Here is a 143,048-nt window from a genome sequence, read left to right as displayed (position 1 = left end):
TCACCCAGTGGCCATAGATTCGGAATGCGTAGGCATCGATGAGTCGCCGCAGAGGCCGGAGGGCGTAGGGGTCTCGGATGACGATCTCCCGGGTCACAGGCTTCACCCGGCGGTACTGGTAATAGATCCTCACGGAAGCCAGCACCGTCAGAGCGATCACCTGTGCGAGGCCGGGCCTGAGAACCTGTCTCTCTCCCCCTCCAGCACAGCTGGGGCCTCCGCATCCCACCAGCAAGCACAGGGATTGTTGTGGCCAGTTGGCTGGGGGTAGGGGGCGGTAGGGGCAGGTGCTCTGGAAGCCCCGTGGCTGTAGGGAGTTCCCAAGGGCACTGGGGGCTTGGGTTCGGGAGCCTGCATCACCCACCCCGGGGCCCTGGCTGGGAGGCGAGCTGCAGTACCTTGAACTTGCCCCGGGGGCTGAAGTGACGCACTTCCTCCACCACGTACTGCTGGAAAAAGGGGTGCGCTAAGGCCTCTTCTGCCGAACAGCGGCTCTGGGGGTTCACCACCAAGAAGCGGGAGACCTGAGCATGGGATGGGGAGCGGATAACATCAAGGCGGGGTCCCTTCCCGGCAGGTGCCTCCAATCCCGCGGCCCGGCACAGTCCCCTCACCAGGTCCTTCACGGTGTCCGAGTAATCATCCCATTCCGGTGAGCCGAACTGGTAGTGGCCGCTCATGATCATCCTCAGCATCAGCATCTGCTTGCGGTGCCAGAAGGGCGGGGAGCCGGCCAGCAGGGTGTACATGATGACCCCTGTGCTCCACCTGCCGCCAGGTGGGCGGGGAGGAAGGCAGGGGGGGTGGCTGTAGGTCCCACTGTTGTCCCCCCAACCCCGCAGCCAGGTGCTCCTGGCCAGGGGCGCATCCTTGTCCCTTCCGGTCACCTCCTTCCCCGACACACTCACATGTCCACCTCCTTCCCGTAGCCTGGGTGGTCATCGTTCATGGAGCACTCGATGATCTCGGGGGCCAGGTAACTGGGGGTCCCACAGACCTCTGCAGGAACAGTTTCCGTCAGGACAGGTCAGCAGAGGGGCACTTGGAAGAGGAAGGCCCAAGAAACAATGGAGATGGAGCCCAAATGGTGGCGGGGCTGGGACTTTCCAAACCAGCCAAGGGCAAGGCCAGGGCGCTGGCTCATGTGGCCACCTGCTTAGGGCCCGTCAGTAGCCTGGTCAGGTCTGGCTGTCCTGGCCTGGAACGCAGGCTGTGGAAACCTGGCTCAGCCCAGTCCTGGGAAGAGATGCTTGAAGAGACACCCAAGCCCGAAATGCTAGGATCTTTATTCTAGGGGGAAACCCCAGGCAGTCTCTGTTCCTAGGAGAGCTGGTGAGAAAGCCTGGGCCCCTGGCATGGGCCAAGGCCACGTTACCAGACCTCGCAGCTTCTCTCCTGGCTTCAGCTGGCAGGAAAAGCCAAAGTCCGTGAGCTTGATGTTCATATTGTCGTCCAAGAGGATGTTCTCAGGCTTCAGATCTCGATGCACGATGTTGAGCTTGTGCAAGGCGCAGATCACCTCCAGCAGGGCTCTCATGATCTTCCTGGGGGGGTGGGGGCACAGTGACTCTCAACTCGTACCCCGCAGGGTCAGGTCACAGGCAAGGAGACCAAGGCCCATGTATCAGCTGGACTGCGAGGGAGGGAGGACTTAAGACAGGCCAGGACTGGAGTTCCCTGGTGGCTGAGCAGGTTAAGGATCCGGCATTGACACTGCTGTGGCTCAGGCCACTGCTCTGGCACGGGCTCGATCCCTGGCCTGGGAATTTCCACATGCCGTGGGGGGTGGCCAAAAAAATAAAGACAGGCTGGGACTATCTAAGCTAAATAACAGAGGGAGGGAGGCCATGAGAGCCAGCAGGGCCCACTCCCCACTCGGATGAGTGCATGCCATGCCTCCCACCAGACCTCGGCAACTGTAGCACTGCACTCAGGCTGGAAGTAGGGGAAGAGGCCAGGGGACCCTCACCTGGTTTCCTTCTCACTCAGGGTGACCTTCTCAGTGAGGTAATCAAAGAGCTCCCCTCTCTTCATCCTGTGGGGACAGATGGGTGATAGCTGGATGCGCCCCAAGACTGCCCCCTCCTTACCCCATTCCCAGAGAACTAATTCCCACCTCACCACCTACAGAGGCAAAGTGGGCCGCTCCCCACAAAGGGCCAAGGTCTGTGGGGAGGAGCCAGGAGAGTGAGTGGAGAGGCCATCTGGGAGGGTGGGAAGCAGAGCAAGGGACGCTGGAGGGGTGCGGTGGCACCAGTGTGGGAGTGACTGCATGGACTGGGAGCTCACAGGGCCAAAATCAGGGTTAGGAGGGGAACGAGCCACTGGCCCGAGGCCCCAGACCCAGAGGGGAAGGTCAAGAGTATCTTGATTTTTTTTCCCCAGAACAACTAGAAGCAGCAGCAGTTCAAGGAATGGAGGAGCAGTTTGCCTATTTTCGGATTTCTTAGGATCAAGAATTGCGGTTCCGTCTTCTCACTTCTTGGGATGATCTAGAAAGAGGTCTCTGCTAGGCTAATCTAGTTACACCCTGGAGGGTAATCTGGGGCAGCATTAAAAATAGCTTCCCCAAGCAACTTCTTCAAAGGTTAGGGACATTTGAGCTGCCCCCAAGGGCTCTACAAGAGTGCCACTGAGCAGAGCTGGGACAGGTGGGCAGGACTGGGGGGTCCTGGGAGAGTCTTCCTTGGTTACATAGGAAAGGTGCATCCTGCCCCCTCCTGCCCGCTCCTCCGGGAAAGCAGGGCCTAAGGGATTTTAGCCAGTGTCAGAGGCAGGAAAATACTTGAGCTTGGCTGGTGGGGCAGGGAGGGGGGCTTCTGTTTGAGAAACAACCCAGAAACCACAGAAGTGAGCCTTGTTTCAGATGCCATTGGTGCTGTGTTCCTAAAAGGCAATGTGTGCCTCCAGTTTTTATCACTTTAACTCCTTTTTTTTGGTCTTTTTAGGGCTGCACCCGTGGCATATGGAGGTTCCCAGGCCAGGGGTCCAGTTGGAGCTACAGCTACCAGCCTGCGCCACAGCCCCAGCAACACGGGATCTGAGCCACGTCTGTGACCTACACCACAGCTCAGGGCAACGCTGGATCCTTAACCCACTGAGTGAGGCCAGGGGTCGAACCTACATCCTCATGGATCCTAGTTGGGTTCCCTAATCGCTGAGCCACAATGGGAACTCCCATAACTCCATTTTTTTTTCTGGCCGCACTTGCCACTGGAAGTTCCCAGGCTAGGGGTCGAATTGGAGCTACAGCTGCCAGCCACAGCCACAGCCATGTGAGATCCAAGCTGCATCTGTGACCTACACCACAGCTCACTGCAAAGCCAGGTCCTTAACCCACTGAGCAGGGCCAGGGGTTGAACCTGCATCCTCATGGATACTGGTCGGGTTCTTAACCTGCTGAGCCACAATGGGAACTCCACTTTAACTCCATTTTAAAACACTAGGAGAACTCACTAATAGCAGCAGCAGCAAAAAGATTTACCAGTAAACACGGGGACCCTGCAAGGCTGATCCACAGGCTCCTGCCTTCCTAGAGCTGGCAGTTTAACTGTACAGCCACGCCACGTGAAACTGTGTCTCCAAGAAAAAAAATAACACTGGACATGTTCAGTATGACTACAAAATATATTCCAACAATACAAAATCTCCTTGAATAATTTTCTCAAGTAAATCTAGTCCCGAAATTAGCGGTGATGTATGAAGAAATCCAGACAGCTCTATGACCATGAGTCCCGCAACAGAGATGTATGTTTTTTAGTGAACTGGCAGTGGAGCGGGCACCGGGCACTTGGAGAGCTCCCTTCCTTGGGAACATTTTCCAAAACAAAAAAGAGTTCCTGTCATGGCGCAGTGGTTAACAAATCTGACTAGGAACTGTGAGGTTGCGGGTTCAATCCCTGACCTTGCTCAGTGGGTCGAGGATCCGGCGTTGCCGTGAGCTGTGGTGTACGTTGCAGACGTGGCTTGGATCCCGTGTTGTTGTGGCTCCGATTGGACCCCTGGCCTGGGAATCTCCATATGCTGCAAGAGCGGCCCTAGAAAGGGCAAAAAGACAAAAAAAAAAAAAAGTAATAAGTTGAGTTCCCACTGGGGCGCAACGGGATCAGCGGGGGCTTGGGAGGGCCGGGACTCAGGTTCCATCCCTGGCCCGTCACTGCCGGTTGCCACACCTGCTGCTTCGGGTCCCTCCCTCCACGCAGGTGTCTGCTCAGGTCACCTCCTGGAGACCATCCCCTGCCCACACCCAAGGGACCCCCTCTCCCTCCCGCCCCTGCTCATGTGTATGTTCTTGTGTATGTGTATAACCGCGTGTGGGGGTCTTGTGATGTGGTTGCTTTTCTGTTCACTCCCTGTGAAAAAGCACGTGAAGTGGGATTGTAATCCTCAGAGTCTAGAATATGTACTATGACCGCCACTGTCATCATCATGGTAGTTAATAATTGCTGGCATTGACATTGGGCCGGTCACTGGGCAGGTGGGACTCCTGTGACACCCATGGGAAAGCTAATTCTGAAAGAAATCATCCAGCCCATAAGGGATGGACCCAGGATTCAAAACCTGTCAGCCTGGCTCCAGGGGGTCATCTGCCTAAAGCATCTGAGACCTTACTGGGGGTCCACGGTGTAGGGGGCTGGCTGCTGGTCTGCAGGAAGCCCTGGGTGGGGGACCACAATAGAAGTTTCTCTGATAGGCCGGGTACTTACAGATCAAACACCAGGAAGAAGAAAGTGTTGGTCTCATAAGTGTCCTTGAGCTGTACTGAAATGGAAATGGCTAGCTCGTCTCAGGCAGCAGAGGAGCCCCGGCGGGGGCTGACTCAGAAACTGGAGGGGCTCTCGGGATGCTGTGCGGAGGAGGCCCACCCGGGGAGTGGGGCACCCGGGGACTTCACACTCCCACTCCCCCACCCGCGCCGAGCCCCCGCCCTGCCTGGCACCCCCGCTGCCTGGCTGGCTGGGAGAGGAGGCTTAGACAGAACTGAATCCCCAGGAGCAGTGAGCATGCTGATGGGAGCCTCAAGCCTCAGGGCATAGGGCTGGCAGGGCTTCGACGGGGTGCGGGAGACACTCCGGATGGTTCTGGCTCCCTGCGTGGGGTGGGGGGCGGGAGAAAAGCACCCCTCCCCCTGGGGCCAGCACTCACTGATGTTGGGGTGGCCTGAGACCTTGCGCAGGATGTCCACCTCCTTCAGCGTGGCCTCTCGCAGCTCCCGCACCTCCTCGGAGCTGAAGCTGCCCCCGCCCGTGACGTCGATGATCTTCACCGCGTACTCCTGGCACGTGGGCTTGTGGATGCAGCGCCGGACCACACTGCTCACTCCCCTGGGGGTGCGGAGGACAGAGAGTCCTGGGGGCCCCTCACCAGGGGGAGGCTCAAGTCCCAGGCCACGGCGAAGGTGTCCTGCCTTGTCCCCCAACTTCCTGTGAGCTTTGGGGGATGATGGAGGAGGCACAGAGAGGGCGATTTGCCTGGAGCCAAAGAGGAGGAAGCCTGCTCTCCAGCCTCCTGGCTCCTGGTTCATTGCCCTTTCTCAAGACAGAGGAAGAAGCCCCAACCTCTTAGGGCCCTAATCTTCCCTCTGATGCTGACCCTGGCCCAAAGCTGAGTTTCGATATATTGTCTGTGGCACTGGGGCCACCTTTTGCTGGGAGAGGTCTCTGATCTGGGTGCTCTTATACCCGCCGCCTCCATCCTGGTTCAGGAGAGCAGGACCCCAATCTAAGGGTTTCCCCAAGTGAACAGTGCTTTGGGGGTGGCAATGGGGTCTATGCTCAAGGTCAAGCAGAGATGGCTGCAGCCCGCAGAGCTGGCCGGAGCCTAGGATGGCACCTCATGCCTTACCTGCCCAGGATCTCCTTGGGCTCATAGTTCTCATAGAAGCCCTGTGCTGAGTGGGATTCCGGCAGTGCCGCGTCCTTGGTCATGTCCAGCTCCTTAGGGTTGATTCCGAAAGGCTCTAAGAAGGGAAAAGAAGGAACTGTCAGCATCCCTCAACTAGGGGATGTGCTGTTTGTTTCTGTTTTGTTTTGTCTTTTTGTCTTTTTTAGGGCCACACCCATGGCATATGGAGGTTCTCAGGCTAGAGGTTGAATCGGACCTATAGCTTCTGGCCTACGCCACAGCCACAGCAACCCCGGATCCGAGCCACGTCTGCGACCTACACCACAGTTCATGGCAACGCCGGATGCTTAACCCACTGAGCAAGGCTAGGGACCGAACCCGCGTCCTCATGGATGCTAGTTGGGTTTGTTAATCACGGAGCCGCAACGGGAACTCCAGGGGGTGTGCTCTTTGAGGGCTGCAACCATCTTGCCCTCGTCTTTGTATTTCCTGGCATAGGGCTGGCCTCTGGTAACTCTTCAAACTAAATGTTTGTGATTTGAAAAAAAACTTTGGAAAGAGCCCAGCTTGCTTCTCCCCACTGTGTGTAGAGGCCTATGACCCCAGGGAACCGTGTGGCTTCCTCTGTGTTCTCCTTGTAAGCTGTTGCTCCCCCCAGGAGATGTAAATAGTCAGCGAGGCCCAAGCCTGGGCCGGAGGCAGGAATCAGGCCATTGGGCCCCACACTTTGGGGCCAGCACACCCTTGATTTTAAGAAGAACCTCCGAGAAACTGTGAAGGACAAATTCAAGTACTCTTTCCTTTCTTCTCTGAGATGAGGCTGGGCTTGCTTGCCCTCTGCCTGATCTCTGCTCTTGTGGGAAAAGCGAGACACTTCATGGTTTCACCTTCAGATGTGCCGCTCCCATAGCCTCCCCTTATCTCCCCAGTTGTAATTGTCCTACCCAGAAAAAACCCTGCCTTTCGGGACAGACTCCCGGTGCTTCCCACTGCTGCCTCCGCACCCACTCGGCTCTTAACCGGATTTTCATGATCTCGCTCCATCCTTCCTCCCTCCCTTCTTCCTGCCTCCCTCCATCCATCCTTTCTTTCATACGCTGAGTAGTACTGTGCCAGGTGCTCTGAGGGACGCAGAGCTTGATGGGCAAGTCCTGGTCCCAGCCTCTGGTATCACTTGTCAGTGTACTGTCATCTCCTCCATCATCTGTGACCATCTCTAGGACGTCCCAGCCGTCCCTCCCCACTGTGCCCAGTGCAGCTGCTACAGGTGCTGCTCCGTGGATGCAACTCAATGGCTGGAGGTATCCCTGTGGTCCAGGTTCCTGCCAGCAGGATGTTCCTGTTCCCAGAATGCCTTGTGTCCTACCTAATGGTGGCCAGTGAGCCCCGAGAGGTCCTGCTGGGACAGTATGGAGCCAGGACACTCAGGCCGAGACCCAGAGGAGCTGAGCTGGCGTTGCTTCAGGAACGTGGAGGCCGTAGTGTACTGAACTCCTACCGCAGCCAGAGGATTTCAGGAATGGAGAAAATGATGTACTGACCGGAAGAGGGGCAGATAGAAAACAGGCACGAGCTGCCACTGGGCAAGGCCAAAGCTGCCTCTCATCTCACTTCCGCCACCCCTTCTGGGCCCAAGAAGGCCTGGCCTGTCAGAGGGGCCAATTTACTGACCAGCCAAGGAGCAGCCCTGGCTGCCTCGGGACAGGCTGGCTGTTCCAGGAAGTCTGGTGTCCCTACTGCCTGGTGCCTGGTTACCAGAGGAAGGATCAGAATAACAACAGGCTCCTCTGCCAGCAGCAGGCGCTTGAGCGGCCTCTGTTCCGCTCGTCAGCAACCCCAGCTGAGCACGGGCATGTCAGTTCCCCATTAAAAAAAAGCCCATTTTCTGGTAAGTCCATTTATGTTCCCAAGATGGGTGTCTGTCCCCCGTCTCTAACCTCCCAAAGCCAGGTGGGGAAAGTCTCTCCTTCCTTCCCCCGGCCCTCCATGTGCAGAGGGTGTATCTGACCCAGCCCAGGATGCCATCCAGTCTAGGGGCCTCTTTCCCTGGCACTGCCGGCTTCGCTGAGTTCCTGGGGTGGGCGGGGGAGCTTTATCCTGCCTCTTTCCCTTGCTCCAGCTCTAGCTTGGGGCCAACTTTGGGCCTCTGTCCACCACCCCCACCTGCACTCCCCAGGCCTTTCCCAAGACACCTCTGGAACAGGGTCCCCAAGTGGGGGTAGGCAGCCTAGTCCTTTTTGGAACATAACATCCCTCCCTGAGAACACAGTCCCAGGGATCTACTTTCCGCAGACAGATACCTGGGAGGGGACTTCAGGAGTCAGTGCTGCCACTCTCCTGGGCCCACCTGCCCTCAGAAGGGGGAGAAGAGGGGCTAACGGATTTTGGGGGGTGGTCTTCCCTCCCCACAACCTCTCCCTCTCCCCTCCTGATCCAGCTACTCACTGCTTATATCCTTGCAGGTTCTTGAGTCAACGTGACAGAAACCCCAAAGGTCCTGGAGCCCCTTGGGGAGAGGGGACGACAGAGGGCTGAAGCGTGTCCCGAGCAGACACTTGTGGCCAGAATAGGATGTCTTGCTGTTCTTCCCTCGGGCTTTGCTACTTGATGACGGAAGGCCGATGTGCCAAAAATAAATCACAACTGCTACCTGGGATGCGGGCCAAGGCTCAGCAGAACAGCGCCCTGGCCAGGGCCAGTCTCACCGGGGGGTGACCTCTGGTGGAGGGTGGAGGAAGCTCCGGTGGCCTGGGAGCAGGCAGGACAGACTGCACGAGGCGACCAGTCTGCCCTCTGGAGCTCACTCAGCCTCCAGGCTTAGAGGAGGTACAGCCGGGAATGGATCTGCTTCTCTGGGAGCCATTAATGTGTGTGCTGAGAGCGGAGCCCTGGCAACACCCCAGCCACTGTCATGCCCACCTGCAGCCCTGGCTGCCACAAGGACGCAGGCATTGGGACCCACTCAGGTACTGTTGGTTTGGTTGTCCTACAAAATGCAGACCTCAAGGGTTAGGGAACATCCCTTCAGGAATCCATCTTGATCTGCCTCCATGATTTCATCCTTAACAGTTTCTTTCTTTTGGTCTTTTTAGGGCCACACCCGCAGCATATGGAAATTCCCAGTCTAGGGATTGAATCGGAGCTACAGCTGCCAGCCTACACCACAGCCACAGCAATGCAGGATCTGGGCAGAGTCTGCAATCTACACCACAGCTTATGGCAGTGCCGGATCCATTAACCCACTGAGCAAGGCCAGGGATCAAACCTCATGGATCCTAGTCGGGTTCATTACTACTGAGCCACAATGGGAACTCCAGCCTGCAGTTTCTAATGAATGAGAGGAGTTCCGTGTGCCAGGAAAAGCATATGGGCTCTATCATCAGGGTGATTTTAGCTTAAGAGGCTGACAGAATTGGCAGTAATGTATGCAAGGTGCTGCACACAGTAGACACTTATCTATTGCTCACCCTCACTCAAAAGCTACCTTTTCTTCAAATCCCTGATTCTAATATTCCAAATGAAGAGAGAGTAGTACAGTGCTCCATACAGATGCTGAGCCCATGAATACTCACTTAATTAGCATTTTACAAAGCACTTCACACACACTCTCACTGATTCCCCCACCCTATTGGTATTTTTCCAATTTCAGAGATTGTGACTTGCTCAAGGTTGTCAAGTAGGTGAGGAGGGCCTAGGTTAACCCCAGGTAGGGGTCCATGTGCTTTCCTTTCATTACATCAGGCTCACCATCTCTTTCACTCTGGGGGAATACTTTTTTTTATTATTTTTTTTTATTTTTGTCTTTTTGCTATTTCTTGGGCCGCTCCCGCGGCATATGGAGATTCCCAGGCTAGGGGTTGAATCAGAGCTGTAGCCTCCGGCCTACGCCAGAGCCACAGCAACGCAGGATCCAAGCCGCATCTGCGACCTACATCACAGCTCACTGCAACGCCGGGTCGTCAACCCACTGAGCAAGGGCAGGAATCGAACCCGCAACCTCATGGTTCCTAGTCGGAGTCGTTAACCACTGCGCCACGACGGGAACTCCCTGGGGGAATACTTTGAACTACTATATAAAAAGGAATTTTTTTATCCATAAAAGCCTCCAGCTCATCAAGATGCAGCATCTGGCCCCAAGGATGAAAACGCCTTTTACTGTCACTAAGCCCTTTTTCCCTCTCCTGATTCTAAGCTGTAGATTCCTGCTGGCTTACACTTTCAAGGCAGGGCAAAAACTCCGTCTGACTTCAAGGTAAAAGGCCAGTACACCCAGTGGATTATTTCCTGTGCCCTTCTCTGTGTAGCCATGGCTCACATCAAGGAGAGGCCAGATTAACCAGACTCTTAGATTTTGTCAGTGGTGGCTCCTTTTCCTTTGATTCATTGATTCAAAAATTCTTGGGTACCAACTGCACACCATCATGCCTTTGATGTTAAAAGGCATTAACACAGTGAACTCAGGAGTTCCTGTTGTGGCTCAGGGGTAATGACCCTGACTAATTTCCATGAGTACACAGGTTTGATCCCTGGCCCTGCTCAATGGGTTAAGGATCCAGAGTTGCTGTGGAGTTGCCATGAGATGCCCGTAGGTTGCATACACAGCTCAGATCTGGTGTTGCTGGGGCTGTGGTGTAGGCCAGCAGCGGTAGCTCTGATTCAATCCCTAGCCTGGGAACTTCCATATGCCGCAGGTTTGTCCCTAAAACAAACAAAAAAAACCACTATGAACTCAGAGGTCCCAAACCTCTAGGAAAATGGGCAAAGGAGTGCCTCCTGGTGAACCCAGGAGGGAATATGCTGGGGGATTGGCCAATAGTGGACTGGGTCATTCAGATCCTCGGGGAAAGGTGGTCTTGGCCTCTTTCGGGAACTTAATGATTAGGTAGAATAGGGCACTCAGCAGAGGACAGGAGGTAACAACTGAATACCACTTAACTCACCTTGCTGTAAGAGATCCCTAAAATAAGGGGGGAAAGTCAAAATAGGAAAATTGGAGTTCTTGTGGTGGTGCAATGGGACTGGCAGCATCTCTGCAGCGCCAGGACATAGGTTCGACCCTCAGCCCAGCACAGTGGGTTAAAGGATCTGGTGTTGCTACAGCTGTGGTTGGATCTGATCCCTGGCCCAGAAACTCCATATGCTGTGGGGTGGCCAAAAAAATTAAAAAAAAAAAAAAAAAGGGGGTTCCTGTTGTGGCTCAGTGGTTAACGAATCTGACTAGGAACTGTGAGGTTTCGGGTTGGATTCCCTGGCCTTGCTCAGTGGGTTGAGGATCCGGCGTTGCCGTGAGCTGTGGTGTAGGTTCCAGACGTGGCTTGGATCCCACATTGCTGTGGCTCTGGCGTAGGCCAGTGGCTACAGCTCCAATTCGACCCCTAGCCTGGGAACCTCCACATGCCGAGGGAGCGGCCCAAAAAACGGCAAAGACAAAAAAAAAAAAAAAGGAGTTTCCGTCATAGTGCAGTGGAAACAACTCCAACTAGGAGCCACAAGGTTGTGGGTTTGACCCCTGGCCTCATTCAACGGGTTAAGGATCTGGTGTTGCGTTGCTGTGAGCTGTGGTATAAGTTGCAGACATGCTAGGATCTGGCGTGGCTATGGTGTAGGCCAGCAGCAGCTCTGATTCACCCCTAGCCTGGGAACCTCCACATGTTGTGGGTATAGCCCTTAAAAAGCAAAAAAAAAAAAAAAGGGGGGGGGGAATCAAGTCCATATTGAGACAACTGTGTTCTTCTGCAAAATGCATTATGTTCAGCATGTGTGACTTATAACCTAATACTTAAAGAGACACATTTTGAAAGAAAATCTCTTTATTCTAATTAATTCACAAACAATAACATCAGAAAAGCATGTTTCAGAGGCCACATAAACATCTGCCCAGCCCCAAACTCAATACTCAATGAACTTCCACATCAGAAGAATACCCTCCTCCACTGCAATTCTGAAGCACGAAAGCTATTAGTGATAGAGGAGAGGTTTCATCTTGATTTCACACTTTGTATCTTCATGATCAATCACATTTTTATGCTAAATCAACCAGGTCATGGGGGGTGATTTTTCATGTCTTCAATGGAGCTTCTTGATTAAGATAATCCTGCAAACAGAAAAGGTATGTTAAAAGAGCACTAGCCACATATTCTCAACAAAACAGAAGTCCTCCAAATTACAAAAGAAGGAGTGAAGCCCAAGGTTATTACATTTCTTTTTTCGTTGGCCATGACCATAGAATGTGGAAGTTCTTCTGCCAGGGATCGAACCCGCACCACAGCTGTGACCTGAGCCACAGCAGTGACAAGGGCCATATCCTTAACTGGTAGGCCACCAGGGAACTCCTATTAGTTTTTTTCATAAGCTATTTAAGGCATCCTACAACCAACAAAACTTCAATTCTGCACCTGCCACAAATGAGAAAAGACAGGGCCTATGTACTTCAAGGGACAGAGTCCTGAATCAGAAACACAGTCATTTTGGTACTTGATGTAGCTCCACCAGAGACTTCTGATAAACGTGGCCATGGAATCTCTTAATTCCAGTTCAACTACCTGAAAGGATTAACTTCTCCTCTATTTCCTATTTAAATGAAGGTGGGAAAATGGAAATAAGCAATTTTATTTTATCTTATTTATCTATTTGGGCTTTATTTATTTATTTATTTGCTTTTTAGGGCTGAGAGTGCACTTGCAGCATACAGAGGTTCCCAGCCTAGGGGTCAGACTGGAGCCACAGCTGCTGGCCTATGGCTAGGGGTCGAACCAGAACTGCAGCTGCTAGGTCTACACCACAGCCACAGCAATGCCAGATCACAGCTGAGTCTGCAACTTACACCACAGCTCACAGCAACACCGGATCCTTTAACCCAGTGAATGCTGCCAGGGATCAAACCCGCATACTCATACTAGTCAGGTTTGTTAGCCCTGAACCACAATGGGAACTCCCAAAATAAACAATTTTGATAGAAGGTGAATTCTTAGTTTGATGGGAGGAAATTGCATTAAAAACAACTTGACTGCAAATATTCCAAAGAGCCTAAATCTCAAAGTTCCACTGAGTGATTTAATAAACTTGTCTGCCTCAAATGAAGGGTGTAGACAAGGCTCTATCAGTCCTTGGGCCCATTCCTGGACTTCAGTGAAATCAGAATGTAACTTTATTTTTTTGTCTTTTTAGGGCCGCACCCATGGCACATGGAGGTTCCCCGGTTAGAGGTCGAATCAGAGATGTAGTCACTGGCCTATACCACAGCCACAGCAATGCCAGATCCGAGCCACTTCTGTGATCTATACCACAACTCGTGGCAATGCCAGATCCTTAACCCAGTGAGCTAGGCCCAGGATCAAACCTGCATCCTCATGGATACTAGTCAGATTCGTTTCTGCTGAGCCACAACAGGAACTCCCAGAATGTAATTTTATATTCACAAAGCACTAAGACTATGAATCACTCACAGGCAGTAACCAAGTAAGATCTTGGCACACTAAGCTACACCTGCTTAAGGAAGAACCAGATTCAGACATAACTGGTAAAAGCCTAGGATAATGACAAGAAACCTCTGGACCAGCTCCTTGTTAGAACAGTTAAGACTGGTTTTAGAGTAATAAATGTCCTTTAACTTACCAGTTTATTAAACACAGATGCCCTAAGTTTTAGAGTACAGGTGTACCACTCAGTGAATTAAGCAGATGCAAGTTCAATCAAGAATTGATATATCACCTACCATTTGCCAGTCTGCATTGTTTCAGCACCTCGCTGAAACCCTCACAAAGCTTAAGGTCACCCTGGTTCTGGGCACACTCCAAAAACTGTTTCACCTCATAGAAGCATGGGCCAGTCTGCTGCTGCTGCGCTGGCTGGGCTCCCTGAGGCTCCTGCAAAAGCATGACATTCAGGACTGTTAAGAAAGGAAGTAACTTATACCCGAGTAAGAGCAATGGCCACCATATTTGAGGTTAACTAGCGAAAGAGAACTAGAACAACTGGCAAATTAAAGTTTCCATCTAATAACATGGAACATGAACACATTTAAAGGCAGAAAGAAATAAGATTTTGTTTTTTGTTTTTTTAGGGCCGCACCCACAGCACATGGAAGTTCCCAGCCTAGGAGTCAGATCAGAGCTCTAACTACTGAATCAGGGCTGTAATTACCGGCTCACACCACAGTCACAGCAACGTGGGATCTGAGCTGAATCTGAGACCTACACCATAGCTCATGGCAACACTGGATCCTTAACCCACTCATCGAGGCCAGTGATTGAACCTGTGTCCTCATGGATACTAATCAGATTTGTTCCCGCTGAGCCAGGACGGGAATGCCAAGTTTTTTTTTTTCTTACACCCATGGCATGTGGAAGTTTCTGGGCCAGGGATCGACAAATTCCATACCACAGTAGCTACCCAAGCCACTGCAGTGACACCACTAGATCTTTAACCCACTGTGCCGCCGGAGAACTCAGAAAAAAAGGAGCTTTGACAAAATTTCCAGTTGTAATCAGAAAGATTAATGAACAAAGATGTAAATAAAGTGAAGTGGTTGTTTTGGCATCTAAAAACCAGTGGTTCACTAAGGTACCATGAAGGAAAAAAATGAGACTACTACTGAAAAATAGACAAATGAAAGTTTCAAGTACACCAGAAATACAACACCCATGCTCCCTAGAGGAGAAAATTCACATATCTCAGAAAGAAGGGCAGTGGCCAATAAGAGATCAGAGAGAATAGAGCCACTAAAAAGATTTCAGAATTAGTTAAGAGCAACGAGAACAAGATATTTAAAATAAGGGGAAAGGGGCTGTTTGACAGTGCATTAGGTTGAACTGCTACAATTCTATTCCTTGGAAAGAAACACCATTTGTACAGAACTCCCTGATGCTGGCTGAAGGTACTAACTTTACTGCCAAATGTGGCTTTGGATAAACCACTCTCCACATGTCCTCCAAATAAGGACCTTACGAATGGCCAGGTTTTCTCATAAAATCCACCACTGAAGGAAATGCTGCCTCAAATCTTACCTGGTAAGTGATGTCAGGCCTTGAGGGCTCAGCACTACTTCCTCCACCGAAGCCCCCAGTGATCGCATGACCTATCGTGTGGCCGACGGCAGAACCCACAGCCACGCCGGCTGCAGTGGTCGCCATCTGGGCCATGAGACCTGGCTGCCGAGGTGCAGCAGCAGGGGAGCCAACAGCAGATGGTGGAGCTGCTGCTGGTGGCTGAGCTGCCGGCGCTGGCCTGGGTGCAGCTCTCATCTGAGGTGCCCGGCTGTGAAAGAAAAGGACAAAAAGCATGAAGTTGTCACTTTCAACTGGGTTTGGAAATTGTTAAGTTAAAACAAACAAAAAACCTCTTGTATATTAAAATAAATCTTAGGATTTCCACTTTATTTAAACTCAAGTACTATATACATATAAGAAAAACTTTTGAGAACACAATTCCCTGAACTATTTACATCATTTTCTCTCATTAACCCTTTAAGGCTGTAATCGCCAAGTATAAGCTTTTCAGCCCCTGCCTTTTTGCAACCATTTCCATATATTCACAAAGTCTACAGTATCCTTTTTTTTGTTGTGTCTTTTTTTTTTTTTTTTTTTTGCTTTTTAGGGCTGCATTCGCAGCATATGGAGGTTCCCAGGCTAGGGGTACAATCGGAGCTATAGCTGCCAGCCTACACCACAGCCACAGCAATGCAGGATCCAAGCCACGTCTTCGACCTACACCACAGCTCATGGCAACGATGGAACCTTAACCCACTGGTCGAGGCCAGGGATTGAACCCTCAACCTCATGGTTCCCAGTCGGATTTGTTTCCGCTGTGCCATGACAGGGACCCCAGTCTATAGTATCTTTAAAGAACAGTTATTCTGATACTTCATAAAAACATAACTTGTAATGACAGGGTTGTTATTCTATTGAGGGATCAAATAAATGTTATGTTAAAAATATCAAGGGAATTCTCTGGTGGCTCAGCAGGTTAAAACCCTGGCACTGACACTGCTGTGGCACAAGCTGGATCCCTAGTTCAGTAACTTTCACATGCCTCAGGCATGGCCAAAGGCAAAAAGTCAAGAGAGAAGAACAGGATGTTGTGGGATACTGCACTTTTTTTTTTTTTTTGTCTTTTTGCTATTTCTTGGGCCGCTCCTGCGGCATATGGAGGTTCCCAGGCTAGGGGTTGAATCGGAGCTGTAGCCACCGGCCTACGCCAGAGCCACAGCAACACGGGATCCGAGCCATGTCTGCAACCTACACCACAGCTCACGGCAACGCCAGATCGTTAACCCACTGAGCAAGTGCAGGGACCAAACCCGCAACCTCATGGTTCCTAGTCAGATTCGTTAACCACTGCGCCACGACGGGAACTCCATGGGATACTGCACATTTAATTTTAGGACAGTCAAGGGAGGTCTCACGGTGTGAGGTGGTACAAGTGAAAGACCTACCGTGAGCCATTTGGGGAAATAAACTGGTTCAGTTTCTTCATTTCATAGATTAGAAAACTGAAGCTTAGTAAATGGAAGTGACCTGTCTGAACTGTTACACCTAATTTCACCTATTTCCCATCTGTAGGACATTTGAATGCTTTCAAAATTTCACTAATATGTCCAGTGCTGCTTTCAAAATCTTTCACATAGATTATACTCCTTCTGTCCATTTTTTAGATTGTTTCCTTGGGTGCTACTCCCTCAAATAAGACTAGGTCAAAAGTTTATGACTTCACTTCGTATTAGGTGGTTTATCTGGCATAACTTTATAACAATAGGGTTTCCTCTCGGATAGCAATCTTTCCCTAAGTGAACTCCCTACACTCTTGGCATACTGTCTGAACACAACACACCAGGCAAGCTACTGTGCTAAATGCTCTGAATTAGCCACGGGAAAACTTGGGTCTGAGACCTTGCTTCCCTACTTATTGGTGGACAAGTCACTTATTCTGAGTCTACAGTTTCTGTGAAACAGGAATAACATTTACCGCTAAGGTTATCGTGTGGCGCAACTGGCAGCACGTTTTACAAGTATTTTATGAACCAAACATCACGTACACGTGAGACATTGACGACGGGGTCCCCTACTGGGCCAAGTCCTCGGAATGCTCACTGCTCACGGAAGAGATCATTTACTGAAATTAAAATGCGATATTTTCCCAATTACACTAGCTTCCATTGTTTTCTCTGCTATTTTTGGCGTTTCTGCCTGATTACACCTATAAATACCACTTCTTTCTAGAACGGGCCTGTTTTAACTTGAGTTCTACAGTATTTCAAGTTATAATTCATGGTCATTCAAAATTAGGAAGTATGCCACTAACGAGAAAACTAGCTAAAGCCCTACAATTAGCTTGCGGCGACCGGAGGAGGGCCCACACCGCCCTGGCCTTCGGAAGCCCCGGCCCGCCGACACCCCGCTGCTCCGAGGCCCACCCGCAGCCTCTCTCTGCGCCACGGCACCAGTAGGACCTCAAACCCCACGATGGTCTCACCTAGCCGGAGGGGCCATGCGGGAAGTGCGGCTTCGGCTTCCACGAGGCATCGTAACTGCGCAACGAACGCGAACCTAGAAGACAGAGAAACTCAGAGGAGACTCTGGCGGCTTCTGCACAGAGCGACAGCGGAAGTCGGAAGGCGGGGCTGGCCTCAGCGCGCAACCAATCAGCTCTCAGGCCTTCCGTTCGCAGACGTTTCCGCGGGTTTGAAGGTCACAGGAAGAGTAGGACGTCACGGCGGCGCCTCGTCGTACGCAGTTGACGTCAGGAGCTCGGCGCCCGGGCTTTTTGCAAAATTGTAATAGGATTTGGGAGCCCGCAAACCTGGTCCTCGGAGCCTAGCACGAGTCAGAACCGCTAGCTGTTTGCTTCCTAGGGCGCAAGGACTGCAGCTGATACCTTCAGCCGTTTGCATTATTAACATGGTAGGTCGGCTCCAACCTTGAGAGAGTGAGTCAGAGCTGTGGCATGATTGCCGCTGAACCTTGGGCAAGTTACTTAACTTTTCTCATTAAGTTATTTATTGGGGTAAATGTTTTTTGAGGCGCAGTGTGGGCACATAATAACCGAAATGAAGAAAACGGAGAACTTAGGGATCGACAGAGCTAAGTTGGTTCTACTTGTTACTTTTTTCTGGATCCAATCAAAAATTCAGACAATAATAATGCCCCACATCTACGTATTTAATAAATGTTCCAACCCCTTCCATATATATTATAGAACTTGTGCCTGTAATTGGGATGGTATTAGTTTACTTATAATTAAACAAGATGTTCTGAATGGTCTACAAGTGTTAGCTAGGTTCTGGAGATAATCTAGTTAAATGGTGTTTAAATTCAGGGAGTGAGACACTAATACCTACATAAATTGGATGGTGGAGATAGGAAGCAAAAGCAGGGTAAGGGAGTTAGAAGTTGGAGAGAGCAGGAGTCTTTGAAGAGGCGGTATCTGAACGAAATTTTTGAGTAAGTGGGGAAGCAAGCTTTGTGTTTGTCAAGGGTAAGAGCATTCCTGGCAGAGGGAACAGCAGATCCAAAGGCCTGGAGGATCTGTGCTTCAGGGCTACTTGGTGTAAAGTGCTTTTAACAGTACATTTTAGGAGTTCCCTCATGGCTCAGTTGTAATGAACCCAACTAGTATCCATTAGGATGCAGGTTCAATCCCTGGCCTCACTCAGTGGGTTAAGGATCTGGTATTGTGTTGCTGTGAGCTGTGGTGTAGGCTCCCAGCTGCAGTTCCAGTTGGACCCCAAGCCTGGAAATTTCCATGTGCCACGGTGCGGCCCTAAAAAGAAAAAAAAAATTAAAGAAGTTATGATAGGAGTTGCCATAGTGGCGCAGCAGAAATGAATCTGACTAAGAACCATGAGATCGCGGGTTTGATCCTTGGCCTCACTCAGTGGTTTAAGGATCCAGCATCGCTGTGAGCTGTGGTGTAGGTTGCAGACTCGGCTCAGATCTGGTGTTTCTGGGGCTGTGGCTGTGGTTGGCACCTGTAGCTCTGATTAGACCCCTAGCCTGGGAACCTCCATATGCCATGAGGAAGTTATAGTACATACATATAATGAAATGTTATGCAGGTATTTAAAATGTTATGAAGGAATCTCTGACATGAGAAGTAGCTTTACATAATATTAAGTGAAGAGCAGGTTACAAAATAGTATACATAGTTTGTATTTTGAGGAGTTCCCTTGTGGCTCAGTGGTTAAGGATCTGGCTTTGTCACTGCTCAGGCTGATTACAGCGGTGGCATGGGTTCAATACTGGCTGGGAACTTCCGCATGTGGTGGGCATGGCCAAAAAAAACATAGTAAGACTGGAATTATATACCTCCATATAGTGATGTTATCCATTATTGGATAAGGATTTCTTCCTTTTTTGGGCTTGTCTTTGTTTTCTAATTTCTCTATAGTGAACACACAATAGTTAAACCCACAAAGATGATTTAAAATATGTTCTCACATTCCTTGACAATCCATTCAAAAGGTGGAGTCTAATTCCTCTCCAACCTCTAGAGACCCTAAGCTAGAACCACCCAGCTAAGCCACTCCCAAATTCTTGACCCACAGAAACTAAGATAGTAATCTGTTACACAGCAATAGGTAACTCATACACATAATTTCTACAGTGACCATATTTGAATTTTAAAAACTCTCGTGTCTAAAATGAGTGAAATCGGAGTTCCTGTTACGGCATAGCAGATATAGTGAGTTTGGAGGACCAGAGTATTTTTGAAAGTTGTGAGAAACAAATTTAAGAAAATCTAATAGATGGTTTCTAGCACAATGTAAGGCATTTAAGATTTTTATCCAACAAGGTTAGAGCAGTCATGAGGGTTTTTATGTCATTAAAATGGTCTTCAGGGAGCTCCTGTTGTGGCTCAGTGGGTAAGAAGCCAACATAGTGTCCGTGAGATCCAATCCCTGGCCTTACTCAGCGGGTTAAGTATCCGTTGTTGTTGGAGTTCCCATTGTGGCTCAGTGGCTAACGAATCTGACTAGGAACCATGAGGTTGCAGGTTCAGTCCCTGGCTTTGCTCAGTGGGTTAAGGATCCGGCGTTGCCATGAGCTGTGGTGTAGGTCGCAGACGAGGCTCCGATCCCAAGTTGCTGTGGCTGTGGTGTAGGCCGGTGGCTACAGCTCCGGTTGGACCCCTAGCCTGGGAACCTCCATATGGCACGGGAGCGGCCCAAGAAATGGCAAAAAGACCAAAAAAAAAAAAAAGAATCCATCGTTGTTGCAAGTTGCTGCATAGGTCAAAGATGCAGCTTGGATCCAGTGTTGCTGTGATTGTGGTGCAGGTCCCATCTGGGGCTCTGATTCAACCCGTAGCCTGCCATCTCTCATATGCCACAGGTGTGGCTGTTAAAAAAATGTCTTCAGGAAGATTGATCTAGACAATCTGAGATATAGCAGAGGGAGACTAGGGGTAAGGGAAAAAATCCTGAAGGCTAAGACAGTGGCAAGGAATATTATTACTAATTATTTGAATGCCTGTTATGTACCAGGCCCTGAGAGCTCCACATGCATTATTTCACTTATGCCTCACAATAGCTCTTGAAATAGGTCCCGTGTCATCCTTATTTTATAGGTAAGAAAACAAATGCTTAGTTTAAGCAACTTGCCCAAATCCATACAGGCATTTGACTCCAAAGCCAGGACTCCGACCATATACCACACTGCCTGAATGTCAGAGACACTTTAAAGGAATTAATGGAGTGAAAAAGTTTAAAACTTTGTGACTAAAGAGGAAGATGAGGGATTGTGTTCCATAAACTTAAAAAATAATTACCACTTATTGAGCACTGATTATGTGTAAAGCCCTTAACTATGCCAGACTTTTATATATTTTTACCTATAATCCAGTTGGGCAGGGTAATCCAATAGTATTCCCATTTTACAAATGGAACACCTGAAGCTTGGTGGAACTTGAAAATAGGTGCCACTCAGAAGTTTGCTGGATGCCAGATTAATAAATAGCCATAGCTAGGATTAAAATTCAGGTTTCGGGAGTTCCCACTGTGGCACAGTAGGATTGGGGGCATCTTGGGAGTGCTGGGACTCGACCTCCCCAGCACAGTGGATCAAGGCTTGGGTGTTGTCACAGCTGCAGTTTAGGCTGCACCTGCAGCTTGGATCTCATTCCTGGCCTGGGAACTCCCTATGCCGTGGGATGGCCAAAAATAAAAGAAAAAAAAATTCATGTTGCCCCTTCCAGTACACCACCCTTCTCGCCTAACCAAGGATTCCCCACTGGGTGCAGAGGCCTGACCAAATGCAGACCAAAGAGAAAGGAAAGGGACTTTGCCATACACTGCCTAAGTTTTAACCTGTAACTCTTGTCCTTGGCCAGGGAGTTTGTGGGTGGTTCTGAACCACGGAAGGATGTCCACATATGAAGAAAAGTGAATACTCTTTGAGCGTCTGTTATGCCTGGTCTTCTAACTTGCTGTGTGACCTATGGAAAGTTATTAGAATCACATGCTTCAGAATTCCCTCTGTAAAATGGAGGTAGCATTCACTTCAAAGGATTGTAATTGGGGTCACTAGTGCAGAGAACCTAGCATACACTCTTACAATTAAAAACATTCCTGGAGTTCCCGTTGTGGCGCAGTGGTTAACGAACCCGACTAGGAACCATGGGGTTGCGGGTTCGGTCCCTGCCCTTGCTCAGTGGGTTAACGATCCGGCGTTGCCGTGAGCTGTGGTGTAGGTTGCAGATGCGGCTCGGATCCCGCGTTGCTGTGGCTCTGGCGTAGGCCGGTGGCTACGGCTCCGGTTTGACCCCTGGCCTGGGAACCTCCATATGCCGCGGGAGCTGCCCAAGAAATAGCAAAAAGACAAAAAAAAAAAAAAAAAATTCCTGTTCTGGGGAGTTTCCATCGTGGCTCAGCGGGTAACAAACCTGACTAGTATCCATGAGGATGTGGGTTTGATCCCTGGCCTTGCTCAGTGGGTTAAGGATCTGGCGTTGCGGTGAACTGCGGTGCAGGTCCTGGGCCCCTCTCAAATCCCGAATTGCTGTGGCTGTGGTGCAGGCCTGCAGCTACAGCTCTGTTTTGACCCCTAGCCGGGGAACTTACATATGCAGTGAGTGCAGCCTTAAAGAAAAAATAAATTCCTCTTCTGGCAAACATATGTTAAAGCCGCACAGTAGTATATGACACTTGGGTTGAGATCTTGTACACACTCCTATCTTTGTTCTGCCCCTCTTCGTCTTTGTGATTTACACATAAGAACTCAAATATTTGTGGACTTGAAACAAGTCACCACAGCAACTTTAAAAAAAAAAAGAAAGAAAGAAAACCCAAAAAAGTTAAAATGCCATTCTTGCTTCTCTCTTTTAATTAAAAACCCTAAACAGGCATACCCACTTGGATGTTACTTAACAATCAGTAAGGAAAAGATACTGAAGCAGTAAACTTAAGTCCTGTCGAAAAGGAGGTCTGTTGACCAACATGGACTGTCCCCCTTAGGACCACAGTTACAGCTGGAGGCAGAGAAAATACTTTTATCAGGTCCTTCGGGTGTCCTGTAGAAAACCAGACAAAAAAAATAAAAACCAATTATTCTCTTTAGTCCGTGCATAAACACTGGCAGTAAATCCCTCACTTTGTAGTTTTAGGAAGATGTTTTCTGTGTTTCCTAGCCCCTTCTACCCAACTACAAAATTCCGAAAGGTAGAGATTTACAAGATTCCAACTGCAGTCCGGAGAGAAGGCGGGGATCTAGGGGGCCCAGCTAATGACTCGCGACGCGGGGCAGCATCAGAAAGGGGCGACTGTGCCGGGGTCGAGTTGGCAGGGCGGACGGGAGCGTCATGCGGCTCCCCTGGGCCCTGGCCGGTGGCTGTCGGCACGCACCGGCGCTCAGGCGAGACGGGTGCGCGGTCTGGGCTGCAGCTGCCGCTGGCGACGCTTGCGCTGGCCGTTTAGGAGCTTCTGTGCGATCTTACGCTCGTGGCCGCCGGGCACCAGCCAGTTGGTGCGCAGTTCCCGCTCGCGCCGCGTCCGGCCCTTGCTGCGCCCCGCCCCGCAGGCTGGAAAGTCGCGCAGGTAGTAGTAATCCGGGCAGTCATAGAGCTCCTCCTCGGAGCCCACCGGCGACCACGCCTTGGGTGGTGGCGCCTGGGCCGGAGCCCGAACCCTGGAAAAGGCCGATTCCATCGCGTCGGGCTGCCCCGCAGCCCGCCCGCGCCCCGGCGCGTGCGTGTCTGGAGATCCTAACCCCGCGCTTCGATCCGCTCCGTCGGAGGGGGCGGGGGCTAGGGCTGATGTCACAGAGCCTGGAGGGTGCCCCGCGCGAGGCCCCGGCGCTCCAGTCCCGGGAACTGTGACCCGCTCCTCCACCACCCCGGCCCTTACGCCGCTGGCGCGAGAGGGGCAAGTGGCAAAATCTGACCAAACACTTGCTCGTGTCAGTCAAAAATAGGAAATTATCCAAGTATCAACCGTGAGGGAGTTGTGCATTTCTCGGGAGAACTTTTATCAGCATTGCACATTTTGTTAGGCTGTTTGATGGCAGGAGTTAAGTGCCCAATAATGGCATAAAGTGAAAAGTTAGTCTCTTAAGTAATATCTCTGGTATCCCAGTAATGTATTTTTGACTGAAAGGAAATACATCAGAATGCTAAAAGTATTTCTGGCCGGTAGGGACGTACATACCTTAGTTCTTTTTCCTTTCCGCAGTTCATGTTTTTGATAAAGAGTACGAATTAACTGTATTAAGCGAACGATTCAGAGGGAAAAGTCAGTTTGCCTGGTGCAGGGTCAGAACCCCGCACAGTTTCGGATGATCCGCGGGTGCCTGTGTCCTTGGATCGGGGGACGCTAAGCGTGGGTAACGATGCGCGGGCAGTTTAGGGGTGGAGGCCAGGAGTCGGGAGCGGCTGCGCAGGGGGACCAGGGCGAGCCCAGTTTCCCACCCACCCGCCAGTCCCGGCTGCGATGGTCCCTGCGGACGTGGGGGTAAGGATGCTCCCCAAGGGCAGCTGAGGCCAGAGGAATCAGTCCCTGTGCCCCGCGCTCAGAAGAGGCTAGGTCGGAGTTTCCATTGTGGCACAGCAGAAACGAAGCCGGCTAGTAATCATGAGGTTGAGGGTTCGATCCCTGGCCTTGTTCAGTGGGTTAAGGATCTGGCCTTGCTGTGGCCGGCAGCTGTAGCTCCGATTCGACCCCCTACCCCCCCCCCCCCATCCTGGGAACCTTGGGTGCGGCTCTAAAAAAAAAAGAAAAGAAAATTAAAGGCCAGGTTTACCGCGGAGGGCCGCCACACAGCAGCGGAGCTGGAGTCATTAACACCCGGGGGCACGCGAGGCTCTGCGGCGAATCCCAGGTCTAATTACCTAATTACAGTCTCCTTAAATGCTGCTCTCCGGGAGTTACTGTGAAGAATGCCTTTGTTTTGGCTCGATTTAACTAGCGCAGGTAATTCTCTTCCTACAAAAATTGCATCTACTCCCTCGGGGATTTTCTTTTTAATAGATCGAAAATAATTGTGTAGTTGGGAAAAAAAAAAAAAAAGAAGAAGTCCTTCTCAGATATTTGGTTTTGCTGAGTTTCTGTCTGTGACCAGGTTGCCACTTTGAGTTTTTTCTCTTCGCTCTAAAGTCGTTTCCCTTGTGGGGCGTGGCCTACATACCGCGCTGAGGGCAATTTTGGTAGTTCCTTAAATGAACAAGTCCCAGAAGAGTGTTTTTAATAAAACACCGAGGGGATTTTCTCTTCCACCCACGTGCCTTACACCTGCCACTGGGAAGGAGAGAAACTAATATTTATCCCTGTGCTACTCTCCCACACATTATCTCTTTTTAAAAGTCTCTTTTAGAATTTGTTATGAAAATATTCAGATATTCTCTGAAGTGAAAATAGAACTAAGACCTCCCATATCCCTTCATACTGGATTCAGCAATTACCAAGATCCTGTCTCATTTGCATTATCCCTATTATCCTCTGCTGCAGACTTTATGCCTGGTCATTCTTTTTTTTTTTTTTTTCTTTTTCTTTTTCCTTCTCCTTGCTTCTTAGAGCCGCACCTGCAGCATATGGAAGTTCCTAGGCTAGGGGTCAAATCGGAGCTGCAGCTGCCTGCCTACACCACAGCAACTCAGGATACGAGCCAAGTCTGCGATGTACACGGCAGCTCAGAGCAACACCAGATCCTTAACCCACTGAGTGAAGCCAGGGATCAAACTGCATCCTCATGGATACCAGTCAGGCTCACGATCTGCTGAGCCACAATGGGAACTCCCCCTGTTCACTCTTATATATCTCAATGTACAGTTCTCAAACACTAGACTTATTTCTTACATAACTTCAATGCTATTTTCACACTTGACAAAATTAACTAGGCCCTGTTATTACCTAGTACTTAGTCCAGAGTCAGATTTCTCTGATTGTCCAAAAGACATTGGAATACATACAACTCAGAATATATACAAAATCTACACACGAAATGTGCTTGTATGATATTTAAGTCTCGAATAACCAGCCTAGGGTGGGCCCCTGCCTTTTTCATTTTTCCCTGACATGACTGGTTGCAAAAACTGGGTCGGTTGTCTTGTAAAATGCCCTACTTTGTGGCTGTGTCTGCTACCTTGTGGTGTCATTTAACTTGTTCCTCTCTCTTCTGTATCTTGTAAATTGAGGTTGGCTCTAGAGGCTGGTTTATACTCAGATGCACTTTCCTAGGAAGTGGTGTGTGTTGGCACACTAGGAGACCAGAATAGCTCAGTGTCCCAAGTTTAGTGATCAGTGGGCTCAGGTGGTGACAGCCTGTCCCTGCAATTGTATAGTTCCACATTTAACTATTATTTAATAGTTTCATCCATATTCATTTCTTTATTTTCTATTGTGTTCATTTTCTATTAGTTCATTAGGGCTGCAAAATGGTTATTTTGTTAGCTAGAAGTCTTTCCCTTGTGAACTATTCAATTTGGTTACCCTGATAAACATTTTTGCTACCAGTTTTACTGAGGTACAGTTGGCATACATACTGTATAAGTTTAAGGTATACAGCGAGCATAACGATTTGACTTATAGAAAGTTCCCATTGTGGTCTGTGGAAACAAACCCGACTGGTATCCATGACAACATGGGTTCTATCCCTGGCTCCACTCAGTGGGTTAAGGATCCAGTATTATTGTGAGCTGTGGTGTCGGTTGCAGATGTGGCTCAGACCCCTTGTTGCTGTGGCTGTGGTGTGGGCTGGCAGCTGCAGCTCCGATTCAACTCAGCCTGGGAAATGCCATATGCCTCGGGTGCGGCCCTAATAAGAAAAATAAAATAATAATAATGATTTGACTTACATACATCATGAAATGAGTACCACAATAAATTTAGTGAACGTCCATCATCTCATATAGATACAAGGTTAAAGAAATAGAATTTTTTTTTCCTTTTGATAAGAATGCTTAGGATTTGCTCTCTTAACATTTGTATATAACATACAGCAGTGTTGGAGTTCCCACTGTGATGCAGTGGGTTTAGAATCTGACTGCAGCAGCTTGGGTCCCTGCAAAGGTGCGGGTTCAATCCCCTGCCCAGCACAGTGGGTTAAAGGATCCAGCCAGCTCAGATTCAGTCCCTGGGTGAGGAACTTCCATATGCTATGGGTGCAGCCATCAAACACATACACACACACACACACACACACACACACACACATACATACAAACACACAAGACACACAGCAGTGTTAATTATATTATCATTTTGTGTATTACATCCCTAGTACTTATTTGTCTTATAGCTGGAAGTTTGTATCTTTTGACTACCTTCATTGGCTTCCCCCTCCCTCCATACCAATTTCCCACACTTTCCCACGAGGAAATGCTACAAGAATTCCTTCAGGTTGACATGAAAGGATGCTGGACAGTAACTTGAAGGCATTTGAAGATCTAAAGGTCTCTGTTAAAGGTAAATACACGGGCAAAATAAAAATCAGTATTGGTATAATTTTTGTTTATAACTCCACTTTTAATTTTTCATGGAATTTAAGAGAGAAATGCTACAGTAATCAAGACAGTGTAGTATTAGAACACGGCGGACATGCAGACCAGTGGACTAGAATAGAGAGCCCAAGAAACAAGCCATTGCATGTATCGTCAAATGCTTTTCGGTAAATTGGATATCCATATGCAAAAGAATTAAATTGGACCTTTACCTTATATCCTATACAAAAAATTAACTCAAAGTGAATCAAAGACTTGAACATAAGATCTAAATCTTTAAAGCTCTTAGAAGCAAAATAGTGGAAACGCTTCATGACGTTGGATTTGGCAGTGATTTCTTGGATGACACTAAAAGCACAAGCAACAAAAGAAAAAATAGATTAAATTGGGCTTCATCAGACTTGGAAAACTTTTGTGCATCAAAGGACACTATCAAGAGAATGAAAAAGAAACTTACAGAATAGAAGAAAGAACGTATTTGCAAATCATATATCTGATAAGAGATTAGTATCCAGAATATATGAAGAATTCCTACAACTCAACAACAACCAAAAAACAATCCAGTTTAAAAATGGATGAAGTTCCCGATGTGCTACAGCGAGTTAGGATCTGGCATTGTCTCTGTGGCAGTGAGGGTTCCATCCCCGGCCTGGCTCAGTGGGTTAAGGATCCTAGATGCCACAGCTATGGCATAGATTGCAGCTGCTGCTTGGGTTTGATCCCCGGCTGGGGAACTTTCAGATACTGTGGGTGTGGCCAAAAACAACAAAACAGGCCATGGACTTGAATATACATTTCCTCATTCTGAACCTTCCTTGCCAGGTTGATTTCTAGCAATAATGAATAGGATGGGGTAAGTGCCAGTTTCCAGTTTGTTACCTCTTGGCTCCAAATTCACCCTTCATTGCTTGCTGTGCAGAAATGGAGCTGGACCAGTAAGGAATCTTTTTCTTTGGCAGCTGACACGGTATTAATCTTGGTGAGCAGAGGGCTCTGGAGAGTAATTGCAGTGGAAGAGGTTTTCCTTCTCATCTCGGTGTACTCTTCGAGCAGGCTCCTGCAGCACACGTGGGTTCCTTAGCGATCAGCTTCCTGCAGTCCAGATGACTTCTCTAGCACCAGGGTTCCGAAGCTCACGTAGGTTCTCCAGAGCCCCACTCCTGCAGTGACAGTGGCCAACAGCACCCAGGAGCCAGTAGTTTCTCCCTGAAGGGTGAAAGGATGAGTAGAGGATCAGGGCACTCCAAGTTCATCGTGAATGCCCCCTCCGGTCTTTCTCCCCACCATCACAAAATCTCTGAGTTATACCACTTCTGTCTGCCAAGTCTGGCCCATGCTTTCCACCCCAATGCTGTTCCTCAAGCCAGGCCATCATCATCTCTGATTGGTTTATTGTGAGGACCCTCTAATTATCCTCTGGACTTCCATGCTTGCTTACCTCACCCTGTTCTCCACAATGAAGCCAGGGGGATTCCTCTAAAAGACAAACTTGAGGAGTTCCCTGGTGGTGTAGCAGGTTAAGGAGCCAGTGTTGTCACTGCTGTGGCTCTGGTTACTGCTGTGGTGCCTTTGATCCCTGGCCCAGGAGCTTTCGAATGCCATGGGTGTGGCCAAAAAAGAGAAAATTGAGTCAAAATAGTCCTTGATTAAATACTTGGGGGTGGGGGGGAGTTCCCATTATGACAGCGAAAACAATCCGACTAGGAACCATGAGGTTGCAGGTTCAACCTCTGGCCTTGCTCAGTGGGTTAAGGATCTGACGTTGCTGTGGCTGTGGTGTAGGCCAGCAGCTACAGCTCCAATTCGACCCCTAGCCCTAGCCTGAAAAAAGACCAAAAAAAAAAAAAAAAAAGAATCTGACTGCTCTGGCTCCAGTCACTGTGGAGCTGTGGGTTTGATCCCTGGTCTGGCAAAGTGGATTAAAGATCTGGCGTTTGTTGCAGCTGCAGCTTGGATTCAATCCCTGAGAACTTCCATATACCTTGGGTGCTGTGCCCCCCCCCCCCAAAAAAAATCCTGGAGTTGCCCTTGTGGTGCAGCAGAAACAAATCTGACTGGCATCCATGAGGACACAGGTTTGATCCCTGGCCTCGCTCAGAGGGTTAAGGATCCGGCATTGCTGTGAGCTGTGGTGTAGGTCGAAGACCTGGCTCAGATCCCATGTTGCTGTAGCTGTGATGTAGGCTGACAGCTACAGGTCTGGTTTGACCCCTAGCCTGGGAACCTCCATATGCTGCAGGTGCAGCTCTAAAAAACCAAACAAAAAAACAAAACCTGTTGGAGGCTGCCCATTGCCCTCAGGATAAAATCTGACTCCTTATTTGCCCACAAGACTTGGAAAGATCTGGCTGCTGCTCACTTTCCCAGTTTTATCTTGTCCCTCCCTGCATCCGCTCCCTACATGGTACTCTCCAGCCACATGCCAGTTTCTTTGGGGACCTTTGTAAGTCCTGCTCCCTCTTCCAGGAAACTCTCCCTAGCCTCACTCTCAGCCTTCTACTCCCATCTTTGCTTCCTTAGCTCATGGTTAGCATCAGCTAAGATATCTACTCCTGTGAGAAGCCTTCCCAAACCCATCTCTCTCTGATCTGGCAAGGTGCCCCTTGTATGTATTTGTCAACCCTGTACTTCTCAATACTTATTGCAGTCAGGTAACTGTTAATATGTATGTCCCTTCACTTCTGGAAATACAGTCATGTTTTGTGGCAAGACGAGAAATATTTAAATATAAAAAGTTTTGGGAGTTCCCGTCGTGGCGCAGTGGTTAACGAATCTGACTAGGAACCATGAGGTTGTGGGTTCGGTCCCTGCCCTTGGTCAGTGGGTTAACAATCCAGCGTTGCCGTGAGCTGTGGTGTAGGTTGCAGACGCGGCTCGGATCCCACGTTGCTGTGGCTCTGGCGTAGGCCGGTGGCTGCAGCTCCAATTCGACCCCTAGCCTGGGAACCTCCATATGCCGCGGGAGCGGCCCAAGAAATAGCAAAAAGACAAAAAAAAAAAAAAGTTTTGGAGAGTTCCCGTCGTGGTGCAGAGGAAACTAATCCGACTAGGAAACATAAGGTTACAGGTTTGATCCCTGGCCTCACTCAGTGGGTTAAGGATCCAGCGTTGCTGTGGCTGTGGTATAGGTCGGCAGCTGTAGCTCTGATTAGACCCCTAGGCTGGGAACCTCCATATGCCATCGGTGCGGCCCTAGAAGATTAAAAGAAAAAAAGACAAAAAATTTTTTGTTAGGTGTTCCTGCTGTGACACAGTGGGTTTAGAATCTGACTGTAGCAGCTCGGGTTGTTGGGGAGGTGCAGGTTTGATCCCCTGGCGGGTACAGTGGCTTAAAAGGATCCAACATTGCCCTGCAGGTGCAACATAGGTCGCAGCCTCAGCCGGGATTCAGTTTCTGGCCCGGGAACTTCCATATGCCACGGCACGGGTGTGTTCACAGAATAAAAAAATTTTTTTCCCACTGCCCTTTGGCCTCCTCTCTCCCTTCTGCTATGCAATCCTCCCCACTGGCAGAAATACCTGCTCAACCATAAAGAGCAACATTCTCCAGCACCAACAAGACAACTCCTTAAAAGATAACATTCCTTTCTGATCTTGGAAGGAGTCACTGGGACCTACCATTTTGCACTGCAGATCTGGATTGTGTAAGCTGTCAATAATGCCTCATTTCACGTACAGCCCTCTGTCTCAAAAAAACTTATAAAACTGTGCTTTGACTTCTGCTTTTCTTAAAGGCTGTTCCTGGGTTATAATCCTCAGTTTGGCTGGAATAAAATATCCCATTTCTTTGTTAAGTCGACTGATGAATTTTTTGCCCACACTAGACTGTAAGCTCTATGCGGATAGAAATTCTTGGTCACCATTATTTGCTCAGCATCTTTGGAGTTCCCATTGTGGCGCACTGGAAACAAATGCAGCTAGAAATCATGAGGTTGCAGGTTGGATCCCTGGCCTTGCTCAATGGGTTAAGGATCTGGCATTGCTGTGAGCTGTGGTGTGGGTCGCAGACGCGGCTTGGATCTGGCATTGCTGTGGCTGGCAGCTGCAGCTCTGATTTGACCTTTAGCCTGGGACCTTCCATATGCCACAGGTGTGGCCCTGAAAAGACAAAAAGACACACACACACAAAAAGTGTCTTTATAGTGCTTTGTGCACGTTACGTGCTCAATAATGTTGGGGGAGAAAAGAAGGGACAAGAGGAGTTCCCGTCGTGGCGCAGTGGTTAACGAATCCAACTAGGAACCACGAGGTTGCAGGTTCGATCCCTGCCCTTGCTGAGTGGGTTAATGATCCGGCGTTGCCGTGAGCTGTGGTGTAGGTCGCAGACTCGGCTCGGATCCCATGTTGCTGTGGCTCTGGTGTAGGCTGGCAGCTACAGATCCGATTCGACCCCTAGCCTGGGAACCTCCATATGCCGCGGGAGCGGCCCAAGAAATGGCAAAGAGACAGAAAGAAAGAAAAAAAAAAAAAGAAGGGACAAGAAAAGGTATTGGGGAAGTCTGTGAAAGTATGTTGTGTGAGCAGAGTGTAGGGACATAGGTAAGAGTGGCTGGACCAGAAGGGCAGGCCATAGAAGGCCATGTTGGGAAGGGCCCTGTAATTCATACTAATCAATTTGTACCTGGAGGAGTTCCCATTGTGGCACAGCAGGAACAAATCTGACTAGTAATTGTGAGGTTTCGGGTTCGATCCCTGCCCTCGCTCAGTGGGTTAAGGATCCAATGTTGCCATGAGCTGTGGTGTAAGTCACAGATGCGACTCAGATCGGGCATTGCTTTGGCTGGTAGCTGCAGCTCTGATATGACCTCTAGCCTGGGAACTTCCATATGCTGCAGGTGCAGCCCTAAAAAGCAAAAAAATATAAATAAATAAGAAATTTAAAAACATATATAATTCATATAAACAAAAAGTTTTAGAGACCTTCTAATAAAATGTTAAAATGTAGATGAATTCTGACCACCCCCACCCCCCCAAATTTGAGAACCAGTAATATAGTAAGCCACATGGAACTTGCTACTTGATGCATTTTAAAAAAACAAGGTCTAGGACAGTAATTGTGATATAAAGAAGAAAAACCATAATGAGTAAGTCCTAATAACCTAATGACTGCTCACATATATTCTTTTGACAGCAAGAAGAAACTTTTACCCAAAAAAAGGCAAATAGGAGGAGTTCCCATCATGGCACAATGGTTAACAAATCCAACTAGGAACCACAAGGTTGCAGGTTCGTTCCCTGGCCTTGCTCAGTGGGCTAAGGATCCGGTGCCATGAGCTTTGGTGTAGGTCGCAGACGAGGCTCAGATCCCGCGTTGCTGTGGCTGTGGCTGTGGCTTAGGCCGGCGGCTACAGCTCCGATTAGACCCCTAGCCTGGGACCCCCCCATATGCCATGGGAATGGCTCAAGAAAAGGCAAAAAGACAAAAAGACCAAAAAAAAAAAAAAGGCAAATAATTTTGTAGAGAAACTTGAGCATTTTCTGCACAGTGTCCTCACTTCACTGACGTCATTTATACAGATTCTGCAGAATTTACTTGATGCTCTCGATGTTTGCTTCTCTGATCAATCTCCTCAGTGTTAACTTTTCTCCACGTTTTATCTTGTGATGTAATTATGTTGCACCAACATAGCCAGTATCATCCTTATTAAACACAAACATAAGGAGTGTTTCTCTACTCTCGTCTTTACTCTCTGTCTCTGTGTCTTTCATTTTTCTTGCCACCATTTCAGAAAGTCCAGAAAGTCAGTTGTACTGTTTTCATCACCATTTGCTTCATTAATTTATCCTGAAACTTTGCTTCTATGGAATTTTGCCCAGGAGACCTCATCACAGTGTCTAATCTTTTGATGTTCATCACTCTCCTTGTCAATAGAGGGAAGCTTCTTTGGATTCTGCAGTCTGTTTTCCCTTCAGCTGGTCAACCATGCTGCCAGTGTCACTGTCTTCAAGTGACGGTTGCACAAAATTCAGTTCCTTAGCTCCCCTCGAACTCTCCGAAATACTATTTCTTTCTTTTCTCTTTTTTGGCTGCACCTGTGGCATGCAGAAGTTCCTAGGCCAGGGATTGAACCTGCACCACAGCAGTAACCAGAGCCACAGCAGTGATGATGCCCAATCCTTAACCTGCTGAGCCACCAGGGAACTCCGAAGTACTATTTTTTTTTCTGCCTTCCTTTTTTTTTTTTAAATGACTGAACCCCAGCATATGGAAGTTCCCATGCTAGGGAATGAATCCAAGCCACAGCTGCAGCAATGCTAGATCCTTTAACCCACTGCCCTGGGCCAGATATCAAACCCACACCTTCTCATCGACCCTAGCCATGCAGTTGGATTCTTTACCCACTGCACTACAGCAGGCACTCCCCTGAAATACTATTTCTGCTTAATATTTATTTTTATATATATGTTAAGGTCAAATTTACTTGGAATAAGATTCAGAAAGCTCATGTGTGCATTCACTGGGTTTTGTCAAATTCCTTGGATTTTTGACAAACGCATTTGTGCACTGGTAACAACCCAATGAGAAAGAGGGAGTCATTTGTGCCAGTCAGGAACTGGCTTTGCACTGTCGGGCTTTGGTATTGTCTTGGTTTGGTATTTCTTAAGTACAAGTCTTCTGTATGACTATAACATGCTTGGCTTATCCATCCACTCATTGGTGGATGTTGGGTTGTTTCCAATCTATTAAGAATAAAGATGGGGAGTTCCCATCATGGCGCAGTGGTTAACGAATCTGACTAAGAACCATGAGGTTGCAGGTTCGGTCCCTGCCCTTGCTCAGTGGGTTAACGATCCAGCGTTGCCGTGAGCTGTGGTATAGGTTGCAGACGCGACTCAGATCCCGCGTTGCTGTGGCTCTGGCGTAGGCCGGTGGCTACAGCTCCGATTCAACCCCTGGCCTGGGAACCTCCATATGCCGCGGGAGCGGCCCAAGAAATAGCAACAACAACAACAGCAACAACAACAAAAAAGACAAAAGACAAAAAAGACCAAAAAAAAAAAAAGAATAAAGATGGTATGAATAAAAAGACTGTACAAAGCTTTTTGTGAGCATGTATTCTCATTACTCATCTGGAAAATATCTAGGAGTCGAGTTCCATCATGGCTCAGTGGTTGATGAATCCGTGAGGTTTTGGGTTCGATCCCTAGCCTCGATCAGTGGGTTAAGGATCCGGCATTGCCCTGATCTGGGTGTAGTTCGAAGACATGGCTGGGATCTGATGTTACTGTGGCTGTGGTGTAGGCCGGCAGCTGTAGCTCCTATTCCACCCCTAGCCTGGGAATCTCCATATGCCACGGGTGCAGCCCTAAAAAGCGGAAAAAAAAAAAAAAAAGAAAAGAAAAGAAAAAAGAAAGAAAAAGAAAAGAAAAAAAAATATCTAGGAGTGAAATGGCTGGGTTATATAGTAGTATATAGTAGGTGACATTTAGCTTTATGAGTAACTGCCAAATTTTCCAAATGTTTTACCATCTTTCATTTTCCAACAATGTGTGAATGTTTCAGTTGCTCCACTTCCTTACCTACTAGTGGTAGGCGTTGTCATTGTTTTATTTTTATTTATTTATTTAATTTGTTTGTCTAGGGCCACATGCCTGGCATATGGAAGTTCCCAGGCTAGGGGTCAAATTGGAGCTGTAGCCGCTGCCCTACGCCACAGCCACAGTCACAGCCACTGCAGTGCCAGACCTACACCACAGCTCATGGCAATGCCGGATCTTTAACCCACTGAGTGATGCCAGGGAGCAAACCTGCGTCCTCATGGGTACTGGTCAGGTTTGTTACCACTGAGGCACACTGGGAACTCGGCATTGTCATTGTTTTAAATGTTAGCCATTCTAGTGGGAAGGAAATGGTACCTCATGGATTTAATTTGATTTCCTTTTCAGAAAACATGAGCCATCATATTAAATGAATGCTGTTCATTTGAATTTTACTGTTTTTAATATATATTGTATATTTATATTACTGGTACAATTATATTTAATTTTAAAATTTGTTTTGTTTTTATCCTTGTACAAGGAGCTATATGATTAAGGTATTTATACTCCTTTTCTGTTTGTACATATTTAAGTAGCATCATCATAAAAATAATATAGGTCAACATTTGAGGCTCATAATTTTTCCTTTACAAGATATAAAAGCATTGCTCAAGTTTAAATCACTAACTCACATGTTTCTGCCATTCTAGTCGTTGTCTTTTTTTTTTTTTTTGTCTTTTTAGGGCTTCACCCAAGGTATATGGAAGTTCCCAGGCTAGGGGTTGAATAGGAGCTGAAGCTGCTGGCCTACGCCACAGCCACAGCAACAGTGGATCCTTAACCCACTGAGTGAGGTCAGGGATCAGTCGAACCCACATCCTCATGGTTGCTAGTCGGGTTGTATCTTGACATGTGTGCACCTTTGTGAGCTGCCCTAAGCCCTTTCTGATTCAAAATTAACAGGTAGTTCCTGATAGGCACTTATTACATCATGATGACCTAGGATGTCAGCAGCTTTCCCCTTTCCTTCCCCAAGCAACTCATTTCCAGGGCCACAGCCTGAGTCACACCTTTGAGCAGGACTGCTTCTCCATCCCAGCCTTGAACTCTAATAGGAATCTCTGACTCCTTTACCCCACCTACCCTTCAGTCTCCCTGACACCTTTAGTGCCTGGCCCTGGCCCATTAGTCACCCCCTCTGGGTCTCATGAGCCACCCCTCTTCCCTTCCTTGGTCCCCCATGAGGCCCCTGCCCTGGAGATGTGAGCCCTGGATCACATCACTCACATGTCCTCCTTGGGCCACCGGACTGTGGCTGAGAAAACCACAGACAAGAGCAGCCTCTCTGCTTCTTTGGTCTGAGCCTTCCCTGCGTCCGCTGTCAGCCAGCTCTCCTGTTGCTCACATGACCCAGCTTAAAAGGCCCCCCTTCCTCTCGAATCCCCCTGTCGTGGGCATTTTCCAATTGGCCTGTCGTATCCCTTTGGCCACTCATTGGTTCAAGGATGAGCAAGAGACCAGCTTGGTCCGGTGAGAAAGCTTGGCTCCTGGACCCCACTCTCTCCTCCTGGAAAGCTTGTGTGAGGTTCAGCAGCTGCAGCGAGGAGGTTGACTGGCTGTGTGCAGGTCGCAGGCGGGGTCATCATCCCGAGGACGAGGAAAGCCAGCACCGTGGAAGGCAGAGTGGAGAGAAGGAGAGAGAGGGCACTTCGAACCTCAGAGTGGTCCTTGCTTCTTGGCTGCCAGGCCAATTCATCTTCTTTTGGTGAACTGGGTTTTCCTCATGGCCACTAAGCGAGGGGCCGCCCTCCAGTTCCCACCTCCGTCTTAGTGGCTGTCTTCGGGTCCTATTTCATAGAACAGGAATGGCTGTAGTTAACTTCCTGCTTCTACCTTAAAGAAACTGGTACTATTTCTATTCTGCGTAAGAATAATCCTCTTATCTATAACGGGAGAACCTGCCCAATTCTGTCTCCATTCAGTTTGATGAACTCTACTAAATATTTCGGTAAAATGTGAGCCTTTGTTCATTGCTGTATCCCTGGTACCTACATAGCACTTGACCAAGAGTAGGAATTCCATATGTATTTGCTGAATGAATAACTGTATTAATTTCCTATCTAGTGGCGTAAAACACAGATTTATGATGTTGTGGTTCTGGAGCTCAGCAGTCCCAAATGGGTCTCACTGAGGGAAAATCAGAGTGTTGGTAGGGCAGCTTTCTTTTCTGGAAATTCTAGGAAAGAATCTGTTTTCTTTTTCACCTTCTAAAGGCTGCTTACATTCTTAGCTTGTGGCTCATTTTTTTTTTTTTTTGGCCTTTTTTAGGGCCACACCTGTGGCATATGGAAGTTCCCAGGCTAGCAGTCTAATTGGAGCTGCAGTTGCTGGCCTAAGCCACAGCCGCAGCAGCACAGGATCTGAGCTGCATCTGTGACCTATACCACAGCTCACAGAGGCAATGCCAGATCCTTAATGCTGAGCGAGGCCAGGGACTGAACCCACAACCTCATCGTCACAAGTTGGATGGGAACTCCGTGGCTCATCTTTAAAGCCAGCAATTGGTGGTTGAGTTTTTCTCAAGACGCCATCTCTCTGGTTCTGCCTCTTCTCTATTTAAAAGACTGTTGTATTCCGTATGGCCCACCTGGATAAGGTTTTCCACCAAGATAATCTTATTTTAAAGTCAGCTGATTAGCAACTGTAATTCCATCTGCACCCTTAATTCCCCCTTCCCATGTACCATAACAACATAGGTACATGGGGATTAGTATCAAAAAAATGTATTGAGGAGGATGTGGTCAACCGTCTTGACTATTACCGAGGGGACAAGCAAAGTAAATTCTAGAAAGAGTCTGATGGATTCAGATCCATGGAGGTCATTGGTCAGTATCTACTGAGCAGGTTGAGGAAGGAATGGGGAGGGGAAAGTGGACACAATGAGCACAAACTCCCACAGATATTTTGCTATAAAGTGAAGAAAGAGAGTGATGACTACAGGGGAACATACTGAGTTTAGGGAGGGCTTTTCAAAATGGAAGAAACATGAACAGTTTGTTTTTATTTAAAATCTTTTTTTTTTTGTCTTTTTACCTTTTCTAGGGCCGCTTCTGCAGCATATGGAGATTCCCAGGCTAGGGGTCTAATCGGAGCCGTAGCCACCAGCCTACGCCAGAGCCACAGCAACACAGGATCCGAGCCACGTATGCAACCTACACCACAGCTCATGGCAATGCCAGATCCTTAACCCACCAAGCAAGACCAGGGATCGAACTCGCAACCTCATGGTTCCTAGTCGGATTCGTTAACCACTGTGCCACAACAGGAACTCCCTAAAATCTTTTTTTTGGCTACACCTGTGTCATGTGGAAATTCCTGAGCCGGGGATCCCATCCGAGCCACAGTAGTGACAAGGCCAAGTCCTTAACCCACTGTACCATGAGGGAACTCAAACATGAATAGCTTAGGTGCTAATGGGAAGGAACTAAAAGAGGGGGACAGGAGTTCCTGTCGTGGCGCAGTGGTTAACGAATCCGACTAGGAACCATGAGGTTGAGGGTTTGGTCCCTGCCCTTGCTCAGTGGGTTAACGATCCAGCGTTGCCGTGAGCTGGGGTGTAGGTCACAGACGCGGCTCGGATCCCGCGTTGCTGTGGCTCTGGCGTAGGCTGGTGGCTACAGCTCCGATTCGACCCCTAGCCTGGTAACCTCCATATGCCGAGGGAGCGGCCCAAGAAATAGCAAAAAGACAAAAAAAAAAAAGAGGGGGACAGGTTAAAAATACAGGAAAATGGGGGGGAAATTGATGTGTGCTTCCATAGAAGGCAGGAGAAGAGGAAATCCTCCCAGTTGGGGATTAGCACTTCCTTTGTAACTCAAGGGAAGAAGGAAAGGTAGGACATAGGATACTATGTAGATTTAGGGGCAAAAAGTTGAGGGAGTTTCTGCTTGATGATTTTGTGAAATAGAAGAAGGGGTCACTGACTGCAAATGACGGGCAGACGAACTGCACAGAGAACGTCTGGGGAACATGGGAGATAAAAAGCTGGCAAACATGCACACAACTCCTTGGAAGCATCAAGGGTCCAGTGGAGGGTGGCGGTCATGAAGTTACAGTGGCCCCAGCCTGTGTAGTTACGGGGTCTTTGTCCTGTCCCTCTCAGACTGGCTTTGCAAACCCGAAAGAGCCAGCTTTGTTTTCCTTCCTTCCACCCTCCCTATCTTCTTTCAGCTCTTCTTTCTTTTGCTGATAGAAATCATGCATCATGTACCAGTTATCACCTGAGGCCTCTCAGCTCCAAATCCACCCTTCATGGCCTGCTTTTCAAACGTGGAGATGGGTCCTTTAAATATTTCCTAGGGAGCTGATGCAATATTAAACATTGTCAATAGGGGGCGCAGGAGAGACATCGCAAGAGGAAGGGGCTTTTCTTTCTGGTACAAGCACCTGAAGTGTGCGGTGTTAGCAGCAGTTAGTGGCCAGCAACTTTCCCCAGCACACCCCTTAGGTGATTTTATGGTAGAGTGCCTCCAGCGAGACATCTCTTCCTTAACAGCTTAATCTAGAACCTTGAAGAGTAGATTTCTAGCAAGTTCCAGAGGGCAGATTTCTAGCACGCCTCTCCAGTGCTGCACCATCATGACTCTGCCTCCCGGTTACCCATGGCTGTGCCCCCTTGGAGGTGGTCTCTATCTCAGCCCTGGCGGGGGATGGGGGGGGGCCGGGGGGCGCGGGGGGGGGGGTGGGGGGGGCGGGAGGGGCCTTCCCTGGGCACTATGTCTCAACCTAGGGATAATAGCTACTCCTGATATCTGCTCTTCCTATATTTGGAATTCTCTTTACTTTTTCCAGCCAGTCCTACAATCATTCTTTTTTTTTTTTTGTATTTTTAGGGCTGCACCTGTGGTATAGGGAAGTTCCCAGGCTGCCGGCCTACACCACAGCCACAGCAAGGAAAGATCTGAGCCGCGTCTTCGATCTGCCCCACAGCTCACAGCAATGCCAGAGTGAGCAATGCCCCACTGAGCGAGGCCAGGGATCGAACCCACATCCTCATGGATACTAGTCAAATTCATTCCTGATGAGCCACAATGGGAACTCCTACAATCATTCTTTATATTAAACTTTACCTTTTTAATTTCTGTGTGATTTATGTCTGCTGATTGGATCTATGGCTTTGGCTTTGAGTGCAGTGTTGAGCTCCTTGTCGATGGGAAATGGGATGCTGGTAATTTACCACATGAAGTCATGTCACAATTAATCAAGCTATTGGTTGTTTATCGGGATGAAATGCCAACTGAGGCACATGGCTTGGAGGCTAAGTAGCTGCTTCACTTGGCAGGACAGTAATGATGGCTTCGAAGACTGGCACTTTGAGCACTTAGAGAGAAAAGCCACAAGCTCACATTTTTAACTCTCAGCTTAAGTCAACGCTCAGTGTAAGAAGCTAGGGTTGCCATGATAGCTCTGAAAGAAATCCATCTTTCTTTCTCTCTTTCTTTCTCTCCTTCTTTCGTTCTTTCTCAGACCTCACCTGAGGCATGTGAAAGTTCCCAGGATAGGGGTGGAATCGGGAGTGCAGCTGCTGGCCTACACCACAGGCACAGCAACACGGGATCAGAGCCGAGACTTTGACCTGCACCACAGCTCACAGCAACGCTGGATCCTTAACCCACTGGGCAAGGCCAGGATTCAAACCCACATCCTCATGGATACTAATCGGAGTCAGTAGCACTGAGCCACAACAGGAACTCCAAGAATCTCATATTTCTTGTATCCACAGGGCTGATAGTGTTGAAAATGAAACACAAATTTATGCATGAGGGTTATTGAATTACAGCAAGAGTTGAGTTCACAGTCTCACCAACTTTCTCATGTGAATGTTAGGGCATGAATTATTAAAGAATGGGATTCTAAAACTCGGGGTGGGAACATAAGTTTGGATTCGGATGAAAGTGACAATTTCTTATGGAAGGTGAAAAGCCAAAGGGGTGGCTTATCCAGTTGTTAATTAACTGCTTCTCAGATCCAAATCCAATGCAGCACTTTCATTGCCTGTGCTGCAAGAATGAAGATGGGTCCTTTAAATGTATTTTCTCTGCCAGCTAGTGTGAGGTCCAGCTTTCCAGTAGAGGAACTGGGGAGCCATTGCAGAAGGGTTTTCCTTCCTGTTCCTGATGTACTCCCATCGGCAGACTTCTATGAGCTGGGCAGCTTCTCCAGTCCCCAGCTCTTGCTTCCTGGGTACCTTCCTTATTCTGGCTGCTGGTTCTACTCAGCGATGGTGGCTAGAAACCTGAGAGTCATCTGGACCTTCTGTTTCCCCTACTGTCCCATATACTGATCAAGTCAAATGGATTCTGTCTGCTGGATATTTTTAAAAATTGCGTTTATTTTATTTTTTGCTTTTTAGGGCCGCACCCGTGGCATATGGAGGTTCCCAGGCTAGGGGTCTAATCGGAGCTGTAGCCGCCAGCCTACACCACAGCCACAGCAACGCCAGATCTGAGTCGCGTCTGTGACCTATACCACAGCTCAGGGCAACGTCAGATCCTTAACCTACTGAGCAAGGCCAGGGATCGAACCTGCATCCTCATGGATACTAGTCAGATTCTTTTCCGCTGAGCCACATTGGGAATGCCTCTGCTGGATATTTCTCATCCCCTTTTTCCTCTGCCCCCCCCCCCACCCCAACCCACCCCCTCTCCATTCCCACTCTCACTGCTTCCACTCCAGACTTGCTTGGAAGGTTTTCATAGTTTCTGGCCTACAGCCTCTGCCTGTATTTTCACCTCAAATTAATTCATTCTCCACACTTCAGACAGAGTGATTTTACTAAAATAAAATCTGATCCTTTCCTTCTCCAGCTTAAATTCTTCAAATGGGTTCCCATGGTTTTTAACAGTGGTCTCCAAACTTTGTCCCTCCACCCCATCAGTGAAACGTTTTTGAGCATGCAACCATAGTCTGTGTACATTAAGTTATATGTAAGTTCTGCTCAAAATTATGAATATGATAAAGTATATACAAAAAAGGAATGAAAATGGGCAAGATAGAAAATATGGGGCTTCCCGTCATGGCGCAGCAGAAACGAATCTGACTAGTATCCGTGAGGATGTGGGTTCGATCCCTGGCCTCGCTCTGTAGGTTAAGGATCCAGCCTTGCCCTGAGCTGTGGTGTAGGTCTCAGACACAGCTCAGATCCAGCATTGCTGTGGCTGTGGTATAGGCCAGCAGATGTAGCTCCGATTCGACCCCTAGCCTGGGAACCTCCGTATGCCTCGGGTATGGCCCTGATAAGACCAAAAAAACCCTCCCCAAACCTACCTCTCACCTGTGTCACCTTCTCTTGCTTTTCTAGTTGAAGTTGGAGACTTCTGTCCAAGATCCCATTGCCCTTTTTTTCATACTTTTTTTTGGGGGGGGGGTTGCAAAGAAGAGAGTTTATTGAGAACAGAAATGCTGCAAGTGCAGTGGGACCACTTCCTGATAACCAGGGAGAGCCAGCCCTTTTTTTCACTCTTTACCATTGCATCTGCATTAGTGGCAGCTTCAAAATCTCTACCTCAGAATTCATAGAGGCAGAAATTTGGTTTGGATAGTTGGGTTTGGAGGGCTTTGCAGCTACCTGACTTGTCTTGTACTAATCACATCCTTTTTGCTTCTATTGTAGGGATTTATTTGGAGTGAGTTTACTGGGGACTTAACCTGAAGGTGATGAAGATATTGAACCTCACCCCCGCCCCGGGCACTGGCAGTTGGTACAGCATCGGTCAGTGTGTTTATAGGGGACTCAGCAGGTTAGGAACCTGAGGCTGCGGGTTCCACCCCTGGCTTCATCAGTGGGTTAAGGATCTGGCATTGCTACAGGCTGCAGTGTAGGCCACAGATGTGGCTCGGATCCAGTGTTGCCATGACTGTGGCATAGGCCAGCAGCTGCAGCTCCAATTTGACCCCTAGCCTGGGAATTTCCATGTGCTGCAGGTGTGGCCCTAAAAAGAAAAAAAAAAAAAGAAGAAGTACAAAGTATCATTAATGAAAATGGACAGAGATGACCACGAGTCAATAGTACTTTGTACTTCAACCACCTTCCAGCAGAGCATCTCAAAGGACTGGACATCCTACCCTTTCACATAGATCAGGAGGCTCAGTGATGACGAATCCTCTTAAGACCTAAGTATACCCCTTATCAGGGTGAAATTAGCAGCTATTTTCCAAATCACAGAGATATTGAAAAACAGCTTTGGTCAGGACACAGGTATTGCATTTGGCTTGTCTTAAGTTCCTGGCCTAGGTGGATGGGGTATTGCAGAAATGTGTGTGTACAAACACATGCACACAAGTGGGGGAGGGTGTCGAACTTGATAACACCAGGAGGTGGCAGGCTGGTAGGAGGGGCACTGGCTTTGGTATGGGACAAAGTTCTGACTCTGCCCTTACTAGCTGTGTGACTCCAGAAAATTAACAAATTCCCATGAGCCTCAGTTTCCTTTTTTGGGTAAAAGAAGATTGTAACTCCTGCCTTGATGAGTTCTATGTGGATGAGACAATCCCATTTGTGCAAAATATCTAGTACATAATAGAGATTGAATGAGTATTTCCTGTAGCTCATTCTTTTCTCTTTCTTTCTCTCTCTCTTTTTTTTTTTTGGGACCTCTCCCCACAGCATGTGGAAGTTCCTGGGCCAGGGATGGAACCCGCACCACCCAAGTTGCTGCAGTGGCAATGCTGGATCCTTAACCCACCACGCCACCAGGGAACTCTCAATTGTTAACTTTTATTTTGCTTGCTATAACAAAAGCTAACAAACCTAAAGTAAGATGGAAGATTTTCTGAACTTCAAATAAATGCGTATGGACAAGTGATATTTGTTTCTTTGAGATTCATTAAGGTTATGAAAAAAAGATCATAAAAAATATGTTGATTCTCTTTAATCTGTAGTTTCCATTTTAGCTCATGTGTGTTTCATTTCCCAAGTTGAGAGTTACTGCCTAATGCTTTTATATTTCGGATGACATCTTTTGGGGTGGGATATTCTTTCTTTTGTCTTTTTAGGGCCTGAGGCATATAGAGGTTCCCAGGCTAGGGGTCAAATTGGGGCTGTAGCCACTGGCCTACACCACAGTCACAGCAAGGCCAGATCCAAGCTGCACATTTGACTGACACCACAGCTCATGGCAACACCGGATCCCTAACCCACTGAGCAAGGCCAGGGATCGAACCTTCATCCTCATGGATACTAGTCAGGTTTGTTAACCACTGAGGCACAACGAAATATCGTCGAAATATTCTTTTTTTTTTGCCACACCTGCCACATGTGGAAATTCCTGGGCCTGGGATCAAACCCAGGCCACAGCAGCAATTCAAGCTGCTGCAGTGACAATGCCAGATCCTTAACCTGCTGAGCCACCAGAGCACTCTCCCTGTCTTTGAAGTTCAGTAGCTTAGCCAGGATTGGCTCTGGGCCAGTCCCTCTGTATTAATTTTTGAGGTAGTTGGTGTACCTTTTGACTCCTGATTATATTCTCCTATATCTCTGCATACTCTTCCTATTTCTTTTTTTAGGTCCTTTGTCTCTGAGTCATCAGTTACAACCGAGTGTTGGATTGTCTCTCTCTCTCTGTTTGTTTGTTTGTTTGTTTGTTTCCAGCCAAGCCTGAAGCATGTGGAAGTTCCCAGGGCCAGAGTTTTTTTATTTTTATTTTTTGCTTTTTAGGGCCATACCTGCGGCATATGGAGGTTCCCAGGCTAGGGGTTGAATCGGAGCTACAGCCACTGGCCTATACCACAGCCACAGCAACAAGGGATCCAAGCTGCATCTATGACCTGCACAGCAACACTGGATCCTTAACCCACTGAGCGAGGTCAGGAATTGAACCCGGAACCTCATGGTTCCTAGTCGGATTTGTTTCCACTGCACCATGACAGGAACTGCCCCCCCAGGGCCAGAGTTTGCCCTCATGCCACGACAGTGTCCCGAACCACAGCAGTGACAATGTCAAATCCTTAACCTACTGAGCCACCAAGAGAACTCCTGGATTGTTTTTCACTAATTTCCACAATTGTGAATTTTTTCCAGGTGCTTTAATCTGTGCTCCATCCCCGTGGACTTCTTTTTCTGCTCCTGTAAACACCAAGTATTTTTGTTCCTCAGGACCTTTGCACATGCTCTTCCCTGCATGGAATGGCTTCCCATACCTCTCACCATGGCTGGATCTTTCTCCTCATTCAGGCCTTAGCTCAAGCATCACCTCTACAGAGGATTTCTCACTCTGTTTAGAGCAGGAACTCACGCTCCTTCCCATCATAGCACCCTGCTTCGCTCAGAGTGGATACCACACACAAAAGTTAGCTTGTTGCTTATTTTTAAAAATTACTATGCCACAGGTGCAGCTCTGAAAAAAAAAAAGGAGTACCTGTTGTGGCTCAGTGGATTAGGAACCACTGGTATCCATGAGGATGTGGGTTCCAACCCAGGCCTTGCTCAGTGGGTTAAGAATCTGGTGTTGCTGCATGCTGTGGTGTAGGTTGCAGATGCAGTTCCAATTCAACCCCCAGCCTGGGAACTTCAATATGCAGCAGGTGCAGCCTGAAGAAGGAGAAGAAGGAGGAGAGGAAGAAAAGAATCCAACTGCAGTGGCTCAGATCTCTGTGCAGAAGTGGGTTCCATCTCTGACCTTGGAACTTCCATATACTGTGTGGCCATTAAAAAAACCCCAAACCAAAAAACCAGAAAGCCAAAATTAGAGTTCCCTATGTAGCTCAGTGGTTAAGGAGCCTGACTAGGATCCATGAGGATGTGGGTTCAATCCCTGACCTTGCTCAGTGGGTTAAGGATCCAGCATTGCCATGAGTGGTGTATGTAGTTCTCAGATGCGGCTCAGATCCTGAGTTGCTGTGGTTGTGGTGCAGGCTGGCAGCTGTAGCTCTGATTCGACCCCTAGCCTGGGAACTTCCATAAGCTCTGGGTGGGGCCCTAAAAACCAAAACCAAAAAAAAAAAAAAGCCGATATCACCTCACACCAGTCAGAATGGCCATCATTAATAAATCCACAAATAACAAGTGCTGGAGGGGGTGTGGAGAAAAGGGAACCCTCCTACACTGTTGGTGGGAATGTAAACTGGTACAGCCACTATGGAGAACAGTTTGGAGATGCCTTAGAAATCTATACGTAGAACTTCCATATGACCCCTCAATCGCACTCTTGGGCATCTATCCGGACAAAACTCTACTTAAAAGAGACACGTGCACCCGCATGTTCATTGCAGCACTATTCACAATAGCCAAGACATGGAAACAACCCAAATGTCCATCGACAGATGATTGGATTCGAAAGATGTGGTATATATACACAATGGAATACTACTCAGCCATAAAAAAGAATGACATCATGCCATTTGCAGCAACATGGATGGAGCTAGAGAACCTCATACTGAGTGAAATGAGCCAGAAAGACAAAGACAAACACCATATGATATCACTTATAACTGGAATCTAATATCCAGCACAAATGAACATCTCCACAGAAAAGAAAATCATGGACTTGGAGAAGAGACTTGTGGCTGCCTGATGGGAGGGGGAGGGAGTGGGAGGGATCGGGAGCTTGGGCTTATCAGACACAACTTAGAATAGATTGACAAGGAGATCCTGCTGAATAGCATTGAGAACTTTGTCTAGATACTCATGTTGCAACAGAAGAAAGGCTGGGGGAAAAATGTAATTGTAATGTATACATGTAAGGATAACCTGACCCCCTTGCTGTACAGTGGGGAAAAAAATAATAATAAATAATTAAAAAAAAAAAAAGCCAAAACAGCTAAATTTAAGAGTTTCCGCTGTCACGCAGGTTGCAGTTTTGGCTTGGATTTGGCCCCTGCACCATACACTGTGCCATGGGTGCAGCCAAAAAAAAAAAACCAAATAGATTTCGATATTTCCTAGCATTATCTATCACAGACTACCTTTTAAAGGACCTGAGTATCATTTTTGTGCATATAAAATGTTTAAGCATCCTAATTACCATATGATCAAAAAATGGACACAATTTTACCCCCAAGTGCATGGAGTTTGTACACATTAAATAGGTACAGTTTTTATATGTCAATCATACCTCCATAAAGTGGGGCGGGGGGGAACAATACAACTTTCAAAAAAAACGAAATCAGGGGTTCTTGTGTGTGCGCAGTGGAAACAAATACAATTAGGAACCATGACGTTACCGATTTGATCCTTGGCCTCGTTCAGTGGTTCAGTGGGTTAAGGATCTGGCGTTGCCGTGTGCTGTGGTGTAGGTCACAGATGCATCTCGGATCTGGCTGTGGCTGTGGTGTAGGCCGGCAGCTACAGTTTTGATTCAACCCATAGCCTGGGAACCTCCTATGGGAATCTCCATAGGCTGCAGGTTCGGCCCTAAAAACCAAAAAAAAAGAAAAATCGGTAGACACTTTTTTTCAAGCTTTCATCAAGATTAATTTACTTCAACGGTGATCTCTTTAGGCCAGAATGAAAATGATCCTTTGTAACTCTTTGGGTTTTCTTGGACCCAAAAGCTTTTTGCTAGTGTATTTCACTCCGTCTCCAAATGAAGGTCATTTTCCATTTCCACTTTAAGTTGCTCCCTGGTGTATTTAGTTAAGCTTCATTCTGGTTCACCAGAACAAAGGCATCCCGGCTGCCCAGGGCTGAATGCGCCCATTGTCTGATTTCATTGTGTCCTATTTCCATGGGGAAGATTCCAGAGGTGGTGGGGGAGCAGGTTGTAGGAACTCCCAGCTTTCCTCCCTAACTAAATACTTGAGGAACAGGCCTGGATTGAGGAACAGGAGAGATAAGCAAGCCAACATAGGGCTTGGAATCCTTTCTGGTGCTGAGTACAGGGTTGCTGGGGGAGAGAAGTGAAACGAGGGCTTGGACCTGCCCCCAGGTTTCTGGAGGATTTCCCCAGTTTGTCCTCTAGCCCGTCTTCTCTCTCTTGCTCTCTCTCTCTCTCTTTTTTTTTTTTTTTTTAAGGGCTGCACCCGAGGCATATGGAAATTCCCAGGTGAGGGGTCGAATCAGCTACAGCTGCCGGCCTACACCACAGCCACAGCCACGCCAGATCCGAGCCGTATCTTCAACCTATACCACAGCTCACAGCGAGGTCAGAGATCAAACCTGCGTCCTCATGGATACTAGTCGGATTCGTTTCTGCTGCACCACAACGGGAACTCCCTGCCTTGTCTTTCTAACCTCCTCCCCCTTTTCTCTCTGTTCTTTTTTTTTTTTTTGTATCCTGGGAACTATGGGGAATAAATATTCATCTTTTTTCCATGGGCAATATTTTAATGGAAGAGAGTCCAATAAATACTATTTCTGATTTAAAAATAATAACCTGCTCAACTCTTGAGATGTCCCTCTCTTGTGCCCTCCAATCCTCCTTTCCTGATGGCCTGGAATTTCATTGACCACCTCTGGATACAGACATCTTCCTTCTGACTCTTTGGTCTTTTCAACGTGTTCTTTTGCATTTCTGTGTTTTTTGTTTTTTCTGTTGAGCCGCACCCATGCAGATGGAAGTTCCCAGGCTAGGGGTTGAATCAGAGCTGCAGCTGCCGGCCTACACCACAGCCAGAGCAATGCAGGATCCGAGCTGATTCTGTAACTTAAACCACAGCTCATGGCAATGCAATGCCAGATCCTTAACCCACTGAATGAAGCCAGGGATTGAATCTGAAACCTCATGGTTCCTATTCGGATTCGTTAACCACTGCGCCATGATGGGAACTCTCATTTTTGTATTTTTTTTTTAAATTTTGTATCTGGAAATAAAAGTTAGGTTTCATTTGGGCTGAAGGGAAATGTATAGAAAAGCAGATAAATTATTTCAATCTTCGTTAGCATTAACGTTAAAGATGTTTGGGGGTTTACTCATTTTTCTATCAGTTTCCTGCCTATCGGCCAGTGAAATCTTCTAGAGTAGTAGCAGGTAATGTTCTCCTCAGGTTTTGAATTCTTCTACTTCAAGAGGAAAGTAATTTTTACTCCTCTTTAAAAAAAATTTGGGGGGGAGTTCCCGTTGTGGCACAGCAGAAACGAATCCGACTAGCATCCATAAGGGTGTTGGTTGGATCCCTGGCCTCGCTCAGTGGGTTAAGGATCTGGCGTTGCCACGAGCTGTGGCATAGGTTGCAGACACAGCTCGGATCTGGCATTGCTGTGGCTGTGGTGGAGGGGGGCGGCTACAGCTCCAATTAGACCCCTAGCCTGGGAACCTCCATAGGCTGCAGGTGCGGCCCTAAAAAGCAAAAATAAAAAATAAAATGAAAAAAAAAACATTTTTAAGGGGATGAGCTCGTTTCAGAGACAGAAACACAGGGAGACAGGAGTCCTGGGAGACGAGACATAGGATCCAGCCCATGTGAAGAATCACACTCCAAGCAGAGAAAGGGCGCGAGGAGCAAAGGCCCTGTACTAGGGAGGCGGCTGGTAAGAGCCTTGCCTGCTTCTGGCTTTAACTTCTCCTGGGGCTGTTCCCGGCCCACAGCTGGTCCCACTGACCCTCAGTCACATCTGGACACATGTCCTTTTCGCCTGTCCTGTGGGCCAACCCTGTGTGGGACTGGGGCTGACCTTGGCCTCTTCCTGGAGTTGGGGGGGGGGCACTGTAGAGCCCCCTGAGGATGTCACTTGGCATGGCCACCTGGCTCAGAGCCCTCACTCAGGACGGGCAGGTGCCTCCTGGGTCTGACCACCCCCCCCCCCGCCCCGGGGTCCTGCTGGTTATGGTGCTGGGCAGTCCTTCTGGACGGCCCAGTCCCCAGAGGGGCCTGGCCACTTTCCCCCGTGCTTGATGAGCCTGGTCTCTACTCACCTAACTAGGGACAATATATGTGTTTTCTCTGTCACCTTGGGCCTCCGAGGAAGCGGCTGAGGGCAAGGCCGAGCCACTCCAGCCTTCGCCTGCCACTGCACACAGAGTGTCGTGCCACTTGGCGCCGGAGTTGACCCTGCTCAAGCGTTTGCACAAACACAAAGTTGAGAAATACTGCTTGCTGGAGGAGCGCGTAAGGCAAAGGGAACTGGTTGTCCCCTGAGGAGGAGACAGTCTGCTGGCTTCAGCTTTTCCATGTTGGGCCCTTTGTGGGAAGGGCTGACCTCAGTGTCTCTCTACTTGGTGAGTTACTTAGCCTCTTTGGGTTTTTTTTTTTTTGTTTTTGGGGGTTTTTGTTTTGTTTTGTTTTTTGTCTTTTTTTAGGGCCACACTGCAGCATATGGAGGTTCCCAGGCTAGGGGTCACATTGGAGCTACACCTACCAGACTACACCATAGCCACAGCAACGCGGGATCTGAGCCACGTCTGTGACCTACACCACAGCTCACAGCAACACCGGATCCTTAATCCACTGAGTGAGGCCAGGGATCGAACCCCCAACTTCATGGTTCCTAGACGGATTCGTTTCCGCTGCACCATGAAGGGAACTCCTATTTAGCTTCTTTGGAACCCAAGTTCCTTGTCTTTGAAATGAGGCATGAGACCACACATTCCCTGAGATCCTTGCATCTTGGCCATGGTACAAGTCAGTTAACGAGACTGGTTTTCCAGTAAGCACACCCCTCTGAACAGAGCTGTGGTCCTTAAGCTCAGACTTTCTGTATTCCTCTAATCTCATAATCACCCCAATGGGGGGGGGGAGGCACACTTGAGGGGGGCTTCCTCCCCTCCTTCCTCCTTCCCTCCCTCCTTTCCTTCCTTCCTGGCTTCATTGCTTTTTTGTAGCCTTGCTTACCTCTTACAGTCTTATGTCTTTGGATGCTAAAGTTGACGTTTATAAACAGCCTTCGGAGCCAGGTCTTGTGGATACGTGAGGGTCAAACATGATCGGTAACGTTCCCAGAGAGTGGGCTGGGAGCTCTGAAATGCTGTCTGCCAGTCACTGGGCCACAGTTCATACTTCGTGCCAAGTTCAGGATTACACATGAAAAATAGCCTTCGTGTCAAAGGAGTAAGGCGCGAGAAACCTCCCATTCTTATGACCCATGTATTTTCTCGGTTCTGGAATTTTTAACTACTTTGATGACTGGTTTGGTTGTACCAGGCACTCTCACTGCTGTTTTCTCTAAAACTTGCTGATTTGTCCAGCTCCTTTGAGAGATTGTTAGGATTTATAAGTCGAAATATGTTCTACATATTCTAGGTCACTTTATTCATTTTTTCTTTTTTTTTTGGGGGGGTGGCTGTGCCTGCAGCATATGGAGGTTGGTGGGGGGTAGAATCGCAGCTGTAGCTGCTGACCTAATGCCACAGCCACAGCAAGGCTGGATCCTTAACCCACTGACTGAGGCCAGGGATCGAACCTACGTCCTTTTGGATGCTAGTCAGATTCATTTCCGATAAGCCACTATAGGAACTCCATTCCAGGTCACTTTACAAATTAGACCAAATCTTTAAAATTTACTTTCCAGCTTTCATTAAGGCAGTTAGCCATTATTTATCTATTTCTTTTCTTTTTTGGCTGCCCTGCAGCATATGGAGTTCCCTAGCCAGGGATCAGATCCGAGGCGCAATTTCGACCTATACCACAGCTGTGGCAATGCCCGGATCCTTAATCCACTGTGCCGGGTTGGGGATGGGATCTGCGTTTCAGCGCTCCCAAGACGCCACCAATCCTGTTGTGCCACAGCAGGAACTTCAGCCATCATTTAAAAAGAATAGAATCTTCTTCTTCTCGCTCTCTCTCTCTCTCTCTCTCTCTTTTTTTTTTTTTTTTTTTTTTGCTTTTTTAGGGCTGCAGCCAAGGCCTATGGAAGTTCCCAGGCTAGGGGTTGAATCAGAGCTGCAGCTGCTGGCCTACACCACAGCCCCAGCAACACCGGATTCCGGCCAGGGATCAAACCCGCCTCCTCATGGGTACTGCTCAGGTCTGTTACCCTCTGAGCCACAACAGGAACTCCGAGAAGACAATCTTCTGAACTTTCCCCCATTTTCACAGGTTACAAGGTGCCTGTATGGGCATGGGTGTAGGTTACAGGCAGATGGCTTCTCTCCCAGTATAACCAAGATACCGTTTCTAACTATGTCGTTGTGCAGCTGTAGAATGAAAAGCCACTCAGCGGTGAGTTATGTTGGGACTTCAGGCAACGTGTGGGTGGCTGGATTTACAGGGCATTTTCTTTTCAGTCAGAAAGTTCCACAGGTGGGTGGCCTAGCGGTGAAGGATCTAGCACTGCTGTGGCTTGGGTTCGATCCCTGACCCGGGGAACTTCCACATGCTCTGGGCGGGGCCAAAACGAAGAAACAAACAGAAAACCGGACCCTCTTCCTACCTTCTACACACCATCTGTGGCTGGCAGCTTCTGACATGGCTCCCAAAAATCCTGCCTCCTGGTATTGACTTCCTTGCATAAGACCTTCCTCTTAAGTGTGGGTTGGACCTGATGACTCATTTCTTTCTTTCTTTTTTTCCTTTTTAGGGCCGCACTGAGGCATATGGAAGTTCCCAGGCTACGGGTCAAAATGGAGCTACAGCTGCCAGCCTACACCACAGCCACAGCAACTCAGGATCCAAGTCGCATCTGCCACCTACACCACAGCTCACGGCAATGCTGGATACTTAACCCACTGAGGGAGGCCAGGGATCAAACCCACATCCTCATGGGTCCTCGTCAGATTCTCTTCCACTGCACCACAACCCTCCTGATGACTCATTTCTAAGGAATGGAATTCACAACCGTGATGAGATGTCACTTCCACGATTAGGTTCCTTATGAAAGGTGATGACTTCCAGCTCACTGCCACTCCCTTTGCTCTCTCTGCTGGCTTACCCTGAAAAGCAAGCTGCCATCTGGTGAGGTTCAGATAGTAAGGGACTTGATGACTCTGGGCAGCAGTCACCAAGGAACTACAGTCCCCAGTCCAACAGCCAGTGGGGAAGTGAATCTTGCCAAAGCCACATGCGGGAGCTTTGAAGCACCTCCTTCTCCAGTCAGACCTTCAGGTAAGACTGCAGCCTAGGAGTTCCTATCATGGCGCAAAGGAAACGAATCCAACTAGGAACCATGAGGTTGTGGGTTCGATCCCTGGCCTTGAGCAGCAGGTTAAGGATCCAGCGTTGCCATGAGCAGTGGTGTAGGTTGTAGACACGGCTCGGATCTGGTGTTGCTGTGGCTGTGATGTAACCTGGCAGCTATAGTTCTGATTCAACCCCTAGCCTGGGAACCCCCATATGCCATGGGTGTGGTCCTAAAAAGCAAAATAAAATAAAATAATTGGAAAAAAAAAAAAAGGTAAGATTGCTGCCAGCCTGGCTGAAACCTTGACATAGCCTGTGAGAAACCCTGAGAAAGAGGACACAGCGAGGCTGTAGACTCCTGAGAGACTAGATTCCTAATAGAGAAAAACTGTGAGATAATAAATATTGTTATTTTAAGCCAGTAATGGTTTAAGGTTTGGGGTAATTTGTTGTGCTCCAGTAAATCACTGATACATCCTTCAAGATGGTCAAAACCCCTCACTCTTAACAGTGTCTTATCAACCAGAACTCCTTCTCATGTATCAAGTGTTTGGCTTTGGGGTTTAATTTTATTGAAGTTTGCTATCAAGAAGGTTGGACTCGGTCATTGCGAAAGTTCCCTTCAGCTCTACATTTCAGGGACAAATCCTTTGCTCCAAAAAACAACCATTTTTTCATCCTCATGAAGTAAGAAGGCTTCAGTGGTCACAGTTGCTGGCGCAAGATGAGCTGGCTGGCTGTGCAGAGGGCTGCTGCTGTGAGTGGATTAAGGGGCAGCGTGTGCAGCCATGACCCCTACAAGCTCCTTTGCACCTCCACCCTCTGGAGGGGCTCGGGGTCCTCACTGTCAGGCACCCCATCCCACTCTGGGTGGACCCTGACTCCAACACTTTACAGTTTGCTCTTACTGTGGTTCCTGTCCCATAATATTGTGGAAGATTAACTTCTGGGATTCCTTTTTGTTTGTTTGTTTTTTGTCTTTTTGTCCTTTTAGGGCTGAACCCTCAGCATGTGGAAGTTCCCAGGCTAGGGGTCTAATCAGAGCTGTAGCTGCCGGCCTACTCCATAGCCACAGCAATGTAGGATCTGAGCCGTGTCTGCAACCTACACCACAGCTCACAGCAACGCCGGATCCTTAACCCACTGAGCGAGGCCAGGGACCGAACCCGAAACCTCATGGTTCCTAGTCAGATTCATTAACCACTGAGCCATGATGGGAACTCCTGGGATTCCTTTTTGGTTTCCTTTTCAAGAACAGGTGCCAGAGTCCTCCCTTCTCTTCTTGCTTTGAGGACATTGAGGCAAAGTCCTGTTAAATGGTCCACTCTGGCCTGATCTTGGACTCCTCCCTCCAGAGGGCAGGGCATGAACCTTGAAGTACTTCCATTGAAAAAGGAATGTAGGGCTCCCCAAGGATGGTGCTGGTGCTGCCAGCACACCCTGAAACATCTGTCTTGGACATTTCATGCTGCTACCTTAATTCTCCAGCCTGGTATGACAGTGATATCTTCAGCTTTAAACTATTTTTCCCTCTTTCTCTTCCTTTCAGTTTTCCCTGTGTTCTGCCCCTTTCGCCATCTCTTTATACCACTTTCCTATATCATCTGCTACAGCTAAAGACATTAAAAGAGGGTTTTTTTGTTTTTTTGGCCACACCTGTTGCATGAGGAATTTCCCGGGCCAGGGATCGAACCCTCGATATAGCAGTGACAATGCTGGATCCTTAACCTGCTGAGCCACCAGGGAACCAAGAGTTTTTGGTTTCGTTTTTGTTTTTTTAGGGCCAAGCAGTTCCTAGTCTAGGGGTTTAATTGGAGCTGTAGCCACCAGCCCACGCCACAGCCACAGCAACACGGGATCCGAGCTGCGTCTGCGACCTACACCACAGCTCTTGGCAACACTGGATCCTTAACCCACTGAGCAGGGCCAGGGATTGAACCCATGTCCTCGTGGATACTAGTCGGGCTTGCTACTGCTGAGCCACCACGGGAACTCCTTTTTTTTTTTTTTTTTAAACCAAGTAGACATACATCAATTAATAATTTAAACAAACAATAAATTCTGGGATTTTTCCTTCTCAGCCCCAGCACTCTAACAAGCATCGATGGCTGTGATTTTTGAGGTCAGGGTCTGTGGCCAGGGCCTGGGCAACAGGTCCCTTGGCAGCTTGTAGAGGTGGTTGTGGACTAATGGATTTCCTGGGGCTGCTCACCCGATGGGTCAGTGGACATTCACGTCAATAGTTATGAATATTCCAAATGCCTCTGGCTCTTACCCTCACCTGCTGTCATAGGATCTTCCTCCCACCCTTGTTGGGAGTCTTCTTGGGTGTCTTACCAGTGCCCTGACAGGTGGCAGGTTTGCTACCCCAGGGCACTGCCAGATTCTCCCCCTGCTCTGGTCTCCTTGGTTAAATGCCCACAGCTCCTTGCCAGGCCTTATGCCATCTGGGCCAGTGGCATCCTTGTAGATCCTGGTGTCCTGCTGAGGAGGGCACTGTGCTCTGAAGCTTCTGAAGTCAAAAAATGCTTATGGAGGGCGTCCCCATCGTGGCTCAGCAGGAGCCGACTAGTACCCCTGAGCATGCGGGTTTGATCCTGGCCTTGCTCAGTGGGTTAAGGATCCTGCATTGCTGGGCAGTGGTGTAGGCCGGCGGCTGTAGTTCTGATTTGACCCCTAGCCTGGGAACTTCCATGTGCTGTGGGTGCGACACTTTAAGAAAATGCTTTTGGAGTTCCCTGGTGGCTCAGATGGTTAAGGATCAAGAGGCACTGCTGTGTCTCTGGTTACAGCTGTGGTGAGGATTCAATCCCTGGCACAAGAACTTCCACATTCTGTGGGTGCAGCAAAAAAAAAAAAAAAAAGTGCTTAAAACTCCAGTATTGGTCAATGCCCTATGGGCAAGCATCACAATCAACTTGGGCTATTTTAAAAAGAACAGGGATTTATTAAAAGGATGCTGGATGGTTTCCAAAATTGCTGGATGGTTTCCCAAATTGCTGGATGGTCGGGGAAAACATGGTAGGAAGCTCTGTAGGCAGCAACAAAGGCCCAGATCCTGTCTGGGAGCTGCTCAGATGAAGACACCCCTCCCTCATGCCCAGGTTGGATGCCTGGCCTGGCCCCACTGGCACCAGAACCATGTCACTGTCACTTCCAGAAACTAGATGTAGACACTGCCATTGCATCTACTGTCCCTGACATGAGGCCTGTGGGTTCTCTCCACCCCCTACCTCCAGGGGCAAAGAAAGTATCTAAGTAATTCCTGTTGTGGCTCGTGGTTAACGAACCCGACTAGTATCCATGAGGACTCAGATTCGATCCCTGGCCTCACTCAGGTTAAGGATCTAGCGTTGTCAGGAACTCTGGTGTGGGTCGCAGCCATGGCTCGGATTCTACATTGCTGTGGCTGTGGTGTAGGGAAGCAGCTACAACTCCGAGACAACCCCAGCCTAGGAACCTCCGTATGTCACGGGTACGGCCCTCAAAATACAAAAACACCAAAAAAAAAAAAAAAAGAAGTATTTGGTATTCCCAGCTCTTTCCTTGGCAGGTGGGCCCTGCCTCCTTAGGTGGGAGGGAGGTTTAGATCCTGGGTACCTAGGAGAGAACCAGATGTGGCCAGATCCCCTGATGCCTTTATGCTCTGAATCCACCCCCAGCCCCACCGACACTTGTGCACCAAAGTGCGTGGTGTGGGCCCCAGTGCCCTTAGGATCACCTGCGAGAAGTAAGAACTGTGCCCTCAGCCTCCAGCTGTGGTCACTCCCCAGGGCCGAGTCTGACTCCCGCATCGGGCCCCTCCTCGCCTCCTCCCAAACACCTGCTAAAATCTGTTCCTGGTGGGGTCATCTCACTGTCCCGGGTGACAGTTTTCCCACCACAGCAGAAGTCAATGACATCATGAAAACTCTCTCCCCGATTCAGGGCCACTTCCGAACGGGGAAACGGTCGGTGTGACAGGGTGTCCTGGCAGACAGGAGCTGGGACTTGTATGTGTTCACTGCCTGGGCTGAAATGGCTCCCTTTCTCCCAAGTATCCCATTGCATCTACAGACTTATTTGAGGGGCTCTGGGGGAAAAACCCTATTCAATCCAGTCATACAATTTGGAATTATATGGATTTGTAAGAAGGACTCCTGGGGACCAGCGGAAGCAGACTGTAGAAACTACCAGATTCCCCAGATTCCTTTATTTGATTGCTTTTCTATTTTTGTCTTCATTGTTTACTGCAGGAATTACAAAAGTATTGCTGTTTACTGTATTTTCTGTAATACCTATGGCATAGGTTTTATCTTAATTTAAATAAATTCTATGAGTTGTGTTGGTGCCATGCTACCATTTTGGGTTTTTTTAAATGATTTTTATTTTTTCCATTATAGTTGGTTTACAGTGTTCTGTCAATTTTCTACTGTACAGCAAAGTGACCCAATCACACGTACATATATACATTCTTTTTCTCACATTATGCTCCATCCTGCTCCATCACAAGTGACTAGATATAGTTCCCAGTGCTATAAAAACTACCAGATTCCTGGAGTTCCCATCGTGGCTCAGTGGTTAACGAACCCAGTGGTTAAGTAACCATGAGGTTGCAGGTTCGATCCCTGGCCTTGCTCAGTGGGTTAAGGATCTGGTGCTGCCGTGAGCTGTGGTGTAGGTCACAGATATGGCTCGGATCCTGCATTGCTGTGGCTGTGGTGTAGACCGGCAGCTGCAGCTCCAATTCGACGCCTAGCCTGAGAACTTCCATATGCCACAGGTATAGCCCTAAAAAGAAAAAAGCAAACCAAAACCAAACACAACAGCGCCAGGGTGGGGCGGGAGGAGCAGGTGTACAGGGGACAGCACTGGGTCTCTTGCTCCCGGAATGTCTACTCCAGGGAGAACTACGCTGTTTTACTACATTCCATTGGTTTGGCAACTGAGTTTAGTACTCAGGGAGGGAGTTGTTTATTTGTTTGATTTTTGTTTATTTGTTTTTGGCTCTAGAACTTCTTTTCTAAATTTTTTATTCAAGTATAGGTGATTTACAATATTGTGTTCATTTCTACTGTACAGCAAAGTGATTCATACACACACACATACACGAATCTGACTAGGAACCATGAGGTTGTAGTTTCAATCCCTGGCCCCGCTCAATGGCTTAAGGATCTGGCGTTGCCGTGAGCTGTGGTGTAGGTCACATTCGCGGCTCAGATCTGATGTGGCTGTGGCTGTGGCCAGCAGCTGTAGCTCCGATTGGACCTCTAGTCTGGGAAACTCCATATGCCATGGGTGCAGCCCTAAAAAGCCAAAAAAAAAATACATATATATATAAATATGTATATACATACATATATACATACACATATGTATATACACACACTTTTTTGGGGAGGGGGCCCGCACCAGCGGCCTATGGAAGTTCCCAGGCTAGGGGTCCCATTGGAGCTGTTGCCACAGGCCTACACCACAGCCACAACAGTGCCAGATCCGAGCCTCATCTGTGACCTACACCACAGCTCATGGCAACACTGGATTCTTAACCCACTGAGAAAGGCCAGGTATCGAACCTGCATTCTCATGGATACTAGTCAGGTTTGTTAACCGCTGAGCCATGACGGGGACTCCCACACACCCTCTTTAAAAAAAAAAAATTCTTTTCCATTATGGTTTATCATAGGACAGTGACTATAATTCTCTGGGCTATACAGTAGGACCTAGTTATTTATCCCATTTGAATGTTTTACTTGCTTTTTATGAACATTCGAGGCTGGAGATCAGCAGGCATTTGTCCCTCAGGGGTGGGGTGCCTGCAGGCTACGAGGGCAGGTCAGCTCAGAGGTGACTCCACTGTGGCAATTTTGGGCTGCCTGCCAGAGTTGGGGATCATGGCCCTAATTACATCGAGACAGTGGCAGCAGCGGGGGGCAGCCAGTCCTTTTGGGGTCCACTGATGGGCCTCTCTGAGATGTTATGGGACCAGTGGCTGCAGGGTCTTGTCTCAGCCAGCAGGGACACCAGCTGTGGTGGGAGATTTACAGTCAGGGACAGCCATTAGGGAAAGAGAGGCCAGAGGCAGTGGTGTACTTGGACCCAGAGAGGGACTTCTGAGGAACGGTGGGGACCATGACTGCATAGTCCTGGTTCAGTGAGCAATGAAAAGATTGATGATAGTCATGATGATAATAATATTTATGGAGAAGGCCAGATACAATCCTAAGTGCTTTCCAGGTTATTTATTCACTTCGTTCTCACTACGACTCTATCAGTTGATACAATCAGTACCTGTCTTATACAGATGAGAAAGTTCGGCTTGGATAGAGGTTGTTAGGTGGCAGATTGCAATTTCCAAACATAGCTGCCACCATGTCTCCTAAAGCACATGCTGTTCTGCAAACCCTTGATCCTACTACCATTGAGAGATGGGGTCTGTTCCCCTCCACTTGAACCTGAGCAGGCTTCTGATTCTCTCTCTCTTTTTTTGGCTGCACCTGCAGCATATGAAAGTTCCTCAGCCAGGGATCAAACCCTGCCACAGCTGCCAACTGTAGCCATTTGGGATCCTTAAGCTGTTGTGCTGCCAGGGAACTTCCTGTAACTTATTGAATGCACCAGAAATGAGCCAGTGTGACTTGAAGGCTGGGTCAGAAAAGGAGATGCAGTTTTCAACTTGTTTACTGGAATACTTATGCTGGAGTCACAGGCCACCACGGAAACAGTGGCCTGAGGCCGCCATGCTGTGCGGAGGCTCAAAATAACCCACATGGAGAGGTCCTGAAAGTGCCTAAGAAAGGGGAGGGAGGAGTTCCCGTCATGGCTCAGTAGAAACGAATCCAACTAGGAAGCATGGGGTTTCAGGTTCAATCCCTGGCCTCGCTCAGTGGGTTAGGATTTGGCATTGCTGTGGCTGTGGTGTAGGCCGGCAGGTGTAGCTCTGATTAGACCCCTAGCCTGGGAACCTCCATATGCCACGGGTGTGGCCCTAAAAAAAACAAACAAAAAACAACAACAACAAAACCCCACAAAAAAAAAAAAAAAAAAAGAGGGGAGAGATACCTGCCACTCTGAGCTGCTTCTTCTTCCCCCTCCTGTCGCAGTTCTAACCACCGTCTGATTTCAATCACATGGGAGCTGTGGGGAGCTGCAGAGCCAAGTCCTTCCTAAACTCCCGACCTGCAGAAATTGTGAGAAATAAAATGATTGCCAGTTTTTTGTTTTGTTTTCTTTTGTTTTGTTTTTGTCTCATGGCAACACTGGATCCTTAACCCACTGAGCGAGGCCAGGAATCGAACCTGCAACCTCATGGTTCCTATTCGGATTCATTTCCACTGTGCCTTGATAGGAACTCCAATCTGCTCTTTAAATTAGCTTTTTTCTTTTATGGCCACACCCAGACCTATGGAAGTTCCCAGGCCAGGGATCGAATCTGAGCCCCAGTGGTGGCAACGCCAGATCCTTGAACCCACTGCACCAGACTCAAACTCACCCCTCCACAGCAACCCAAGCTGCTGTAGTCAAATTCTTAACCCAATGCACCACAGCGGGAATGCCTAAATTAGTTGTTAAATGTTCTTCTAAGTAACTATACGAATTGATGTGTTTCATGGAGTCACTGGAATATAGATCAGTTACATTTTGGATAGCATTTACCCAATATGATAATTTTAGTTTTCAAGTAACAGTTTATTTTAAGTCATCACTCAGGAAGAATTTAATTTCATTGAATGCTTCATTTTTCTTTTGCTCGTAGAGACAAGGAATAAGGTGACCGTAGTTTGCATTTATTGGGCACTTCTTACGTGTCAGGTGCCATGTATTTAATCGTCCTCAAACCCTTTGACACAGGTACTATTGCTATCCCCATTTTATAGATGAAGATACTGAGGCAGAGGGAGGTTAAGTACCCTTCTAGGCATGCTCAGCTTAAAGAGGCAGAGCTATGATTCCAACCCATGCTCTTAATCCATGCAAACCTGCCTGTACCCTTTCTCCAGACCAGTTCCTCTGGTATTCACATGTGCCTTTGGTCAATATGACTTTGTGAAATGTATTTCCTTTTTTTTTTTTTGCTCTTTAGGGCCGCACCCATGGCATATGGAGGTTCCCAGACTAGGGGTCGAATTGGAGCCATAGCTGCAGCCTATGCAACAGCCACAGCAATGCCAGATCCGAGCCACTTCTGTGACCTACAGCACAGCTTATGGCAACGCCTAATGCTTAACCCACTGAGCGAGGCCAGGGATCAAACCAGAAACCTCATGGTTCCTAGTCGGATTCATTTCTGCTGCAGGAACTCCCCAAAATGTATTTCTTATATAGAAGAGTTTTAGGAGTTCCCGTCATGGCTCAGCAGAAACGAGTCTGACTAGCATCCATGAGGACGCAGCAGTTGTTTGTTTTTTGTTTTTTTTTTTTTTTGTCTTTTGTTGTTATTGTTGTTGTTGCTATTTCTTGGGCCGCTCCCACGGCATATGGAGGTTCCCAGGCTAGGGGTCGAATCGGAGCTGTAGCCACCGGCCTACGCCAGAGCCACAGCAACTCGGGATCCGAGCCGCGTCTGCCACCTACACCACAGCTCACGGCAACGCCGGATCGTTAACCCACTGAGCAAGGGCAGGGACCGAACCCGCAACCTCATGGTTCCTAGTCGGATTCGTTAACCACTGCGCCACGACGGGAACTCCTGGACGCAGCAGTTTTAATCCTTGGCTTCACTCAGTGGGTTAAGGATCCAGCGTTGCCATGAGCTGTGCTTGTAGGTTGCAGATGTGGCTCAGATCTGGCATTGCTGTGGTTGTGGCTTAGGCCGGTGGTTATAGCTCTAATTTGACCCCTGGCCTGAGAACTTCCCTATGCCTCAGGTACAGCCCTAGAAAAAAATAAATAAAAGAATTTGGGAGTTCCTGTCATGGCACAGCAGAAACGAATCCGACTGGGAACCATGAGGCTGCTAGTTCGATTTCTGGCCTCACTCAGTGGGTTAAGGATCTGCCGTTGCTGTGGCTGTGGTGTAGGCCAGCAGCTATAGCTCTGACTAGACCCCTAGCCTGGGAACCTCCATATGCTGCAGGTGCAGCCCTAAAAAAAGGACAAAATACAAATAAATAAATTAATTAATTAATTTTAAAAAAGAGTTAATGGTATAAAGGCTTGTTCCTAATATATAGAGGCTTCTTCTAAAATACATTTTCTATGCCAGCAAGAAAAGACTGCCAACTAAATTATGAGAGAACAAAGGGTTTTTTGTTAATTATTTAATTATTATTATTTTTTGGCATGCAGAAGTTCCCAGGCCAGGGATCAAACCTGTGCCACAGCAGGGTCCTTAACCGCTGGGCCACCAGGAAACTCCCGGGAAGTTTTTTTTTACTCTTTTTTTCCCCCTTTTTTATGGCCGCACCTGCTGCATACAGAAGTTCTTGGGCTGGGCGTCGAATTGGAACAGCAGCTGAGGCCCATGCCACAGCCAGGGCAACACTGGATCTGCAACCTACGCTGCAGCTTACTTCAATGCAGGATCCTCAACCCACTGAGTGAGGCCAGGGATTGAACCTGCATCCTCAAAGAGACAAGGTCGGATGCCTAACCCACTGAGCCACGTCAGGAACTCTGCAGGAAGTTTTAAAATAAAAAAAAGTTAAATGTTCATAGGAGCTATATTTGAAGACAACTTTTTTTTTAATTGGAGTATAGTTGACTTACAGTATTGTATTAATTTCAGCTGTACAGCAAAGTGAACCAGTTATACATATACATATATCCATTTTTTTTCCTGTATAGATTACAGAATATTAGATTTCCCTGTGCTGTATAGTAGGTCCTTGCTATGAAAAAAAAATTTTTTTTGTTATTGTTTAGGGCCCTACCCACAGCATATGGAGGTTCCCAGGCTAGGGGTCAAATTGGAGCTACGGCTGCCAGCCTACATCACAGCCATAGCAACACAGGATCTGAGCCACATCTGCGACCTGACCTACACAATAGCTCATGGAAACACCAGATCCCTAAACCACCAAGCGAGGCCAGGGATCAAACCTGCATCCTCCTGGATATTAGTTGGGTTCCTAACCCACTGAGCCACAAAGGGGACTCTCTGAAAACAACTGCTTTTTTTAATATCTGATCCTGAACTCGAGCAAAGGGCCTGTGGCATAGAAAGCCAAAGTCCAACAGTGGGGGTTTGCAGCAAAATAAGGAATTACTGCAATTGCGGGGCGCCAGCCAAGGGAGTGGGAGACAAGCCTCAGATCCACTCCGTCCTGGTCTTTTGAGTCAGGGAAATTTTTAAAGGGGAAGAACAGAGAGGCTGGAATTAATCATCATCTTGTGACATTTCTGTGACATTTTAAAAACTGAAGTATAGTTGATTTACAATGTTGTGTTAGTTTCAGGTGAACAGCAAAGTGATTCAGTCATATATATATATATACATATATTGCTTTTTCAGATTATTTTTCATTATAGGTTATCATAAGATGTTGACTCTAGTTCCCTATGCTATACAGGAAATTCTTGTTGCTTATGTGTTTTACATATAGCAGTTTATATCTCTTAACTCTATACTCCTAATCCCCCCCCCCCAGCCCCCGCATTTTCTCCTTTGGGAATCATAAGTTTGCTTGCTTGCTTGCTTGCTTGCTTTCCTTCCTTCCTTCTTTCTTTCTTCTTTCTTGTGCAGGCACAGCACAAAAAACAGAAATAAATAAATAAATAAATAAATAAATAAATAAATAAATGGGATGAAACAGGAGTTCCCGTCGCGGTTCTGCAGTTGATGAACCTGACTAGTATCCATGAGGACTCGGGTTTGATCCCTGACCTCACTCAGTAGGTTAAGGATCCAGCATTGCTATGAGCTGTGGTGTGGGTCGCAGACACGACTCGGATCCCACCTTGCTATGGCTGTGGTGTAGGCTGGCAGCTACAGCTCCCATTCGACCCCTAGCCTGGGAAACTTCCTATGCTGGGAGTGCAGCCCTAAAAAGGCAAAAAAAGAAATAAAAATAAAAAAATAAAGAAAGCCATAAAACAAAAATAAGCTACCGGAATATACTGTATAATATGGAGAATATAGCCAATATTTTATAATAACTATCAATGGAGTATAAACTTTAAAAATGGTGACTCATTATATTGCACAGCAACTATACTTCAATATTTCTATTAAATAAATAAACACGTAGATAAACTAATGATACAATGTGTAGTCTTTTATGTCTGGGTCTGGGTTCTTTCACTAAGTATAGTGGTTCCAAGTTTCATCCATGCTGTAGCATATATCCGTATTTCATTCCTTTTTATGGCTGAATAATAATATTCCATTGTAGGGAAGTTTGGGATTAATAAATACAAACTATTCCATTTAGAATGGACAAGCAATGAGGTCCTCCTGTACAGCACAAGGAGCTATACCCAGTCTCTTGAGATAGACCATGATGGAAGATAAAACAAGAAAAGGAATGTGTGTGTGTGTATGTGTGTTTGTGTGTGTGTTTATGGCTGGGTCACTATGCTGTACAGCAGAAATTGGCACAATGTTGTAAACAAGGGTGTTCTTGTTATGGTGCAGCAGAAATGAATCCTGCTAGTATCCGTGAGGGTGTGGGTTCCATCCTCGGCCTTGCTCAGTGGGTTAAGGATCTGGTGTTGCCCTGAGCTGTGGTGCAGGTTGCAGACTTGGCAGACACAGCTTGGAGCCCCAGTTGCTGTGGCTGTGGTGTAGGCTGGCAGCTGTAGCTCCGATTCAACTCCTAGCCTGGGAACCTCCATGTGCCACCAGTTCAGCCCTAAAAAGACAAAAAAAAAAAAAAAGAGGATATAAGGGAGGATAGGTATTCCTTTCCTGGAAGGAGAAAACAAAGATGCAGATGGAGGTACTTTGGGACCATTCTTCCCCCTGTAAGCAAAAGTGGCCTGAGAACCAAATTAACACATAGAGGTGGGAAATGGACAGAGAGAGGTTTTTGTTTTGTTTTGTTTTTTGCTTTTCAGGGCCACACCTGCAGCACATGGAGGTTTGCAGGCTAGGGGTTGAATTGGAGCTGCACCTGCCGGTGCACACCACAGCCACAGCAACGCAGGATCCCAGCCACGTCTCCAGCCTACACCACAGCTCATGGCAACACCAGATCCTTAACCCACTGAATGAGGCCAGGGATAGAACCCAAATTCTCATGAATACTACTAGGGTTCATTCCCGCTGAGGCACAATGGGAACTCCCACAGAGAGAGTCTTGATGGGGTTTGAATCCCTGGTCTGGTGAGCTGGGTTTGGGTAACCAGTGTCCCAATATTGCAATAGAAGTGGGAAAGTCTTAGAGGAGAAAGAGATATGTAGGCCATGGGTGAGTAGGTGTTTGAAAGCTCCAAGGTGAAGGCAGTAGAATGTATAATAGGAATTTAAAGAAGTCTCTTCAGTTATTCGGAAAAAAAGAAGAGGGGAGACAGACAAGCCACAGCGTAGGAGAAGGTATCTGCAATACACATATTGACAAAGATTTGTATCCAGAATATATGGACACCTATAAACCAGTAAGAAAAAGATGACCTATTCTTTTAAAGTGGGAAAAGGGCTTATTAGTATTATTGTTATGATTATTTGGCTGCTCCCATGGCATGCAGAAGTTCCCAGGCCAAGGACTGAACCGCAGGAACTACCCAAGCCACAGCAGTGATAATGCTGGATCCTTAACCTACTGTACCACCTGGGAACTCCCTAAAGTGGGAAAAAGTCTGGAATAAGTGCTTCACAAGAGAGGACAGTTACAAAGTCACTAAGTGTACGAAAGGTGCTCAAATTCACTGGTCTTCAGGGAAAGGCAATTTTAAAACCACCACCATCCCTCTAGAGAGCCACCCAATTGTCTCAATCTTCAAGCACTGACATTGCCAAAGATTGGCGAGGAGGTGAAAGAGCCACAATTCTCATGCTTTGCTAATGGGAGTTTAAACTGATACAACCACTTGGGAAAACTCTTTGGTAGTAGGGTGGCCCTGGTGGTGCACCACGCAGACTCAGTCTCCCTTCAAGCGTCTGCTGCAAAGAGGCTAGTTGACCAGTAGCCTCCAGGGGCCATCCCTTCAGAAGTCACAGCATTCATGCTGCTCCCAGCTAGTGATTCTGCCTGGCAGGGCTACTAGATTGGGACCATTCCTGCCTCGCAAAGGCTCCTATAAAGGAGGGTCTTCACTCTGGGATCCCCGTCCTTCCGGCTGAGACCGTGGAACTTGCACAGTGGTCAGACCTACACTGTGATCTGGAGGCTCTCCATGCCTCTTCCTGCTCCCTGACTTCTTTATCCTTCCCAGGCTTTGCCCCCTGTGAATCTCAATTGACGGGGGCAGTATTTACTAATACTATCTGACTCTACTTCCACTTCTGGACTAGACATGAGTGCATATAGCCACCAAAAGACATTTACAGGATGTTCACAGCAGCTTTGTTCATAACAGCTAAAAACTGGCCAAATGTTGATCAACAGTGGACAGACGGGATAAATAAAATTGTGCTCAATCACACAATGGACTATTACACAGCAATGAAAAATAATAATAGTTACACGCAATAATAGGAATAAACCTCACAGACTTTAAGATGAGTGAAAGAAGTCAGATGACTGATAGATCTCAAGTGATTAAAGGAATCCTGAAGGACAGGGGTTTCAGGAGAATGAGTTCACTCAGATTTGTGAAAACCGCTGGAGGGTTAGAGTGGTGATCTTTTTGAGGACTATAGGCAGGATTTAAGATGATCCTAACAATCCCCTCGCTGGTTTCCATGCCTTTGTATAATCCCTTCCCTTTCAGTGTAGACCAGACCTACCTTCCCTTTGTTTTTTGTTTTTTGTTTTTTTTTTTTTCTTTTTAGGGCTGAACCCTTGACATATAGATGTTCCCAGTTCCCACTGAGCCAGGGATTGAACATGCATCCTCATGGATACTAGTCGGGTTCATTTCTGCTGAGCCCCAGCAGGAACTCCAGACTAGACCTAGCTTCTTTTTGTCCCCCAGTTTTATTGATATCTAATTGAAATAGAACATTGTGTAAGTTTAAGCTGCACAACAGGGTGATTCAACATACATTTATATTGTGAAATGATTACCACAATAAGGTTAGTTTACACATCCATCGCCTGACATAATTATCTTTTTTTTTTTTTTTTTTGCCTAGAGGGAGGGAATGAGAACTTTTAAGATTTAGCTGCTTTCAAGAATACAATACAATATCATAGGAGTTCCTACTGCAGCTCAGTGGTAACGAACGAACTAGTACCTATGAAGGCTTGGAATCAATCCCTGGCCCCACTCAGTGGGTTAAGGGGATCCGGCATTGCCGTGAGCTGTGATGTCGGTCACAGGGGCAGCTCAGATCTCCTGTTGCTGTGTCTGTGGTGTAGGCCGGCGGCTACAGCTCCGATTGGACCCCTAGCCTGGGAAATTCCATATGCTGTGGGTGTGGCCCTAAAAAGAAAAAACCCCTAGAATACAATACAATATTATTAACTAGAGACACCACACGGTACATTAGATCTCCTGAACTTAACCACCTTATAATTGAAAGTTTGTACCCTTTGACCAGCATCTTCCCATCTCCCCTACCTGCCAGCGGCTGCAAATCAATCAGCTCTGTTTCTACAAGTTCAGTATTTTTAGATTCCACATGTGAGTTAGATTATTCCGTACAATTTATCCTTGAGCTACATGGGCTTGAACTGCACAGGTCCACTTACAGATGGGTTATTTTCAATACACATACAATATAGCAGTACAAAAGCCTCAGTTGGTTGAATCTGTGGATGTGGGAGCTCAAATTGGATGGCTGACTGTAAAGCTACATGTGGATTTTTAACTGCATTGGGGGGTGGGGGAGTTGCTATTCCTAACCTCTGCCTTGTTCCAGGGTCAACTGTATTTGCCGTTCTGATTTATTTCACCTAGCATAATGCCATGAAGGTTTGTCTTTCTTGTCTCAAAGGATAGGATTTCCTATTGAGGAAATGATAGAAGTGGCTGAATAATATTCCATTGAGTGTACATACCACATTTCCTTTATTCATTCATCCATCCATGGACATTTAGGTTGTGGACTAGCTTCTAAGTAATGGAATATGTAAAAGCGATGGGCTGTCTCTTCTGAGATTAGTTTACAAAAAAGACCGTAACTTCTGTTTTCCTCTCTTTCTCTTATCCTAGCAGCTTCTTACAAAGAGGTGCAATGGTTCAGGAACTGATGGATCCAGCCATCAGCCAGAGAGGACATGAGGCTTGCCAACAGCCATGGGAGTGAGCTTGAAAGAGGATTCTTTAGCCTTAAGATGCCTGCATCCCCAGCCAACATCTTGACTGCGTTTTTGTGAGAGACCCAGATCCAGAGGACCCAGCTCAACAGCATTGGATTCCTGACCCACAGAAACTGTGCGAAAATAAAGAGTTTTTTTTTTTTTAAACTGCTACATTTGGGGTAATTTGTTATGGAACAGTTCATAACTCATACAGGACATCAATACTCAAAATTACTATATAAAACTTGATATCTCTCTGACAGCTGCAAAGAGGAAAATGCTAGCAATCTCCCAAAATAGTGTGTTTCTCCTTAGAGAGTAACATACATATAGTTTTCTTTTAGTTTTGGCCACCAGGAAATTCAGAGCTAATTTGTGGCTCCTTTTAATAATTATGTGATACCCTATGGCCTGCTTAGCTGTGTTCTTAACTCCTGGTCTTTCCTTTTTTTTTTTTTTGTCTTTTTAGGGCTGCACTCGAAGTATATGGAGGTTCGCAGGCTAGGGGTCATATCAGAGCTGCCCCTGCTGGCCTACACCACAGCCACAGCAACACCGGATCTGAGCCATGTCTGCAACCTGCACCACAGCTCATGGCAAAGCCAGATCCTTAACCACTGAGCGAGGCCAGGGATCGAACCTGCATCCTCATGGATACCAGTCAGGTTAATTTCCCCCGAGCCACAACGAGAACTCCCTGGTCTTTCCTTTTCATTTGTCTTTTTCTTCATCCTGATTTTTTAGTTAATTTTTATTCTTTTCTATATTGCATGAATTATGTTGTCATCTCAAATTCAGCTCACGGGGAAGCAAGTCTTTTGGCAATAATAATTTAAAAGAATAGTTTAAAAATAGTTAAATTCGCACTTGTAGAACGTGAGGTGCCTGGAAGTGGTGATGGAGATCAGGTAACACAAGTGAGGCTCTGGAGCTTGGCTCTGGAGCTCAGTGCAATGGCCAAGGTTCATTTGGGTTGGGTCCGAAAATATCAAGTGAAAATGACAAAAAAGGGGGGAAGGATGGCAATTGATTGTCATTCCGAGGAGGTGGGGCCAAGGGCTTATCCAGTCACACCCGGTGGTATCTTCAAAATTTATTCCCTGCACCTGGTCCCCTAGGGCCCGCCCCGCCCCTCTCCGAGCCCCCGCCCCTCCCATCTCTGAGCCCCCGCCCCTTCCTTGACCCCTCCCCCTCGGAGTCCCGCCCACCGCGCGCGCCGCACCGCCTCTGGCTCCGCCTGCCGGCCCGGCCTCCCGGGCGGTTGCGCGCTCCGCCCCCTCCCTCCGCGCCCGCGCGCGCCTTCCCCGCCCCGCCAGGCTCTCTCCTTTCGGGGCGGTTGGGCCGCGCGCCTGTGGGGGCGGGGCCCGGAGGAGGCGGTCGAGCCAATGGGGCGCGGCGGCGGCGGTGGCAGTGGCGGCGGCGGCGGAGGCGGTGGCGGTAGCGGCGGCGGCTGGGTCGGGCCCCGACGGGCGGCGGCGGCTGAGGTGGAGGCGGAGGGAGGCGGCGGCGGCGAAGGAGGCGGCGGCGGCAGCGGCGGCGGAGGGGGGAAGATGGCGGCGCCCGTCCTGCTGAGAGTGTCGGTGCCGCGTTGGGAGCGGGTGGCCCGGTATGCAGTGTGCGCCGCCGGGATCCTGCTCTCCATCTACGCCTACCACGTGGAGCGGGAGAAGGAGCGGGACCCTGAGCACCGGGCCCTCTGCGACCTGGGCCCCTGGGTGAAGTGCTCCGCCGCCCTTGCCTCCAGGTAGTCCAGCTGTGGGGAACGGGCCGGGAGCGGCCGAGCGGGACGAGGGCGGAGGCTGGGGGTGGGGAGCGCGCGGCGGGAGCTCGGGCCTGGGGGACAGCGGGGACCGGGCCGCGAAGGGACCGACGGCTCCGCGAGCCTGGCCGGGGGCCGCGGCCCGGGCCGGGGGGCGGCGGCCCGGGGGCCGGCCCGAGTACAGGCCGCCGGGGCGGAGGTGGCGGGGCCGAGAGACCGGCGAGGAGGGATGAGGTGGCAGAGTGTAGCCAGGAGGCCGGAGCGGACGGAGAGCAGTTGGGCAGGCTGGGGCCGGGCTGAGAAGGAGCAAGCAGGGTTCGCGGAGGGTGGGTCCCCGCCAGCTTGACAGATTTCCTGGTTCTTGCCCGGGGAGGCGGGTCGGAGGCGTGCGACCCTGCCGGGGGGAACCGTGAGGTCAGTGTCCACCCGTCGTCCGGGGTCGCTGCTGCAGCCCAAGGCTTTGCGGCCAGCGTGGGCTCGGGATTGCATTTCCTACTGTCTTCCCGGTGCTAGGACAGGTGTTTCCGTGGTCAGGCCTCTTTGTACTCTGTAGCGCTAATGAGAATTTGCAGACTTCTGGAGACAGTGACATTTGCGAGCAAAAACGAATTTGACCCTACTCGGGAAGAAGATACTGGCACTTAATATATCTGATTTCTTGGATTCCCCCTCTTATTTTTCATTGTGCCCGGGAGGGGGGAATGGCTTGAGTGTGGGTCTAGCCTAAGCTTACTTTGAGGAAAATATGTGTATGTCATGTATAGTGATGATGTTTGGGGCATTAGGGTGATTTCTAAACCTTGTTGATTGGTATAATGGAATATTCCCCGAAGAGTAAAAATACATGCATCACTAAACTGGAGAGATTGGTTTGTTTTACTGATAATTTTAGGGTTTTTAAAGTGTTGTAGTTGGTTTACTGTTTTTCTGCATTAGATTTTCCTAGGCAAGTTATTTTGAAAAAGAGGAGTTTACATCTTAAAAGTGGCTGTTCTTTTTTCTTATTGAGGAGGGTTCGTGTTTTTAAAAGTAGCAAAAGTGAAAGAAATGATTTCACAATTGATAGAGACGCTATGCCTAATATTGTTTGTTAACAGTAGTCACATTTGAGTAATTTCTTTCTCTTCTGTTGATCTGTAAATTACTAGATAGATGCTAATGTATAGCTCACTGGTTTATTTTGACCTACATGTTGGTGATTACAGGAACAACCTAGTATTGGAGTTTGTCTTGTTACTATTTACAAACTTTAGGTTGCTGATCTTCTCCCCTTAGACAGCCTTCTTCCCTGAACCAGGTACTCATTTGCCCTTAAACCAAAATCCTGTAGCTTTTTAGTGGGAAAATAGTCATCATTATTGCTACATTAAACATAATGTGTTTAAAATGTTGATGCTAATTAACATTTAAAATATGTCAGTGTGACAGAAAGCTCACATTTGTTATTGGGTATTTTGAACTAAGCTAATAGACTTAATAGACTCTCAGATACCCTTTGAGAGCCACTGAGTGTGTTTTAGGCAAACATTTTTATGTTGTTTTCCCTGTCTTTGGAAAGGACTTTTATACTTAAAGTACCTTGCACCCAAAGTTAGCTGAATAAATATATAATGAAAAGACTTTACAGCAGTATATTTCAGGTATTTGAAAAAAGAAGAAATAAAAATAACATTTGATATTAGATTAATATGGAATTTAGGGTGAATTATCACCAGTCTTAGCTTTTGGAAACATTGTAGTCTATAATACATTTAACTGGACCTTTTAACATTTGGACATGGAAAGAGTGCTTTATATTATTCAGATCGTATGTTTAAGTTCTTAAAATCGGCTTTTCTTTTAAAAAGTGTTTTGAACCATCTCATAAGTATAGATTATAAATTACAAATTGTTAATGTATCTTGCAAGATCCAGGTTTTTGTGATGTTTTTTAAAAAGCCCCATAAAATAACATAACATCAAGTGATGTTAAAAGTACACTTGTAAGACTGAAAATAGCTAGATCTCCTCCAAACCCCCAGTCCATCCCTCCCCCCAACCTGAGTTGTCACAACCTAATTTTCTAGATCTCTTTATAGTTTTAAACGTGAATTTAGTATGTTGTGATTGAAACTAATGTTTAATTGGGTAGCTGTATACATAAAATGTTTTATAAATTTGATTTCTCTAAAGGAGGATAGGTAAGAAATAAGTCGTGCATATATGAGGAATAAATAGCTTATTTGCCATGTATACAATATAATTCAAGAAATTATCCAGTTTGATCAGCCTTTTTATAAACTACTTGCAATACATATATAAGTATTGCAATATACTTATACACACATATATAGACATATGCATGTATTATATATTAATGGAGATACATAATTTGGAAATTAAAGTGGCTTGAGTCTGATGCATACATCAATTTTCCTTTGGAAATAGGTAGACTAAACCTACTTTTATTTTGTCAAAGTGAAAAAGGCTTTAAATAATAGCAGGTTATTGGAGGCCTCAAGTAGTAGTTCTTATTTGACCTAAATATTGATTGCCAGTTAGCAGTAGTAGTAAAAAATGGGACTATTTTGGGGAACAGAAAGTTTGAGCCCAGGTTTGAATGAGTTGAATTGAAGATAAAGAATGAAAAAAATTAACCAATGAAAAGAATCCTGAGGAAAGTTCTCTGTTAGTATCCAGCATTAACTCATGTGACTTTGGATTGCTGAAATTCACTTTATTCTTATTTCTCAATCTTTAAGTGTCCTAATCTAAATAAAATAGAGATTAATGAGAGATCCTTGAGGGTGTGTGTGTGTGTTAAGTCCTCTTTTACTTTGGGAAGCATCATTGTCTAAGGAAGTAGCTCCCAGACTTTTGGATTTCAAAGAAGTATTTTCCACCAAATTGGGAGGCTACAGTAGAGTTGCCAGTTTGTTCTGCTGGGTATAGACGATAAAACTAACAACAGTAGCCCACAGCACTGTCTACTGTTGCTGTCATTTAATTTAATTTATTTGTTTTTTTGCTTTTTTATTTAAGGCCTCACCCACAGCATGTGGAGGTTCCCAGGCTAGGGGTCGAATCAGAGCTACAGCTGCCGGCCTAGACCACAGCCACAACAACCCAGGATCCAAGCCGAGTCTGCAACCTACACCACAGCCCACAGCAATGCCAGATCCTTAACCCACTGAGCGAGGCCAGGGATTGAACCCGCAACCCCGTGGTTCCTAGTCGGATTCGTTTCTGATGTGCCACAATGGGATCTCCTGTCATTTCATTTTAAATAAGGATATTTTAGGTCAAATAATTAGAAAGAACTGATCTCAGAATAAAAGGCCTTTGAATCATTTAGTTTTATTTAAAAAATTACTTTCTTCTTCATATTTTTCTTCATTTTTATTTAAATTACTAAAAACTCTGTGGCAAGTCTGCACCAGCCTGCCAGCTAAAATTATCCCTGTCTGGTTCACTGAGCTCAGATCCAAAGATTCTGGGTGGACTCCTAGCTCTTCCACTTGTTAGACTGTGGCCTCACACTAGTCGCTTATCTTCATGGCGCCTCAGTTTCTTCTCATTAAATAGAGATATTAAAACCTACTTTGCCAGATGAATGGATAGGATTATAAAGGAAACATGGAATAAATAAATGGGTAATACTCAGAATAAAGTATGTACTCAATTAGCTACAACTGTTATCATTGACTAGCGATGGTATTTTTTTGCAGTGTCTGATAATGACCTTAAGTAGTATAAGTTTCCTTTTTTAGATATAATCTGTATATATTTTACTTTTTAAAATTTTAATTTTTTTCATTTATGTATTTTAAATGTAAATTGTTTTAGTGTTCTGTATTGCTCCCTCCATGGGATAGTACAAAGACTTTAAAACAACTCCAAAAATGTGGCAAGAGACACAAAGTAATGTGCAGAGTATTCTTTCTTTCTTTTGGCTGCACTCTTGGCATTTGGAAGTTCCCTGGGGCCAGGGATTGATCCTGCATGACAGCAGCGACCCAAGCCACTGCAGTGACAACATGGGATCCCTAACCTGATTCACCGTGTAAGAGAACTCCATGCAGAATATTCTTCATGGGTATTTCCTATAAGTTGCATTAGAGCCCTTCTAAGAAGGGCTTTTATTTAAGAAAAAAATGATCTTGAGGGAGGTACTCTTGTGGCTCAGGAGTAACGAACCCACCTAGTATTCATGAGGAGGCGGGTTTGATCCCTGGCCCTGCTCAGTGGGTTAAGGATCCTGCATTGCCGTGACTGTGGTGTAGGTTGCAGACTCGGCTTGAATCTGGCATGGCTGTGGCTGTGGCGAAGGTCAGCAGATGCAGCTCTGATTCCAATCCTTAACCCAGGAACTTCCATGTCCCTTGTTGCAGCCCTAAAAAAAAAGACAAAAGTGATCTTGAAAGATTAATAGGCTTGACAATTCCTGTCCTCAAAAAGTCTCCTTATTTTGCAAAATGGTGGACTAAGACATGTACCTTCTTAAGTCTTAAAAAAATAGTGCTATTTACTACCCCCCTCTTTGAGAAACATTTTTAGAATCAGAATAGAACCTAGAAATCTTTGCTACTTTCTTTGTCCAGCTAGACTCAGGGGTCGAATGACTTTCGCAAGGTAACACAGTTTGTGGCAGATTGGGACTAGAAACGAGCTCCCCTCGTGGCTCATCGGTAATGAATCTGACTAGTATTCATGAGGACGAGGGTTCGATCTCTGGCCTCGCTCAGTGGGTTAGGGATCCCACGTTGCCGTGAGCTGTGGTGTAGGTCGCAGATGTGGCTCAGATCCCACATAGCTGTGATTCCAACAGCTACAGCTCTGATTTGAGCCCTAGCCTGGGAACCTCCATATGCTGTGGGTGTGACCCTAAAAAATAGACAAAGAAAGAAAGGAAGGAAGAAACAAAGAAAGGAACCCGACTTCCAGGATACTTGTTTAGAGGCACTCCCCCCACATTTTAAAAATTAAATTCTTATATAGATGATATATTCACTGCTTCAAATTTGAAAGATACTAAAAGCACACATAGTGAACAGTCATCTTCATAGCCCAGACTTGTAGTTCTCGCTCTCCATAAGCAGATATGAAACTTTAGAGCCATTTTATGCTTATGCAAGCAAAAATATGACCATATTAATTTCCCCATTTTAAAAAAATAAAATTAGCATTCCCTATTCGGAGCTGTACTTTACTTTTTGCTAGCATTCTTTCCATCATCACCCTGCTTTTAAGTGCTTACATTCATATTTGGTGGAATGTTAATAACTGCTACTATGTAAAAAAAATTGTTCTACTAGTTAGTTTTGAGTAAGATGAATTTAATAAGTAAAACACAGGTTCTTATGTTACTATTGTTTCCTGGTATGGAAACTTCAGAAGCAGTATGAGCTTCAAAGAGGGGGGTAGAGAGATATCACAAAGAGGGGAGCCTGGGTTGCCGTACATTAGAGATAATTACCAGTGCTTGGAGAAGGCCGACTGTGTGATAGGCAGTGTTCTAAATGCTTATGTTATTTTCACAACTGTCCAATGGGGTGCTTTTAATCACCATTTTACAGCTGAGAAAATTGAGGCACACAAAATGTAAATAAAACTTGATTTAGATAATTAAGTGGCAGAGGGCACATTCTAACCCAGGCAGTCTGGCTCTTTACCACTAGTAAATTCCATTTGATCTGATATTGATAGAGTAATACCCGTATCTGCCAAATTTTTAAAAATATGCAAATATCTGTGCCTTTTTTTCTTCTGACATCTGTATGTCCAAGAAGCCTAGTGTTTGTATTATAGCTTTTACTTATTTAGAGCAATCTTTGTGGAAAAGCAAGGGTATTTACTAGGAAAGCATGGCATTCAAGAAGTAAATTCCTGGAGTTCCCATTGGGGCACAGCGGAAACGAATCCGACTAGGAATCATGAGGTTTCGGATTCAATCCCTGACCTCGTTTAGTGGGTTAAGGATCTGGCATTGCCTTAAGCTGTGGTGTAGGCCGACAGCTACAGCTCCGATTTGACCCCTAGTTTGGAACCTCCATATGCCGCCAGTGCGGCCCTAAAAAAAAAAAAAAGAAAAAGGAAAAAAAAAAGTAAATTCCTGGAGTGTTTGCCTTCTAAGCCTAAACTTGTGAAGTTATGGCATTTGTCACACCGTACTTAATGAACAGATATATAGTGGGTGAGTTATTAGTGGGGTGAGTTATCAGGAAGAGCTAACAAAGTGGATCTAGGTACCTGGAAGTGTGGTGGGGAGGGGAAAAAGAGTTAGTTTGAATTTGTGCCAGGGTGGGGTAGTCCTTTCTGAGAGAAGGTGTTGAGTCATAAGGACCTACTGCACAGGAAGACTGGAGAATTTGGCCTGGGATGTGGTGAGGCTAAATCACTAGACCCAGGAATTTCAAAGGGATTTAATTTCCTTGATGATTCAAAATAATTCTAGGAAAGAGCATGAGGAAAGGCAGAAAACGATGACCATTTGGGGAGAATGGCAAAGAGTCATATTTGAATGTGACGTAGATCTACCTGGGTTGAGAAAGGACTGGAATCTAGAGCTTGGCCAGAAAAATGCAAAACCAGGCATTCTTGTAAGCCACGTGTTCCTGTAAACATAGATAAGATTTATGACTCCCAAGCACTAAGCCTTGGGTTTCTGTTCTGTCCTGTGTTTGTATTAGATTGCACTAGACTTGTACTAGATGATCAGTTTTTAAAATTCATTCCCCAGAATCCTAGTTTTACGGTGGTACAACAGGGATTTTCTGAGCATTTGAGTCGTATTTTCAACCTTGTTAACTTTAAAATACTATAGACATGTATAAAGACTCAAATGTGGAGTTCCCGTCGTGGCGCAGTGGTTAATGACTCCGACTAGGAACCATGAGGTTGCGGGTTCGATTCCTGCCCTTGCTCAGTGGGTTAAGGATCCGGCGTTGCCGTGAGCTGTGGTGTCGGTTGCAGACGCGGCTCGGATCCCGCGTTGCTGTGGCTCTGGCGTAGGCCAGTGGCTACAGCTCCGATTCAACCCCTAACCTGGGAACCTCCATATGCCGTGGGAGCGGCCCAAGAAATAGCAACAACAACAGCAATAACAACAACAACAACAACAAAAAGACTCAAATGCATATCGTGCTGGGTTTTAACGCATTAGAGACCACTGATTTGTGCTACCAGGTTATCTAGGTGAACAAAAAGCCGGCAATCTTAAAAAGTTATATTCTGTACTGTTGCATTTATATAATATTATTGAAATAACCAAATTGTAGAGATGGAGAATGGATTAGATGTTGCCAGGAGGTAGAAGCAGGGGAAGGGGTGATGTGGTGCCATAAAGGAGGCAGCATGGGAGCTCCTGTTGTGGCTCAGTGGAAACAAATCCAACTAGGAACCGTGAGGTTGTGGGTTTGATCCCTGGCCTCGCTCAGTGGGTTAAGGATCCGGTGTTGCCGTGGGCTGTGGTGTAGGTGGCAGACGCGGCTCGGATCTGATGTTGCTGTGGGGCTGGCGGAGGACGGCAGCAACAGCTCCGATTTGACCCCTAGCATGGGAACCTCCATGTGCTGTGGGTGCAGCCCTAAAAAGACAAAATACAAAATACGGGGAAAAAAAAGGGGTGGGGGGAGGTTCAGCATGAAGGAGCTTTGTGGAAAGGGAACGCAGTTCTGTATCTCACCTCTGGTCCTGCGAAGCTACAGGTGTCAAATGTGATAAAATTGCGTAGCACTGCACACACTAACACACACATGAATGTAAAACTGGTGAAATATAAATAAACTCTGTGGATTGTATCCAGGTCAGTTTTGTTGTTGTGATCTCCTACTAGAGTTATGTAAGATACTATTATTACATACTAGTAAGATACATACTATTATGTAAGTTATGTAAGATACTATCATTGATGGAAGTTAGGTGATGGGTCCTCAGGACCTTCCTGGACAGTTTTTACAAATTCCTGTGACTTATAACTATTTTTAAATGAAGAGTAAAAAAGCAAAAGGAAGAAAAAAAGCAGTGTATTTAGGGTTTTTGAGGGAAAAAAGCAAAAGGAAAAAATTAAGATTATCTGTAATGCCAACAGCCAGATAACAATCCTCCTTACAATAGAATTTCTTTCTTTCTTTGTATGTATACTTGAATTTTAAAAATTTTATTGCCTGGGAAGATTGTAGCTTTATAGTGGTCTTTTTAAAATTTAGGCCAGTGCTCATGTAAATTTTGCTCATGTGAAATTATATGAGTAAATTTCCTACAGTAGACAGCTTGCATTGCATTGTGCAGTAACATGTGTCTGCCTTGTGTATGATGTCTTGGTGTCATGATTAGTATATATTTTAAGATTTTTATGTTCTTACCAAAATATTTGTTGTTACCAAGTAGTCTCACTCCTAGTATTATTAGAGATTTAACTTAGAAATATTCTACTTCTTGGACTTCTGGACAGGTGTTGTAAAATCCTCAGCATTAATGTGCCCTTTTTTCTTTCTAAAGAATCAGGTTTTATTTTCCTTTTTTTTTTTTTGGCTTTTTAGGGCTGTACCTGTGGCATATGGAAGCTCCCAGGCTAGGAGTTAAATTGGAGTTGCAGCTTCCAGCCTATACCACAGTTCATGGCAGTGCTAGATCCTCAACCCACCGAGTGAGGCCAGGGATCGAACCTGAGTCCTAGTGGATACTAGTTGGGTTCGTTACTGCTAAGCCACAACAGGAACTCCAAATCAGGTTTTTCTTGATACCGTGCAATCAAACAAAACAAATTCAACTGCCCAATCATCCATAATTTAAAGTTTGTGTCCACCAGAAAAGCTTCATTGTAAATGTTATAAATTGGAGCCTTTAAAATATACTAATAAAATATACAAATAGAATAAAATACTGTTTCAGTCTGTTTCTCATATTGTAGATCCATATAAAATTTCATTTAGAAAAAAATTCTTTTCCTAAAAAAGTTTCTAAAGTCACTAGACTATGATCTGTAAAGTTTCTTTGTCATTAGCATCTGTAACTTAGGGGAATTTCAAGGATGCTATCGTCTCTTGTGTGATTTTTTTTTTTTTTGGTCTTTTTACCATTTCTTGGGCCGCTCCCGCGGCATATGGAGGTTCCCAGGCTAGGGGTCGAATCGGAGCTGTAGCCACTGGCCTACGCCAGAGCCACAGCAACTCGGGATCTGAGCCGCGTCTGCAACCTACACCACAGCTCACGGCAACGCCGGATCGTTAACCCACTGAGCAAGGGCAGGAATCGAACCCGCAACCTCATGGTTCCTAGTCGGAGTCGTTAACCACTGCGCCACGACGGGAACTCCTTTTTTTTTTTTTTTTTTAAATGGCCTCACCTGCGGCTTATGGAAGTTTACCAGGCCATGATTGAATATGAGCTGCAGCTGTGGCAACACTGAATCCTTTAACCCACTGCTGACCAGGGATAGAACCCATGCCTATGCAGGAACAGGAGCTGCTGCTGTTGGATTCTTAACCCACTGTGCCACAGCAGGACTCCTCTTGTGTGATTATTTACCTTTTAAAACAGTCATTGTGGAATGAAGGCTGTGGTACAGTGGGTTAAGGATCCTGCTTTGCTGCATCTGTGGCATAGGTTGCAGCTGTTGGCTTGGATTTGATCTCTGGCTCGCGTTCTTCATATGCTGCTGGTGCAAAATAAAACAAAACACAAAACAAAACAAACCCCCAATCATTTTATTTGTGAAGTAAAATAATGGAAGATCCATGACAAAACAGGAATTAAGTGGCATATGTTCAACTCCACGTTGTTTTGGAAGTTTATTTCCTCCTCTGCACTGTCCTGATAGTTAGGATTACAGACTGTAAAGCAAAGGTACCTGAAACCTTGGCTCCATAACTTGATCCTTCTCTTGCCTCAATTTCCTTCTCCATAAAGCAAGGATAATAAGAGCATCTAACTCAGGATTATTGTGAATATGAAGTCCACCAGTGCACCAATACCTGGTCTTAGCACAGTGCCTGGCACAGAAGTGTTCATGAAACTCAGCTATTATTTTAAAACATGGTTGAGATCATACTATGAGTATTTTTTTTCCTCATTTAACATGTCCCAGCTATTTTCTCATGTCATTAAGAATTCCACCAGTAATGTAAGAGAACATCAAGTGCCCTGTACCCCTGCTAGTACTGGGCATTCTCTTTTTTTAGATTTGCATTTTCCCCCAAGTATAAGCAAGGTTTAATCGTTTTCACACTTTATTAACTTTGCATTTCTTTTGCAGTCCTGCCTGTATAGGTCTTAGAATTTTTTTATATTGATTTGGACAAATGCTTTATGTATTTGAAGGATATGAATATTTTATTATATTTGTTAATACATTTTAGTTCTATTTCATTAATTTTTGCAGTACTGTGAGGTTTTTTTTTTTTTTTTTTTTGGTCTTTTCTAGGGCCGCTCCCGTGGCATATGGAGGTTCCCAGGCTAGGGGTCTAATCGGAGCTGTGGCCACCAGCCTACGCCAGAGCCACAGCAACGCGGGATCCGAGCTGCGTCTGCAACCTACACCACAGCTCACGGCAACGCCGGATCGTTAACCCACTGAGCAAGGGCAGGGATCGAACCCGCAACCTCATGGTTCCTAGTCGGATTCGTTAACCACTGCGCCATGACGGGAACTCCTACTGTGAGGTTTTTAAAAGTATATAAAATTTAATTTTTTTCCTTGTAAGTTTTTCTCTTAGGTTTTAAGTTTAGAAGTATGCTTTTCAGGTGTTCCCATTGTGGCTCATTGGGTTAAGAACCTGATATAGTTGTCCAAGATGATACAGGTTTGCTCCCTGGGCTTGCTCAGTGGGTTAAGGATTCGGCGTTGCCGCAATCTGTGGTGTAGGTGACAGATGCTGTTTGGTTTCCGTGGTGCTGTGGCTGTGGTGTAGGCTGGTAGCTGCAGCTCGGATTCAACCCCAAGGCTGAAGGTGTGTTCTTAAAAAAAAAAAAAAAAGGACACTTCTCATTCTGATAGCAGATGAATGTATCTTTATAATTTAGTTTTGAAAATAGTTTCTTTTCTGGGGCTGCACCCAAGGCATATGGAGGGTCCTAGGCTAGGGGTCCAATCAGAGCTGTAGTTGCCTACACCACAGCCACAGCAACTCAAGGATCTGAGCCTCGTCTGCAACCTACACCACAGCTCATGCCAACGTCGAATCCTTAACCCACTGAGCAAGACCAGGGATCGAACCCTTGTCCTCATGGATGCTAGTCAGGTTCACTAACTGCTGAGCCACGATGGGAACTCCCTGAAAATAATTTCTTAATCATCTAGAATGTAGTTATCAGGTGTTATTAGATGTGCCTGTATCCTAACTTTTGTACAGATGTAGATTAAATGGTTATTTGTATTACTTCTGGATATTGCCTTTTCATGCCTTTGCCCATTTTTCCCCTTCAGGATTGTGTCTTTTTTTCTTATTGGTTAACAGAAATTCCTTAGATATCATGGTAGTTAATCCTTTGTTATAGTATTACATATATTTTCTCCTAGTTTCTCACTTGTCTTTTGATTTAATTTGTGATATTTTCATTCATATAGAAGCTTAAAGTTTTTATGTGCTCGCATCTTTGACTTTTTTGTAGCTTTTTAATTTTTTCCTTAAAATTTGTTTAGCACAGTCTCTACCATCTCAAGATTTTTTTTAAAACTCTCATGTTATGTTTGAATTTTTTTTTTCATATTTAACTCTTTTGGTTGGTGTGGAATTTACTTTTTGTTTTTGTTTTTGGCCGTTCCTACAGCACATAGAAAGTCCTGGGCCAGGGATTGAATCCTCGCCCTTGTGCAACAGCTGTAGCAATGGTGGATCCTTAATCCACTGTGCCACATGGGAACTTCCTAAAATTTACTTTTTTTTTTTAAGTTTTTTTTTATTATAGTTGATTACAGTGTTCTGTCAATTTCTGTGGTATACCACAGTGACCTAGTTATACATATATGTACATTCTTTTTCTCACATTATCCCCCATCATGTTCCATCACAAGTGAATAAATAGTTTCCTATGCTATACAGCAGAATCTCATTGCTTATCTACTCCATATGCAATAGTTTGCATCTACTAACCCCAGACTCCCAGTCCATCCCACTCCCTTCCTCTTCCCCTTCCCCTTGGCAACCACAAATTTCTTTTCTGTAGATAGTCATTTGTGCCATATATTAGATTCCATATATAAGTGATGTCATATGGTATTTGTCCTTCTGACTAACTTCACTTAGTGTGAGAATCTTTAGTTCCATCCATGTTGCTGCAGATGGCATTATTTTGTTCTTTTTTACGGCTGAGTAATATTCCATTGTACACATACACCACATCTTCTTAGTCATCTGTTGATGAACATTTAGATTGTTTCCATGTCTTGCTATTGTGAATGGTGTGTTACAGTGAACATAAGGGTGCATGTGTATGGTGTGAGGAAGGGATCTAATCTACTTTTTTTCTAAATTGATAGGCTTTTACCTAACTCCATTTATTGACTTGTCCGTATTTGAGATGCTGCAAGAATTTCCTTACATACATAGTGCCTGTTTCTGGATTCTCAGTTCATTTCCAGCAATATGTTTGTATGTGTTTGGGCAGAATTTCATTACCACAGCCCCCCTTTCCCCTGTGGCTTTTTATAATACAATACAGATAAAGCAAACATGCTACTTTTCAGTTTTTTCTTGGTTATTCTCATGCATTTATTGTTTCAAGTGAATTTTAGAATTTATATTTTTAATGAGCTCTAAAAAATTCCGTTGAGGAGTTCCCGTTGTGGCGCAGTGGTTAACGACTCCGACTAGGAACCATGAGGTTGAGGGTTCGGTCCCTGCCCTTGCTCAGTGGGTTAATGATCTGGCGTTGCCATGAGCTGTGGTGTAGGTTGCAGATTCGGCTCGGATCCCGCGCTGCTGTGTCTCTGGCGTAGGCTGGTGGCTACAGCTCCGATTCGACCCCTAGCCGGGGAACCTCCATATGCCGCGGGAGCGGCCCAAGAAATAGCAAAAAGACAAAAAAAAAAAAATTCCGTTAATATTTCCGTTAGAATTGTACTGAAATTATAGATGAATTTGGGAAGGAGACAGCCTTCACTAAAATCTTTATGTCAGAGAACAAAAAATACTGTGTCTTTCTGTTTATTCTGGAGTTGCTAATCTGATGCCATTTTAACCTGATGCTCAGTGTGGTTTTGTTTTGTATGTGATTTATGTGGTGCTAGAAATTGAGAGATTTTATGATGGTATTCCAGTCAAGGATCCAGGAATATTAGAATTCTCTCTAGTCCACAGCCACTATTTTCAAGTCTATAGGTCCTTAAGGGAGAGATTTATATTAAATATTTGTACTGGCAATGAAAAACCAAAATACCTTGCATCTTATTCTTAACTCGGATTTGGGCATCAAACTCCAAGACACAATACTGGAATGAGTGCAGCTGGTTCATGGGAAGATACTGTTTTTCTCAATTTAGTTAAGCTTCATTTGTTTCAAATAGGAACAGGCCATGAGATAGATGTCGTCCATCTTCCCAGTTTTCAGATGTGGCCAGATCTTGCCCTTGAGATGTGGGCAAAGCCTCTTCTAGCTTATTTCTATCATTGCTCAGGGCCATGTAACCAGAGAGAACCCATTTGCCCTGGCTGACTGCTGATCTGGCCTTGGCCACCTGCCTCTGGCCTTTTCTACCCAAGTAGCAGGTTTGGCCCTGGCTCTCACTTGGAATAGAGGAAGTCCTCTCTTGAAGGTGTCTCATACCACTTCAGTCACATGGAAGAAGCAGAAAAGTGAGCCCGCACCTGTGTGCTGACCTTTTAATGGTGATTCTACCCAGTGGCACATAGACCTATAAGTGTACTCAAATCTGTCTTCTCCCTTCCTGAGAGGGAGGAGTGAGAAGTGGGGGGGGCTTAATTCCTCTCTTATAAGGGTAACTCAGAAACTTCCAGCCATTCTCAGAAGCCTTGGTTTTCTCTTGGGTTGTTGTTTCTCTCAAATCAGCCAGAAGAGGTGGAGTAAAAACTGGCTTGCTGAGTATTGCACATAACCCTTATTTTTCCTACCTGTGCAAAAACCTGCAGTGAATGACTTACTAATTACTCATGAGACGTTCTCTTCCCTTGCTTAATGGTTCATGACATATGTTCTTGATTTTCTTCCCACCACTTGGTTCCTTCTCTGTTTTCTTTACTGGTTTAGCCTCTTGTACCTGCCCGTTGAATCTTGACATACCAGGGATCAGCCCTACACCCTCTTGTCAGTCTACTTTCCCTGAACAATCACATTCATGTCCATGATTTCACTTCTGGATGCCAAAATTTCTGTCTCTAGCCTGGACCTCTCTTCGAGCTCTAGATCTGCGTGTCCAATTGCTTGCTGGACATCTCTGATTGGATGTCTCAAAGGGACTATAAATTCAACATGCTCATGGGAATTCCCGTCGTGGCTCAGTTGCTAATGAATCCAACTAGGAACCATGAGGTTTTGGGTTCGATCCCTGGCCTTGCTCAGTGGGTTAAGGATCCGGTGTTGCCCTGAGCTGTAGTGTAGGTCACAGATGCGGCTTGGATCCCGAGTTGCTGTGGCTCTGGCGTAGGCCAGCGGCTACAGCTCCAATTCGACCCCTAGCCTGGGAACCTCCATATGCCAAGAGAGCAGCCCTAGAAAAGGCTAAAAGACGAACACACACACACACACACACACACAAATTCAACATGCTCAGGGTTTAATTCATGTTCTTGCCTTGGAAATGTTTCCTATCTCAGTGAAAGGCATCCCCACCCAAACAGTTGTGCAAGTCAGAAACCTGGGAGTTTTCCGTTTCTTTACCCTCCCTTTCTCCACTAAACCCAGTTAGTTATCAGATCCAATTGACTTTTTTAAACCTTTTTTGTTCTGATTTGTAACCTTTTTGGTTTTGTTATCGTACATGCAGAAAAGTCATTGATCTGTACATCTTTTTCTTTTTGATGTGATAATTATAAAGCTTAAGTTGTAACCAACATTCTGGTCCTTAAATAGACAGCTGTAGTCACTAGGGGAAGCCGTCCTTAAACTCTCTCCTTATGAACTGTAGTCTGTGCCTTGACTTTCATGATAATCACTTTCTTACTTTTATGCCTAAAGTTGCACCCAGACGTGGTAATTTAGTTTTGCCTGCTTTTTCAACTTCATATTAATGGAACCATTTAGTTTGTATTCTTTACTCTGGCTGTTTTCATTCAACGTTATTTTGTGAGATTCATTCAGGTTTGATGGAGCTGTTGTTTGTCATTGTGGAATATTCTATTATACAAATATATCACAGGGTTTTTTTTGCTCTTTTATTTGGGTGGATATTGAAATTGTTTTCACGGAGTTCCTATCATGGCTCAGCAGTAATGAAGCCAACTAGTATCCATGAGGACTCGGGTTCGATCCCTGGCCTTGCTCAGTGGGTTAAGGATCCAGTGTTGCCATGAGCTGTAGTGTAGATGGCAGACGTGGCTCGGATCCCAAGTTACTGTGGCTGTGGTGCAGGCCAGCAGCTGCAGCTCTGATTCGACCCCTAGGCTAGGGACTTCCGTATGCTGTAGGTGCGGCCCTAAAAAGACAAAATAATAATGAATTGTTTTTACTTTGCAGCAATTATGAATAATGCTGCTATGAACATTTTTGTGTATCTTCAGTTTTCGTTGATAATGCCAGACTCTTTTCCAAAGTGGTTGCATGAGTTTAGATCCCTACCAGCAGTGTATGAGAATTCCTGTTATTCCACCTCATTGCCAAGCCTTGGAATTGTCAGTCTGTTAAATTAACCATTCTGATTTATACGTAATGAATTTTTGCGTGTAATTTGAAGTATGTCATATCCAGTACACTGCAAAAATCTTAAATGGACAGCTTGAAGAGTGTCTTACATATGCATGTACCATATCCAGATGAAGATATAGAACATTTCCATCACTCCGGAAAGTTCTCTATACTCCTTTCCAGTCAGAAGCTGTTATTCTGACAAAACTATTTTTACTTTTACCGCTATAAATTTGTTTTGCCTGTTTTTTAACTTCATGTAAATGGGTCCCTAGCTGTATGAACTCATTTGTGTCAGACTTCTTTTTTGCTCAGCATAATCGCTTTTTTGCAATTTATCCAAGTTGTTGGGGTTTTTTTAAATCAGTTTTTTTTTTTTATTGCTTAGTTCCATTGTATGATTATCATTTCCTTCTTGATTATTGTTTCTAGGTTTGGCTATTGTGAATTAAGCTGCTATGAATATTCTCATGCAAATCATTCTATATATACTTATTTCTCTTGAGTATATATTGAGGAGTGGATTTTTGGGTCATCAGGTAGATGTTTAATTTTATTAGAAACTACAGAACAGTTTTCCCAAGTGGTTGTACTATTTAATACTCCTCTTTGGTTTTAATTTGCACTCCCCTGATTACTGATAGGATTGAGCAGCCTTTCGTATGTCTATTGGCCATCTTCTCTGTGAAAGACTCATTAAAGGCATATTAAAGTAATTTGTTCATTTTTTCTGCCTGGTCTTCTCTCTTTGACTTATTCATTTGTATGCGTGTGGGTGTTTGTGTGTGTGTGTATTCAGATACCTGTATGGCAGATACCCTCTCCACTCAGTGGCTTGCCTTGCTTCTTCATTTTTTTTTTTTTTTGCTTTTTTAGGGCTGCACCTGTAGCATATGGAGGTTCCCAGGCTAGGGATGGAATTGGAGCTGTTGCTGCTGGCCTACACCGAAGCCACAGCAATGCAGGATTTGAGCTGATTCTGTGAACTATACCACAGCTCATGGCAACGCTGGGTCCTTAACCCACTGAGCAAGGCCAGGGAATTGAACCTGCATCCTCATGGACGCTAATCAGATTCATTAACTGCTGAGCCGAGAAGGGAACTCCCTTAAAGGCATCTTTAACAGAAATTCTTAATTTTTAACGTTGTTAAGTATATGAGTCATTTCCTTTATAATTAGAACTTTTTGTATCCTGATGATAAAGATAGATTCTTGACCAAAAAAAAAAAAAAAAAGGAGTTCCTGTTGTGGCGCAGTGGTTAACGAATCCGACTAGGAACCATGAGCTTGTGGGTTCGGTCCCTGCCCTTGCTCAGTGGGTTAACGATCCGGCGTTGCCGTGAGCTGTGGTGTAGGTTGCAGACTTGGCTCGGATCCCGAGTTGCTGTGGCTCTGGCGTAGGCCAGTGGCTACAGCTCCGATTCGACCCCTAGCCTGGGAACCTCCATATGCCGCGGGAGCGGCCCAAAGAAATAGCAAAAGACCAAAAAAAATAAAAATAAAAAAGATAGATTCTATATTATTTTCTGTTAGCTTTTGCCTTTCACATTTAGATCAGCAGTCTATGTGGAATTATTTTAATGGTGTGAGATAAGGGTCAATTTAATTTTTTCCTCCATACAACTATCCAATTACTGTTATTGTGGCCAAACTTTTTTTCCCCTCTTTTTAGGGCTGCACATGCTACACATGGAAGTTCCCAGGCAGCTGCCAGCCTATACCACAGCCACAGCCACTTGGGATCCAAACTGCATCTGCGATTTACAGCACAGTGGGTTAAGCTCACAGCAGTGCCAGATCCTTAACCCACTGAGCAAGGCCAGGGATTGAACTTTCATCCTCATGGTTACTAGTCAGTTCATTACCACTGAGCCACAAGGGGAACGTCTGTTGTGGCCAAACTTTTTAAAAATGTCCATACTCCCTTGCTCTGTAGAGTCATTTTTATCATAAATTAGCTGATTGTATATAACAGGATTTGTCTGGGCTCTCTTATTTCATTTTTCTATTTGTCTGTCCTTATGCTAATGTGCCCTTGTCTTAAGTACTCTATTTCAGTAGTTCTCCTGGGACCATGTGGGGTCCCTGACACTCTTTCAGGGGATCTCTGAGGTCAAAACTGTTTTCATAGTGATAGTAAGATGTTATTCGCTGTATTTGCTCTCATTCTTTCATGAGTGTACAGTACGTTTTTCAGAGGATTCATGACCTGTGATGTTGAAATAGATTGAATAAAGAAGCAGATGGAGTTCCCACCGTGGCACAGTGGTTGACGAATCCGACTATGAACCATGAGGTTGCGAGTTCGATCTCTGGCCTTGCTCAGTGGGTTAAGGATCCAGCATTGCCATGAGCTATGGTGTAGGTTGCAGACTCGGCTCGGATCCTGCATTGCTGTGGCTCTGGCGTAGGCCGGCGGCCGCAGCTCCGATTCGACCCCTAGCCTGGGAACCTCCATATGCTGCGGGAGTGGCCCAAGAAATGGCAAAAAGACAAAAAAAAAAAAAAGAAGCAGCAGATATGAGAATCCAGCTATCTCTTATTAAGCCAGATATTAAGATTACAAAAATATAATGCAGTGCCACTCTTATAAATATTTTTCTTAGCGAAGTTATTTTTTAAAAAGTTATTTCTGTTAGCAGATAATGGTTTTTTTTTTAATTTTATTATTTTTTTGTTTTTTAGGGCCACACCCGTGGCATATGGAAGCTCCCAGGCTAAGGGTCGAATTGGAGCTGCAGCTGCTGGTGTACACCGGATCTGAGCCACGTCTGAGCGAGGCCAGGGGTCAAACCCACAACCTCATGGTTCCTAGTCTGATTCGTTAACCACTGAGTCACGACGGGAACTCCAAAAAAAATGGAATTTTTCATAAAAACTCTGAAAATCAATATGCATGAAGGGGAGATTAGTGCTGTTAAAGTTTCTGTTAAAGCTAAAGTAACTGAGCACCAGAGCAGACAGGTTACCACTGAATAGAGTTGAGAATACTGAAGTGCCCTCATTCATAGAAATGTTATATGTGATAAAGATGAAAACTGTTCTTCAGTAAATCGTGTTGGGCCAACCGAATAGCCACTTGGGAAAAAAAGAAATCTAACTTGTTATCTCACTTAAAAAAAGGAAAACTTTTCTTGAGATACAGTTCACAGGAAAGTACACATATTTTAAGGGACCAACTCAATAAATTTGTTTCTACAAAAAGTACTCATACCTAGATCAAGATATAGACTATCTCCAACATCCATAATTCTCCCTCTTGCTCCTCCCAGTCAATTCCATGTCCCCCAATGAGAACTACTCCTCTTTTTGTTTTGTTTTTTTTTAGATTTTATATATTTTTTAGATAACCACTATTCTGACCTCTGTCCATAGTTTTTTGGTTTTTTTTTTGTCTTTTTGCTATTTCTTGGGCCGCTCCCACGGCATATGGAGGTGTGCCTGGTTTTTAATCTTCAAATCAAATCATATAGTAAGTCTTCTTTTCTAATTTCTTTTGCTTAACATTATGTCTGTGAGATTTATTTGTTGCATATAGTGGTTCCTTTTTATTATTGTGTCATATTACATTGTGTTAATATGCCACACTTTACTGTTGATAGAAATTTTAGTTTTTATATTTTGGGGGTAAAATGAATAAAACTGCTGAGAACATTCTTGTACATATTTGGTGGGCGTAAGTACTCATTTTCTTGTTGGAATGCAGTGGAAATGCTGGGTCATAGGATATGTGTATATTTTAGTATATATTACCAAACAGTTCACCAGAGTGACTCTACCAGCTTATGCCCACCAGCAATGTTGAAGACTGCCAGTTGGCCTAAATGTTACAAAACCCCAGAAACCACAGAGAAATAATGTTGATGAATTTGCATAAAGACCAAAAACCTGGTGTTCCCGTCGTGGCGCAGTGGTTAACGAATCCGACTAGGAACCATGAGGTTGCGGGTTCGATCCCTGCCCTTGCTCAGTGGGTTGAGGATCCGGCGTTGTCGTGAGCTGTGGTGTAGGTCGCAGACGCAGCTCGGATCCTATGCTGCTGTGGCTCTTGCGTAGGCTGGCAGCTACAGCTCCGATTCGACCCCTAGCCTGGGAAACTCCATATGCCGCGGGAGCGGCCCAAGAAATAGCAAAAAGACAAAAAAAAAAAAAAAAAAAGACCAAAAACCTGTGCACGGCAATAACTAGCGTAAACAATGTTGGAACTCCAGAGATAAACTGGGGGACAAATTGCCTTGCATCAAGTTCAAGGAGCTAATTTTCTCTTTTAGAAAAACCCAGGAGTCCATTTAAATCAATACGGGAAAGACCAACAACTCAGTAGACAAGTGGACATTCAAAGACAGTTGAAAATAAAAAGAAACAGTTTTTGAACAGGAAATGATCCTCAGTTTCAGTCATAATAAGAGAAAAGCAAATTAAAAGGATGTTGAAAGGATTTTTAATATATATACTGTATATATGTATGGCGGAGTTCCCGTCATGTCTCAGCAGTAACAAACCTAACTAGGATCCATGAAGATGTAGGTTTGATCCCTGATCTCGATCAGTGGGTTAAGGATCTGGCTTTGCCATGAGTTGTGGTGTAGGTCATAGACACAGCTCGGATCCTGTGTTGCTGTGGCTGTGGCTTAGGCTGGCACCTGTAGCTTGGATTTGACCCCTGGCCTGGGAACTTCCACATGCCGTGAGTGTGGCCCATAAAAAACAATATGTTTGGCAAAGATTAAAAAGTTTGATTAACTTAACTGAGATATAGAGAAATGCCTACTTTATGTAGTAATGGTAGGATTCTAAACTATGGAGAACAGATGGTAATATCCATTAAAATTAAGAGTGCATGTACCTCAAAAGTAGTGGATAAATTGTGATGTATTTACACAATGGAATATTACAGAGAGCAAGAAAGAATGAATTATAATTCACATACCGTATAGATGATTCTCATGAACATAATGAACAGAAACAGAAAAACTCACAGATATAGAGAACAAATTGTCATTGCCAAGGGGGAGCGGGGAGAGGGAGGGAGTGGGATGGACTGGGAATTTGGGGTTAGTAGATGCAAACTATTCCATTTAGAGTGGATAAGTGATGAGGTCCTACTGTACAGCGCAGGGAACCGTATCTATCCTCTTGGGACAGACTGTATAGACCATGATGGAAGATATTCTAAGAAAGGGAGTATCTATCTGTCTATCTATACATAAACACATAACTGGGTCACTTTGCTGTACAGCAGAAATTGGCACAACATTGTAAATCAACTATACTTTAATAAACAATAAGAAACAATTTTAAAAATAATATATATGTTGTCATAAAGAAAGCATGTTCCTTTGTTTTAGCAATTCCCTTCTATGCTTGTGAACACAGAGATACATAAACATATACACTCGTGTATGTGGGGGTTAAATAATATGAACATATTCATTGCTGTGTTTGTAACAGCAAAATTTTGGACAAAACCTATTTACTCATCAGTGAGGAGCTGGCAAAATGACTAATGGTATAGTCATACAATGAATTAGTTCTTTTTAGGGCCGCACCAGTGGCATATGGAAGTTCCCAGGCTAAGGGTTGAATCACCACTGCACCTGCTGTCCTACGCCACAGCCACAGCAATGGCTAATCCGAACCACGTCTGTGACCTACACCAGAGCTCATGGCAATGCTGGATCCCTGACCCACTGAGCAGGGCCAGGGATGGAACCCGCATCCTCATGGATCCTAGTCACATTTGTTTCTGCTGAGCCACAACGGGATCTCCAGTAGTAGTTCTTGAAAAGAATAAAGCAATTCTTGTGTACTGCTTGCTTGCTTTGTTTATTTAGTCTTTTGTCTTTTTTTTTTTTTTTTTTTTTTTTAGGGCCACACCTGCAGCATATGGAGGTTCCTAGGCTAGGGGTCCAATTGGAGCTACAGCTGCTGGCCTTCACCACAGCTCACGGCAACGCCGGATCCTCAACCCCCCGAGGGAGGCCAGGGATGGAACCTGCATCCTCATGGTTCCTAGTTGGATTCGCTTCTGCTGCACCACAACAGGAACTCCTCTTATGGACTACTTTAGGGATATCTCTAAAATATACTAAATGAACAAGGTGCTGAATGCTGTAGGTAGTATGCTACCACTTCTGTGTGTGTGTTTTTTCTAAGGCATGTACATATAAACATATATAAATAGAACATCTCTAGAAGGATAGAAAAATATATTAATGCTGGCTTTCTCTGAGGAGAAGTGGGTGGCTGGGAGAGAAGATGGCAGACATTTGCTCTGTATACAGTTTTGTGACTTTCAAATTAAAAAATTTTTAATTGTGGCACAATACACATAAAATGTATCCTCTTAGCTATTTTAAGTGTACAGTTCAGTACTGTTAAGTATGTTCACATTGTTGTGCAACCAATCTCCAGAATTTTTTCATACCCATTAAATAACTCATTTCCTGCTCACCCTGACCCCTAGCAATTACCATTCTGCTTTTGTGTTTCTATGAATTTACTGCTCTAGTCACCTCATTAAAGTGCTGTCATACAGTATTTGCCTTTTGGGACTGGCTTATTTCACTTAGCGTAAGTGAAGTAGCATAGTTCATTTAGACTGTTTTGTGACCTTTGAATTCTTATTCATTTATTACTTATTTTTGAAAGATCATTAAAATGAAGTTATGACCTTATCCTTCAGAGCTGGCTAATTATATGGTAAAAAGTTGATAATATGTATTATTCACCTCAATCAACAGCAAAACAACTTTATGCCCAAGTGCCGTTTGAAGCTTAGTTTCACTACGTTTCTCCTTTATTTGTCTATAGGCGCCAGCCAAAATGCAGCCTCCTCAAGTCCCAAGCCTCTTAACCCTCACGCAGTCTGCTCAGTCGTTTCTTCCCTGGGCGAATTGTCCAACTTTGGTCTTCTCCTTAAAATCTGTCTCTTTACCCCAGGAACAGTCAATGGCAAGGGCATTGCTTCCTCTTTGCAAGTTTCTCCTCTATCTGTGACCTTTTGAAAAAGGATTTTTCATTTTGCTAGCTATTCAGTGCTGCTTGAGGTCATTAGTCTAGAGCTTTCTGCAGTAATATTGTTTCCTGTGAATTGAAACTCATTGTTTCCATGGAATTGTTGACTGTGGGGATTGATGTAGAGACAGAGGAACCAGTTGACATGGCTTTGAAGTTTTATGAGAGGACTTTGTACCATTAGATAGAACAGAGGCTGACAGGTAGGCTTTAGGTAGAAGATATGTGACTAGTTTTTGAAAATACTGACGAGATTCTGGCCTTTGAAACAGCAGGAGCTGTGAGTTAGAAATCTGGATTTAGAAAATAAGCTCATTATAAATTTCGTGTTTGGACATGTATTGTGTGTATAGAAAATATAGGAAACTATATAGAGTAAAAAGCATTTGGAGTTCCCAGTATGGCATAGCAGGTTAAGATCTGGTGTTGTCTCTGCGGCAGCATGGGTTTGGTCCCTGGCCTGGCACATTCAGTTAAGGACCCAGCATTGCTGCAACTGTGGCATAGATCGTATCTGTGGCTCAGGATTCTATCCCTGGCCTGGGAACTTCCGTATGCCATGGGTGTGGCCAAAAAAAAGGTATTCATAAAACATATTTTAAACATTTGATTAATTTCTGGGTTTTTTTAGTGGTTACATACATATAAATGTACAGATGTAAACTCACATTTTAAGATGTAGTTGAGATTTTACATTTTATATTCAGCTTTTTTTCTTTGTGTTCTATTCATGAATGAAAAAGTCCAAGGCCAGTTGCATATGGTGCTTCTGTTGTGTTAAGAGTCCGCAGCAAAAGAGGTCATAAATGAAACTGTGGGGCTTGTTGAAATTACACATGGTGAGATCCTGCACAGATGGAGAAGAAAATATGGCAAGGACAGAACTTTGGAAACTTGCCTATATTTGAAGCTTCAAGAATAAATCATAATCAGAGAAGTAGAATTAAAAGAGTTTAGTGTCAAACTAAACAAATTTGCAAGGGGAACAAATTGCAAGAAAAAAGTAGTTAGCATTGTTAACATATTTTTAAAAAGAGGTAGAACTGGATGAAGTCTAGGACAGTGGCTTTAAATTATAAAATCATTAGTTCATTTACAGGATTATCCTGTCCTGCAGTGATGGAATAACAGTGACTGAATTTACCTCGCTGCCTTTAGCAGCTAGAAAAGTAGGCAGTATATGAAATAACAGTTAAGAGACATTGGGTAACAGGCAACACAGGAACTGTGATCACTGAAAGAAGAGCAGTAAACCTGCTGAGCTCTATGGTTGCCCCAATTTATTATTCGGAGGTAGTTTTCAGGCTTCAGAGCAGGAATGGGGAACTCAAATAGAGCCCAGTGGTCTCACTGAGTTGAGAAGACAGAAATAGAAGTTTGATGGGGCCGAGCTATAATTTGTGGGGCAGACAAGAGAGGAGGAAGTGGGACAGAAAACTCCAGAGATAAACAGAGGTGTCTCCTTGAATCTGGCTGAGTACTAATCTGGACGTGAATGAGAGGAAACCCCCTGAGGCCAGAGAAGGAACTTTGCTGGAAAATGGTAGGCTGGAACTCACATAGGTTGGGAATAGTCTATGTTCTCCTTGCCAGAGTATGTTTAGGTCATCAGAAAAGTTATTGCCTTGGTAGTAAATTGGCTAAATTAGCCCTTAATTAAAGGCTGCTCTGGAGCCACTCTAACAAAGCATAAAAGCAAGCCTTGGAGGATCCAACTGACTCCAAGAAACAACTCTACGCCAGAGCAAAGTCAAGCACTATTTAAAGGAATACAGCAAAACTCAGCATCCAAAGCATAAAATTCAGTGTCTGGCATCCAATAAAAAATTACCAGGTGTGGGAGTTCCTATCGTGGCTCAGCAGTAAGGAACCTGGCTAGGATCCATGAGGATGTAGGTTTGATTCCTGGCCTCACTCAGTGGGTTAACTATCTTGCATTGTTATGGCTGTGGTGTAGGCTGGCAGCTGTAACTCTGATTTGACCCCTAGCCTGGGAACTTCGTATGCCACGGGTGCGGCCCTAAAAAGCAAAAACAAACAAACAAAACCCCAGGCGTGGAGTTCCCACTGTGGCACAGTGAGTTAATGATCTGGCTTGTCTCTGTAGAGGTGCCAATTTGATTCCTGGCCTGATGCGGTGGGTTCAGAATCCAGCATTTCTGTAGCTGTGACATAAGTTGCAGCTCTGGCTTGGATTCAGTCCCTGGCCCAGGAACTTCCATATGCTGTGGGTGTGGCCAAAAAGGAAAAACAAAATTACCAGGCATGCAAGACATGGAAGCAACCTAAATGTATCCCAACACAGGAATGGGTAAAGAAGATGTAGTACATGTATACAATGGAATATTACTTGGCTATAAAAAAGAATAAAATAATGCCATTTGCAGCAACATGGATAGTCCTGGAGCTTATCACACTAAGTGAAGTAAATTGGACAGAGAAAGACAAATATATGAAATCACTAATATGTGGGCTCTAATAAAAATGATACAGAAGGACTTATTCACAAAACAGAAACAAAGATTTCAAAACAAAATTTATAGTTGCCACAGGGGACGTTGAGGGGAGGGATAAATTAGGAAGTTGGGATTAACATATACATTACTACTATATATAAAATAGCTAAGTTACAAGGACCTACTCTGTAACACAGGAAGATCTACTGAATACGTTGTAATAACCTATATGGGAAGAGAATCTGGAAAAGAATGAACATATGTATATGTATCTGTATAACGATTCACCTTGCTGTATTCGTGAAACTAACATAACATTGTAAGTCAGCTGTACTCCAATAAAATTTTATAAATAGGAGTTCCCGTCATGGCACAGTGGTTAATGAGTCCGACTAGAAACCATGAGGTTGTGGGTTCGATCCCTGGCCTCTCTTAGTGGGTTAAGGATCCGGCGTTGCCATGAGCTGTGGTGTAGGTTGCAGACGCGGCTCGGATCCCGCGTTGCTGTGGCTCTGGCATAGGCCGGCAGCTACAGCTCCAATTAGACCCCTAGCCTGGGAACCTCCATATGTCGTGGGAAGCGGCCCTAGAAAAGGCAAAAAAAAAAAGCCAAAAAAATTTTTTTGTAAATAAGTGAATGGATAAATAAATAACCAAGCAGGCAAAGAACCAGGAGAATATGACCTATAATCAGAAAAATCAATCAATAGAAATAGACCAGAGATGATGGAATTAAGGAACAAGGACGTTAAAGCAGTTGTTATAAATAGGCTTTGTATGTTCAGGCAGGTAGAGAAAATGGTTAATATAATGGGGGGGGAGAAGATATTAAAAAGATCTAAATACAAATGAATGAAAAAATGCACTGTTGAGATTGACAGTAGATGAGGCACAGCAGATCAGTGAACTTGTTCAAAATGAGACAAAGAGAAAAATGTTGGGAAAATGAATACATCATCAGTGACTATAACAGACAGAAGCCAGGAACAAGGAACAGTCTAACAAATACAGAAAGTGCTCAAATACAGGTTATTTAAGCACTTTCTGGGGATGGAGAAGGGAGGACAAACAATATTTTATAAAATGATGACCAGAGTTCCCGTAGTGGCTCAGCAGTAACGAACCCAACTAGTAACCATGAGGACTTGGGTTCTATCCCTGGCCTCGCTCAGTGGCTTAAGGACCCAGCATTGCTGTGAGCTGCTGCGGCTCAGATCTGGCACTGCTGTGACTATGGCTGTGGCGTAGGCTGGCAGCTACAGCTGATTCAACCCCTAGCCTGGGAGCTTCCATATGCCACGGGTGTGGCCCTAAAAAGAAAAAAAAATGACCAGAAATTTTCCAAATTTGATGAAAACTGCAAACCCATGGATCCAACAAGCTCAACAAATTCCAAGGAAAATAAATATAAAGAAAACTACACTAAGGCACATCATAAGCAAATTGCTGACAACCAGTGATAAACAGAAAATCCTGAAAGCAGGCAGAGAAAAAAATACACTTTATGTACAGAGTTAACAAACATAAGAATGACAGATTTTTCAGAAATTTAGTCGATCAGAAGATGGTGAAGAAACGTTTCTAAAGTGCTTTTTAAAAAAATCTGCAAAACTGACAGCCTAGTGTTTTTTACCTGGGAAAATAACTTTCAGAAATGGGAGCAAAATACTTTTCATATGTATGTGTATACATATGTACATGTATGTATGTATAGTCATACAAGTGTATGTGTATGCACCTAAATATGTACTGTTTCTTTAAGAAACAAAATTGAGGAGTTCCTGTTGTGGCGCAGTGGTTAATGAATCTGACTAGGAACCATGAGGTTGCGGGTTCGGTCCCCGCCCTTGCTCACTGGGTTAACGATCCGGCGTTGCCATGAGCTGTGGTGTAGGTTGCAGACGCGGCTCGGATCCTGCGTTGCTGTGGCTCTGGCATAGGCTGGTGGCTACAGCTCCGATTCGACCCCTAGCCTGGGAACCTCCATATGCCCCAGGAGCGGCCCAAAAGAAATAGCAAAAAGACAAAAAAAAAAAAAAGAAAAGAAACAAAATTGAGACCATGCTGTTTGTTTTCATTTAATTTTGCATTGTAAGTATTTTGACATATAGTAAAATATTTGAAAATGACTTTTAGTATTCTACTAAATGGCCACAATGTAACTGCTTCCTCCTAGATTGTTTGCCATGTAGCTTGTTTTTTAATTTGCCATTTTCTTTTTTCTTTTCTTTTTTTTTTTTTTTGTCTTTTTGCTATTTCTTGGGCCGCTCCCGCGGCATATGGAGGTTCCCAGGCTAGGGGTCGAATCGGAGCTGTAGCCACCAACCTAGCTATAGCCACCGGCCTACGCCAGAGCCACAGCAACGCAGGATCCGAGCCGCGTCTGCAACCTACACCACAGCTCACGGCAACGCCGGATCCTTAACCCACTGAGCAAGGCCAGGGACCGAACCCGCAACCTCATGGTTCCTAGTCGGATTCATTAACCACTGCGCCACGACGGGAACTCCTAATTTGCCGTTTTAAATAATGCTGCGATAAACACCCTCGTACACTTTGTCAATCTTTACATCATTGGTTATTTCCTAGGCTATATTGCTGGAAGTGGAATTTTAAAATTTACCTCTAGAAAATTATACCACTGCTCCCTCTGCAGCATATAGGCATGCCAATTTAACCTCATCCTTGTCCACATGTGATATTAGTTACACATTACCAATCAGGGTTTTTTTAATTGTAGGTAACTTGATTTCTGCCCTGAATGCTTATAGGATACTTTCTTTATCTTTGAAGTTTGAAAATTCTGTCTGAATCTTTTTGCGTTAAATTTGGTTAAAAGACAAAATGTGTACTTTTTTCTTCTCTTTCTTTCCCTCCTTCTTTTCTTCCTTTTCCCATTCTTTAAACAGTATAGTTTTCATTTCTTTGGCTATTGCTTTGGCTTCATTTGTTCAAGAATGTAAATTTTTCCCTGTCTGTCTTGTTCACTATTCTCTTCTCGTGCCTGGCCCAGTAAATTTGTAAAGTAAGAAATATTATTTTTCTTTCTACAACTCCTATTGGTAAAGTCAATCTGTATAGTATTTCTAACTTTCATTTTATTAATCTATTTTGTCTTTTAATTAGAGTTGTGGGATAATTTAATATGTCATTAATTTTTGTTTGGTAATTTTATCTACCATTCACTGTTTCTGTTGCTGTTTTAAATTTGGCAAATTAGTAGCCTCCTTAGTGCAGTAGGCAGTGCGTCAGTCTCATAAATTTGGCAAATCATGTTTTTCATCTCTGTGAAATCTTTTCACATCTTAGATTATTCTTACTTCATGTGAGAATACTTTACTTATACAGAATTCTCTCAGATTCTTTTAAAACATTAAGTACTATGCATTTTGTTATTTTCCCCCTCAATTTATACCAGCTTTTGGAGACTCAGCTTTTTTTTTTTTTTTTTTTTTAAATGGCTGCACCCATGGCATATTGAAGTTCTCAGGCCAGGGATTGAACCCAGACACAGCTGTGACCTACGCCACAGCTGCGGCAATGTCGGATCCTTTAACCCATTGCACCAAGCCAGGGATCAAACCTACATCTCCACAGTGACCCAATCCACTGCAGTAAGGTTCTTAACCCACTACATCACAGTGGGAACTCCTCTCAACTTTTTATATCTTTTTTTCAGCTCTAGGGAATTTAAACTTCAATGGGAAATAAAAGAAAATGGCGTGTCCATTTGTTGATTAGCTTTGTATTTGTTCCTTAACTTCATCCACCTCAACACACAATTTAAATGTGGTATCAGAGTTCCTGTCGTGGCACAGTGGAAATGAATCTGACTAGCATCCATGACGATTCAGGTTCATTCCCTGGCCTTGCTCAGTGGGTTAAGGATCCGATGTTGCCGTGAGCCGTGGTGTGGGTGACAGACGCGGCTCAGTTCTAGCGTTGCTGTGGCTGTAGTGTAGGCTGGCAGCTATAGCTCCGGTTCAACCCCTAGCCTGGGAACCTCCTTATGCCTCAGGTGTGGCCCTAAAAATGTGGTATCACAAGATTTTTAGTAGAAGAAAGTTAGGCTCAAGAACTATTATTTACAAATATTGTTATGTGGGAGTATTCTAGAAAACACCTAGAGCTATATTTTGAGACCTCCAAAGTAGAGAACTGGATCAAAGAAACAAGCAAGTAACCAAAGAAAGTTTGAATAACAAACTACCTATTTTTGAGAAGACCACAAATTCAGTACTTGAAAGAATTGGAGTTATTCCTTTCCTAAATTACTTACACTTTGGTATTTGAGCCTGGGGAGCCAGAGGTGAATGAGAGTTCAGTTCTCAAGGAGTCCATCACCTGGGTCTTGCATTAGCTAGGATGGTGGTGGTGGTGGTGGTGGTGGTGCACCAGGCAGTGAAGGAGATCCTTAGCTCTTGGTTTCCATTTTCTGCTGAGAGGCCAGGAGAGGTTTACGTCAAATGAAGGAGATTTGAGGTTGCATTTTGGAGGAACAGACTTGAACCCGGGATGAGTAGATAAATTACAAAGTAATGCTTAAGGGTTTTTTCTCTAGTAGGAAGAGTCCTTGTATATGGGTAGAAAATGGCAGTAATGTATTGACTCAAGATAAGGTGATTTGGGAGTTCCTGTCGTGGCTCGGTGGTTAACGAACATGGCTAGTATCCATGAGGTACATTTAGATCCCTGGCCTCGCTCAGTGGGTTAAGGACCCCGTGTTGCTGTGAGCTGTGGTGTAGGTTGCAGACGAGGCTCGGATCTGGTGTTGCAGTGACCGTGGCGTAGGGCAGCAGCTGCAGCTCCGATTCCACCCTTATCCTGGGAACCTCCATAGGCCATAGTTGTGGTCCTAAAAATTTATTTATTTTATTTTATTAAAATAAATAAATAAATAAAGATAAGGCCATTCGAAGGAAAATGGGACTGAGCAATACAGTGCTTGACAATCAACCTGAGTTTTGTGCCTGTGACTGCTAGAATCCTCATTGCATATCATATTTAATATGAAGTTTATTACTGAAACCTCAAGTTGAAATGCAAGTTTAAAAATATTTTTCCTTGTGGTAGCAGTATTTCTGATGGCCTCAGGCATCTTCTTTCCCAGCACTGATTACTGTCTTCAAAGAACGGCTTAGATTTGCTTTCACGATACAGAATGACCCACAGTAGACCTCCTAGTGTTCAGTTTGATTACTGGCAACATGTGCCACTGTGTATACTACTGGTTTTGTTTTTTGCTTTGTATCTTAATCATGGCAGAAGTTCTGGTATTTTCATCGATATTAGCTAGGCTAATGATCTACAGATCTCTGAACCAGTGTTTAATTATTTTTCAAGTTCAAATTTACTTAAACCTCAGGGAGTCTGGGATTAAAATCAGAACACTTTGATATTTCCAAATATAATTTTGTTCAGTTTGTTACTCTAGACATAGGTTTTGTTCTAAAGAGAATCTTCCTGGTTTGTCTGATTTTTTTTTTGTCTTTTTTGTTGTTGTTGTTGTTGTTGTTGTTGTTGTTGCTATTTCTTGGGCCGCTCCCACGGCATATGGAGGTTCCCAGGCTAGGGGTCTAATCGGAGCTGTAGCCACCGGCCTACGCCAGAGCCATAGCAACTCGGGATCCGAGCCGCGTCTGCGACCTACACCACAGCTCATGGCAACGCTGGATCGTTAACCCACTGAGCAAGGGTAGGGACCGAACCCTCAACCTCATGGTTCCTAGTCGGATTCGTTAACCACTGCGCCACGACGGGAACTCCTGTCTGATTTTTTTGTTTTCGTTTTTTTCTCCTGTCGGAGACAATTGCAATGGATAGAAAACTGCATTAAATATGAAAATATGCTCTAGTCTGAGCTCTCATTATTTACTGTGAAAACAAGCCAGTAATATGTCAGGCCTGTTAATTCCTCTGATATGTGGGGGCCATGAGTGCTCTGCGCATGAAAACCAATAACTGGTTAAGACTTTTTCTTATACCCATCAAATTTTTAGATACTAAAAATTTAAGTTTACTTCAAGTGTTCACAAAATCTCAATAAAGATTTGCTCAGGATTTATGTGAATTTACTCTGTTGACACAAACTCAGGATACAAGTATCCATTTAAGGCTAGCCCAGTGTTTCTCAAACTATGGTGAAGGAAAAATGTGAAATTTCCAGTCTATTATGGATTGATATGTTTACAAAAGTATAAAAAGTAAATGACAACAACAGACATGGAAAATACAAGCTCAAGTAGTTTATTCAACTGACAAAATTAATGGTTGATGTAATCAATAGAATACAAAGAATTATAAAAACTGTACACAAATAATCACTAGGGTACATTTCTTTTTTAATTTTTTTTTCTGTCTTTTCTAGGGCCACACCTGCAGCACATGGAGATTCCCAGGCTAGGGGTCTAATTGGAGCTGTAGCTGTGAGCCTACACCACAGCCACAGCAACTCGGGATCTGAGCCACATCTGCAACCTACACCACAGTTCACGGCAATGCCAGATCCTTAACCCACTGAGCAAGGCCAGGGATCAAACCCACAACCTCGTGGTTCCTAGTCGGATTCGTTAACCACTGAGCCATGATGGGAACTCCAAAATTAAAAAAAATTTTTATTATAGTTGATTTATAGTGTTCTGTCAATTGGGATAAATTTCTTTCTTTTTTTTCTTTTTCTTTTTTTTTTTTTCTCTTTTAGGGCCTCACTTGTGGTATATGGAGGTTCCCAGACTGGGGGCCCCGTCAGAGCACAGCTGCTGGACTATGCTACAGCCACAGCAATGCCAGATCCGAGCTGCATCTGTGACCTACACCACAGCTCATGGCAACACCGGATCCTTAACCCACTGAGCGAGGCCACGGATCGAACCGCAAGCTCGTGGTTCCTAGTCAGATTTGTTTCCGCTGCGCCGTGATGGGAACTCCATTTGGGGTAAATTTTTTAATGTAATTTTGTGTTTGCAACTAGATAAAGTCATGAAATAGCAATTAGGTATTTTTAAACACCTAACAAATACCTTGAACAAACACTATTTTAGCAGTATTTAAAGTTTTAATATGACAAGCTCACTTTCTTATTTGTTAAATTATTTAGGTTGGATTGAAGACAGCACTACTTTCAGGTGATAAGACAGCTAAACTATTGCTGTGCTTTGATTTAATAATACTCTTCAGGTAGAGAAACCATCTATACTGAGTTATGTTGATGGAATTGGGAGAAGAGATCCTAAAGACAATTTCATCAAGCTCAGAATATTAACTTAGATTGGAGTTCCCGTGGAGGCGCAGTGGTAGACGAATCCGACTAGGAACCATGAGGTTGCAGGTTCGGTCCCTACCCTTGCTCAGTGGGTTAAGGATCCAGTGTTGCCGTGAGCTGTGGTGTGGGTTGCAGATGCGGCTCAGATCGTGGTTTGCTGTGGCTCTGGCATAGGCCAGGCTACAGCTCCGATTAGACCCCTAGCCTGGGAACCTCCATATGCTGTGGGAGCAGCCCTAGAAAAGGCAAAAAGACAAAAAAAGAGAAAAAAAAAGAATATTAACTTAGAATGTTATTCAAAGACAAGTGGTGCTGAAGTCTCAAATGTATCCTTTACCATGTAGCCAGTTCCAGTAGTTTATACTGTGAATAGTTAAATTATTGTTAAATGAAAAATGGATTTAGTTCTTTTACATTTTCTTCCTGTGGATCTCATTTGGTTGGAAAATTAAATGTATATAAGGTGTATGGTAATAATCTCTAGAAACTGTTCTTCCAAGCATCTTTTTAATCTTACCTGTCATTGAAAAGTATGTTTCATTTCTTCCTTGTAAGAAAGTCTTAGGATTGTTTCTTTGTGTTTGTTTTTTTGTCTTTTTGACTTTTCTAGGGCTACACCCTCGGCACATGGAGGCTCCCAGGCTAGTGGTCTAATCCAAGCTATGGCTGCTGGCCTACACCACAGCCATAGCCACTCGGGATCAGAGCTGCGTCTGCGACCTGAACCACAGCTCATGGCAATGCCGGATCTCCAACCCACTGAGCAAGGCCAGGGATTGAACCTGCAACCACATGGTTCCTAGTCGGATTCGTTAACCACTGAGCCATGACGGGAACTCCCTTTTATTTATTTGTTTATTTAAAGTCTTAGGATTGTTAAAAGTACTGTGGATATTAGACAAATCGGTAATCTAATTCACATCTTTTCTTTTCTCTTTTTTTTCTTTTTTGGCCACCCCATGGCATATGGAGTTCCCAGGCCATGGATTATATCCCAGCCGCAGTTGCAACCTACACTGCAGAGGGGGCAATGCAGGATCTGTTAACCCCCTGTTCCTGGCCAGGGATTGAACCTGTGTCCCTGTGCTGCAGAAACGCCACAGATCCTGTCACACCACATCGGGAACTTTTTTTTTTCACGTCCTAAGCCATGGCATATGGGAGTCCCCGGGCCAGGGATTGAATCCGAGCTGCAGCTGTGATCTATGATGCAGCTGCAGCAATGCCATATCCTGTAACCCACTATACTGGGCTGGGGATGGAACCTGTGCCTCTATGGCGATTCCAGACACTGCAGTTGGATTCTTCACCCACTGCACCATGGCAGGAGCTCCCAATTCACATCTTTAAAAAGTTGGAACCAACCTTTTTTTTAAATTTAATCTTGTAGAAGCATTGAGAGTGTGTTCTGTAATTCCAGTTTACCCTCAGTCACCAATGTTTTACTGCTGACATTGCTTTAACATTAATTCATTAGCAGTCATTTATAAGATACTTCTCTATTATTGTATAATAAATAGAATAATTTCTCTAAGTTAATGCTTAAGCATTTACATTTTCATGATTTTTTATTATGACATTAGACATGCTGTTTAGTTCAGCTGACTGTTTTTGTACCAAGATTTTGTCAACGAAATAAGCAATGTGTTGATTTACTTTTTGGTGCTCCTTCTTAATCTGGAGAATTACTCCAGAATGTTTTCTTGTCACTGCAGCTGTGCCATCAGAACATCCTTCTCTGTAAAACTCCAGATCACCTTTGTTGATGGTGTAAATCTTTATAGCTTTATCCAGTTCAGAGCAAATGTGTTTATTGGCTATAAAACAGAAAAGAATCTTTCCCTCATATCACCATCGGGTGTTCAAATAGCAGTATCTGTGCACTTGTCAAGGTGCAGTGAAAAATACTTTGCAAGCATTGTTTCGTAAATTGATCTTCTATGTCATTAGTGTCTAAATGTGGTGAGCTGTGCTATCATTGGAAAGTACAGATTTACCCAGTATTTCCAAGCAAATAACTTTGATGTAATTGTTCACTTGTTCCTTAATGATTTGTATTTTAGCCTTGCAATCCAAAGTGCAAGGACAGGAAGCCTGTAAAACCAACATTTATCGATGAATAACTGAATATTCACTTCTGTTAGCCTTTTAAATTCAGTGCTGTTTTTTTTTTTTTTTTTTGCCATTTCTAGGGCCGCTCCCTCAGCATGTGGAGGTTCCCAGGCTAGGCATAGAATCAGAGCTGTAGCTGCCAGCCTACACCAGGGCCACAGCAACTCGGGATCCGAGCTGCGTCTGCAACCTACACCACAGCTCACGGCAACACCGGATCCTTAACCCACTGAGCAAGGCCAGGGATCGAACCCGCAACTTCATGGTTCCTAGTTGGATTCATTAACCACTGTGCCACGACGGGAACTCCAGTGCTCTTTCTTTCAAAGAATTTTTTTTGTCTTTTTAGGGCTGAACCCACGGCATATTGAGGTTCCCAAGCTAGGGGTTGAGTTGGAGCTATAGCTGCGCCTACACCACAACCAGAGCCATAGCCACGCTGGATCCTTAACTCACTGAGTGAGGCCAGGGATCAAACCCCTGTCCTCATGGATGCTAGTCACGTTCGTTACTGCTGAGCCATGATGGGAACTCCTCAAAGAATTCTTTTGATTTTGACCTTATTTTTGTGTGCATTTTGTATGTGAATGCTCCTTAAATTTTGATGTTTTTATTGTTCCATTAACTAGTGTGTCTCTGCAGTTAACACTGTGATATTAACACTTTACCATCAATTACACCTACAAAACTGGACTCCGTATATCAGGGTTCATACTCCTGAGTGAAAGCAGTCCTCTTTTGGTCTTCATCTGTTTAGAGTCACTTCCTTTCTGTCATTTGGTCTTCTGCTGCTGGTGCATTCAAAAAAGATGTGTCTTGGAGTTCCTAGTGGCCTAGTGGTTAAGGATCTGGTGTTGTCACTGCTGTGGCTTGGGTTCGATTCCTGGCCAGGGAACTTCTACATGCTGTAGGTGCAGCCAAAAAAAAAAAAAAAGTAACTTTTTCACTAAAATGATGCTGAAAAATCCATTGAAGCTTGTTTGTCCACCTGGAAATTTGGTTAAAAAGTTTCACTTCTCTAATTTAGCTAATGGTGTTAATTATAAATTAAAAAGCAGGCATGATTAAGATTAAAATGTTTATAAAATTAACTACTTATGAAAATGAGTAAACCTATGTATTTTCTCAGGTTTTTACACACTTCTAGGTAGTTAACAAAATAACCTTAAAATATCACCTGTAGGAGTTCTCTTGTGGTATAGCAGGTTAAGGATGCTTCATCACTTCAGCAGTTCAGGTTCGATGCCTGGCTGGGAAACTTCTACACACTGTGGGTGCAGCCAAAAAAAAAATTACCTGTAACTTAGTTCTGCTTCACTAGCACACGTGTGCTTCACTAGCACACGTCATGGCGGATGCAATTTGCCATGTAAGTTTGATAACACTTGGATCTGTCTGTATTCTCTTCAACAAGACAAACCCACTAATCATGTGCTTTGATGTCATGGCAATGTCAAAGGTCTATAGAAGCTTCTAAGCCCTTCCTCTCAGTTTTTGAACTGATCTCATCACAGATCTGTAACAGTTCATTGACTGTCACTGGTGTGTGATTCGTGCTTTTGGTGGCACTGGTCTACCAATAGAGTTGTGGGCCTTATATGCACTAATGCTTAAATCTATAGGAAATAACCTGTTTCACTGCCTCTTTTACAAGGACTTGATACCTGTTGTATGACACAGCAGAGCGCATTACACACTATTGAGATATAATTCCATAATAAGATAATATTAGGGTAAAAGAAGGTCTTATTAGAAACGGTAAGAAATGCCATACTTACATATTTAGTCATTATTACATTTTAACTTTCAAATATTTGACAGTGTGTTCATGAAAAAATGTGCAAGCATCTACTATTTTAACTGGAATTTCAGAACATTTAAAGTAGATGTGAGCTGTTCTTAAATGCTTGGGAGGCATGAGTTTGCAAATGTAACTTACAAGTGATGGTGGTAGAGTATTGCTTCTTTTCCAGGAAGCCATCAAGAACCACTGCAGTGGTGTAGCTTGTGACTCTTTCTAAGCTCTCTGTGCTTACAGCTGATACTTTTTAGTACACACTTACCCCTGAGTTTCTGAGCTAGTGCCATTGGGTGTCTTCTCATCTATGTAGTGGATGAGAATGTGTGATGAAATGTGTGAGGATAGCCCAACATTTTATTATGAACATTTTCAAACATACAGAAAAGTTGAAATAATTTTATAGATTGCCTGTATACCCACTGCTTAGATTCTGCCATTAGCGTTTTATTATACTTGCATTAGCAGATGCCTGCACAAGTATCTACACTTTTATACACTAAAAACTTCAGCATGCATATCATTAACCAGAGTTCATTGTTTACAGTCTGTTTTAAGCTAAAATACACATACAGTGCTATACACAGCTTTCAAGTGTGTGTTCTTCGAGTTTTGACAAATGCATACACCTGTGTAAGCCAAAACTCTGTCAAGAAATGGGACAGTTGTATTCATTTAGGGATAGTTTTGGCTCAAAGGGGATATTTGGCGGTGTCTGGAGACGTTTTTGGTTGTCCAAGCTGGGCAGGACGAGGTAGTGCTGACATCTAGTGGGTAGAGTCCAGTCACAGTTCTTTGTCAGTGGTGCCACTTTTGAGAAATCTTGACAGAGCACATTGCCATAACCCTGGAAAGTTTCATCATGTCTCTTGCAGTCAGTCCCCCATCCTCACCTTCTAACTTTAGAGGTAACCCTTGGTAGAGGTTTCTTTCTACTATAGTTTTACTTGCTCTAGAGTATATAAATGAAGCCAAACATTATATACTTCATGGCAGTATTGCCAAAACAAAAGCAAAATGTCCATAACTCATCTGGGGAGGCAATTTTTTTCCCATTAACTATTAAAAGTTCTCTTATAGCCTTTCATATAAAGGACACAGAGATATGTAGACAGTGCTTTCAGCAACATTCCTAATAGGAAACAAAGTACAGGTGTCCCTTGATATCCCCAGGGGATTGGTCCTAGGACCTGCTGTGGATTCCAAAATCCGCAGATGCTCACGTCCCCTGGCCAGCTCTCTGTAGTCGTGGTTCTACATCCTCAGATTCAGCCAATCTCAGATCATGTAGACCTGTGTGTGTTGAACAAAAATATGCATAAAATGACCTGCGTAGTTCAAACCTATGTTGTTCAAGGGTGAGCTGTAAAGGAATTCATATGACTGTTTCCTTTAGAAATTACCAGGATAATGCCAACATGAAACTCGGCGCAAGCAGCTTCGTGCAGACAAAGATTGTCCAAAAGTATAGATTTTTGATGGTCCGGATTGATTTCAAATTAAAACCCATAGATGAATGGTTGGGATGATCTTCAGACATTCCCCACAACGGATTTTTTTTCAGCCAGGCTTTTGATAAGACATGTGCGGCCTCCATTTCAAGGTATATAGAGAGTGCAGATAACATGGTGCCAGTTTAGGGGAACTCTCCCAACTTTGGAGAACAAATAAGAAGAAACTTGCCTTGCCTTAATGTTAGCTATGCAGTTTTTTCTTGTAGGTGGTATCTGAGGATATCAGAAGGCAAAGAAAGATTCTTCTTTTAAAAGCAAAATAGGAAAAAAATTAAAATAAAATCAAATCAAAATAGGGAGTTCCTGTGGTGGCTCAGTGGCTCAAGAACCTGACTAGTATCCATGAGGATATGGGTTCAATCCCTGGCCTCACTCAGTGGGTTAAGGATCCGCTGTTGCCGTGAGCTACGTTGTAGGTCACAGACGAAGCTTGCATCTGTCGTTGCTGTGGGTCTGGCATAGGCTGGCAGCTCTAGCTCCAATTAGGCCTCTAGCCTGGGAGCCTCCATATGCCTTGGGTGCAGCCCTAAAAAGAAAAAAAAAATCAAAATAAATAGTGTAGTTGTTTCATTCCAAGAGAAACTCAGGTCCCCAGTTTAACCACCACTTTTTCATTCTTGATAGCATTGATGGCTTATGTTCCTGTTTATTAGTCTTTGATGAATTGATTGTTTTATATCAAAAGTTACTTGGTGATGTCATTCAGTCTCATGACTTCAAATACCACCCATACGCTGACAACTTCTAAATTCTATCTCCAGCTTAAACTACAAACTCTTAAACCCAGTTGCCCACCTGACATTCCACTTGGCTGCATAAAAGGCAGTTCAAACTTGATGTGTCCAGAACTGAATTCTCTCTCTGATCTTTTCTCTTTCACATCTCAGAAAATAGCCCGCTTTTTAGAGGCTCAGGTCAAACCTCTGTATCATCTTAGACTATTTTCTTTGTGTAACCCTATACATCCAATCTGTGAGCAAGTCCTGGTGGCTGTATCTTCAAAATTTATCTTGAGTCTAACCATTTCTCCCCATCATTTCCACTGCCATTAACCAGGCTAAGCCACCAGAGTCTCTTTCTGAGATTTTTGCAGTAATGTCATAATTGAGATTCCTGCCTTTCTCCCTCATAGACTGTTTTCAGCACAGCAGCGAGAGTGATCCTTTAAAAATATAAACACTGGCCAAACTCACAAATTAGCTCCCTGTTTCATTCAGAGTAAAGTCAAAGTCGTAATAATGGCCTGAACACCCTACATGGTCTTCTGCGACCTTTGCCCTGATGTTTTTTACTTTATCTCCTATTACTCTTCCCATCTTTCTTGCTCACTGTGTTCCAGCCATACTTCCTGACTGTTCTTCAAACCTGCCAGGTGGGCATGGTTTGCTTTTTCACCTCAAGAAGGCCTTCCCTGACCCCCTTGACTTCACATTTTAAATGTCAAGTTTAAGTTGCAGTTCTTTCAGGCCTGTATTCACTTTTCTTTGCTTTCTCTTTATCCCCATCTGACATGGTATATATTTTATTTATTTACTTGTCTCTCTTTCCATGAGAATGTAAACTCCCGGAGGGCATAGAATTTTGTCCATTATGGGTTTTTCTTTTTTTTAATTTTTTAAAGCTTTCTTTCTTTTGTTTTTTAAATTTTTTTATTACTCAATGAATTTATTACATTGTAGTTGTGCAGTGATCATCACAATCCAATTTTATAGGATTTCCATCCCACACCCCAGCACATCCCCCCACCCCTTAAACTATCTCCTCCGGAGACCATAAGTTTTTCAAAGTCTGTGAGTCAGTATCTGTTCTGCAAGTAAGTTCAGTCTGTCCTTTTTTCAGATTCCCCATGTCAGTGAGAGCATTTGATGTTGGTGTCTCATTGTATGGCTGACTTCACTTAGCATGATAATTTCTAGGTCCATCCATGTTGCTAAAAATGCCAGTATTTCATTCCTTTTAATGGCTGAGTCATATTCCATTGTGTAGATATACCCCATCTTCTTGATCCACTCCTCTGTTGATGGGCATTTAGGTTGTTTCCATGTTTTGGCTATTGCAAAAAGTGCTGCAATGAACATCAGAGTACATGTGTCTTTGTGAGTCGTGGTTTTCTCTGGATAGATGCCCAGGAGCGGGATTGCTAGATCAAATGGTAGTTCTATGTTTAGTTTTCTGAGGAATCTCCGTACTGCTTTCCACAGTGGTTGTACCAGTTTACAATCCCACCAACAGTGTACTAGGGTTCCTTTTTCTCCATACCCTCTCCAGCACTTATTATTTGTAGACTTTTTGATGGTGGCCATTCTGGCTGGTGTAAGGTGGTACCTCATGGTGGTTTTGATTAGCATTTCTCTAATAATGAGTGATGTTGAACATCTTTTCATGTGTTTTTTGGCCCTCTGTATGTCCTTTGGAGAACTGTCCCATTATGTTTTTGTATTCTGAGCACCTGAAACAGTCCCAAGCACATGGTGGGCACTCAGTATCTGTGGAAATGGGTGTTGGGTGCTGCTCAGAAGCACATGGTGGGCACTCAGTATCTGTGGAAATGGGTGTTGGGTGCTGCTCAGAAGCATATGTGCTGTACGCTGCTAGATTTGGGTAGTCAGTAGTGAGTGATCCCTTGCATGGAGCTTAGACTAGTACCGGAACACAGTCATTAGCACATAAAGGAACATAAAGAATCTGAGGTAGAAACTTTCCAGGAAAGGAGTTTGGGTGTATGAAAGTATAAAACCTGGGAGGTTGCCAGGAAAGGTGGGGCATCTCTTCCCCAGCCAAGTTCAAAAGCTGGGATCTGAAAGATTAAGTCTCTTCTGTAAGTGGCATGCCCTTTTTCATCTCTGAAACTGTTTTCCTCTTTTTAAAATTAAGGTTGGGCCTTTCTAGGCATTGATTGCTTTATTAATCTTTGGTTTGTGGAGTTCTTGTTGTGGCTGAGCAGGTTAAGAACCCAGTGTTGTCTCTCTGAGGATGCGGGTTTGATCCTGGGCCTCGCTTAGTGGGTTAAGGATCCGGCATTGCTATAAGCTACAGCATAAGTCGAAGATGTGGCTGGGGTCCTGCATTGCCGTGGCTGTTGTGTAGGCCGGCAGCTGCAGCTCTGATTCAGTTCCTAACCTGGGAACTTCCATATGCTGCAGGTACAGCCTTAAAAAGAAAATAAAAAAAATCTTTGTGCCATTATATTGTTTCCTATTTCATTGACTACTTATCTTACATTTATTAGTTTCTTCCACTTTGGGGAGGCTCAATTTGCTGTTATTTTTCTAATGTTTTGATATTGATAATTAGATCACTAATGCATTTATGGTTATAAATTCCTTTTAAATGGTGTTAGCTAAAACCCACAAGTGTTGATGGTGATATTCTGAAGTAGGTATTTTAACAGAATTTTTCATGATCAATTTAATTACTGATGTATTTGGTTTTTAAAGTAACATCTAACAATTTCTGTTTCTCTGTGTTCTGTGTTTATTTTTCTTTCTTGTCTTCTCTTGGATTAAACATTTTTTATTATTCCTTTTTCCCCCACTGTGTTATCTGATTCATTTACTTATTCATATACACTCATTACCCTGTGGATTATACCATGCATTCTTGGATTATTGCAGTCTAGTATAGGTTAATAGTTTTATCACTTTTCTGTGCAGTCAGCACTTGGACCTTGGCATATGTTTGCTTCATCTACCACATTCCTACCTTTTGTGTTATTATTGTCATTTATTTTAAGTCTGCATGTGTGTTACCCCACAAGATATTAATACTGTTTTGTATTTATTTAATTATCCCCTCAAATTTCCCTTTTCTGTCTTCATTCTTCCACTTTGCAGTGCTTCTATCTGGGATCATATTTCTTTTGCCTGAAGAACTCCTTTTGATGTGGGTCTTCTGGTGATCATGTTCAATTTTTATTCATCTGAGAAAGTATTTTCCCATCATTTTAAAATGATATTTAGATTTGGTATAGAATTTAGGTTGGCAGTTCTTTGTCTTTTGGCTTCCCTTTCTGTTGATATTAGCTGTCAGTCTTATAGTTGCTGACTTAAGAGTAATGTATCTTTTTTTTCTCCTCTCTCTGGCTGCCTTTTTTTTTTCTTTTTTTTTTTAATTTTATGGCACCTGCAGCATATGGAAGTTCTCAGGCCGGGGGTCAAATCAGAGCTGCAGCTGCAGCCTGCGCCACTGCTGCCACAACCCCAGATCCAAGCTGCGTCTGTGACCTATGCTGCAGCTTATGGCAGTGCTGGATCCTTAACCAGCTGTTCGAGGATAGGGATTGAACCCACATCCTCATGGGTACCAGTTGGGTTCTTGACCTGATGAGCCACAACGGGTACTCCAGTTTTGGAAAGCTCTTAACCATGATCTGTTTCTTCAAATATTGCTAACTATCCCATTTTCTCCTCTGATTCTGGTGGCAAAGTGGAAGGTTTGATCATGAGAATGAATAATCGACTTGGGGTTACTTAGGGGATAATTGATGTGGTTGGATGGTTCATCTCTGTGATGTAACAAGTCTCTCAAAAAGATGATAGGAATTGGGCAGGAGAGAAAGACCTAACCAGGAGCTAAAAGCTTCCTTGAGAGTGTGACTGTCAGTGTGATGATGAGGTTGGTAGGTGGCAGCAGTGAGAGCTTTTGCAAGAGGGAAAGGGAAGCAACGCCTTGAAGGCAAGAATTAGAAGGAAGGAGCACATTTTCCTTCCTGGCTCTTGACAGATGCCTATGAGACCAAAATGTGTCAGCATTTGAATGGCGTGTAAGGGAACTCATGTTGTCAAAGAAGAGCTGAAAAAGGCGAAGAGGATTTTTCAAAAATTAAGAGCTTAAGGATCAATGGACAGGATTTCAGAAGATACAACTGAGAGGTTTGGAAGGTAGAAGAAAATAATGAGATGTTAGAGTTTGCCAAGATCCTTAACCCACTGAGTGGGGACAGGGATCGAACCTGCAACCTTATGGTTCCTGGTCGGATTCGTTTCCGCTGCACCACGGTTGGAACTCTTGAGATACTGTATTTTAATGGAGGTGCAGAGCAGTGTGAGATTCATGTGATGATGGATGGTTTAGGCAGTTTGACCTTCTGTCAGTGACAGGTCAAAGGGATGATGATGTGAGGTGTAATGATAAGAGTCTTGATAGTTTCTGAGGTTAAGATGGGCTATGAGATTTTCTTTCCTGATTATGAAAGCGTCCCCTTCAGGTATGGGGAAGTGAAATGATGCCTTCCTAGAGCCTGAAGGTATTCGTTTTTATGAACTTAATGGAGAGGGTGACTTAGCCGAGGCAGCTGCCCCTTAGAGACTTAACGCTCTGATATCTTCAGACATATCTTACTGAGGCAGGAAATAGTAGCTTCTCAAAGCTTTTCAAGGTTTTGAGATTTTAAAACCCAAAGCTAGACCGTGGACCATGACCAATGCACCAAGGTAAATATCAATTTGTGAGACCTCTGGTGGCCTCACCTATCTACCTACCTTCCTTCCTTCTTCCTTTCTTCTTCTTTTCTTTTCTTTTCTTTCTTTCTTTCTTTCTTTCTTTCTTTCTTTCTTTCTTTCTTTCTTTCTTTCTTTCTTTCTTTCTTTCTTTCTTTCTTTCTTTCTTATTTTTGGTTACTTTTTACCCATTGTTAATCTGGACAGTCTATCTTTACTTTTTTTTTTGTCTTTTGCCTCTTCTTGGGCCGCTCCTGCGGCATATGGAGGTTCCCAGGCTATGGGGTCTAATTGGAGCTATAGCCGCTGGCCTATGCCAGAGCCACAGCAATGCAGGATCCAAGCGTGTCTGCGACCTACACCCCAGCTCACGGCAACGCCGGACCCATAACCCACTGAGCAAGGCCAGGGATCGAACTTGCAACCTCATGGTTCCTAGTCAGATTCATTAACCACTGCGCCATGATGGGAACGCCTATCTTTACATTTTATAATGCATAGTCTTTATCAATAGTGTCATTATTCTGGTCAAATAAACAAATTGCCAATTGACTTTTTCTTTAAAGGGCCAGATAGCAAATATCTTAGGTTTTGTGGACTACATGAGCCCTGTCCCAGTTAATTTGACTATGTACTATTAGGGTGTGAAAGCAGAGAGAATACAAATGATAGTGGTTGTGTTCTTTTTTTGCTTTTGTTCTTGTTTTTATTTTAGGGCCATACCCTTGGCATATGGAGGTTCCCAGACTAGGAGTCGAATCAGAGCTGTAGCTGCCAGATCCGAGCTGCGTCTGCCAGCTTCATCATAGCTCATGGTGATGCCAGATCCTTAACCCACTGAGCAAGGCCAGGGGTCGAACCTTTGTCCTCGTGGATGCTAGGCAGATTCGTTTCTGCTGAGCCACGACAGGAACTCCTGAGAGTGGTTGTATTCTAATTAAGCTTTATTTTATTTTATTTTATTATTATTATTATTATTTTTGTCTTTTTGCCTTTTCTAGGGCCGCTCCCATGGCATATGGAGATTCCCAGGCTAGGGGTCGAATCGGAGCTGTAGCCACCAGCCTACGCCAGAGCCACAGCAACGCGGGATCCGAGCCATGTCTGCAACCTACACCACAGCTCAGGGCAACGCCGGATCCTTAACCCACTGAGCAAGGCCAGGGATTGAACCCGCAACCTCACGGTTCCTAGTCGGATTCGTTAACCACTGCGCCACGACGGGAACTCCTAATTAAGCTTTATTTACAAAAATGGGTGGTGGGCTGAATTTGGTCCCTGGGTTGTAGTTTACCAACCTCTGGTCAAATAAAACCTCCAAGGATATTTTTCACTGGAATTACTGTCAGACTTTGACAGTATACTTCATAGTAAAATTTTTGTGTGCCATGTGGTCTTCAAAATTTTGTGACATTCTATCTAACAATTTTTGCAAACGTGGTAACAGACAAATGTTCAACTGCCTAGTTGTATTATTTATATGAATTTGTTGGGCGGTGATTGACAGCTATGTCCACCCATTCTTTTAAGTCATAGTTAATCACTAGCTTTAATTGCCAAATTTAGGAAGTAGTTTCTACTCAGTATTTTACTAATCTTTTCCTCAGGATTTGATATTGAATATTGTATTTTTAAAAATCTCTCTTATGCTATCTCTCTGACTATACTCTCCTGGTTTTCCGGCCACTCTCGGCTATTTTCAGTCATCCTCACGGATTCCTTCCTTACAATCTTTTTTCTGAATACTTTTCCTGAGCTACCTTATTTGTGGCTGTATTTTTAGAACCACATTTCTAGATCCACATTTTTTGTTTGTTTGTTTATTTGTTTTTCCCCTGCTTTTTAGGATTGTACCTGTGGCATATGGAAGTTCCCAGGCTAAGGGTCTAATCAGAGCTACAGCTACCAGTCTATGCTACATCCACAGCAACACAGGATCCAAGCCGCATCTGCCTACACCACAGCTCACGACAATGCCAGGTCGTCAACTCACTGAGCAAGGCCAGGGATCAAACTCGGCATCCTCATGGTTACCAGTCGGATTTGTTTCCACTGCACCCAACGGGAATTAACTAAATGCACATTTTAGACCCACTTATAATCCTTCAGATTTTTATTTTTGGCTACTTATTGAACAACGTAATTGTCTGTGTGGCTCAGAGATGTGTGAAAACTCCAAATACCAGAACTAAACCCCATCATCCATTGTTCTTCCTCCTGTGTTTGTCTCCTGAATGGCCTCACCGTCTCCCCAGTCATCCTGGGAACTTGGGAATCCGTCATCCTTCCTCACAATTCAGTACATTATCACATCCTCTCAATTTTACTTCCTATCTTTTGATTCCATCTTTTGTGCTCTTAGACCTGGTTCAGACTTTCATATTTCCCCTAAACTGTTAGTTTGCTAATTGGTCTCCTTCTTGGATCAATCTCTATACCAATAACACATTTCCTTGTTAGCCCTCTCAGGCAGAATTAAGCCTTCTTCACTAAGGTACACAGATACTATTTACACTGTTTAATAGTAGCATTGTGTGTCTGGATGTCATTTTCTCTCTATTCTTTAAGACTAAGCTTCTTGAGGGTATGGACTGTGCTTCATGCCTTTATATGTCCACCTTCACAGCCCCTACTGCTTCAGATACTTACTGCTTGGCGTATATGTATTTGACAAAATTTGAATAAGTGAATTTTAGGTTTCCAGATAGACATAATGGATTTTATACATATGTTTATCTCTACACCCTCAGGAAATCCAAGGAAATTAGAGTAAAGCAATAAAAGAAATTTTATAAAACCACAAGGACAAAAAGAATGGGAAAGAAACAGCTCTGAGAATACTAGCAGCCAGGCATCTCTGGCCATATCCTTTCCCCTAGCAGTAGGAGACTGGTAGAGTTTTTTTATTCCTAGAGAAATAGTTTTTTCTAAAAAAGAAAGATATATGTATACACACACACACACACACACACGTACTTAGATACACACAAAACAAATATATTAAGTATAGTCATATATATTATAGTATATATATTGTGTATACTTATATATAAAATATATGTACATACAGATACTGACATTCAGGAACCTTTAATGGTATAATTAGCTCTTAAAATAATAATCCACCTATAGTAACATTTAACATTGACAAAACCATACCCAATAATAGAAATTCCATTCTGCTTTCACACAAAGTGAGGTCCACTGTTTGATTTCCAGTTTGTGGAGTTTGGACAGATGCAGTCAGGTAGCCACCAGTACCATCTACATCAGAACAGTTCCCCTGTGCAGTCAGCTCTCCTCCATCCCTAACCCCTGGCAAGCATTGATCTATTCTCTGCCCTAATAAGTTTTGCCTTTTCCAAAATATCATTTGAGTGGAATTTTACAGTATCTAGCCTTTGAGTCTGGCTTTGTTAACTTACCGTAATGTATTTGCCATTGATCCATATAGATGCACGTATTCATGGTCCTTTGATTTTATGACTCAGTGGTATCTCGTGATATATACTAGTTTGTCCATCCATTTACCTATTGAACAACTGCGTTGTTTCCAGTTTTTGGCAGTTTAAGATAAAGTTACTATAAACTCTTGCTAACAGATTTTTGTGTAAGTATAGGTTTTCATTTCTCTGCGGGAAACAACCAGTGGGAGTGCTGGGTTGTATGATGAGTGTATGTTTAACTTCGTAAGAAAGTGCCAATTTGTTTTCCAGATCAAATACCATTGTGCATGACCACCAACATTGTATAAGAGTTTCAGTTGCTTTGCATCCTTACCAGCACTTAGGTGTGTGTGTGTTTGTTTTGTTGTATTATGTCTATTAACCATTCTGGTAGGTGTGTAGTGGTATCTCATTGGAATTTTAATTCACATTCTTCTTAATGACTGAAGATGTTGAGCATCTTTATGTGTACTTAGGTGCCATCTCTATATATTTGGTGATGTGCTTATTTAAATTTTTTGGTTTTTTTTCCACCTGAGTTGTTTGGCTTTTTTACGGCTGAGTTTTTAGAGATCTTTTGTTGTTGTTGTTGTTGTTGTTGTTGCTATTTCTTGGGCCGCTCCCACGGCATATGGAGGTTCCCAGGCTAGGGGTCGAATCGGAGCTGCAGCCACCGGCCTACGCCAGAGCCACAGCAACTCGGGATCCGAGCCGCATCTGCGACCTACACAGCTCACAGCAACGCCGGACCCTTAACCCACATGAGCAAGGGCAGGGACCGAACCCGCAACCTCATGGTTCCTAGTCGGATTCGTTAACCACTGCGCCACGACGGGAACTCCAGAGATCTTTATATATCCTGTTAAAAGTCCTTTGTCCGAAATGTAATTTCCAGATATTTTCTTTCAGTCTCTGGGTTGTCTTTTCATTTTCTTAACAGTGCCTTTCCCAAAGCAAATGTTTGAAGTTTTGATGAAGTCCACTTTCTAATCTTCTCTATCGTGAATCATGTTTGAGGTCTGAGGTATGGGGTCAAAGTTCTTCTTTTTTTCTTTCTTTCTTTCTTTTTTTTTTTGGTGTATGCCTATATAATTATTCCAGCACCGCTTGTTGAAAGCAGTTCTTTCTCATTAAGTTGTCTTTGCATTTTTGTTAAAAATACCAATTGTGGCGTTCCCCCTGTTGTGCAGCAGGATTGGCAGCCTCTTTGCGGTGCCAGGACACAGGTTTGATCCCCAGCCTGGCTCAGTGGGTTAAAGGATTTGGTGTGGCTGCAGCTGCAGTGTAGGTCGCAGTTGTGGCTTGGATTTGATCCCTGGCCTGGGAACTCCCTATGCTGCGGGGCGGCAAAAAAAGAAAAAGAAAACAAAACAAACCACCTTTTGTATCTTTTTTTTTCCTGGCCTTGCTCACAGCATGTGGAAATTCCTGGGCCAGGTATCAAACCTGTGCCACAGCAGCGACTCAAACCACTGCAGTGACAATGCCACGAGAGAACTCTCACGTCTATCTCTTTCTGAGCTCTGTATTCTGTTCTGTGATCTCTGAGCCTGTCCTTTTTCCAGAAGCACACGGTCTTGATTAGTGTAGCTTTAGACTATCTTGAAATTAGTGTATATTCTCCAAATGTATTCTTTTTCCAAAATGTTTTGGCTTCTCTAGTTCTTTTACCTTTTTTATACATATTTGTCACTATCTACAAAAAAATCCCTCTGGTATTTTGATTAGAATTGCATTGAGGAGTTCCCGTCGTGGCACAGTGGTTAACGAATCTGACTAGGAACCATGAGGTTGCAGGTTCGATCCCTGCCCTTGCTCAGTGGGTTAACGATCTGGCCTTGCCGTGAGCTGTGGTGTAGGTTGCAGACGCGGCTCAGATCCTGCGTTGCTGTGGCCCTGGCGTACGCTGGCAGCTACAGCTCCGATTAGACCCCTAGCCTGGGAACCTCCATATGCCGAGGGAGCTGCCCAAGAAATGGCAAAAAGACAAAAAAGAAAAAAAGAATTGCATTGAATCTGTGTTGCAGTCTGAGCAAAATTAGTATCCTAACCATATTGAGTCTTCCAATCTTTCTCCATCTATGTAGGTCTTCTTTGATTTTTTTTTTATCACCATTTTGTAATTTTCACCATACAGATACTACACATACTTTGTTAGATTTGTATCTATGTACTTTATTTGTGTGTATGTACTATTGTAAATAATAATTTTAAATGTTTTATTTCCAATAATTATTTCTGGTATATAGAAATACAGTTGATTTTTGTATATTGATCTTGTGTTATATAACCTTATACACTCATTCACCTTTTAATTCTAGGATTTTTTTTGCCTTGTATAGAAATAAATGAAGACTGTCCAAATAAGAACAAGTCGGGCGTCAGCCACCATCACTTGCATTTGGCGCAAACTCAAAAGGAAATCTAAAAGGAGAGTATAAAGCTTTATATTGGAAAAAAGGGAAAGCTTCAGGTTGTCTTAATTGGAACTTGTTGGCATGGGGAAGCTGGAAGGAGGCCTAACTAGAAGTAGGGCATCCTGTGTGATTGGTTAGGGAGCATATTTGGCTTTTTGGAAAGTGGGGGCAAAAACTAGGGAGGCTGGCAGTTATTGATCAGGTCCTGGCTGTTTGGAATCTATTGCTACAGAAGTTGTAGTTTGGCTTCCTGGACTGGTTTGCTGCAGAGGTTGTGGGTCAGGGTTCTCTTTTTGGTTGTGGTCTGGCTATTTTCTGTTCATATGTTCATTTCTTACTTACGATATTCTATGAGGACAAACATATGGTCTGCAAATAGAGTTGGTTTTTTCCCCTCTTTTTAGGGCTCCACCCACGGCATATGGAAATTCCCAGGCTAGGGATCAAATTGGAGCTGCAGCTGTAGGCCTATGCCACCGCCACAGCAACACTGGATCCGAGATGCATTTGCAACCTATGCTGCAACTTGCAGCAACACTGGATACTTAACCCTCTGAGCAAGCACCAGGGATCAAACCCGCATCCTTACTATGTCGGGTTCTTAGCCCTCTGAGCCACAATTGGAACTCCTACAAATAGTTTTATTTCTTCCTTCCTAATAATGCTCTTATTTTCTTCTCTAATCGTACACCTGAGGACTTACAGTACAGTGTTGAATAAAAGTGTTGAGAGCAGACATTTTTAATTTTTTTTTCTGATTTTAGGGGAAAAAACTTAATCTTTCCACGTTGAATGTGATGTTAGCTATAGGTTTTTTGGTAGATGACTGTTAGCAGGTCAAAGAAAATCCCTTCTCGGAGTTCCCCATGTGGCACAGCGGAAATGAATCTGACTAGTAACCGTGGAGTTGCAGGTTCTATCTTTGGCCTCGATCAGTGGGTCAGGGATCTGGCGTTGCCAGGAGCTTCAGTATCGGTTGCAGACGTGGCTCAAAGCCTGCATGGCTGTGGCTATGGCCAGCAGCTGCATGCAGCTCTGATTCCACCCCTAGCCTGGGAACCTCCATATGCTGTGGGTGGAGCCCTAAAAAACAAAAAAAAAAAAAGGAAAAGACAAAGAAAATCCCCCCCTTCCTAGTTTGTTGGGCATTTTAAAAATCATGAATGGATGTTGTGTTTTGTCAAATGCATTATCTGCATCTAGAGATCATTGTGTGGTTTTTCAGTTTTTCTTCTTTAGTCTGTTAATATGATGAATCACAGTGATAGAATTTTGAATGTTGAACCAGCTTTGCATTCTCACATTTAATCCCACTTGGTCACAATGTATTATGCTTTGTGTATGTTGCTGGATTTGATTTACAGTATTTTGTTGAGGATTTTTGTGTTTTCATAAGCAATATTGGTCTATAGTTTTGTTTTTTTTCCTTGTACTGTTTTTGTCTGGTTTTGATGTCAGGGTAATGCTGGCTTCATAAATTGAGTTGAGAATGTTCCATCCTCTTCTGTTTTCTAGAAGAGATGTAGAATCGGTATTATTTTACATATATATATGGTATATACATATAGGAATTTTCCAGTGCAGCCATCTAGACTTGGAGGTTTTGTTTTCTTGAAAGGTCCTAGGGAGTTCCTACTATAAGAATCTGACTGCAGCAGCTCAGGTAGCTGCAGAGGCACTGATTCTATTCCCAGCCCAATGCAGTGGGTTAAAGGAACCAATGTTGCCACAGCAGCAGTCTAAGTCACAGGTGCGGCTTGGATTCAGTCCCTGGCCCAGGAACTTCCACATGCTGCAGATGTGACCATAAAAAAAGGGGGAGGATTCTAAACTGGTAATGGGACTATTTAGAGTTTCTGTTTTTCTTCAGTGGGTACTAGTATTTGTGAATTGCAAAATATTGATCCATTTCCTCTAAATTGTCAATGTTATGGGCCTAGAGTTGTTTGTAGTCTTCCCTTGTTATCCTTTTAATGTCTGTATCTGTCTGTACTGATAAACCCTCTTTTACTTCTGATATTGATACTTTGTATCTTTTCTGTATCATGTTTTGTCTTTGTCAAGTGTAGCTAAAGATTTATCAATTTTATTGACCATTTCAGAATACTAGCTTTGTATTTTATTAGCTTTCTATATTTTTTTTCTATTTTTAATTTCATGGATTTCTGCTCTAATCTTAGGTTTTCTCCTCCTTACTTTTAATCCTGTAAATTTCCCTGTAAGCACTACTTTAGCTGCATACCATCACTTTTGATATTTTTTTTTTTTTACCATTTTTAAAAGTTTTATTGAAATATAGTTGATTTGCAGTGTTGGCGATAATTTCTGCTGTACAACAAAGTGATTATGTTATAAATATACACAACCATTCATTTTCAAATTCTTTTCCCATATAGATTATCACAGAATATTGAGTAGAGTTCCCTGTACTATACGGCAGGTCCCTGTTGGCCATTCATTCCATATACCTCAGTGTGCATGTGCCAGTAACAAACTCCCAGCCCATCCCTCCCCCTCCATCTGTCCCCTTTGGTAACTAAGTTCGTTTTTAAAGTCTGTCCCCTTTGGTAACTAAGTTCGTTTTTAAAGCATGTGTAAGTTACCAGGCTAGGGGTTGAATTGGAGCTGTAGCTGCTGGCCTACACAATAGCTCTCGGCACCTGCCATATCTGTAATCCACTAAGCGAGGCCAGGGATTGAACCCACGTCCTCATGGATCCTAGTTGGGTTTTTTTACTGCTGAGCCACGATGGGAACTCCCAATGTGTTATATTTTTATTCAGTATAAAATAAATTCTGACTTCCTTGAGACTGTATCTTTGACCTGTGGATTTTTTTTTTAGAAGTATGCTATTTAATTTCCAAATAGTTGGGGGCATTTTTCAGATATCTTTCTTCTTTTTTTTTTTTTTGTCTTTTTGCTATTTCTTGGGCCGCTCCCGTGGCATATGGAGGTTCCCAGGCTAGGGGTTGAATCAGAGCTGTAGCCACCGGCCCACGCCAGAGCCACAGCAACGCGGGATCCGAGCCGCGTCTGCAACCTACACCACAGCTCACGGCAACGCTGGATCGTTAACCCACTGAGCAAGGCCAGGGATTGAACCCGCAACCTCATGGTTCCTAGTCGGATTCATTAACCTCTGCGCCATGACGGGAACTCCCAGATATCTTTCTATTACTGGTTTCTAGTTTAATGTTCATTATGGTTAGAGGGTATATTTTGTATGATTTCAGTTATTTTTAATTCGTTAAGGTTCGCTTACAATATATTTGTTTATATTTTGTTTACAGTGTGGTTTATCTTGGTTAATGTGTATTCTGCTGTTGAATGGATTGTTCTACAAATGTCAGATCAAGTTTGTTGATGGTTCCATTCAGATCTTCAGTATCCTTTCTGATTTTCTATTTGTTCTATTAATTTTTGAGAGATTTGTTGAAATCTCTAAGTATAATTATGGTCCTTTTATTTATCTTTTCAATTCTATCACCATCTGCTTCATTGATTTTGGAGTCCTCTTGTTAGATGCATACACATTTAGGATTGATTTGTCTTAGTTAATTGACCCTTTTATCCTGGGGCAATGTCGCTTTTTATTCCTTGATAAATTCCCTTTTTGTGAAGATTACTTTTTCTTGAGGTAATATAGCCAGTCTAGTTTTTTTTTCCCCCCCTCATGGTAAAATATACATAACATAAATTTTGCCATTTTAACCATTTTCTAACTTTTTTTTGGCCATACCTGTGGCATGTGGAAGCTCCTGGGCCTGGGGTTGAACCTGAGCCACAGCAGTGACCTGGGCCGCTCCAGTGACAAGATTGGATTCTTAACCCGTTGTGCCATAAGAGAACTCCTAACTTTCTTTTGATGTGGTATTTTAAAAAATTTTTTCATCTTTTTAGTTTTAACCTATGTTATTATATTTGAAGTAGCTTTCTGGTAGGCAGCACATATTTAGTCCTTTTTTTTTGTTTTTAAGCTCACTTTGGCAAGGTCTGTCTTTCAGTGTTTTTGTCGGGGGAGATGAATAATTTTTTTTGAGCTATAATTGACATATTAGTTTTAGGTATGCAACATAATCTGTCTTTTTTTTTTCTTTTCACCCTTTTTTTTTTTTTTTTTTTGGTCTTTTTAGGACTGCACCCACAGCATATGGAGTTTCCCAGGCTAGGGGTCAAATCGGAGCTGTAACCACTGGCCTACCCCACAGCCACATGCCAGATTTAACCCACCGAGCAAGGCCAGGGATCAAACCTGTGTCCTCACGGTTACTAGTGAGATTTGTTTCCCGCTGAGCCATGATGGGAACTCCCATAATCTGCCTTTTAATGGATGTGTTTAGACACTTCCTTTTAATTATTGATTTGTTTTAGATTTAGATCTGCTTTTGCTTTCTGTCTTTTTTTTTTCTTTTATTTTGTTTGTACCCTCTCCTTTTTTGTTTATTCCCTATTTCATACCTTTTGGATATTTGAAATTTTTTTGTATTTCATTTAAGTTTATCTAGACTTTTTGTTCATATCTCTTTGAACTTCTTTTTAGTGGTTTTCTAGAGAATACAATATACACACATAACCTTTTATATTATATTGAGTATTTAACAGCTAAAAAGAAAATGTAGAAATCTTACAACTATGAAAGTGTATTTATCTTCCCCACTTATATGATTGCCATGGGTATTATAGCTCTATACCTTGAAATCTCAATAATGTTATTGCATTTGCTTTCACCAGTTTTACATATTTTAAAGGACTTGCGGAGAAAAACAGTCTATTATAACTATCCAGATATTTATCATTTCTGTTGCTCTTCGTTTCTGAAGTTCCATATTTCTATCTGTTATCATTTTCCCTTCCGTGTAAAGAACTTCCTTCAGCATTTCTCTTAGTGCAAGTCTGCTGGTAATAAGTTCTTTTAGTTTTCCTTCTTCTGAAAATGTCTTTAGTTATCCTTGATCTCTGCAAGATACTCTAGCTGGATATAGAATTTTCAGTGGACAGTTCTCCCCCTCCCCCCCCAGCATTTCGAAGAGGTTGTTTCAGTGTCTTCTGGCCTCCAGTGGTGGTTTATGAGAAATCAGTAGTCATATGAATTATTGTTCCCTTATAGATAATGTGTCGTTTTTCTCATGATGCTTTCAAGAGGTTTTTTTTCCCTGTTTTGGTTTCTAGCAGCTTATGATGTATCTGGGTATAGTGTTCTTTGAGTTTATCAACTCTTTCAGGTTCACTGAGTTTTTTTAAAAAAAATCTATAAATGTTTGTTTTGGGCTAAATTTGAGCAGTTTTAAGCCACTAATTCTTAAAAAGTTTTTGCCTCAGTCTTTTTGTCCCCTTCTGGGAATCCAATGACATTAAATGTTCTTCGGGTTGGATAATTTCTATTAATCAGCCTTTTGGCTCACTGAATCTTCTCGTTTGTCATCTTCACTCTGCCTTTGACTTCACCTAGTGGATTTTTAGTTTGTTTCATATATTGCATTGTTTAGTTATATAATTTCTGTTTGATCCCTGCTTTATAGTTACTCTTTCTCTTCTGAGAACCTTCGTCTTTCCAGTCATTTTTCACTATCTTCACCTTGAGGAACATAGATATAATTAATTTAAATCTTATTCTGAAAGTCCAATATCTATGTCATTTTAGGATTGACATCTTTTTTTCTCCGAGAATTGGTTACCATATTTTTTTTGATTCATTGTCGTGTAATTTGGGAACGTATCTTCACCTCATTATATTTCAAATATTTTGTTTTCAGACTCTATTCTAAAAGTTCTATTAAACTTTTCTGTGAGTTCTATTAAAATCTTTTATTTTATTTTATTTTATTTTGATGATTTTTATTTTTTTCCATTATAGTTAGTTTACAGTGTTCTGTCACTTTTCTACTGTACAGCAAGGTGACCCACACACATACATATATACGTTCTTTTTTTCACATTATCATGCTCCATCATGATCACAGTTCCCAGTGCTATATAGCAGGATAAAAATCTTTTGAGAATGGTGATTTTTGCTTTAATAGGCAATCAACCCAGTGAGATTAAGACTACAAATTCTGTCTCCTCTGTGGGTGATGGTTTCAATGTTACTGCCATTTGCAAAGCCTTTGCCCTCACATGTCTCACTCAGTAGTCAGTCTGCTACTTGAGGAGTGGTTTATATTGTTTAGTTTTCAAAAGCTTTGCTGTGCTTCTTTGCTGTTCCGTGCATGTGCAGCTCAGGGGTGAGGCTGGGACTTGTGTTAGTTGCTACATAGAATTAGGAGAATCTTTCTTTGGCTTGCTCCCTGCTGGGATTTTCTTCCCAATTTCTGGTTTCTAGTGGCCTCTTTCCCAGTTCCTCTAGCTAGAAAGACAGGTTCCTCAGAGAGCATTTTAGCTCCCCTTACTGTCACCCAGTTCCACCTGACAGAATTCACCCTCAGGATACAGCAGTGAGAGAAAAGAGGAATAGAACGCTAGGGTTCCCCTTATGCACTTACGACCCTTTTCTCATTTCTTCTATGCAGAGACAAGTTTTCTCTCAGAATTTAAGGTACCTGGACTGCCATCCCTGAGATGCTGTTTCACCTTTAAGCAAAGCCAAGAGAGAAAGAATAAATCTGAAAACAAACTGTGCTTGTCCCCCTCCTCCATTCTACTCAGAAGGGTCCCTTTTCCTCATCTTCTGGCCAGATACAGTGCTGTGGTTTTTTTTGCTGTTTACTGCCCTTGGGCAATTCTGCAACTTGAGCAACTCTTGGTTCAAAGGCAGAAGATAAAAGAGAGAAAAAAACCAGAAAACTCCACTGTACTGGTTGTTCAGGTTTTAACTTTTTCCCCATCTGCTTGCTATTTTTACTATTTAGAGTCCTCAGGCAGTTGGTTTTATATTCTTTCTAATTTTTAGTTGTAATCAGTGAGAGAGAGAGAGGCTGTGGTGAACATAATCTATTCTGTCCAGCACTGGAATTGGCATAAAAAAATAGGTACATTATGGCTGTGAATGCGGACCTTGGCCCAGGAACTTCCATATGCCATGGGTGCAGCTATTAAAAAGAAAATTCTGGAGTTCCCGTTGTGGCTCAGCAGAAACAAATCTGACTAGCATACATGTGGATGCAGGTTCGATCCCTGGCCTCGCTCAGTGGGTTAAGGATCTGGCGTTGCAGTGAGTTGTGGTGTAGATCACAGACACAGCTCTGATCCGGTGTTGCTGTGGCTGTGGCGTAGGCCGGTGGCTACAGCTCCGATTGGACCCCCTAGCCTGGGAACCTCTATATGCCATGGGTGCGGCCCTGAAAAGATTAAAAAAAAAAAATTCTGAGGGAAAATTATTTTTAATTTATAATTATCTACCCAAACTGTCAATCCAATGTGATGGTAGAAGAAAGCTATTTTTAGACTTTGAACCTCTTAGAAATTTTACCTCTCTGTTTTCTCCAGGAAGCTGTTATGTTTTACCAAAACAAGTGATTAAACCAAGGGGGAAAGGAGAATGCCATGTCTAAGAAAAGGAAGCTTCAGGGTAGGGAAGAGACTGGAAGTCTTAGCATGACAGCTGTGCAGCAAGCCCAGAGAGCAGCCAGCCAATTCAGGGCCTCCAGAGTGAATGAGGAAGGTCAAGGGTTCCAGGGAAGGTCTCCAAGGAAGAATGCAGTTCACAGATTTCTTGATGTGGGTGATCTTGTTGAAAATATTTGCTCAGAAAAGATAGTGGCATAGAAAATGTAACAACAAAATATGAATATATTAACTCCAAGAAAAGCAATTTGTGCTCAAAAGGAAATAATCATAGTTTACTATAAACATTTCTGATGTAACGTATTCCTAGAAAAATGTTTTTCATGGAATTGAGCCTTAAAAATACTGGGGTTAGGAATTGATAGCTCAGAAGTGACTTCATAAATCAAATAAAAGAAGATGAGAGTGGGGGCAAGATTAAACTATATTAACTAGGAATACTCACTTGTGATGAATCCATATAGAAACTGAAGGATAAAAGTTGGGATAGTTACTGCTTTGGGAGAGAAGGAGTGTTTGATTAGGTTGGGGCACATGGCAGGGGGCGGGATGTCTTCAAAGTTCCATTTCTTGACCTAGGTGGTGGTAATCAGGGTGTTTGACTTAAAATAACTCTTTATTTTTATATTTATTTAAATTTTAGGAGTTCCCTTTGTGGCTCAGTGGTATTGAACCCACTAGTATCCATGAGGATGTGGGTTTGATCCCTGGCCTCGTCCAGTGGGTTAAGGATCTGGAGTTGCCATGTACTGTGGGGTAGGTTGCAGACATGGCTCAGATCCAGCATTGCTGTGGCTGTGGTGTAGGTCGGCAGCTGCAGCTCCAGTTCGACCTCTAGCCTGGGAATTTACATATGCTGCATGCTCGGCCCTAAAAAGCAATAAAATAAAATAAAATAAAATAAAATAAAAAATAAAAAAATTTGTCCTTAAAGAAAATTTACAAAATACAACAAAGTAGAAGTTAGGAAAGGTACCTTTATTAAATTCTTTCCCACCATTCAGAAACAGTTGATATTTTAACGTTTCGGTATTTTAAAAAATCACTTATCCTTTTTCTGATTACTTAGTTTACATTTTTTTGTAGAAAATTATGAAAATACATAAAAGTTTAATAATAAAAATAAAAATTATCTTTGATCCCACTACACAAATCTTTTTTTTATAAATTGAGGTGAAATTTATGTTACAAAATTAAACATTTAAGAACTTTAAATTTTTTTCCAACTTTATTGAAATATAGCAGACATATGTCACTAATTTTAATTAAGGCGTGCAACCTCAAATAATGGTTTGACATGTATATTGTAAAATGGTTACTGTAGTAAATTTAGTTAGTATCCATCTCATATGAATACAAGAAAAAGAAACAAAATGTTCCTTTTGTGATGAGAATTCAGTATTTACTCTTGATTTTCTTATGTATCATGCAGCAGTGTTAACTACAGTCGTCCTGTTGTATATTACATCCCTAGTACTTATTTATCTTATGGCTGGAATTTGTATCTTCCTCCAATCCCCCTCCTCCCATTCTGGCACCTCTCCACCCCATCTCACCTCTAGTAACTACAGATTTGATCTCTTTTTCTATGAGTTTGGGGTGTTTTTTTTGGGGGGGGTTGTTAAGATTCCACATATAGGTGAGATCATATAGTATTTATTTTTCTCTGACTTATTTCGCTTAGTGTAATGCCACCAGAGTCCGTCCATGTTGTCTCAGATGGCAGGATTTCCTCATTTTTTAGGGCTGAATAATATTCACACACACACACACACAACCCCCAACAACTTCTTTATCCATTTATCTGTTCATGGATCCATGTCCTGACTATTGTACATAATGCTGCCATGAACGTGGGAGTACAGTGTTTCTGTTTGCTTTGAGTATGTTCCTAGAAGCAGAATTGCTGGATTGTGTGGTAGTTTTAGTTTTAATTTTTGAGGAATTTCCATATTGTTTTCCATAGTGGCTGTTCCAGTATACATTCCCACCAACAGTGCTCAAGCATTCCCTTTTTTCCACATACTTGCCAGCACTGGTTATTTTCTTTTTTATGATAGCCATAATAAGAGATATGAAGTGATATTGTAGTTTTGACTTGCATTTCCCTAATGACTAGTGATTTTGAGCATCTTTTCACATACCTCTTGACTATGTGTATATCCTCTTTGAAAAAATGTCTATTCAGGTCTTTTGCTCATTTTTTTAACTGGGTTATTTGGGGGTTTTTGCTATTGATTGTTTAAGTTTTTTAATATATTTTGGATATGAACCCCTTGTCAGATATATGGTTTTCAAATATTTTTTCCCATTCTCTATGTTGACTTTTCACTTTGTTGATTGTTTCCTTTGCTGGGCAGGAACTTTGTGGGGTTTTTTGTTTGTTTTGGCTACACTCACGGCGTGTGGAAGTTCCCAGTCCAGGGATCAAATCCATGCCTCAGTTGTGACCTGTGCCACAGCTGTGGCAATGCCAGATCCTTAACCCACTGTGCTCCAGGAGAACTTCCAGAAATTTTGTGGTGTGATATAGTTTTACTTGTTTGTTTTTTATTTTGTTGCTTATGGTTTAGGTGTCTAAAAAACTTATTGCCAAGACCTATATCAAGGAGCTTTTTACCCTATGTTTTCTTCTAGGAGTTTCATGGTTTTAGGTCTTTAATCCATTTAAGTCTTCAATCTATTTTGAGTTAATTTTTTGTGGATAGTGAAAGATAGGGGTCTAATTTTATCCTTTTACATTTAAATGTCCATTTTTCCCAGCACCAGTTATTGAAGAGACTGTCTTTTCTCCATTCTTGGCTCTCTTGTCAAATGTTAGTTAACTATATATGCTTGCATTTACTTCTGGGCTCTCAGTTCTGTTCTATTGATCTATTTTTATGCCAGTGATTTAGTTTTGATGACTACAACTTTAGGGTATAACTTGAAATCAGAAGTATGATGCTTCCTGCTTTGTTCGTCTTCCTCAAGATTGCTTTGGCTATTCAAGATCTGTTGTGGTTTCATATAAGTTTTAGGATTGTTTTTTCTTTTATGAAAAAAATGCCATTGGTATCTTGATGGGGATTGCATTGACTCTGCCAAAAGATTGCTATTGGTAATATTGACATTTTAACAACATTATTTCTGCCAATCCATGAATATGGGATACCTTTCCATTTATTTGTGTCTTTAAGTCCTTTCATCAATGTCTTGTAGTTTTCAGAGGAGAGATCTTTCACCTCCTTGGTTAAACTTATTCCTAATTATTTTATTGTTTTTGATGTTATTGTAAATGGGATTATTTTCATTATTTCTTTTTCAGACAGTTCATTGTTAGTTTGTAGAAACACTACTGATTTTTATAGATTAATTTTTTATGCTGCAACTTTACTGAAGCTGTTGATTAGATCTAACAGTTGATAGGGCAGGGAGTGTCTTTATGGTTATCTATATATAAAATCTTGTCATCTGCAAATACAATTTTACATATTCCTTTCCAATTCTGATGCCTTCATACTTCTTTTTCTTACCTGATTGCTCTGAATAGGAGTTGTGAGAGTCGGCACCCTTGTCTTGTTCCTGGTATTCAAATTTCTACCGTTGGGTATGATGTTAGCTGTGAGCTTATCATATATGGTCTTTATTATGTTGTTACATTCCTGCTATACCTAATTTGTTAATAGTTTTTTCCAGGAACAGATGTTGAATTTTATCAAATGCTTGTTCTGTGTCTGCTGAGATTATTATATGATTCATTTTCATTCTATTAATTTGGTATATCACATTGACATACATATGTTGAATCATCCTCACATCCCAAATCACCAGCAGTGTACAAGGGTTCTCTTTTCTGCACATCCTCACCAATGCTTATTTCTTATCTTTTTGAAAGTAGCCATTCTAATAGGTATGAGGTGGCATCTCATTGTGGTTTTGATTTGATTTGCATTTCCCTAAACACCTTCCCATGAACCTGTTGGCCATCTGTGTGTCTTCTTTGGAAAAAGTCTCTTTAGTTCTTCTGCCCCCGCCTTTTTTTTTAGGTTTTTAGGGCACACCTGAGGCATATGGAAGTTCCCAGATTAGGGGTCTAAATGGACCTACACCCGCAACCTCATGGTTTCTAGTCAGATTTGTTTTGGCTGCGCCATGATGGGAACTCCCAGATTTTCAAAATTTTTGATCTTAGAACCTCTTTATGCTTTTAATAATTATTGAATACCCCAAAGAGGTTTTATTTAGGTATGTTATATCTTTGGTATTTACTGTAGTAGAAGCTCAAACTGAGAAGTTATTTAAATATGCATTCATTCACTTAAAACATAATAAACCCATGCCACAGCCAGGGCAACTCAGGATCTGAGCCATGTCCGTGACTTACACTACAGCTCACGGCAACGCCAGATCCTTAACTTACTGAGTGAGGCCAGGGACCGAACTCACATCCTCATGGACCCTAGTCTGGTTTGTTAACTGTTGAGCCACGAAGGGAACTCCAGGATTGTTTATTCTATTTCTACTTTATTTCACTCCAGTTTTAAAAATTTTGTTTGAATGTGTTTTGTTTGGTTGGGGGGTTGGGGGGACTTGGTCAAAAGCAGATTTTCAAACTTTTTTTTTTGCTTTTTGCTTTTTAGGGCCACACCTGTGGCACATGGAGGTTTCCAGGCTAGGGGTCTAATCGGAGCTGTAGCCAACGGCCTACGCCAGAGCCACAGCAACGCCAGATCCGAGCCGTGTCTGCTACCTACACCACAGCTCATGGCAACACTGGATCCTTAACCCACTGAGTTAGGCCAGGGATCAAACCCGCAACCTCATGGTTTCTAGTCAGATTTGTTTTGGCTGCACCATGATGGGAACTCCCAGATTTTCAAAATTTTTGATCTCAGAACCTCTTTATGCTTTTAATAATTATTGAATACCCCAAAGAGGTTTTATTTAGGTATGTTATATCTTTGGTATTTACTGTAGTAGAAGCTCAAACTGAGAAGTTATTTAAATATGCATTCATTCACTTAAAACATAATAAACCCATTACACAGTAACAAAATTTTTTATGAATAATAACTTTTCCTAAAAAACAATGGAAAGACTTGCATTGCTTCTCTTTATTGCGAAACAATGGAAAGACTTGCATTGCTTCTCTTTATTGCAAATCTTTTTAATGTCTGCCGTAATATAAGATTATTGGATTCTCACATCAATCTACTGCATTGTCACATCATGCATGTAGCCTTTGGAAAACTACACCTATGAGAGAATAATAATGAAGGAGGCAAATAATGTCTTAAGTTTATCTTCAGGGACCTAGGAGACGCGAGTTGGAGACTGGTTTTAAGATTCGTTGTTTCTGGGAAAACTGGGAGTGTTCAGAAACCTTACAATTTCTCATCGTACCTTAGGGAAGTGGTATTGGTTGTTTATGTACCCAAATACAAAATATTTGGGGAAGTTATTATTTGTGTCAAAGATGAACCTTGTTTTAGAATCAAATATTAAAAAGAAGTTCTTATTTGCATAATCACTTCATTGATGTTACTTATACTGAAGCAAAACGAACATCTGTATTTCTTTAAGAAAACATTTATTCTTGGAGGTCTCGTCGTGGCGCAGTGGTTAACGAATCCGACTAGGAACCATGGGGTTGCGGGTTCGATCCCTGGCCTTGCTCAGTGGGTTAACAATCTGGCATTGCCGTGAGCTGTGGTGTAGGTCGCAGACGCAGCTCGGATCCCGCAACGCTGTGGCTCTGGCGTAGGCCGGTGGCTGCAGCTCCGATTCGACCCCGAGCCTAGGAACCTCCATATGCCGAAGGAGCGGCCTTAGAAAAGGCAAAAAGACAAAAAACAAAAAAAAAACATTTATTTTTGCTCAGTTGGTTGATATCCCATCTTATTCCATAAAGTACTTGGGGCAACTTTCCAGATAAGTAATATAGTAGGATTTTGAATATAGATGGGACAAGGAGAAAAATGGTTAGAAATTAAGATAAAGTCAAGCATAAAGTTAGCACATAAAATGTACTTCATATACTTTTGTATAGCTTTTAGAAGTGGGAGAAAACTATAGTGTTTTCAAATGTTCCAACTTAAAGATTCACTAAGGGTTTTAAATTACACCATCCTTAGCAACTTTAAAGTATAATGTCATTTATGAAAATCTGTTCTTATTCACCTTTCCAAGGAAAATAAACTTACGTAATGCCAGTCTACTTTGCTAGTGAATTGACTTGCTAATAGTTATTACAATAGCTTTGTCACAGTTTATTAAGCTTTATTCAACTTTATTGTATTTATTGAGGAATTAAACTACTATTCTGTTTCGTTGAAAATGCTGGAGTGGTAATTGCATTCGATAACTTAATGCAACAAAAGGGACAGAGCACAGCACTGCGATCTGGAAAAGACTAGAGATCTAATTTTGGTTCAGAGTCTGGATTACAAACCTAGCCAGTCACATACTTCTTGCTCATGGGTCGGGAAGTGTGGATCGTGGGAAGGGAGTAACAATATAATGTGGGAGACGGAAGCACTCTATAGTGTTGAGGTGTTGTTTGTTTTTTATGGAAGGCACTTAAATTCTCACTTCACACTATTAGAATTACTTCACACTCCAGAATTAGTATACCAGAATTACAGTTTGTATACCAGGGTTACTCAGGTGTATGCATTTGTCACAATTATACAGTTAAGATTTGTGCATTAAATGTGTGTAAATTTTTCCTTAAAAAAATCTAAAAGTAATAGTCAAGTAGTTAGTGGGTAAAGGTGGAGATAAAACAGGAAAGACACAATTTTCAAAGCTGAGTGATAGGGAATGAGATTATTACACTGTTCTTTTCACGCTGTGTATGTACATTTGATGCTTTCCATGTTAAGGTGTTTTTTTTTTTTTTGTCTTTTTGCTATTTCTTGGGCCGCTACCGCGGCATGTGGAGGTTCCCAGGCTAGGGATTGAATCGGAGCTGTAGCCTCTGGTCTACGCCAGAGCCACAGCAACGTGGGATCCGAGCCACGTCTGCAACCTACACCACAGCTCACCGCAACGCCAGATCCTTAACCCATTGAGCGAGGGCAGAGTCCGAACCCGCAACCTCATGGTTCCTAGTCGGATTCGTTAACCACTGCGCCACGACGGGAACTCCCAAGTTTTTTTTTTTTAATGCAACATTCTGGTCTACCATATTAGAAGGTCAAAAGATAGTATGTAGAACTGATAAATCAAGAAGTAGCAATGTAAGCATATTATTTAGAAATCTGGACATAAATAAGAGCAGGAAAAAGTTAAAAAACATCAAAGTGGTTGCCTATGATGATCAGACGGGGTGTGGAGAGGAAGTAGAAAATATCTCTTTCCTCGAGTAGGAAATATCTCTTTTTTAATTAAGGCTTTCAGTGTTGTTTGATTTTTAAACCTTAGGCATGCATGTATTACTTGGGTAAAACGATGTATTTATTCTGTGGATTACGGCATTGTTTTCAACGAAGATATCCATATGGTCATATGTGAATAATTAGGCGGAGACTAATGCTTAGACTATAAAAATTCTGTTTACACGCAGTGATTTTGACAGCGTGCCAGTTATCTCCATTGCGAAGCTGGTGATTTACATTTGAATTCCTACTTCCGATGAGTAGTACTTCAAAGTTTGATCGCATAGTTTGTCCCTGACTGTACGCATGCCCTCCTGTGGTTTGTTATTTACACAGTAGTCAAGTGATCATAAATAAGCTTATAGTACTCTCCTGCTTAAAAGCCACTGAATGTCTTCCCATTGCAATTAGAATGAAATTCAAACTCTTCATCACGCCTGCAGACAAGGCTGTAAATAATATAAGCGATGGGAGCATACCTCATTCTCCCGTCACCTTCCCTCATCAGTGTTGGCTCTGATGGCCTTCTTGTACACACTCGTGGCTCATTCCTGCCTCCAGGCCTTTGTACCTGCCGTTCTTTATGAGCCTGGCTGCTTCTCAGCATTTAGGATTTAATTCCTGAAAAAGCCCTTCCCTGGCCGTCTAGCTAAAGTTGTTCCTTCCATCCCTTCTTCATCTAGAGCAGTGGTGCTGAGTGTGGTCCTCAGACCAGAAGCAGGAGCATCACTTGAGAGCATTTTGTTTTGTTTGGTGACGCAGGGTCTTAGGCCCCACCACAGACCTGCTGAAGTAAAAATCCGCATTTTAACAAAAACCCCAAGGGGACGGTATGCAGTTTAAAAATTTCAAAAGCTCTGATCTAGAATAATCCCCTTCCCAATTTTCCTGTGTATCTAACAGCTCATCCATTTCTGGAGGTCACTTCAACATTTGCCTGCCTATTACTTCTCCCCAGATGGAATGTAAGCCCTACAAGGGCACCGTTTTGTCTGACTTATTACAAACTCCTGGATCCCAGCACCTGAGCCACTGTCTGCACCTAGAACATGCTCAATGAGTATCTGATGTGTAACAGAATATACAGATATGATCGAGATTCTGTTGCATTCCTTGAAGTATATAACAGGGAACATCTTCATTGTTCTCACTTGCTTGTAAAATTGGGGTTATTCTTACCTCCCAACATCATCATGAAGAGGTTTCGCTCTATTTCTGGGACACTATTAAAGTGATGTGACTAATAATCACTGGTCTATTCTCATTTTCAGGTTGTTTCTCTTCAGAACCAAAGTTTAGATTGTATTGAGTAATTTGCTACAGATTAAAAACATTTTCTTTTTGGTATTTTAAAAAGCACTTTCATTCAAAGTTAAAGTTATTGTCAGAGGTTTTTAATCCAGAGTAAACGTATCCAAAGTAAACTTGATATTTGTATCAAATTTTATTAAATCAGAATTTAATAATTTTAATAAGAAAATAAGATTCTGAAAATGTTAAGTCAAATGCAAAATTTAAAGTTAAACTACAAATAAAAACTGGGCAACGAATGTATCAATTTTTTACTCTTGAGGTAAGTTTTCTAAGAAAGACTTACAGTTGGTTTGTTTTTGTTTGTTTGTTTGTTTGTTTTTTTAGGGGTGCACATGGAAGTTCCCAGGCTAGGGGTCGAATTGGAGCCACAACTGCCAGCCTACTACACCACAGCCACAGCAACACAGGATCCGAGCCACGTCTGTGACCTACACCACAGCTAACCGCACTGCCGGATCCCTGACCCACTAATTGAGGCCAGGGATCGAACCCTCATCTTCATGGATACTAGTTGGATTCATTTTTACTGTGCCACAAAGGGAACTCCAGTAATTGGCAACTTTGAGATTCAGATGGGTATAGGGGCATGTCATGCTCAGGTATTTCTACATTTTTAAAAACAGGAAAACTCAAATATAGGGTTAATGGTTTTCTTTATTTTACAGATGGGGTCGAGGATTTGGTCTTTTGGGCTCCATTTTTGGAAAGGATGGTGTATTAAACCAGCCAAACAGTGTCTTTGGACTTATATTTTATATATTACAGTTATTACTTGGTAAGTATTTATACAGCAATACAAAAATAAGTTTGTTATATTCTGCTCAGTACGTTGTGTCTTTATCCTGAAGTGGTCTTTATATTAAATAAAAGCATATGTTAATGCTAGAACCATGGTTTGTAACACATTTTTGTGTTGTGCAAACTTGGCTCACTAAGATTTTGATGATGCTCCTGCTCAACTTGGTGTCTGTTGGTGTTTGATCAGGGAGGGATATCAGCACCCATGATGCCCAGAGATATAAGCCCCATTCAGGGAAACGATGACTCCACAGTTTGCCCTGAAAACCCTTTCCTTATTATTTTGTATAGTTTGTAGCTATTTGAAAGTATTATGCATTGAGAAAACATTAATGGTAAACAAATTCATTCATAATTCCATCACCTTTACATAACTACTGCTGCCATTGTATTCTTTTTTTTTGCTTTTTTTTTTTTTTGCTTTTTTGCTTTTTAGGGCTGCATCTGAAGCATATGGAAGTTCCTGGGCTAGGGATCAAATTGGAGCTACAGCTGCCAGCCACAGCCACAGCAATGCCAGATCTGACCCGAGTCTGTGCCGCATCTTCAATCTACACCACAGCTCATGGCAATGCTGGATCCTTAACCCACTGAGCAAGGCCAGGGATCAAACCTGCATCCTCATGGATACTAGTCGGGTTCCTTTCCACTGAGCCACAAGGGGAGCTCCATATTCTTTTTTTTTCACTTCATTTTAATTTTTTAAATTTTTAAATTTTTATTTATTTTTTAATATTTTATTTTTTCCATTATAGTTGGTTTACAGTGTTCTGTCAGTTTCTGCTGTACAGCAGAGTGACCCAGTCACACATATACATATATTCTTTTTCTCACATTATCCTTCATCATAAGTGACTAGATATAGTTCTCTGTGCTATACAGCAGGATCTCATTGCTTATCTACTCCAAATGCAATAGTCTGCATCTGTTAACCTCAGACTCCAGTCCATCCCTCCCCCTCCTCCATGGATGCCACAAGTCTGTTCTCCAAGTCCGTGAGTGTCTTTTCTGTGGAAAGGTTCATTTGTGCTGTATATTAGATTCCATATATAAGTGATATCATATAGTATTTGTCTTTCTCTGACTTGACTTAGTATGAGAGTCTCCAGTTCCATCCATGTTGCTGCAAATGGCATTATTTTGTTCTTTTTATGGCTGAGTAGTATTCCATTGTGTATATATACTACATCTTCCTAACCCATTCATCTGTTGATGGACATTGAGTTTGTTTCCATGTCTTGGCCATTGAGAATAGTGCTGCAATGAACATATGGGTGCATGTGTCTCTTTCAGTGAAAGTTTTGTCTGGATATACGCCCAGGAGTGGGATTGCTGGATCGTATATGGTAGTTCTATATTTAGTTTTCTGAGGTACCTCCATACTATTTTCCATAGTGGTTGTACCAATTTACATTCCCACCGACAGTGAAGGAGGGTTCCCTTTTCTCCACACCCTCTCCAGCATTTATTGTTTGTTGATTTCACTTAATTTTACGTGAACCCTTGTATTGTCTGTCTCCTTCGGTGTTTTGTTATTGTGGACATCAAGGCTTCAGATTTTTTTATGTTCTAAATAACACTGCAGTGATTGACTTTGTTTAAAGTCTCCTTCACACACACCCTTCCCTCTTTAAATTATTTCTGCAAAATAAATAAATGTGGGATAAATGAGTCAACAAACATAGATTTGGTATGGATTTTAGTAGGTATAGTCAAACTGCTTTTTCTTCAGCTGTCAGGTTTCCCCAAAGCTTCATCTTCATTTTAAAAAGTTTTTTCCGTAAGATTTCTAATTCAGTAGTTACATATTAGTAGCCATTATTTTAATTTTACTGTATTTTAATTTCCTTTCATTGCCAGTTTAGTTATTGGGATCTGGATATAGTACATTTCATATTTATTACAAACATTTTGCCCATTCTTTATCCTTTTTTACATTAGTTTTGTGGATTTTTTTGGGGGGGGGGTCTTTTTGCCTTTTCTAGGGCTGCTCCCATGGCATATAGAGGTTCCCAGGCTAGGGGTCTAATCGGAGCTGTAGCTGCCGGCCTGCACCAGAGCCACAGCAACTCGGGATCCGAGCCATGTCTGCAACCTACACCACAGCTATGCCGGATCCTTAACCCACTGAGCAAGGCCAGGGATTGAACCCACAACCTCATGGTTCCTAGTCGGGTTCATTAACCACTGAGCCACACGGGAACTCCAGTTTTGTGAATTTTGATTATAAAGTTTTTATACGTTTTGGGTTAAATCCCTCCATTTTTGCCCTTGCATTTTAATTGTTAATATTTTATCCTGTTGATCTGCCAGGTCTTATGTCTAGCTGCAGTAGCTTTATTAATGAATCAGATTGTGAATCTAAATTTTTCTCAATAGTTGTATCAAGTTTGCCCAATTCCGGAGTTCCTCTTGTGGCTCAGTGGTTAGTGAATGTGACTAGCATCCAGGAGGATGCAAGTTTGATCCCTGGCCTTGCTCTGTGGGTTAAGGATCCGGCGTTGCTGTGAGCTGTGGTGCTGGGGATCAAACTCACGCCTCTGCAGTGACTCAAGCTGCTGCAGTCAGATTCTTAACCCACTGTGTCACAGCAGGAACTCCAGTCGTTCTTTTTTGAACTTTTTTTTCTTGGAGTACTGATCGTGGCTCAGCAGTAACAAACCCAGTTAGTGTCCATGAGGACTTGGGTTTGATCCCTGGCCTTGCTTAGTGGATTAAACAATCTGGCGTTGCTGTGAGCCATGGTAAAGGTCACAGACATGGCTTGGATCTGGCATTGCTGTGGCTGTGGCTTAGGCTGGCAGCTACAGCTCCGATTTGACCCCTAGCCTGGGAACCTAACCTCCATATGCCATGGGTGCAGCCCTAAAAGCACCCAAAAAAGCCCAAAAAATAGAAAACATTTTTCTTCTTATTTTTTTGTTTTTGTTGGTTTTGGGGGGTTTGTTTTTGTTTTTTGCATAACTGATGTATCTTAGTGATCTTTCCATAGCTGCAAAAGATTCCATTGCTTGATTGTACAATCATTTATTTCGAGTTTCGGCACATTTTAAATTCCATTAGGAATTTCTTTGTGTGTGTGTGTGTCTTTTTAGGGCCCCATCCGAGCCACGTGTGTGATTTACACCACAGCCCATGGTAACACCAGATCCTTAACCAACTGAGAGAGGCCAGGATCAAACCCGAGTTCTCATGGCTACTGGTTGGGTTCTTTAGTGCTAAGCCGCAATGGGAACTCCTCCACTGGGAATTTTATCCCGAGCCACCAGTTATATTACATTAGCACTGGTTTTTTATAGGAATATTTAACTACTTTATGTATAAAGTATACTTTATACTTTTTACTAATACTTGAATATTTATGGAGCATTCTAAGAATACCTGTTAGTTTTTTTAATCTGCACAACAGGAAGTTCCCACTGTGGCTTAGCAGTAGCAAGCCGGACTAGTATCCATGAAGACAAGGGTTCGATCCCTGGCCTCGCTCAGTGAGTTAAAGGATCTAGCGTTGCTGTGAGTTATGGTGTAGTTCACAGACGTGGCTCAGATCTGGCATTGCTGTGGCTGTGGCGTAGGCCGGTAGCTGCAGCTCTGATTCAATTCCTAGCCTGGGAACTTCCATATGCTGCAGATGTGGCCCTAAAAAGCTAAAAAAAAAAAAAAAAATTTGCACAACAGTCTTAGGAAGCAGTCATGATTATTATTCCAGTTTTACAGTTAAGGAAAAGGGTTGCACAGAGAGTAAATAACTTGTCCATATCTTTTTTGTTTTGTTTTGTTTTGGGCTGCACTTGTGGCATGTGGAAGTTCCCCAGCCAGAGATTAAACTCGAGCTTCAGTGACAATGCCTCATCCTTAACCTACTGCACCACAAGGGAACTCCAATTTTTGAAGTTTTAGATGTCAGCATAGATGAGGTATGCAAACTTTTCTTTTTTGTTAAGGGCCAGATAGGAAATAATTTTAGGCTTTACTGATTGTCACAGCTACTCAACTCTGCCACTCTAGTGGAAAAGTAGCCATGGACACTACCTACATTAATGCACGTGGCTGGATTACAGATAAATCCAATAGCATCTTAGTCTTTTTTTTTTTTTGGTCATGCCTGTGGCATGCAGAAGTTCTAAGGCCAAGGACTGAATTTGAGCCATAGCAGTGACAACACCAGATCCTTAACCCACTGAGGCACCAGGGAGTTCCAGCATCTTAGTCTTGAAGAGCCTGTTGAAGGCTCATATACTCTAGTACTAACTGGTCATGTGGGCAGAACGGTCCCTGTGGCTAGGCTGTGGCCTACAGGCAACTTCTCATTCATCTGGCCATGGGGATTTCACCTTAATTCACCTCTTCAAACCAAATCCCACCTTTTCTCAATTTTTTCCTGTTGCTATGATCTTTATCCATGAGTTTTGGGGTAAGAGAGTAAGTAGTTTAATATGCTCAGCCATCTTCCCTGGCCTCAAACGAAATGCACCTCGCAATAAATGCACATGTTCTCAATACTGTTGGCTGCAGGAAATAACAAAACAGTACATGTGAAGATGTCAGATAGCATCAAGAATTCAGGCAAGCCTTTGTCTTAAGAGCCCAGCTTAGCACACCTAATGGCCTTTCTCCTTGATCTGCTTTGACCCACACGTGGCCAACTGGCTAAATGTGGTTTCCCTTATCCCCTAGGGTGAGCCCTTTCTGCAATGTTTATCTTGATTTTCTTTTTTTTTTCCCTTCAGCAGCAACATGTTGGTATCATCATCTCCCATTATGGGTTTTTTGATAAATGTGATCTAAACATGGGAAAACAGATTTTACTTTCCACGGCGGGGGAGCCAGCCTCTATTGAAAAGGCCAGGGGAAGAGTCTCACCAAATGCGTCCTTCTTGGAGAAGGTTGTGGTCCCCATGTTACTTTAGTCACCAGAGGAGCTGGGGCTGTCGGTTGTACACATCAGCTTCATTGCGTAATGTGATTGCAAGACGGCACATGTTCTTTGCGTCTTAACTGAGGCTAGTTTTTGAAATAAGTGGTATTTCATCTAGAACACTGACAAGTCAAAAGCATTGCTGCTGTAAAACTGGTAGTCTGTGTGCACAGTCAACCTGCCTCATCTTAACAACATGGACTTGTAGTTCTGTCCTCAGATTTCATAGAATCTTGTTGTAAGATCAGTATTCCAGCACCTCACAAAATGTTACCTTTTACTTTGTCTCCAGTGTCAAGGTCTGATGGAACCAAGTGTCTCTTTCTTTTGCAGGCATGACAGCAAGTGCAGTTGCAGCTTTAATCCTCATGACATCCTCCATCATGTCTGTAGTAGGCTCTTTGTACCTGGCCTACATTCTGTACTTTGTGCTGAAGGAGTTTTGCATCATCTGCGTCATCACATACGTGCTGAACTTCATTCTTCTTATCATCAACTACAAACGACTAGTTTACTTAAATGAGGCCTGGAAACGGCAACTGCAGCCCAAGCAGGACTGACAACCTGACAGACTCTTAACTGAAGTCCCTTTTTTTCCATTAAGTTTATTTTGCAGCAGTTGGTTTTTTTGTTTTGTTTGGTTTTGTTTTTTAAATTCTTCACAACAGACACTTTTCCCTAAGAATCTTAAACTGATTTTTTAAAATCCTGTAAATTAGAAGGGGCCCAGGCTATTTCTGTGTCAATCTTCATTTTAAAATATGGATACAAAAAAAAAAAAGAGGATACGCCGAGCCAATCAAAGACAAGCTTTAACTTTACTTTGGAGATGTTTCTGAAATAATAAATTGTAGCCCCAGCCCCCTTCCCTCAAATGTAAAGTGAGCAACCATTGCTAGTAATTCTCTAATGTGTATAAATTAAATTTCAGGTATAACAAATGTGATCATGACATGAAAATATTTTAGAATAGATACTGTATTAAATATTGCCATGTTTACAATATGTAAGATGTTTTTAGCCGATGGATTTAAACATGTAGATTCAATTAGAATCCATTTATGTGATATTTGTAAATAAAGGTAGAAATATTGGATCCATCCCTGCAGAACTTACTGTACAGTTTAGTTGAAGTGTAGCAATGAAGAATTGTCAGCTCAACGTTGACTGAAGAAATAGTGAAAATAGTAAGTCCCTACAGAGCATCTTGTGAAAAGTACTGACAGCTGTGGGTCCAGCATTGGCAGCAAAAATAATAGAGCGACTGGTTCCCTTTCATCTCCTTCTTCTGAAAGGAAGAAACTAAATTTGGACATTGGAGTCAAGCTTATAACTAGTCATACAATTGGGTCAATGATAACCTTACAGAATGAGTCATGTGACCAGACTTTTAAGTCCAAGCCTTCAGGACACTAAGATGGGAAAATGGGTAGATGTCTTTGGAGAAAAGCTGGAAATAGGAACATGACATTTTTAGGTAAAGTCTCTTACAACAGTTGAATTTTCATGCAGGTATTTTTCCTTACCATCGGTGCCAGTCACCCAAACAGTATTGACTTTGAACTAATCAGCATGAGCCCAGTTGCTCCAGAGTAGGATAGCTCCATAGCGTTTTCCCTGTTTCTTTCGGCTCTAACCAACCAGAGGTCTAGTTGAATTGTTTTAGTGTCAGAGAATGGATTTGTACACTTCAGGGCTGACCTGCTGCTCAGTTTGCTTCATTGGCAGGAGTACTGAAAGTAGAACTATCTCCAGGTGAAACACAGTGATGTTGTCACTTACTCTTTCTAATAACGCAAATGCAGAGTTTTTAAAAGTGATTTGAATAAACCCTAATGAAATAGTGACAGTATGTTTCTATGGTTAATATCTTCTATCAGAATGTGAAAAGTGCCTTCTGTCTTTAAATCTCAAGCCAAATATTTTATGTGTTGAACTTGGGCAGAAGTGTCCTTCCTTCCTTCCTTAGCATGAAGTAGAAACCTTGCATTCTGTGGAAACCTTCCGTGTGATCACTTTATTCCTTAGGTTGAGAAGTAGGAGCAATGTTTTTGCTTCCAGTTCCACTCGTCATTATGTTAAAAGGAGCCCGGTGACTTTTGAGTGCTTTATTTGCCTTCTTTTTGAAGGGAGGGGACAGGCGATGCTCTCTAAACAGTAATGTGTAGAGTCAGCGACTGTCTAGCAGTTTCCAACTAACTGTTGTAATTGATGCAATGTCTTCTTCTGGCCCAAGGCAGGTATAAAATCTGAAGTGTAATGTACTTTTAACCAGTTTAAACCAACTTTGTAAAAGATGGCTTAATTCAGATTTCATCAAGGCTTATGTTTTCCCACGAATGTGAATACTTCAATGCTTGTTTTATTATGGGTGTACTGTTCTTGTTTCTATAGTTAAAGAACCCTAGAAAGCGTTGCTTAGATGTCTGGTATTTATGGAGAAACAAGGCCTGACACTGGAGAACTGCAGCGCGGTCACCTGCCAGCAGTACTGCCCGTTCTCCCCAGCCGTTCACTGCTTCTCTCTTCTCTGCTAGAATGGAAATGGCTTCACAGTGAAGACTTCGTGGTATATGTAACTCTGGTTATGCTAAACAAGTTCCTCGTGCCCCAGTTTTAAATTGTTTTTCACCACGTTCTATGTCACTCAGCAGGGGAGA

At 43.9% G+C, this 143,048-nt stretch overlaps 5 protein-coding genes and 1 long non-coding RNA gene across 8 annotated transcripts in view; 3 read left to right on the top strand and 3 right to left on the bottom strand.

The window, feature by feature from the left end:
- The window catches only part of PHKG1 (phosphorylase kinase catalytic subunit gamma 1), an 8,917-nt gene extending 570 nt beyond the window's left edge, over positions 1–8,347 (bottom strand). The window contains exons 1-10 of the mRNA XM_047779958.1: positions 8,290–8,347; positions 5,845–5,959; positions 5,146–5,324; positions 4,707–4,761; positions 1,970–2,035; positions 1,381–1,544; positions 909–999; positions 615–768; positions 399–524; positions 1–160 (exon numbers count right to left, since the gene is read on the bottom strand). The exon at positions 1–160 is cut by the window's left edge and continues 570 nt beyond it. Coding sequence (XP_047635914.1) covers positions 1–160; positions 399–524; positions 615–768; positions 909–999; positions 1,381–1,544; positions 1,970–2,035; positions 4,707–4,761; positions 5,146–5,324; positions 5,845–5,927 — 1,078 coding nt within the window. The 5' untranslated portion in view covers positions 5,928–5,959; positions 8,290–8,347. The remainder of the gene's footprint in view (positions 161–398; positions 525–614; positions 769–908; positions 1,000–1,380; positions 1,545–1,969; positions 2,036–4,706; positions 4,762–5,145; positions 5,325–5,844; positions 5,960–8,289) is intronic.
- The window catches only part of SUMF2 (sulfatase modifying factor 2), a 20,934-nt gene extending 12,436 nt beyond the window's left edge, over positions 1–8,498 (top strand). Inside the window, exon 9 of one of the 3 annotated variants that reach the window (XM_047779953.1) lies at positions 8,307–8,498. In XM_047779953.1, coding sequence (XP_047635909.1) covers positions 8,307–8,379 — 73 coding nt within the window. In that variant the 3' untranslated portion in view covers positions 8,380–8,498. Of the gene's footprint in view, positions 1–7,064; positions 7,362–8,306 lie in introns of those variants that run through there. The other 2 variants (XM_047779955.1, XM_047779952.1) reach the window with 2 other exon arrangements.
- A 3,138-nt stretch (positions 8,499–11,636) lies between these two features.
- CHCHD2 (coiled-coil-helix-coiled-coil-helix domain containing 2) lies at positions 11,637–17,457 on the bottom strand. Its single transcript, XM_047779949.1, has 4 exons — positions 17,314–17,457; positions 14,850–15,099; positions 13,559–13,709; positions 11,637–11,938 (listed from the first exon to the last, which is right to left on the bottom strand). Exons 1-4 carry the CDS (start codon positions 17,361–17,363, stop codon positions 11,928–11,930), a joined length of 462 nt encoding a protein of 153 aa, XP_047635905.1. The 5' UTR covers positions 17,364–17,457; the 3' UTR covers positions 11,637–11,927.
- Positions 17,458–17,528: 71 nt separating this feature from the next.
- Positions 17,529–42,939, top strand: LOC125127235 (uncharacterized). Its single transcript, XR_007134896.1, has 3 exons — positions 17,529–17,741; positions 41,918–42,016; positions 42,911–42,939. It is a non-coding gene; the product is annotated as an uncharacterized LOC125127235 (long non-coding RNA).
- On the bottom strand, positions 22,145–23,898 carry NUPR2 (nuclear protein 2, transcriptional regulator). The gene is made up of 2 exons (XM_047779950.1): positions 22,679–23,898; positions 22,145–22,347 (listed from the first exon to the last, which is right to left on the bottom strand). The coding sequence occupies exon 1, from the start codon at positions 22,979–22,981 to the stop codon at positions 22,685–22,687; it is 297 nt and encodes a 98-aa protein (XP_047635906.1). The 5' UTR covers positions 22,982–23,898; the 3' UTR covers positions 22,145–22,347; positions 22,679–22,684.
- Positions 42,940–68,915: 25,976 nt separating the features above from the next.
- VKORC1L1 (vitamin K epoxide reductase complex subunit 1 like 1) lies at positions 68,916–142,728 on the top strand. The gene is made up of 3 exons (XM_047779948.1): positions 68,916–69,243; positions 135,338–135,447; positions 140,722–142,728. The coding sequence occupies exons 1-3, from the start codon at positions 69,050–69,052 to the stop codon at positions 140,946–140,948; spliced, it is 531 nt and encodes a 176-aa protein (XP_047635904.1). The 5' UTR covers positions 68,916–69,049; the 3' UTR covers positions 140,949–142,728.
- The last annotated feature ends 320 nt before the right edge of the window (positions 142,729–143,048 follow it).

Source organism: Phacochoerus africanus, chromosome 5, assembly GCF_016906955.1.
Source record: "Phacochoerus africanus isolate WHEZ1 chromosome 5, ROS_Pafr_v1, whole genome shotgun sequence".
Taxonomy (NCBI): Eukaryota; Metazoa; Chordata; class Mammalia; order Artiodactyla; family Suidae; genus Phacochoerus; species Phacochoerus africanus.
The sequence above is the reverse complement of the archived record's forward strand: the minus strand, read 5'-3'. Positions and strand labels throughout refer to the sequence as shown.

Coding starts and splice junctions, on each gene's coding strand:
- CHCHD2 (XM_047779949.1), bottom strand. CDS start 17,363: ATGCCTCGTGGAAGCCGAAGCCGCACTTCCCGCATGGCCCCTCCGGCT. Junction 15,100..17,313: donor CGCATGGCCCCTCCGGCTAG/GTGAGACCATCG, acceptor TTTCTTTCACAG/CCGGGCACCTCAGATGAGAG. Junction 13,710..14,849: donor GGCCTGACATCACTTACCAG/GTAAGATTTGAG, acceptor ATGCTTTTGCAG/GAGCCTCAGGGAGCCCAGCC.
- NUPR2 (XM_047779950.1), bottom strand. CDS start 22,981: ATGGAATCGGCCTTTTCCAGGGTTCGGGCTCCGGCCCAGGCGCCACCA.
- VKORC1L1 (XM_047779948.1), top strand. CDS start 69,050: ATGGCGGCGCCCGTCCTGCTGAGAGTGTCGGTGCCGCGTTGGGAGCGG. Junction 69,244..135,337: donor TCCGCCGCCCTTGCCTCCAG/GTAGTCCAGCTG, acceptor TTTATTTTACAG/ATGGGGTCGAGGATTTGGTC. Junction 135,448..140,721: donor TATATTACAGTTATTACTTG/GTAAGTATTTAT, acceptor TTTCTTTTGCAG/GCATGACAGCAAGTGCAGTT.